We start from the raw sequence: 144,179 nt of genomic DNA, 5'->3' as shown, positions 1-144,179 counted from the left end.
TCAAAAACTCTACAAACAATAAATACTGGACAGGGTGTGGAGAAAAGGGAACTCTCTTGCACTGTTTGGTGGGAATGTAAACTGATACAGCACTATGGAGAACAGTATGGAGGTTCCTTAAAAAACTAAAAATAGAACTACCATATGACCTAGCAATCCCACTACTGGGCATATACCCAGAGAAAACCATAATTCAAAAAGACACAGGCACCCCAATGTTCACTGCAGCACTATTTACAATAGTCAGGACATGGAAGCAACCTAAATGCCCATCGACAGACGAATGGATAAAGAAGATGCAGCACATATATACAATGGAATATTACTCAGCCATAAAAAGGAACAAAACTGGATCATTTGTAGAGGTGTGGAGGGACCTAGTCTGTCATACAGAATGAAGTTAAGTCAGAAAGAGAAAAACAAATACTGTATATTAACACATATATGTGCAATCTAGAAAAACGGTACAGATGAACCTATTTGCAGGTCAGGAATAGAGATGCAGACATAGAGAACAAACGTGTGGACATGGTGGGTGAGCGGTAAGGGAGGGTGGGATGAACTGGGAGATCGGGACTGACATATACATACACATTACCATGTGTAAAACAGACAGCTAATGGGAACCGCTGTATAGCGCAGGGAGCTCAGCTCGGTGCCCTGTGGTGACCTAGATGGGCGTGATTGGGGGCGGGGTGAGGGAGGTCCAAGAGGGAGGGGATATATATATACATATAGCTGATTCACTTCATTGTACAGCAGAAACTAACACAACATTGTAAAGCAACTATTCCCCCCCAAAAAATAAAAACAAAAACCCCCACAATACATGATTTAGAACAAACACTGAATATAATCATCTTTGATAAAACATAAATTCCTACACATTTTAATTTTGATTTATGTAAACTAAAAATCTTAATGGACATTTATTTTAGATTTATACCAGTCACTAATAATTGGAGCCAAAAATAGCCTAAAGAAATCAAATGTGCCCTAATAGCTCCTGAATTTATACTAATGAAAACTAGAATGTGCAACCAAGAAAAATGCCTCTAACAGTTTAAAATTAATTTATTTTATCAGAAAAACTACAACTAAGAATCAAGGGGGGAAATGGAAAGAGAGGGCACTCTGGCCTGGGCAACAGGGTAGATGGTGGTGCCATTCACTGCAATAGGAAACACTGGAGAAGGTTCAGGTGGAGGTAAAGAAGGACAGTTAATTCAAGGTTGCTGGTCACAGAGTCTGAACAGCTTGTGAGACAAAACAGTAAAAAAGCTGGATCTACACAGATGGAGTGCATCCAAAGTAGTAGGTTAGATCATTCAAGGACTATGAGTAGAATGAGAAGAGAAAGTAGCCTATGAGGAATGCAGACATTTAAGGAACAGGCAGAAGAGGATGAACCTGTGAAGGAAAGGCGTACCCAGAAAAATGTGCTACATTAAAGAAAGGAAAAGTGGTCAACATCAAATACTGCAGAAAATTCAAGAAGGAAACTAAGAAAATGGGCAAGAAGTGAAAAAGTGTTTAATAACAAGTACAGATATGTCTGGCTTGAGAGGGAGACAGAAACATGACACTACAGGCTAAAGGGGACCAAAAAACAGTCTGGGGGAAGAAATGTTTTGTTCTATGTTTGAAGACAGGGAAGACTTGAACATGTGTAAATGTTCATGAGAAAGATCCACTATAGAGGGAGAGACTGAAAACACAAGAATAAAGTCCCTAAGAAGTCAGGAGGAGATGATGAGCCATAGCACTTACAGGCTTAACTGCTGGAGCACAGCCACCTCCTCTATTACATGAGGGAAGAAAAGATACAGGCACATTCATTCATTCAATAAGTGATTAGCCACTATGTGCCATGAACTGTGCTAGACCCCAGAGGCAGAGAGAATTTGATGCCTAGGAATTAAGGGGAAATGGTTTCTATTTCCTCAGTGAAAGGATGAAGAATTAGATACGTATAAAATTCATCCAAACACACAACATAAATGAGTACTGACCTCTGTTCCTTTATAATCAGGTGTCCACCTGCATCATTATGACAAGACATTTAAATATGCGCACAAATACCACATAGTATTAGCTTTTTTACAAGTTAAATAAAAGACAGCATATGGATAGCACATATCCAGAGTTAGATAAATTTTAAGTCCATAAAACGAGGAATTTTGTCAGATGTTTTTAAAGCTACTCATCTTACATTATTTGTGACAAGACAACAAGGAAAAGGGACGACAGAATAATATTAAGAGCAGATAAAGGAGTCTAGAGAGAGAGAAGATTTAAAGAAATCGTAGAGAACAAATAAAGTAACTGATGAGAGAGGGCAAGAATGAAATACAACCTGACTGAGGGGATAACGATATTACAGGTCATTCCTACTCCTATTGCTAATTCTCTTACTGGAACCTACAAAATATCTTTAAAGAGTGTGTCATGGCCATGGATACTTATAACTTAGTTCTCTTTCCTATTGAATTCCAATAAAACACAGGCACACAGAACATAACATGTCCAAACTGAACACATCTTGTCCACTCACCAAACCTTCTCCTGCTTCCCCCTTTATTGATAATTGCAAGCCACCTAATGGCTCAAACCATCAATTTCAGGTGAGTCCTGTCAGTCCATTCCCAGCCTCTCATGTCTCGCTTCTGCCAATCCAACTTCTACAGAGCTTCCAGAATCTTCTTCCTAAATACAAAATCTAATGGTATCACTTTCCTGATTCATTACCTGCACTAATTCTCTATTTTCTACAGTATTAAGTACTAACTTGTTAACTTGGTACTCAAGAACCTTCTCAATCTGGCCACAACTGCTCTTCCAACTTCAGTATTAAAATACTGAAATTCTCATTACTGTCAGAACCCATGTCCTTTCTTAATGTCACACCCATAAGTATATGCCTCTCTTGCCTGGACTGTTTTCTACCTCTTTTCCTTTTTCATGTAACTAACATCTACTTATCCTTCAATATTAGTTCAAATGTCATCTCCCTTATACGTGCTTATGGTAGAATTAGTTCTACTTACTGGCTCATACATCCCTTTAGATAATAAATGCTTCACTCAAAAGTGCTCAGAAAATACAATCTGACTAAATGAACAAACCCTTCCTTAAGGAAGAACTTCCAATCTAGGTAATAATCTACCTGGAAAACTCTGTCCTCTACTTCTCTATGCTCCTTCTATCTGCAAATAATACATATAGAGAAGATTTTTAAAATTTAATTTTATCTCAAATGGATACTTAATTTTCTAGCATCACTTACTAAAAACAAAAAAAGAGTTCATATGGACAGGACCACAAAGTGCTCATTAAAGACAATAAATTATTTGCCCAAGAAGTGTTATACCCAATTTTTAATCATTTTTCTTGCTCATACACATCTGGGGTATTTTAGAATCTTAATCATAAATTTCACCCATCTAGTAAATCTTAAATAATTCCTCTTTGGCAACCTGCATTATCAACTTAATACAGACACCTTTAAAAACAGGTCTTCAGGGCTTCCCTGGTGGCGCAGTGGTTGAGAGTCCGCTGCCGATGCAGGGGACACGGGTTCGTGCCCGTTCTGGGAAGATCCCACATGCCGCAGAGCGGCTGGGCCCATGAGCCATGGCTGCTGAGCCTGCACGTCCAGAGCCTGTGCTCCGCAACGGGAGAGGCCACAGCAGGGAGAGGCCCGCGTACCGCAAAAAAACCCAAAAAAACAGGTCTTCAGTACTAGGCAGTCAAGTTTGTATCTTCCTCTATATCTTAGTGTAGATAATAGCAAAATATTTTTTACCATGCTGCATTAGTGTCCTGCATGGTATCTAGTTATTCTCAGAAATCTACTGTTTATAAAGCTCAGGAGAAGGGGAAGTGATACCCATCAAAATGGCCCACAGAAGTATGAAAAGGTACTCAATATTATTAGATATCAGGAAAATTAAAATTAAAATCATAGTGAAGTATCCTACACATCCACCAAGATGGCTAAAACTTTTTAACAGGCCACCTGTTAGCAAAGTAATAGAGCAACTGAAACTCTCCCACACTGCTGGTGGGTGTGTAAATCAGTATAACAACTTTGGAAATCTTTTGACTGTATCTTTTAAAGATGAACCTTTGTATACCCTATAACGGAAGCAATTTCACTCCAACGGAAAGGCATATACACGTGACACCAAAAGTACAGAAATGCATCCTAAACTGGAAGTAACTCATATATCCACTAGTGTTGGAATAGAAAAATCGTAATATATTCATTCATACAGTGGAATATGTTAAAACAATGAAAATTAACAACTTACATGCAACAGGAACACCACAGACATAATTTTAAACAAAAGAAGGCACATACACACTCTCTCTTACATATAATACCTATATCTATAGAGAGACAGATATACCATTTAAATAAAGCTCAAAGCAACAGGAAACACTACTATACAGTGACTGCCTACCTTTACGAGGCGTAATGACTGGGTACAGGGAGATTGAGGAACTGCTGGCAATATCTTATTTCTTGATCCAGGTGGTAATTTTTCCTATGTGTTTGTTTTATAAAAAATCATCGTTACACACCTATGATTTGTACATTTTTCTGAGTGTATATTATACTTTGAAAGATCATTCTAAATAAAAAAATTTAAAGTAATCTATAGGAGATTACTTAGGGAATTTGTTAAAGACAGTCAATCAATGTTTGTTGTGGTTTCATCTCTAGTTCCTGTATAACCAACTAGCCCCTTCTCCCACCACTGGAATTAAAAACAAAAACATAAATAAACAAACAAAACCTTAAGATGACTGGGCTCCCAGCAAAGTATTGCACTGGATCTGAACCCAGGCATTTGAATTTCGGAGCCTGCACTCTTAAGCACTAGTCCATACAAAATTAATAAACCCCTCGTTAAGATAACGCAGTAGCAAGACCAAGAAATTAATCACATTTTATTTCTCATTTGAATTTCCAGTGTCTTAAACGCATAACAATACACTTCTATATTCAGTAAGTAATTATTAAGAATCTACTGGATATCAGACACTGTGCTATGGGACAAAGAATTAAAGGGAAAAAAGAGAAAAAGAAAAAAAAATGTCTAAGGGATTTTATTGTAAAAGAATAAAGTCATAATCAAAAGAAAAAAAAAGATGACTGTGCTCCAAAAATTAAGTCAATTTGAAGTTTAGGACATAATGTTATTCTCTACAAATATGTGAGTGATTACAATATGCCAGTCACCGTTCTAGGTTCTAAGGATAAAAGTTAACAACAGTTAAGCTCATGTCTTTATCAAGTTTCCTTTTTAGTGGGAAAAGACAGAACAAATAATCGAGTAAATATGGCTGACCCTTGAACAATGCAGAGTTAGGAGTGCCATTGTGTAACTTATAGTTCTCCTTCCGTATATAATCTGCCTATTCAACCAACTGCAGATCGTGTAATACTGTTGTATTTACTATTGAAAAAACTGCATGTAAATGGATTTGAGCAGTTCAAACCCATGTTCAAGGGTCAACTGTACACAGCATTTTGTGTGGTGGTGAACTGTTATGGGAATAAAGTGAGGTAAGGATAGACAGAAAGTGAAAGGAGAGAAGTACTTGCTGTTTTAAATAAGTGGCCAGAAAAGGCTTTGCTAATACGGTGACATTTGACCCTGAAGGAGGCAAAGGAGCAAGAAGGTGGGGGAAAGTATTCCAGGTAGAAGGAAGAGCAAGGTGGATGTATGCTTGGTGTGTTCAGAGAAATGCAAGGAGGCCTGTGTGGCTAGAAAGAAATGAATGTGAAAGAAGAGTAGTAAGTGACAAGATAGCAGAGATAAAAATGTAAAGGTGGGATAAGATTATACATGATGTTATACATTGTGTACTACCTTGTAGGCCACTAAAAGTTTACATTTTAGGGCTTCGCTGGTGGCGCAGTGGTTGAGAGTCCACCTGCCGATGCCGGGGACGTGGGTTTGTGCCCCGGTCTGGGAGGATCCCACATGCTGCGGAGCGGCTGGGCCCGTGAGCCATGGCCACTGGGCCTGCGCGTCCGGAGCCTGTGCTCTGCAGCGGGAGAGGCCACAGCAGTGAGAGGCCCGCAAACCGCAAAAAAAAAAAAAAAAGTTTACATTTTATTCAGTGAGTGAAGCCACTGAGAGTAGAGGGGTGATATAGTGGCGTAAAACTAGTTGTTAATGAGGAAGTGGTAAGGAATGGTCAGAATCAGGAAATACTTTGTAGGTAGAGTCAAAGACATTTGCTAACAGGGTTTTATGTGAGGTGTGAGAACAAGGAGTTAAATATAACTCCAAGGTTTTAGTCCTGAGCAACTAAAAAGATGGAGTTGCCATTAACTGAAACAGAGTAGAGTGGGGGTAGAAAAAATTATGGGAGAGGGGTGCCATTCAGGGGTCCATTTTTGGATATGAAAGTTTTGAAGTACCTATGAAATACCCAAATGATCATGTTGATTAGGCAGCTGACAGATCTGGAGTTCAAACAGATGTATGGCCCACAGATATAAATTTGGGCATCATCAACATTTACAGTTGGTTACTGAGAGTCACCTGGAATGGAGTATATATATATATTTATAGGAAGAAACCCTAGGCACATCAAAGCTGACAAGCAGAGATTAAAAAAAAAAAAAGAAAGAAAAAAAGCCAGTGAGACAGGAGGAAGCTGGTATCCAAAAGCCAAGTGAAGAAATCATTTCAAGAAGAAAATAATCAGGGGCTTCCCTGGTAGCGCAGTGGTTGAGAGTCCGCCTGCCGATGCAGGGGACACAGGTTCGTGCCCTGGTCGGGGAGGATCCCACATGCCGCGGAGCGGCTAGGCCCGTGAGCCATGGCCGCTGAGCCTGCGCGTCCGGAGCCCGTGCTCCGCAATGGGAGAGGCCGCAACAGTGAGAGGCCCATGTACCGCAAAAAAAAAAAAAAGAAAAGAAAATAATCAAAGGTGTCAAATGCTTGTCAGTCAAGTGAAATGAGGATTGGGAAATGACTTTTGGATGTAACAATGTGGTGGTAATAGCTTGACAAGAGCTGTTCCAATAGAGAAGTGAGAATACAACCCTGCCCAGAGTACATTCAAGAAAATGGAAGGAAATGAACTAGAAACAAGTATATACAAGTCTTTCCAAGAGTTCTGCAGGGAAAGTAAGCATTATAAAAAGAGCACTGAAGGTCCTAAACTAGCCCACAAGGGTAGATTTAACACATAACACTACCTGAAATAGTGTAAACTCACCTTTATTTTCAGTAGCACTACCTATATGATATAAATGTAATATAAAAATGATATGTAATATCATTTATAAAAATGAACTAGTAATATAAAATAATATATTTTATATATTATTATATATAATATAGTAATATAAAAATGAACATGCTTATTTAAACTTGACTTTTGGTACTTAAGGAATAACAAGTTTTAAACGCAAGAAAAAAATGTAAGCAATGGAAACAAATTCTCAAGGACATTTGAGTATACATTTAAGAACTTTATAAACTCACAGCACTGGTTTTTGATTATATCTATTCTCTACCTCAAAATGCTTAAATGTCCACTTCATCTGGCCTGGTATATGACTGACAGTATCTTTGTGCCATAGTTATAGTTGTTTTCAAGGCCTACCCCAACAAAACAAGTTTGTGAAAGGGATATATAAACGAAAAAAATTTTTTTCCAATTTCCTGCACACCTCGGTAAGAGCTAAAGGAAAAGAGAGAGAAACAGAGACTTTAAATGATGAAAAAATACACACACACACACAACACAGTATGGTTACAAAGATAAGACTAATTTTCTTGTATAGCCAATGGACAAACACAAAATAACAGAAAGGTATTATTTTAACATGTCATTAATACACTTTAAGTAGAGGAATACCAAAAAAGTAGAGACTGGCGTACGGAAGTGTGGTGGTGAGGGTGTAGATGGATCCAACTTCCCACAGACACCACTATATAGCACTGATGACTTCAAAGAGTTTGGCTGTTTTTGTGGATTAGGAAGAGGATGAAGCCAGTGGTCTCCAAATCTTCTTGATTGCTCGACACTATTAGTAAAGTTGTGAACATGCACCCCGTAAATGTGTTTATTAAGTATATACAAGTAATACTATTCTAACTGATTATTAAACATTATAAAACACAAATAGTTATATAAGATAAACAAATGTATTGTTAACTGCGATAGCTCAATATTAGATAATGTCACAACAATATTTAGGTAAGATTCAGTGTTATCAATAGCAGATGGAAACTCTACCATTTTCAATGATACTTGCATTTCTTTTCTATTCAATCCATGGTTTCTTTACATGAATATTAAAGCCACTTGTCCACTCTGAAGGACATTCAGTTAAAACCAAAAAATACAATTCCATTTAATCCAAGCATATCCAAGTACATATAAACAGCAACATGCAGCAGCATGCTAAAGCAACATAAAGTGGGTAAGTGAGCAGGCTTATCATATGTAACACAAACACAAATGACACGGAATTAGTGAAGGCACCAATGGCAATCTGTATAATCAATATTAGTTAAGCATTAATAACTCAAGAGTATGTTTAGATTTCTATTAAAAATATTACAAGAAAATGTTAAATGCTTCCTCCTGAGACTATTTGCTACTTATTTGTCAATAGAGCTAATTGAATATTTAAGATAAATTATTTACTGGTTTATCAAGTCTGAAACATGCATATTTAATTTAAATAATACTAGATAAATATGAATTACAGTACTATTGATAAAATGAGACATTATCCTTTATCAATAGCGTATCATTAGGATTTTGTTGTTCTTATCAAAGGCTTTCATGTTCTCTGCCTTCAATTTTTAAAGTACTGATGAAATTACTTCATTTGATTCTGAAAGTTTATTTTCCTTACATTTTTTCTTTAATCAGTTTCACCTGCTATAAAAATCACCTAAACAGAATTACAGGATAATCCTACAAGATCTTGTATATCATTTAATTACACTTTCACGTTCATAACTATTTAGATTCCTATGGACATTTCAGAGCTACCAAGTCTTTTTTTCTAGTTTTTCTTTCAATGGGATAGTTCTAAACTATAGACATGGATTCCTAAAAATATAAGGTCACTAATCTGATCAAAAGAAGTTAACACGGGCTTCCCTGGTGGCGCAGTGGTTGAGAGTCTGCCTGCCAATGCAGGGGACACGGGTTCGTGCCCCGGTCCGGGAAGATCCCACATGCCACGGAGCAGCTGGGCCCATGAACCATGGCCGCTGAGCCTGCGCGTCTGGAGCCTGTGCTCCGCAACGGGAGAGGCCACAACAGTGAGAGGCCCGCGTACCGCCAAAAAAAAAAAAAAAAAAAAAGAAGTTAACACTTTAGGGGAAGGTTTTAAAACCACATTTTCTTTAACAAATATAAACTTTATATATATATAAAATCTCTGCTTTAACATGAAGCAATCTCTTTCCCATAAACCCTATCTCCTTAGATTTGGATCATTACTCTTCTATGACTGCTCCCTTCCCCCTCCCCCACTTAAATTTAATCTTTTATTTCATCTCTACTAATCTTTTTCAAATCCAACCCCCTTCTATTTTTTTTTTTACAGCAGTTTCCCAGATTATTTTCAAACCTTTTCTACCCAACTGGAGATTATACATTAATAAGAGTATTCTTCCTAGTAAATCTAAACAATACAAGCTTTTGTAAGATACACACACGTAGATATAAACATAACTGGAAATGACTGATTTTCTAATATGCCTTACAGAAGACCTCATTTTACAGACATACCACAAATATATGAGAGACTATGACCTGCAATTAATACACTGTGAACAGTGAAATACTAACTTCACTTTAATCTGAAGTACTAAATAAGTTACTGTTAAAGGAAGTGTTCAATACCATATGCTAATGCATATATATGGAATTTTTAAAAGCTGTACTCGTGAACCTAGTGGCAAGGCAGGAATAAAGACGCAGATGTAGAGAACGGACTTGAGGGAACGGACTTGAGGCCACGGTGGCGGGGGGAGGAAGCTGGGATGAAGTGAGAGAGTAGCACTGACATATATACACTACCAAATGTAGAATGGATGGCTAGTGGGAAGATGCTTCAAGCACAAGGAGATCAACTTGATGCTTTGTGACAACCTAGAGGGATGGGATAGGGAGGCTTAAGATGGAGGGAATATGGGGATATATGTATACATATAGCTGATTCACTCTGTTGTACAGCAGCAACTAACACAGCATTGTAAAGCATTTATACTCCAATAAAGGTGTGAAAAAAAAAGGAACAGTGTTCTACTCTATGATGACGATAACATATAAGATTTACTACTTGTTGGACACTATTAAAGCACTTAACATACACTGACTTACTTCGTACTCCCAACTACCCTAAGGTTTTAGTCATACTTTTCTCCCAACTTTCTAGATGAGAAAACAAAGAGGTTAAGTTATTTGCCTGAAGTGACACAGCTAAAAAGTGGTGGAGCCAGGACATAAGACAAAGAATTATGCAAAACCGTATTATAAACATTGCAAAAATCAGTTCCCTCGCTTTTGAAAATGTCCGTACCTAGCACCGCCCCTCCATCCAAATACTGGCAACCCTACGGTGGTCACTATAATAATTTGGGGAAAACTGGGATGGGAAACATTACCTGTGTGTAACTTTGCAAAGTCTGAGACCTCTGAGGTAGAGCACAATGTAGAGTAGACCACAATGGACGGCAGATGTCAAGGGCCCGACAACATCTTATTCAAAGAATCCATGTCCTTAGACAACAGACTTGTGATTGCCGAGAGGGAGGGGGTACGGGGGAGGGATGGATTGGGAGTCTGGGGTTAGCAGATGTATTATATACAGAATGGATAAACAACAAGGTCCTGCTGTATAGCACAGGAAACGGTATTCAATATCCTGTAATACACCATAATGGAAAATAATTTTTAAAAGAATGTATATATATGTGTAACAATCACTTTGCTGTACAGCAGAAATTAACACAACACTGTGAATCAACTATAGTTCAATTAAAAAAACAGGGGGCTTCCCTGGTGGCGCAGTGGTTGAGAGTCCGCCTGCTTATGCAGGAGACATGGGTTCGTGCCCCTGTCCGGGAAGATCCCACATGCCGTGGAGCGGCTGGGCCCGTGAGCCATGGCCACTGGGCCTGCGCGTCCAGAGCCTGTGCTCCGCGGTGGGAGAGGCCGCATTGGTGAGAGGCCCGCGTACCACAAAAAAAAAAAAAAAATCAGTTCCCTCCCAGGGCTAGTTCCCAGGAATAGTAGTCTAGCCTCCTTACATATGAATATGTAGTTTTAATTGTAGTTTGTTCAAACCAGTGTGACTTAAAAAATCTGGGGACGATAAAGAAAATGTATATACATACAATGAAATATTGTGCAGCCTTAAAAAGGAAATCTTGTCATGTGCTACAACATGGATGAACCTTGAGAACATTACACTAAGTGAAATAAGCCAATCACAAAAGGACAAATGCTGTATGAGTCTACTAATATGAAGTATCAAAAGTAGACAAAATCATAGAAACAATGTAGAATGGTGGTTGCCAAGGGCTAGGAGGAGGAAAGAAGGGGAATGGATACAGATTTTCAGTTTTTCATTATGTAAAGTTCTACAGCCTGTTGCACAGCAGTGTGAATATATTTAACACTACTGAACTATACACTTAAAATGGTAAATTTAATGTTATGTGTTTTTTACTATAATTTTTAAAAATCTGGGAAAATCTCCCATTACTTCCCACTCCCAGAGATGACTTATGTTAGGAATCTTACAGATAAAATCTTCAGTGTCACAGATAAGAAGTTCAAATTATCTATGAAGGATACACATCAATATAAGATATTACTGCAAACAGTACTCTTTGCTAAGATTCATCCCTTCCTCCGTTAGCTGCAGAGATTAGTTTTCCTCTCTAATTTCAGATTTATAAAGACTACTTTAAAACTATTCCAAAGTTTTTTAAAAAGTAAAAGCTGTTTTCCTCCAACACTCCCCCAGGTTAAAATAATACCAAAAAGATAGTTCTCAAAAAGCCCTGATTGCCCCCTAAGAAACAATAAGAAAGTGATTTGTTACCAGCAGCTCTCACAACTCTCACTATTCAAATCCTAACAGTACCAAACATTCATACTAAGAGTAGATTCAATTTTTAGAGACAAGATGATAACCAGAAGTCACATGTTATGAATAATACTAGTATTTAAACTGGAAGATATAATTTTGCTCTTCGTTCAAAACAAACCGTGACCACAATATAATTTGGATCCCTACAGTAGCTTACCTCCCCCTAGCACCTAATCATCATTGGAATAAGCAGAACACCTCCTCAGCCTAAGCAATTCAGGACCAATTTTTTTTTTTTAAGTCTTCTTAGGAAGGCCAAGAGGGGAAATATACAAAAATGTAGTAAGTTATACATGATTTTGTTTTTTAACCTCACCTCTCACAATCCTATTCTCAGTTTTTATATCATCCATCCGGTAGATAAACATATCTTCTCCCATGTTCACAAAGCTATGTTTATGTTACTCACCAAGGGTGCAAAATATAGCTCTACATTAATTCTACTACTAATCCATTCTAATTTCATGTTGCAAGAAAATTCTCTTCCAAACTGGTTTGCAGTCAGGAATTACCTGGAGGGTCAGTGGTTAGGACTCGGCGCTTTCACTGCCAGGGGCCCAAGTTCAATCCCTGGTTGGGGAACTAATATCCTGCAAGCCTCGCAGCACAGTCAAAAAAAAAAAAAACTGGTTTGCAGTCATCTGTTAAAACACTATTTTAAAAAATAGCTATGGAAGAACAGATAATACTGTTTGAATACTATGTATTATCATAATTTGTTGAAATACAATGGCAATAGCATATAGTATACTATATGCTCATCTCAAATTTATATAACCTGGGTTTCTTTTGTAAGTTTTAATTATTAAAAACTCTTTAAAAGGACTTCCCTGGTGGCACAGTGGTTGAGAATCAACCTGCTAATGCAGGGACACGGGTTCGAGCCCTGGTCCGGGAAGATCCCACATGCCGTGGAGCAACTAAACCCGTGCGCCACAACTACTGAGCCTGCGCTCTAGAGCCTGCGAGCCACAACTACTGAAGCCCGTGCGCCTAGAGCCCGTGCTCCACAACAAGAGAAGACCCTGCTCACCGCAACTAGAGAAAGCCCATGCACAGCAAGGAAGACCCAACGCAGCCAAAAACAAACAAACAAAACTCTTTAAAAAATTAAACGTTGGAAAAGAGTATGGAGAAGTGCGTCTTGTCTCTCAACTCAGGCACCAGTTGCTGAAGGGGACCAGGCGAGCAGTGCTGCCGCCACCGCTTCCTGATTGGCTGCGGGTGGCTCCCTCTTCGTTCTGATTGGCAGCTGGTGAGCTGGATGATGCTGAGCAAGGGCCTGAAGCGAAAGCAAGAGGAGGAGGAGGAGGGGAAAGAAGCCCTGGCAGTCGACACCTGGTGGCTGGATCCTGGCCACCCAGCAGTGGCACACGCACCCCCAGCCGTGGCCTCCCGTTCCCTCTTTGACCTTTCGGTGCTCAAGCTCCACCACAGCCTGCGGCAGAGTGAACCGGACCTGCAGCACCTGGTGCTGGTAGTGAACACACTGTGGCGAATTCAGGCGTGCATGGCACCCACAGCTGCCCTGTCACCTATGCCCAGCCTGCCTACAGCCCCAGGCATAGCTGACAACCTGCTGGCCAGCTCTGATGCCTCCCTCTCAGCCTCCATGGCCAGCCTTCTGGAGGACCTCAGCCATATTGAGGGCCTGAGCCAGGCTCCCCAGCCCCTGGTAGATGAGGGGCCACCAGGCCACCCCATTGGGGGAGCCCCACCCAGCTTGGGTGCCTTGGACCTGCTCGGCCCAGCCACTGGATGTCTGCTGGTCGATGGGCTTGAGGGCCTGTTTGAGGACACTGACACATCCATGTATGACAGTGAACTTTGGGCACCAGCCTCTGAGGGCCACAAATCCAGCCCTGAGGATAGGCCAGGCAAGGAAGAAGCTCCAGAGCTGGATGAGGCCGAACTGGACTACCTCATGGACGTGTTAGTGGGCACACAGGCACTGGAGCGGCCACCAGGGCCAGGGTGCTGACTCCCCCAGAGCTGGGATGTTGATCTGGTGTCCAAACTGAGCCTGGTGGCTGGACCAACTCTCCTTTGAAAGACACAGCTGGCTTCCCTAGAGAGGGGCTTTGGAGAGAAAGAATCCAGTCCTGGGCAACTTCACCTCCGTATTCTGGTCTCTGGCTGATGGGGGTAGTCTGGAATTGGCCCTTGTGGCTAGAATGTGATTGGACCAGGCCCAGTGCTGAATCCCTGGAGCCAGAGCTTGGTATACTCTTTCCCTGATGTGGGAAAAGACCCCAACCAGTTTTTTTGAAATTAAAGCCAGTTGTGGGAAGTCTCAAAAAAAAAAAAAAAAAAAAAAAAAAAAGAAAAGAGTATGATCTACTACTTCAATGTTTAATTATTTGTATATCACTTTAAAAATACATAGAAAACATCTAAAATTTTAAACCTTCAGGGCATGAGTTGTTTAGGATGGTAGTTTACCAGATAACTACAGGTTACCATATTTTGAATGGAAATGTCTCCAGAATTAATTATACATTTACCTACCTTCTTTAGTGGGAAGCTCAGTCTAATGACTCAAATTATTAAAAATAATTTATGGTAGTAAACAAGCCCTAGAACATTGTACTAAAAACATAAACAGAATTCTGGCTTTTATTTCTTGTACCTACTTGTGGGTTTTTTGGGTTTTTTTTTTTTTTTGCCTTCTTCCCAACTCTTCCTTCCTCCATCTCTCAGGCTACACATCCATTGTCCATTCTAATGTTTATCTTCCAAACCAGTTTTAAACTTGGAAATCAGCCAGGATTGTTAAAACTGTGTATAAATATTGGATAAATTAGGTCTACAGAAAGAACCTAAAGCTTTTCCTAAGAAACCCAAACTGAAAACAATGAAGATGGGGACTTCCCTGGTGGCACAGTGGTTAAGAATCTGCCTGCCAATGCAGGGGACATGGGTTTGACCCCTGGTCTGGAAAGATCCCACATGCCACAGAGCAACTAAGCCTGTGTGCCACAACTACTGAGCCGGCGCTCTAGAGCCCCGCGAGCCACAACTACTGAAGCCCATGCACCTAGAGCCTGTGCTCTGCAACAAGAGAAGCCACCACAATGAGAAGCCCGCACACCGCAAGGAAGAGTAGCCCCCACTCACCGCAACTAGAGAAAGCCCGTGCAGCAACAAAGACCCAACGCAACCCAAACAAACAAATAAATTTATTTTTTTTAATGTTAAAAAAAAAATGAAGATGGCCACAGTGGCTATACCTGCTCCAGCAAAGGGATTTTCAAACTATAGTTTCTTAAAAGACACTACAGGTGTCAGCAGAACAGATGACTATGTATAAAGTCTCAGATCCTCATATAAATCAGAGCAACCCCATAAGATTAGTGTTATACACTGGAGTTCTACCTAAGGCTTCATTTGAGGTTAGGTTCTGCTCTAGCACTGAACTAAAACTGATGTTGCTGCCACTGACACTAGGGTTAAAAAAAGATAATGGTTTAGGGTTTTTCCCCTACTCACCTCATTTAAAAAAATATTCCCTTTAAACAAAACAGTCCCTTGATTTCCTCAATCCTGTGTTTAAAATGCATATTACTTTTTCTAAGGATTATTCACTACACTTTCTATAGATTCAACAATCTTAATTTGAGCTTTTACCACCAGAAAGAGGAAACAATGCTTTAAATGATCCAGTAAACCATAATGATGCTACGTATAGCTTTGAACAATTATTTCTAGTTAAAATGTTACAAGTTTCATTGTTCTCTAATTTTTCCTGTGTCTTCTACAATCTCTCTGCCATAAAAGAGGGCACTTAGTCCATGTGTGTGCTTGGCTATTATAAGGAATATAAGCCAAAAAGCTGTATTTTGGCAGTTTCAGAATTTGTACATTTTCTTCTGCCCTCAAATTTCAATGTATTCAATTCAAACATTTATTGAGCACCTACTGTGACTAAAATTATAACCTAACACATCAATCGGAACTAGTGAGGTGGTGGTACAGTAACAAACAATCCCCAAATCTCAGTGGCTTGACATAACAAAAGTTTATTTCTCATTAATTTTACATGTCCAACTCTGGTTGGCAGGAGAGATCTGCTTATCACAGTCCCTCCACTTGACACATGCTTCCAAGATTGTCTTGCCAAGGAAGGTAAAAGGTAATGTGGTAAATCACATCCTGCTCTTAAACTTTCATTCACATTTTATTGGCCACAGTAAGTCAGATAGCCATGCCTGATTTCAATAATGACATGAAAGGGCAATCCTATCATGTGCTTAGAAGAGAAGTGGTCTATTTATGAAGAAGCATGATTCCCAAGTCCCTGTGCTGATCAAATATTCAATTTACTTTTCCTCCCACATTTGGATACACCTGTCCCCTTTCATGCAGAAGATAACCCAAAAATTCCACCTAGTTATAGCACCAAGCTCAAAGTTCTCAGGTCCAGACGTGGCCCTTGTTCACAAAGACCTGTTTACTAAATCAAGTTACCTACCTCCCTTCACAGACACAATACACAATGACAGAAAAAGCTAAGTATAACCATAAAAAACACTCCTGTTCAAAAGATGAGAAACAGGAGATAAAATAGTCAATAGTTCACAGCAATTCACATACCCCGCTGAACAGATAGTGTAAGTGCTCTCTGTTCTGGGGGAGAGAATTCTCTGACTGATCACTGGGAGGAGTTTCTCAGTCTAGTATTCTCTGAGCCTTTTGGCTCTACCTTCCAGATTTTTTTTCTTGCCTGCTATCCTCCTCCACCACAAGTGAAGTGAACACAGGGAGTGTGCATCCTTAGCTAAGAGGAATTTTCAGCCTGCTGGTAGAAGGTTAGGGGGTGGTGACCAACTCATGCAATCACACTTTCTTCACACTTTCCATGCTGGTTTCTTGGGCTGTACAACTCCCTGAAAAACTTAAGAGGCTTCTTATCTGTTCTAGCCATTTCCAAGTGCCAATGTCTAGAACCATAGCTTTTTTTCTAGATATGTCTTTTAGACTTTCTACATTTCTTTGCTTTCTTGCCCCAAGAGACTGTGTGCTATCTATTTCTCTCTACTTAATTGTGGGTGCCCTGGAACTACCTGGCTTTAGTAGGAAATCCATACCTTTTAAAAAAAGTCTCTTTTCCCTAACCCAACAGAAAGGCACCACCCCCTTAAGTAGACCTTTACTCTGAATCACCTTAGGACTTTTTAACAATGAGAGTGATGGTCATAACCCTGATTGCCAGAAAAGTTTTAATTATCTGCTCAAAAGGCTTCTTAGCTTCATCTCTTACTGACTGACAGTGAGAAACAATTGCTTCTTCCAATCCTACAATTCCCCAAATTTCTGGACTCTCTTTATTGCTCTTCATTCCCACTTGCAAACTAGCCAATCATGTTCTAGCTCATTTTTTTTCTTCCATCTTGTCAAATGGAGCCAACAGCAGCTAAAATACAATTTGTTTTCCAGCCTCGTCCCTAAAGCTATAAATGCATTAGGTACATTACTGGCCTTCCAAGTTATTGCAGGCAAGTTTTACCAAATGCTTCTCTGCATTGCATCTTCCCAGCCTCTAATATCAGTTTCCTTGCTACCTGACCCTTGACCAATGCAACATTTGAGGGGTTCTGTTAGAGTACCCTACTGCTTGTACCAACTTTGATTTTAGTCAGGATAGGTTACATAAATGCTGCCCAATAGAAATATAATTCAAGTCACATATGCAATTGTAAAGTTTCTAGTAGCCACATTTAAAAGGTAAAAAGAAACAGTGAAATTAATATATTTCATTTAACCCAATACACCCAAAATAATTACATTTCAACCTGCAAGCAATGTAGAAATTATTGAGTTATTTTACATTTTGTTCATACCAAATCTTTAAAATCCAGTTTATATTTTTATACTTAATCACATCTCAATTCAGTCTAGCCACATTTCAAGTGCTTATTAACAGCATCATGGAACAAATGGCTACCATATTAGACCGTGCAGGGCAAAATAAAATTGCAGTAGCTAACAGCCCCTGAAATCTCAGTGGCTTAAAACGAAGACTTACTTTTTATTCATGTCCATCGTAGCCAAGAATGTTCTGTATGCTTTCCTCACTTACAGATCAGGCTGGCAGAACAGTCAGTAGAGCATACATAGTTCACTGGCCAAAGCAAGCTACATAGCTGCATCCAACTTGGTTGTGCCCGGAAAGAATTCCGGAAATACAGGTAGATAGCTCTAATGACTATCACACCCAATTTTTAAACTGCAATTAAAAATTTCCAAATTATGTCTTCAAAGAACTATATCTTTTAAATTTTCCTTTTTTCCCAATAGACACCTACTTCAAAAAGCAAATAAAGCAATGAAGTAGTAAGCTACTACTAGCTAGTTAGAACTCTAGGACAAATGCACTTTCTTTGCTATGAAACGTAACTTTTTCAATAAAGTTTCTGACGAGTCAGTAAAAGTAATTGAAAAGGTGTGACTAGAGCTCAAATACTATTCCTTTTACTTCATTTTGGCAAACAAGTACTTCAAATCCTCTTTAACTTCTCTTATCAAGCCTTTCCAAGGGACTACTGCCACTGAAACAAGTCTGAAGAAAAATTAAATGGCAGAGGAAAGGCCACATTTATTCCTCAAAAGTGGACAAAAGAGAGGAAAATAACATTAATTAAAACTAAAGATACTTCTACTACTTTTTTCTAAAAGATTTCCTTATCCCTTTAGAAGTTAACATTCTGCCATTTAACACTGTAACATAAAAACCAATTGCCTGGGCTTCGCTGGTGGCGCAGTGGTTGAGAGTTCACCTGCCGATGCAGGGGGACACGGGTTCATGCCCCGGTCTGGGAAGATCCCACATGCTGCAGAGTGGCTAGGCCCGTGAGCCACGGCCGCTGAGCCTGCACGTCTGGAGTCTGTGCTCCGCAACGGGAGAGGCCACAACAGTGAGAGGCCCGCGTACCGCAAAAAAAAACAATTGCCTATTTATTCATCCAAAATAAAGGTATTACTTCAGAGCCTAAAGTTCTACTTTCACAGGTCTAAGGCTGAAACCCCTTTCTTCTAAAAAATAAACTCTTACACTCTATTCCACCTTCACTTAAGCATCCAAAGAAAGAATTTTACCCTATTAGAGGACCCAAGATACTGGCTGGATTACATGAAGTTTTAGGTATTAAAGGGTATCTCAGTGAGGTATAAGTGGTAGGCAATAAAACAGCATCATGGACTTTCTTGACGGCACAGTGGTTAAGAATCCACCTGCCAATGCAGGGGACATGGGTTCGAGCCCTGGTCCGGGAAGATCCCACGTGCCACGGAGCAACTAAGCCTATGTGCCACAACTACTGAGCCTGTGCTCTAGAGCCCACGGGCCACAACTACTGAAGCCCGCGTGCCTAGAGCCCATGCTCCGCAACAAGAGTAGCCCCTGCTCGCCACAACTAGAGAAAGCCTGCTCACAGCAACGAAGACCCAACGCAGCCAAAATTAATTTAAAAAAAGCATCACAAGGAGGGACTAATGTAAATAAATCAGCAAATTTTGCTTATGGAATACATGTGTGCTGGTATATATGGGGATTGGTTTCATATAACCATTAATACCGCCCTATAAAATCCTTGTTTTGAAGCCGGGTATTCTAACTTAATTATGAATCAGGGTAAAATAAACTCTTAAATAAAGAATAACTGATAATATCTCGAACTAATAAGCAATCAATGTAGATGACTTTCTGAGAGAAAATAGTAAGACAAAGACAAACCCCAAACAAACAAACAAACCAAAAACTATACTGAATCCAAACTAAACTTTCTGATGCCAGACATCAAAGAGAAATACCTGTTTTTCTGCTACCCAAAGAAATCTACTACCCACTAAAACTTTATAATCCTAAAAGAATATCTTAGAAATGGTACCAAATATACACATTTTCATTAATGCTAACAGAGTACCTAATTAATTTATAGTCCCCATCCCCAAAAATCTCGCCCAAATCTTTTTTATAACTTTCTCATTCAGTTTACCTACTTATAACTTTCTCATTCAGTTTACCTACTTATGACTTCATGTTATCACCTCTCTTCCACAGAATTCCAGTCCTCTGTCTTGAGTTCAGTCCTCTATCTCTACCACCAATAGTCATTGCAACCTAGCACCACAAATTCAATCCATTAAAACTGGTATCCCTTTACTTCCCCCAGATCAGTTTCCCTTCCGAACTCTGCCCATGGTATGATCTTTTTAAAATAATGGACTCATCTTTTTTGTTTGTTTGTGGTACACGGGCCTCTCACTGTTGTGGCCTCTCCCGTTGCGGAGCACAGGCTCCGGACGCGCAGGCTCAGTGGCCATGGCTCACTGGCCCAGCCGCTCCGCAGCATGTGGGATCCTCCCGGACCGGGGCATGAACCCGTGTCCCCTGCATCGGCAGGCGGACTCTCAACCACTGCGCCACCAGGGAAGCCCTAAAGGACTCATCTTTTATTCCAGATAGCTTATCACAAAATCCTGTAGATTTATCTTTTGAAATGTCGAGCATTTTTACTTCCTTACTTATCCCTGTATAATTGAAATAGCTTCCTATCATCTACAGTGCCAGTTTCTTCCCATTCCAATATATTCTTAAAGTACAAAGAGTTGATTTATTCATGTTATTCATTTGTTCAAAAACCTTCAAGGGCCTACGTTAAAAATATTAAAATCCTCACCAATAGTACTTAGCGCTGTCTACTCTTACCCAAACATGTCCTATCAGTCTCTGGTCCCCAGACAACATCAAAGCCTTCTATTTATGCTGTTACTGCATTTCCCAAAGCGTTTCTCACAATTAACCCAATGAAATACTTATCTCCAGAGATGTATAGTCTAAAAATGAAAAAGGATGCTGCTTCCTTTCCTTAAACAGGTTTATTTTCCACAGGATTTCTCAGACTTTAATAAGCTAATGAGAATTTTTCATAACCTATTTAATAATATCCATTAATATCTTACAAGCCATTTTTTGGGAAATGCTGGGCTATTAAACTGTCTTCTGGATAGACTGTCTCTATTCTCACTTATACGGCTTTTTGCCTTGTTAGAACATACCTTCCCCTCATCTTTCTACCTATACAAATCTATATTCCTCTACTGAAGTTCTCTCTTTTCCATAAAATCTTCCCTGACAGCTGGAACCCTCTTTGATCTAAGACTTCTCTGAACTTTAATTCTTCTAAATTTCCTCATATGCAGACAAGACTAAATCTAAATTCCTTTTGCTTCTCTTGTTTTTTCCCCCCACAGATTTATAGATTGCTTTCTGAAACATAATTCTCAATGCCAAGAGTCTTTAAAAAGCTACACATTTAACACAATTACACAATTGGAAGCAGTATAAAATAAACAAGTACCAGGAATCTCACACAACTGAACAAAGTTAATCATTTCAGAAGCAAGCAGGTAAAATTTACATTATGTGTTACCACACAAACCTATGTTTATCCTGTACCTATTACTGACATTTCATTCATTCACTCTCAAAAAAAGCAGAGATCAAAAAAAAAAATAAAAAAAATAAAAAAAATAAAAAAAAAAAAAAGCAGAGATCAAAGGATGAATAAGAAATAATTGCTGATTTCCAAAAGAAGACCAACATGTTAACTGCAATACACAAACATGCTATTAAAAATAAAGGAGGCAGGAGTCAGGAAAGGCTATGGGATGAGGTAGTATCTGAGCTAAGCCTTGGAAGATGTCCACTCAAAGGTTACTCCTCTACTCCTCCCTGTTCCCAACTGTGGTTCAATGTTAGTGTACCATTTACCACATTACATCAGAATCTTCTACCTGACTGCCTAACCCAATGGTTCTCAAGGAAAAGGGGGGAAATTTTGCCCTCCAGTGGACATTTGGCCATGTCTAAAGCCCTTTTTTTAGTGTCATGAATGAAGGATTAGGGGGTGCGACTGGCATCTAGTGAGGGATGCTGCTAAACATCCTACAATGGAAAGGACAGTCTCCACAACAAAGAATTATCAGGTCAAAAATATCAGTAACGTGGAGACTGAGAATACCCAGTCTAATCTTTAGATTATCAACAATTCTGGTGCAAGAAGTATCTTATTCACCTTTGTATGCCCAGCACTGGACACAGCAGGAACTCTATACATAGTGGTAAATAAACCTCAATTTAAAGGCAATGGAATACAATTTTACATGTCAATTATACCTCAATACAAATGAAATAAAAAATAAATAGAGGCAATGGAAGAGCCAGTGAAGATTTTAAAGAAGGCAACAACATGACCTGTGTTCACTGATGTAAAGGATATACTGGAACAACTTCCAGTATCTTCCAAAATTAAAGATGTATATAATCTCTAGATATATATCTATTCTTTAGATACACATATTTTCCGTAAGTGAAAAAAAAAATGTGTATAAGGATATTCACTGCAGTATAATTTGAAGTAAGACAGAAAATAAATACCCACCAATAAGGATCTTACTAAATGACAAGATACTTGTTCAATAGAACACTGTTACTGTCACTGCTAAGAATGAGATAGCTCTCTACTTGTAATATTAAGAGATCCAACATAAAAATTTTTTATGCAGAAGAATGGTACAATATCAGGGAATGATAGAGAATACATAGGTATGCTGGTGTTTGTAAATGTATCCTTCCACCAGAGATATTCCATACAGTTAAAAAAAACCCAAAAAACTGGTAACAATGGCTATCTCTAGGGAGAGAAACTGGGGGGTTAGGATAAGGAGGGAAAGAGACTAATAACTCTTTAATGATTACCCTTTAATATATTTTCTGAATGTATGCCTTGTGCAGGTATTACTTATTATTCAAGAAAAAATTTTTCGAAAAAGAATTTTAAATGCACTATAAAGAGGAAAGATTAGAGGCATGGAAAACAAATTATTATAACAACAGCCTAGGAGAACAGTAAAAGCCAGACTAATAAAATGAGAATGGAAAGGAAGAACAGATCACAAAAACATGGCAGAGATAAAACCAAAAGGACTTGGAACTTTCTACCAGGAAACAGAAATCTGAGTTAACCCTGCACCTGCATGCAAGCAACTAAAGGTAACTGGAGAAAAAACACAATTGTACTAATTATTCAACTGAGCACCCAGTAACACCTGCAATTGTCTCACCAATAATTTCACTTTGCAATTGTCTCAGATGACCATTTCATGCCTTTTTCCTTCTTAAATTTCTAAAACCTGTCCTCCTCACCCATCTCAGCTTCTTATAACAAAAGGAAATTAGAAGCAACCTGACAAGAATGACCTTATCTTCCTACCAACACATCTGTACCCACAAAGCCCTATCCCATGCCCTTCCCATTAAAACATGATTATTCCCACTCTTCTCTGTGGCCAACCTCTATACCTGTGTCCTGTATTTCATCTTGCTTGCCTTCTTAATAACTTTCCTCCATTATACCTTCTTCCTGCATCATCAATTTCTTCCTTTTTTTTGAGACATTCCCAGAAAAACCCACCCTGACCTCAAGCTTACCTCCAATTACCATGTCTTATTTCAACATTCCTCTTCTTAACAGAAAAAAACCCTTAAATTATTTGTCTGTAATTACTGTTGCTACTCCCTCTTCCCTTCATCTCCTTTTAAATCACTCTATTCAGACTTTTCTCCCCAACACTCCACTGAAACCACAACAACCGGATTCCCATTCTTTACCATCTTATGTACCCTCCACAATATCTGAAAAGTTGAGAACTCTTCCTTGAAGTGGTTCATTCACTTGGCTTCCAGGATATTTCTCTCTGCTGGATGCGCCTTCCATTTCCTTTACTGGTTGCTCCTCTATTTCTTGCCCTCTAAACGTTGAAAATATCCTCAGAATAAGCCAAGGATTTCCCTCAATTTTGGTCATTTTAAGTTTCAGTTCCTGAATTTGTATTTGGTCCTTTTACAAATCTGCCATGTCATTTCATAACAATCCCCAACTCTGTTAAAAATTTTCAACCTTGGCTTTTTCCTTCCAGACCATAGTAAAACAATTTTTTAAATCCATATGTGGTCCCAGTAAGTCTTACTTCTATTGTCTGATGTTTCTGCTGGTTCTCACTCATGGCATGTCATCTCCTCATACGCCCAACTACCTCTGATTCTGCGCTAGACACTGCATTTGAAAAATCAAGGAAAATAATCTGAGGCTCAAGATACTATTTTCCAATCTCTACTTTATCTATATTCTTTCTGTATTAAGTTACTAATTTTCAAACCAGTTGTACTTCAAAATCTCTTGGGGGCTTTTAAAATACATCTTTGCTAGGCCTAATGCAGCAATTAAATTAGAATTGGGAGGATGCTCAACACAAATTGTTGGCATTTTTAAAAAGTTCCCTGTGAGAGACAGCAGACAGCAGAAGCAAGAACTACAATTCTGCAGCCTGTGGAAGGAAAACCACATTCACAGAAACACAGACAAAATGAAAAGCCAGAGGACTATGTACCAGATGAAGGAACAACACATAAAACCCCAGAAAAGCTAAATGGAGATATGCAACCTTCCAGAAAAAGAATTTAGAATGATAGTGAAGATGATCCAGGACCTCGGAAAAAGAATGGAGGCAAAGACTAAGAAGACATAAGAAATGTTTAACAAAGACCTAGAAGAATTAAAGAAAAAACACCTAGAAGAATTAAAGAACAAACAAACAGCAATGAACAATACGACAACTGAAATGAAAAATACACTAGAAGGAATCAATAGCAGAATAACTGAGGCAGAAGAACGGATAAGTGACCTGGAAGACAGAATGGTGGAATTCACTGCAGCAGAACAGAATAAAGGAAAAAGGATGAAAAGAAATAAAGACAGCCTAAGAGACCTCTGGGACAACATTAAATGCAAAAACATTTGCATTACAGGGGTCCCAGAAGGAGAAGAGAGAGATAAAGGACCAGAGAAAACATATGAAGAGATTATAGTCGAAAACTTCCCTAACATGGGAAAGAAAAAACCCACCCAAGTCCAGGAAGCACAGAGAATCTAAGGCAGGATAAACCCAAGGAGAAACAAGCCAAGACACATAGTAATCAAATCAATAAAAATTAAAGACAAAGAATAATATTGAAAGCAGCAAGGGAAAAATGACAAATAACATACAAGGGAACTCCCATAAGGTTAAGAGCTGATTTCTCAACAAAAACTCTACAAGCCAGAAGGGAATGGCATGACATATTTGAAGTGACGAAAGGGAAGAACCTACAACCAAAATTACTCTACCCAGCAAGAATCTCATTCAGATTCCATGGAGAAATCAAAACTTTTACAGATAAGCAAAAGCTAAGAGAATTCAGCACCACCAAACCAGCTCTACAACAAATGCTAAAGGAACTTCTCTAAGTGGGAAACACAAGAGAAGAAAAAGACCTACAAAAACAAACCCAAAACAATTAAGAAAATGATCATAGGAACATACATATTGATAATTACCTTAAACGTGAATGGATTAAATGCTCCAACCAAAAGACACAGGCTCACTGAATGAATACAAGACCCATATATATGCTGTCTACAAGACACCCACTTCAGACCTAGGGACACATACAGACTGAAAGTGAGGGAATGGAAAAAGATATTCCATGCAAATGGAAATCAAAAGAAAGCTGGAGTAGCAATACTCATATATTAGATAAAATAGACTTTAAAATAAAGAATGTTACAAGAGACAAGGATGGACACTACATAATGATCAAGGGATCAATCCAAGAAAAAGATATAACAATTATAAATATATATGCACCCAACATAGGAGCACCTCAATACATAAGGCAACTGCTAACAGCTATAAAAGAGGAAATCGACAGTAACACAATAATAGTGGGGGACTTTTAACACCTCACTTACACCAATGGACATATCATCCAAAATGAAAATAAATAAGGAAACACAAGCTTTAAATGACACAACAGACCAGATAGATCTAATTGATATTTATAGGACATTCCATCCAAAAACAGCAGATTACACTTCTCAAGTGCGCACAGAACGTTCTCCAGGATAGATCACATCTTGGGTCACAAATCAAGCCTCAGTAAATGTAAGAAAACTGAAGTCATATCAAGCATCTTTTCTGACCACAACTCTGTGAGATTAGAAAAGAATTACAGGGGAAAAAAAAAACACGTAAAAGCCACAAACACATGGAGGCTAAACAATATGTTACTAAATAACCAAGAGATCACTGAAAAAATCAAAGAGGAGATCAAAAAATACCCAGAGACAAATGACAATGAAAACACGACCATCCAAAACCTATAGGATGCAGCAAAAGCAGTTCTAAGAGGGAAGTTTATAGCTATACAAGCCTACCTCAAGAACAAAAAAAATCTCAAATATACAATCTAACCTTACACCTAAAGGAACTAGAGAAAGAAGGACAAAAAAACGCCGAAGTTAGTAAAAGGAAAGAAATCATAAAGATCAGAGCACAAATAAATGAATTCGAAACAAAGAAAATAACAAAGGAAACTAAAATCTGGTTCTTTGAGAAGGTAAACAAAATTGATAAATCATTAGCCAGATTCATCAAGAAAATGAGGGAGAGGACTCAAATCAATAAAATTAGAAGTGAAAAAGGAGGAGTTACAACAGACACAGCAGAAATACAAAGCATCCTAAGAGACTACTACAAGCAACTCTATGCCCATAAAATGGACAACCTGGCAGAAATGGACAGATCTGTAGAAAGGTATAACTTTCCAACACTGAACCAGGAACAAATAGAAAATATAAACAGACCAATCACAAGTAATGAAATTGAAACAGTGATTAAAAATCTTCCAACAAACAGAAGTCCAGGACTAGATGGCTTCACTGGTGAATTCTATCAAACATTTAGAGAAGAGCTAACACCCATCCTTCTCAAACTCTTCCAAAAAACTGCAGAGGAAGGAACACTCCCAAACTCATTCTATGAGGCCACCATCAAATCACCCTGATACCAAAACCAGAGGAAGATACTACAAAGGAAGTGTTGAACCAGGAACAAATAGAAAATATAAACAGACCAATCACAAGTAATGAAATTGAAACAGTGATTAAAAATCTTCCAACAAACAAAAGTCCAGGACTAGATGGCTTCACTGGTGAATTCTATCAAACATTTAGAGAAGAGCTAACACCCATCCTTCTCAAACTCTTCCAAAAAACTGCAGAGGAAGGAACACTCCCAAACTCATTCTATGAGGCCACCATCAAATCACCCTGATACCAAAACCAGAGGAAGATACTACAAAGGAAGAAAATTACAGACCAATATCACTGATGAATATAGATGCAAAAATCCTCAACAAAAGACTAGCAAACAGAATCCAACAGCACAGTAAAAGGATCATACACCATGATCAAGTGGGATTTATCCCAGGGATGCAAGGATTCTTCAATATACGCAAATCAATGTGATATACCATATTAACAAATTGAAGAATAAAAACCATATGATCATCTCAATAGATGCAGAAAAAGCTTTTGACAAAATTCAACACCCATTTATGATAAAAACTCTACAGAAAGTGGGCACAGAGGGAACCTACCTCGGGCTTCCCTGGTGGCACAGTGGTTGAGAGTCTGCCTGCCGATGCAGGGGACAGGGGTTTGTGCCCCGGTCCAGGAAGATCCCACATGCCGCGGAGTGGCTGGGCCCGTAAGCCATGGCCACTGAGCCTGCGCGTCCGGAGCCTGTGCTCCGCAACAGGAGAGGCCGGAACAGTGAGAGGACCATGTAGCGCAAAAAAAAAAAAAAAAGAAAAAAAAAAAGAAAAAGAAAGAGGGAACCTACCTCAACATAATAAAGGCCATATATGACAAACCCACAGCAAACATCATTCTCAATGGTGAAAAACTGAAAGCATTTCCTCTAAGATCAGGAACAAGACAAGGATGTCCACTCTCACCACTATTATTCAACACAGTTTTGGAAGTCCTAGCCACGGCAATCGAAGAAGAAAAAGAAAAGGAATACAAATTGGAAAAGAAGTAAAACTGTCACTGTTTGCAGATGACATGACACCATACATAGGGAATCCTAAAGATACCACCAGAAAACTACTACAGCTAGTCAATGAATTTGGTAGAGTTGCAGGATACAAAATTAATTCACAGAAATCTCTTGCATTTATACACGAATGATGAAAAATCTGAAAGAGAAATTAAGGAAACACTCCCATCTACCATTGCAACAAAAAGAATAAAATACCTAGGAATAAACCTACCTAGGGAGACAAAAGAGCTGTATGCAGAAAACTATAAGACACTGATGAAAGAAATTAAAGATTATACCAACAGAAGGAGAGATATACCATGTTCTTGGATTGGAAGAATCAATATTGTGAAAATGACTATACTACCCAAAGCAATCTACAGATTCAATGCAATCCCTATCAAATTACCAATGGCATTTTTTACAGAACTAGAACAGAAAATCTTAAAAATCTGTATGGAGACACAAAAGACCCCGAATAGCCAAAGCAGTCTTGAGGGAAAAAAACAGAGCTGGAGGAATCAGACTCCCTGACTTCAGACTGTACTACAAAGCTATAGTAATCAAGACAATATGGTACTGGTACAAAAACAGAAACACAGATCAATGGAACAAGATAGAAAGCCCAGAGATAAACCCACGCACCTATGGTCAACTAATCTATGACAAAGAAGGCAAGGATATACAATGGAGAAAAGACAATCTCGTCAATAAGCGGTGCTGGGAAAACTGGACAGCTACATGTAAAAGAATGAAATTAGAACACTCCCTAACACCATACACAGAAATAAACTCAAAATGGATTTGAGACCTAAATGTAAGACTGGACACTATAAAACTCTTAGAGGAAAACATAGGAAGAACACTCTTTGACATACATCACAGCAAGATCTTTTTTGACCAACCTCCTAGAGTAATGGAAATAAAAACAAAAATAAACAAAGGGGACCTAATGAAACTTCAAAGCCTTTGCACAGCAAAGGAAACCATAAACAAGATGAAAAGACAGTCCTCAAAATGGGAGAAAATATTTGCAAACGAATCAATGGACAAAGGATTAATCTCCAAAATATATAAACAGCTCATGCAGCTCAATATTAAAAAAAAAAAACAACCCAATCCAAAAATGGGCAGAAGACCTAAATAGACATTTCTCCAAAGAAGACATACAGATAGCCAAGAAGCACATGAAAAGCTACTCAACATCACTAATTATTAGAGAAATGCAAATCAAAACTACAATGAGCTATCACCTCACACCAGTTAGAATGGGCATCATCAGAAAATCTACAAACAACAAATGCTGGAGACAGTGTGGAGAAAAGGGAACCCTCTTGTAGTGTTGGTGGGAATGTAAATTGATACAGCCACTATGGAGAACAGTATGGAGGTTCCTTAAAAAATTAAAAATAGAATTACCATATGATCCAGCAATCCCACTACTGGGCATATACCCAGAGAAAACCATAATTCAAAAAGACACATGCACCCCCAATGTTCATTGCAGCACTATTTACAACAGCCAGGTAATGGAAGCAACCTAAATGCCCATCAACAGACGAATAGATAAAGAAGATGTGGGGGCTTCCCTGGTGGCACAGTGGTTGAGAGTCCACCTGCCGATGCAGGGGACACGGGTTCGTGCCCCGGTCCGGGAAGATCCCACGTGCCACAGAGCAGCTGGGCCCGTGAGCCATGGCCGCTGAGCCCATGCGTCCTAAGCCTGTGCTCCGCAACGGGAGAGGCCACAACAGTGAGAGGCCCGCGTACCGCAGAAAAAGAAAAGAAAAAAAAAAGAAGATCTGGTACATATATACAATGGAATATTACTCAACCATAAAAAGGAACGAAATTGGGTCATTTGTAGAGACGTGGATGGATCTAGAGACTGTCATACAGAGTGAAATAAATCAGAAAAACGAATATCATACTAATACATATATGTGGAACCTAGAAAAATGGTACAGATGGACCGGTTTGCAAGGCAAAATAGAGATACTGATGTAGAGAACAAACGTATAGACACCAAGGGGGGAAAGTGGCGGGGGGTGGTTGTGGTGGTGGTGGTGGTATGAATTGGGAGACTGGGATTGACATATATATACTAACATGTATAAAACAGATAACTAATAAGAACCTGCTATATAAAAAATTGAATAAAATTCAATTGAAACAAACAAAAAAGTTTCCTGTGAGATTCTACCATACAGCCAAAAAAGCTATGACCCAAATTTTTTCATCTGGTCACTTCTATCTACATTAAAGCCTCCCAAAAGTTTATCTCTTGCTCGACCTGAGCTCCAGATTCTGATATACAACTGTTTACTTGAACCATCCACTTGGCTATCTAATAGACATTTCAAATTTAACAAAGCCACAACAAGTCTTACTTCTCCCTTCACCCCTCCCTTCTCCAGGCTTTCCTTACTACTAGGCCTAGCCAGACTCACTGTCTCCTTTTGCCTGTATTACTGCACTAGCCTTATCCTTACTCTTGTTATTCCAACCCCCAACCCCCATCACCACCTGCCACAGGGATCTGCCAGACTGATCTTCTTAAAACATAAAAACCTCCAATGTTTTCATATTAAAAAAAAAAAAAAAACCCAAGTTCCTTACCATGGCTTTTATTATCCCTGCCTAGTTCCAATCTCATATTCTGACTCCACCCATTCACTAAATCCCAGCCACCTTTGCTCATTACTTTTCCTCCAGATGTCAGTAAGACAGGCTCCTCAATGTTCAGATCTGAACTTCTTTTTCACCTCATTATAAGGTTATTTCCTAACCACCCTACCTAAAATAACAACCAAGCTCCATGGTTTTCCCTATTCCCTACTATTCCATAACCCTAACTTTATTTTCTTCAAACACTAGTCATGTAAAATTACCGTGTTTGCTTATTTGTCTTCATCCACTAAAACACAAAATTTATGAGAGCGGGGACTTTTTCTCTTTTACTGTTGCAAAGAACCTAAAAAACATTACCTGGAAAACTGTAGTATAGACTCAAATATTTGTGGACTGAATGAATGATGACTGACTTCCCTAATCTTAGTTGCCAGTACCGTTCATCAGAGGAGAATTTATGAGATTTATGAAGTGTCACATGTCAAGTACCCTCACATAAAATAAAGTTGGATACAAAATCTGTCCCCAAGAACCACTAAAATGGACAAAGTAGTTTAAAGACTAGCTTTAATAAAGTTATTCTCCTAATTAAAAATAATATGGAACTACAGAACAATGTATCAAAGAAGGCATACTAATGAAAACCACACATTAATTATGTGCTTTCCATTCTGTTGTGTCCATCAGGAATTCTAATCTGCATTATTACTATTACATTATGAGGTAAATTTGTTTAATCATAAATTAGCTATTTCAGAAAAGAGAAATGTATTTAAAAACAGACACCAAGCAGCCATTTGTTGAAGATGCATCTGATGAGTTAAACTAGTTGACCTCTCTAAGATTCCATGGTTTAAATAACAGAGATACACAATACTGTTATTATATATTCCAATGTTACTATATATACCATATAATAATACTACTATTGAATATTATACCTAAGATATTTGAGACCTCTAGAAGTATCACTGTCAAGGGATTACTCATGGATCTGTGAACACTAATTTTCCACAGGATACTAAGAAAATAACAAGTGTGACCGAAAACATACATTAAAATGATTTATTTTAAAAGACACACAGTGTACTCTAGATATTTTTCTAGGCATAGGTATTATAATTTGAAATTCCCAACTTCTTGCACAAATTCTTGAATTGCATCAGATGACTTGTAAATCAATACAAACTGAGTTCAAAAACTATGGTTCAAAGTTTCTAAATTATTTTACTCAAAAAAAAAAGTCTAGTAAGAACTTACATGTACTAAAACTCACCACTAAACAAACTTAATGGCAAACAAATGGAGAAAATATCTGTGGTGTGTGACAAAAGACTGATGTCCTTAACATAAAGATGTCTTTTAAAAATGTCTTACAAATCAGTAGTGAGGGAAAAACAAGCAAAAAACATGAAAGGATAATGACTAAACACAAATAGACAATAAACATGCAAAAATATTCAAGTTCCCCAATAATAAATGAATGTATTAGAGTCTATTTTTACTACCCCAAAACTCTGCCATTTGATAAAATGACATCCCAGTACAAAAAACCCCATCCTCACATACAATGGGGGTGAAAGAGCGTTTCTGCAGTATATATAAAAGCCTTAAATTCTTCTGCATAAGGAAATAATCAGAAGTGTGAGCAAAGATTTCTATGTAATGGGAAAAAAATGAAAAATAACCTAAACACCTAACAAGAGAGGATTAGTTAAATCATGAAATATCCGCACCAAAATACTTAGTAATGAAACTAAATAATCATGTTGTGGAAAACTAATGATCTGGGAAATGCACACAATATATTATTTGGAAAAAAAAAGATAAAGTTGTGTATATGACCTCAATTTTAAAGTGACCCCAAAGTGTAAAGACACAGTATGCAATATGCACAAAAAAAAAGACAAGAAGATTATACAGGCAATTTACCAACTTTATTGGTTGTAGGATTACTAATTTTTTTTTCTTCTCAGGACTGTCCTGAATTTCTACATCTGATATTAGTCTTTTTCTTTGCTATACTTCTTCTCCTTTCCTATTTTCTGTTGGATTGATAATTTTCTACCTCCTGCCCCAGTTTAGAAGTTAAAAATTGCACTTTTGGAATAGACAGAACACAGAGGGTCTCCAGGGTAGTAAAAATACTCTTACTATACCATAATGATGGATATGTTATTATACACTTGTCCAAACTCAAATAATGTACAACACCAAGAGTGAACCATTATGTAAACTATGGACTTTGTGTAATTATGATGTATTAACGTAGGTTCATCAGTTTTAACAAATGTATCACTATGGTGAGAGACGTCATGATGGGGGACGCTACGCATGTGTAGGGGCAGAAGGTAGATGGAAAATCTCTGTACCTCCTCTTCAATGTTGCTGTGAACCTAAAACTGCTCTAAAAAAAGTCTTAATTTAAAAATATATATATATAAAATCACACTTTTGTTCTCTTAATTACTTATATCCAAATTATAAATTGATGTAAAATGGCTAAAACTATTTTCTATAAAGCTGATCCTCCTAAAAATGACAAGAACCTCTACCCAGGAACCAATCCCCACAAGTCCCACACCGCTATTTCTTTTTTAGGCTTAGTATTCCATTTCTTAACAATATAAATATTAATTTCCAAGAATAATGAATACCATGTATTAAAATACAACTGGTAAAAAATGAGTTCACCATGATACACCAAAGGAAAAAAAAAAGGAAGAGAGAGAACCTCTGATGGCAGCTAAGACACCAACTCATTCTGAAAACAGATAAATAAAAGGAATGGATTTAATAGCTTATCCTGCCTTTCTTGTACAAACTGTGCTTCGGGGGTAACCAAATAGCTAGCAAGGGAAGGATCTTTTCAGGAAAAAAATCACAGCTTAACACAAAAGGACTGAGAAAATTAGAAAAATCACCATTTTGCAAATCTTAATGAAATAATGAATCCAAGTTACAACAATGAAAAGCTGCTAAAACCATTATTTGAAAAGCTGAGACTTGGAGGCACATGAACCAATAAAAGACACAGTGCTTGTATGAATCTTAACTTGATCAATTCTAAAAAGGTATTTTTTAATCATTTGGGGAAAACTAAACATTACAAGGCTATTAAATAATATTAAAGGATAACTATAAATTTAAGGTATTGTAAATAATGGTACTTTGGTTATGTTTCTTAAAATCCTTATTCATTAGCGCAGCAGTTTTCAAACTTCTTGATATCAGAATCACTTTAAGTTTTAAAAATTACTGAGGACTTCAAAGAGTTTTTGTTTATGTGAGTAACACCTATTTGCCAGAGAAGAAGAGTAAAGGAGAATGGCTGACTATGAAGTTGCATATGGGAATGGAGAGAGGTGGTAAAATGATACTATATCTTAATTATGGTGGTGATTATACAACTGTGTTCAGTTACTGAAAGTGCAGAATGGTGCACTAAAATTTTAGAAGGAATTTTACTGTATGTAAATTATGTTGTTTAAAAAATGGAAAAAATCCATTTTTAAAAAATTTGAATGAAGATTTCAATTGTCCTCTGCTTATATATCAATATTTTCCATATTAGGAATCAAAACTGGGAACATTTTAAAGGTTGATTTATTAATTTCAAAGTAACAAACTCATAAATGTTAACGTAAGTAACATGAAAAATATATATTTTTAAAAATTAGAATAGTTTGACATTTTTGCAAATATCTTTAATATCTGGCTTCTTAGAAAATAGCTAGATCATACTAAGTTAAATAAGTCAGACACAGACAAATATATGCTATCACTGATACAAATTAACATTTACAAAACAGAAATGTAATCACAGACATAGAAAACAAACTTATGGTTACAAAATGGGGACGGAGAGGGAAGGAATAAATTAGGAGTTTGGAATTAACAGATACACACTACTCTATATAAAACAGGTAACAAGGACCTACTGTATAGCACAGGGAACTATATTCAATATCTTATAATAACCTATAATGGAAAAAAATCTGAAAAAGAATAGATATATACATATATATAACTTTACTGCTTTGCTGTACACCTGAAACTAACACAACATTGTAAATCAACAATACTTCAATTTAAAAAAAAAAAAAAACAGCTACATCTTTATATCTGCTTCTGTGTTCAATCTGCTGTGTTATCACATATCATACAGCCTCTGAAAAACTCCACTGTACACCACTTGTGAGGCAAAAATGAAATAAGCAAATAGCATCTTGGTATTATTATGAAAATAACTTGGACCTCACAGACACCTATGAAAAGGGTCTGGGACTCCTAGACCACACCGTGCAAATCACTCCATTAGTATTACTGGGTAAAGTTATACACTCTCTGGAATTTACTTTAAAATACTCCAGCAAGAGTAAAATTTCAAATAGTGGGAAAAGAGGAAAGAAGAAAGGCAGAATGTTGATAACTGTTGAAGCTGCGAGGTGGTTACCTTAAGGTTCATCATACATTTATCTGCTTTGGTGTATCTCTGAAATTTTCTGTAACTTAAAGTTACTAGTGTTTTACGGTCAGTTAAATTATTAATTTTTTACCCACTGTAATCACTACTATGTCCTCATTTCCTCTGGATCCATTTTTCTACTTAACACTTCAGTAGTTAGTTTCATAAGGGTCTTTGAATAATAAACTTTCAGTCCTTGATTATTTTAAATATCTTCATTATATTCTAACTCTTAAGTAGGATTTTTAATTGCATACAGAATTCTTGCCTGCTGGTTACTTTCTCTCAGTGCTATAAAGATACTACTACATGATCTTCTGGTATGTGTGTGGCTGATGAGAAATTTGTAGGTCTGTAATTTGTTAGCAATCTGACTTTTCTGTTAAAATTTAAGATTATCTTTCTCCAAAATTTTAGTTTAAGACAGGGGTGGACTTATTTTTGTTTATCTTTCTTAATACTTGAAGCAAAATTTTCATCTGTAAACTATGTATCTCCAACACCAGAAAATTCTCAGCCATTATCTCATCCAACACTGCTTCTCTTGCCATTCACTCTATTCTCTTTTTCTGAAAATCTTATGTTGGTGACTATCAATCTTTCAAGTCTCTACCTGTTCATTATCTCTAAACTATATTCTGGGTAAATTTCTAAGTATATTACTATTCACTCATTTTTTTTCTATGTCCAGTCTAAAGGTTCTCCTGTTTGTCCCGTCAAATTTTTCTATTTCATCTAAACAATGCTATCAAGACATACCACTACTAGTAAAAAAAGAAAAAGCACTGTAAATTAAACACTGACATGCCATGGTCGGTAAGATATACTCAGATCTCAGAAGAAATGTTAAAACGTTAAACAATTCGTGTCTTTGAATCAATGAAATATGCTTCTCCTTTCTAGGATTTCTGGTTGTTTCTTTTACACATCTACCTTTTTTGTTTCACAACTTCTTTTCTAAAGATGCTACAGCTTCCTTTTATCTCACTGACAGGTATAAACATACTGATTTTAAAGTCTTCCACAGATTTTTAAATTATCTTTCTTTAATTGGACATGAATTCATCTCTTGATTGTTAATTTTACTGGCTATCTTTCATAGATTTCTCCCTTCATCATGTATTTTGCAATTTTGGTTTTCAGGCTTATACTGAGTATAATTTTTCTCTCTGCATTATACCTCCATGCCTGGCATTTTTCCAAGTGTTTCCACCAAGTCTGTCTGGCCCTAATGTAGACCTAGGTCTTTTATTGGCTTCAGAGCTAATACTGGAGATGTCATAAATCTAGACACCAAATTAATCGCCCAATGGTTCAGACTGGTTCAGAATCTGATCACAAGATTTTTGATGTCCTCCTATTTCCCCATGTCCTCCTCTCACTTCTGTAAGTGTACAGCCTCATTTAAGCTGTACCTTAGAGTAACAGACAGCAACAAACTTTTTTTTTTTTTTTTAAGCTCGCCTCTACAAAAAGGAATCCTAGGCCAGGCCCTGGTTTTAGGCAGTGAATTTGACAGCTCTTTCTCATGTGGGGTCTTTATAACTATATTAATAGAAAATTAAATAGAATATAATTCCTGACCTAAATACCTAACAGGTATGGTCACCCTACCAAAAAAAGTAACTAAAAATTAAACAGGATAAAAAAAACCTGTACAAGCAGTATAGTTATGACAATATTTTAAAATGTGCATGACACCAAGCTTTAAATATACCCAATCTTAGAGGATAAGCCAAAATCGGGTAGAGAACTAAAATTTGAGAAACTGGCTAAGTCTTGGCTTGAATTTGGGAGAAATTTTCTCACTCGAAAAGATGTCAGAAAGATCGCCTAGCTTCAAATACACAGCAAATGGTAGAGTAAAAATTAAATTTCAAAAACAGCATGCATTTCTCAGTGGGCAAGGAAAAGAAATAAAGGGAGTGAGTGGGGCTGCAGCTTGGGGCCCAATGAGCTCTATGTTCCAAGGAAGATGGGGGTTTGGTTTCTAAGGGATAAGAGGCACTAAACATACCCCTCATGAGGAGAGATCCTGAATCAGATTCACTTCTTAAAACAGGTTGGAATAGAGGTCATTTTTGTGAAAGGGGAGCTTAGAAAAAAGGTCAAAGAAACTGCAGAGTCCTGGTAAAAAAAACGGTGTGGTCTCATTTATTTGGGAAATGTGTTACATTGCTTCCATACTCACCAAAAAGCAAAATGCAAACCAATGGTGTCAAAATTTTAAGCAGTTCATCTGTGCATACTATGCTCTAACACCGATAAAGTTTTTTTTACTGATTTTTCATGTAAGAAAACACATCCTAAAATAATTTCTTCCTTCTTGCCAATTAAAAAGACAGTAAGTACACCAAGGGATAGTTTTCCTATTACCAAATTAACCCCAAATTACAACTTCCTGGTTTTTATTTCTAAATATGCTGTTATGTACTATGCAGCATTTTTATTCTGATTCTCTTTAACTTTTATTTTCTCAAGTTCTTTCCCCATTCCTTTAAAATTCGGAAAAAAAATTCAAATTTAATGGCCTTCTGGAGTGCTTATTTTACCCTTCCTTGCCAACATACAATAAACTAAATTATCATCCTAAAAATTCGATTTTGTATTTAATTCAAACACTGTTGCTATTTTGATAGTATTTTGGAAATAAATTATTGTACTGAGCACTTAGTGCTTTATATCAATCTAATTTCATGACCAACATAAATCCACAAAATTACAAATAAATTCTCTAGAGGTGTTTTTCTAACATGTATAGATCTCCGTAACTTTAACTTTGTGGAAGCTTTAAAAACTGGTTTCTAAAAACTATCTCCTATGTCTTCAGAAGTCTGTCATCTACCAATATTCTCAAACTTTTTGGTCTCAGGACTCCTTCTAAACTCTTAAATATTACTGAGGTCCCCAAAAAGCTTTTGTTAATGTAGGGTATTTATTTTGATATTTACTGTATTAGGAATTAGAAGAGAAATTTTTACTGTTTTGATTCATTTGAAAACAATAAATCCATTAAATGTTAACACAAATTAAGGTTTTATGAAAAACAACTATTTTCCAAAAACATACATAAAAGTTTAATGAGGAGAGAGGTCATGTTTCACATTTTTGCAAATCTCTTTAATATCTAGGTTAAAAGAAAACAACTGGAGTTTCATATTTGCTTTTGCAGTGTGTTGCAATACATGGTTTGGGCTGAAGCATATGAAGAATATCTAGTTTCACAAAGATATGTGGCTGGAAAAAGAAGTAATCTGATAGTCTTTCAGCCAATTGTGGTTATTCTTCTTGGACACTATACCAAATCTGACAAGTGCTAAATTTCTTAAAGGTCAGTTGTAATGTAGAATCTGAAACTATATTGGTAAACTTTCCACATGCTTGTTGTTGGCCTATCTTGAACTCTGAACAGATGGATCTTTTACCCATGCAGGATTTTGTAACATGAATTGATCATCTGAAAACTACTGGTTCACTCAGTTATCATAAAGATCTTCCAAATGATGGCATATTTCATTATAATATAGTATCCCCCAAAATGCTATTAATATTAATATCACTGTCCATTTCATCATAAAAGTATGTAATTATTAACAAGTTACCAAGTTCATAGTAGTAGATTCAAGTTTTCCAAAATTCTAATTTTCACTGGAAAGCCCAAATTTTATCATTGGTAGCAAACAGTCAAGTTTTTTTCCTTTTAGGGACAGGCTCACTTAATTCATTATACTTTTTAGAAAATATCTGTCACTTAAGTACATGAGTCTTTCAATAACCATAGTTTGTCAGTCTTTCAAGTAAAATGTGTTTCCAAAAAATAGCACCTAGTTCAGCTTGCAACTCATACAATTGCTCAATTGAAAACAATATATATTTTTTCAAAGATAATCATCTTATTTTGGTATGCAGCAGAAGTGCTTTATTAAAGTATACTTCCCATTTTGTCATAAAGAATATTACGAAGACATGCAGCAGGAACTACAAATCAGAAACACAATGAGATACCACTTCACACCTATTCTTAGTATATCTAAAATCAAAAAGGAGGACAATGATAAATGTTGGTGGGGATATAGAAAAACCGGAACCCTTCTGCTGGTGAGAATGTAAAATGGTAGTCACTTTGGAAAAACAGTTTGGCAGTTCCTCAAAATGTTAAACATACAATCCAGCAATTCCACTGCTAAGTATATACCCAAAAGAAACAAAAACATGTCCACACCAAAAAACTGTACACAAATGTTCACAGCAGCATTATTCTTAATAGCTAAAAAATGGAAATGTTGTCCATCAATGGATAAAGGAATAAAATGTGGTATATCCGTACATGGAATATTATTCAACCACAAAAAAGAACAAAGTACATTTAAAGGCTACAAGACAGATGAACCCTAAAAGTATTATGGTAAATTAAAAGTCAGACACAGAGAGCCACATACTGTATGATTCTACTGATAAGATATAATAGGCAAATCTAAAGAGACAGAAAGTAGATTAGTGGTTGCTGGGGGCTCAGGGGATGGGGCAGGGAATGTGGAGTGACTGCTAATGGGTAAGGGGTTTGGGGGAGGTGCTGAAAATGTTCTAAAATTAGAGAGTGGTGATGGGTACACCAGTCTGTGCCTATATTAAAAACCACTAAACTATATATTTTAAAGGGCGAGTTTTATAGTATGTGAATTATATTTCAATAAAGCTATCATTTTAAAAAGGACATGCAGCATTCAAGGGTCAAGGTTTAGTAAAAATAACTCTTTTGACTTGTTCATCAAGGTCATTGCTCAGTGAAGCTAGCTAGCATTTTTCTTTAACTGCAAGTGGATGGTCATAAAGAATACAACTACTAGTACAGTTTAGCATCACAGCTTTGATTTGCGCTAAAACACAGCAGTTTTAGCCACCATCAGTGAAAATGTCTATACAAGAAAAAAGGCAAATAAATTGTACTATTATTATTAAAAGTAGTTTGATATCAAGGACCTCTGACAGGGTCTCAGGGATCCTCAGAGATCCACAGACCACACTTTGAGAATGCTGCTCTAAACCATAGCTTCAGAAGGCTCAAATGCAATTAAAGGCTTTCTAAGCACAGACAATTCCTATTTTCTAAGTATATATCACAAATTCCTCAAAAGAAAAAATACCATTACTTCAAAAAATTAAATCCAAGTGTCCCAATTTAAGAGTTTAGAATCACTGACTCAGTGGAAGGTTATAACAGCACAATCTCCACAAAAACCCAAACAATGACGTAAAAGAGTAAAAGTAAGAATTTAGTGTACAACAAAGGATTCAATAAAACACTATCTAAATAAATAACAGCACAAAGGTAATGAGGATACTATCTTTTAAAAGAGATTTATATTTTTATTATTAAGTAATTATGTACTACTTAATTCTTACACAACAAAGAGTAGACTTCCGAAATTTTTACCCATACTATCAATAATAACATATCTAACACACCTAGGTTTAAGTACTTCACACTTTTAAGAATAAACTATCACAGAACTGAAGAATTTTAGGTCTAGAAGGTACCCTAGATATAGTTACCTAGGCCAACCGCTGCATTTTACATGCTGAGAAAACTGAGTTTGCAAGAGAAAAAGTAACTTAGCCAAAACCACACAGGCTAGCTAATGGGTGAGACAGCATAAACAGTACCTACTCCCAGTACCATGTTTTCACTATACCAACCTGATTGCCCAACCAAATAAAATGCATAGAACATTTAATTTACATCACACCAAGAACAGCCAAGACACCTTACATGCCAAATAAAAATTCTGTGATGCTTGAGAGTACCAAACGTGAAAAAATGTACAAAACTAAGTGATGAAAAACAACAAATGTAATTGGCATAACAGAGAAATGAATCTTTGACTTCAAAAACTACAATCTTTCAATGAAGAACAATTTGAAACACATTTTGGTGTTGACTTTTCACAAAGACACAGGGAAATGTATCATCACCTTTAAAGACAGCCAGATACTGATGAACACCTCACTGAACTTATCTATAGCATGACATGACTTGGAAAACTCACCTGCAGGACTGTCAGCATTCTCTCCGGGGTGTAGTTGTATACCAGTAGAATCTATAGAGTTTACTGTAACTGTCTGTAGATTTGGCAACTGACCAGTGCTTAGACTAACTGGAGTTGAAGTCAAGGCTCCACCTGCTGCAACTTGACCAAGCGTGAGTGTCTGAACAGGCGTCAAAGTTATCTGTTGGGCAGCAGTATTCTGTATTTGCAAATTCTGCAAGTTCTGAACCCCTTGTACTTGAAATGTTTGCCAAGTTATCTGTCCAGAAGGGGTCACTGTCTGTGCCTGAATTAAAAAGGTTCCAGGATTCAGCTGCAACTGAAGATTTTGCAAAGCCTGTTGTGATATATTCTGACCACTGGCTTGCACACCATGGATTGTCTGTGGTGTAATACCTTGCACAATTTGGGCTTGACTGGTTGGCTGCTGAGACTCTTGAAGTTGTAGATGTTGTACAACAGGCTGTGCTGTAGAAACCTGAATATTCTGAGCCTGTGTCTCTTCAGAAACAGGCGACTGGATATAATTTCCCTGAAGATCTGAAGAATGGACTTGCCCACTAGTAGTAGTCAAGCTATTTGTATTTTGTTGTAATATACCTGTACTATCTATAGTAACAGGCAACTGTGATGAAGAGGATGTTGGCACAAATAAATCTGTCTCAGTATTAGTTTCATTAATATCAGGAGAAACCCGCTCACCAGTCCTTTCTGAATTGTCTGAACTATCCATAGCTTGTCCTGTGTTTATCAAATGTCCATCAGCATTAATGCCTGCGGTCATTGTCTGAGAACTGCCCGAGAGTCCCAAAGAATCTAGATCGACACTATTGATTGGTACAAAGGTAATATTTCCTGGAAGACCAAGAGGCACATTAGCAACTACTTGGGTTTGGCCAGGAAAGGATGAACCACCAATTGCAACTCCCTGAACCTGGACTTGACCAGTCTGTGGTATGAGATTCTGGATATTAGCAGGAGGTGTTCCAGAGGCAAGCAAGGTTTGATTAGAGCCAGGAATGATCTGAATTTGACCACTTTCTTGATTTATACCCCCATTATCTGAAGAGCCTGTGAAACCAATCTGAACCTGCTGACCATCTGATGACTGAATCTGTGGTATTACTTGATACTGAACATTGGACACTGTACCATTTGATGAATCTGATCCTGGTGCAACTGAAAATATTTGCTGATTCTGCAAATTCTGAAGGGGAAGGACATACTGCCCACTGGAAGTAGCAGCACTTGGAATCTGTACTAGATTACCAGCTTCATCTTTTATAGTTGTAGGTGTGGCTGACAAAACCTCCCATCGGTTTGGTGCTCCTCCTAACTGTGCAGAAGCCAAATCACCTGTCTGGGTAAAGAAAACAAAAAATGTTATGTGATATGTATTTGTGGTACATTTAATCCAATCCTCAAAAAACTGATATAAACCCTACCTCCTGAAAATAAAAGTTCTCTTAGTAACACAACACAGCTCAAATACAGAAGTACTATATAAACTACAATAATCATCATTTCCAATTTTGTTAGTTATTGCAAAGATAAGCCATGCTATTTGAGCAGGCAAAAAGTTCAATTAGAGTATTATTTGTTTTATGACTACCAACTGATTTTCTAATCCCTCACCTATGATCTACAGTTAAAAATAAATAAATAAAAGTAGAAGTAGCTAGAGAAAAGATTACGGACAGCTCAAACCAAACATACCTCACTGAAAAGAGTTCAAAAGGTATAAAACTCACTAAAAACATACCACTAAATCAGGTACATTACATACGCATACAAAAAAGAAATATCAGAGCAGTGTCATCAGTTCCCTGAGTTAGAAAAAGTTAAGATTTGTATATTACTGCTATCAACCTTAAATCAAACAATTAAAGCTACTCTTTCATGGCATGTATTAAGGTACTCCAGAGTAAACTCAGGGTGAGGGCGATTCCTTTAGTGAGCCATCAAATTCTTTTTCCCATGAACTACTAAAAAAATATGAGACCTTAAAAATTTTTAATGAGGAAAGATTATTGCCCTGTGACCACCACTGTAAAGTCAGCCCATCTGAAAGGTTTTTCTAGAATCTAAAAGCTGGAGGATATAGACTGTTGCTTTACCTACTATTTCTACCTAAGTTTGCAGAAGAATGCTAGACATATACATTTTGTATTCTGTGACCTGCTAGAATCTCAGATATCATCTCCATATTTTATGGATTAGACAAGACTAGAAAAATACCAATGGAGGAAAGCAGAAAGCAATAAAACCCAACAAATCAATGTCAATTTTTTTTTTGACATTGACATTCAAAGGGTAAATTTTTTAAGGAATAATAACAGTAACACCTAACATTTGAACCGTTCTTTTATATGCCAAAAACCACTTTTATATGCCAAGAACCATGATAGGGATTTATAAGATTATATCACCTGTTGCTTACAACTATCCTATGAGGTATTATGACCATCCCCATATCACAGATGACAAAATTGACAGACAAAATCACACAGCCATCAAATGGCCAAAACAGGATTTAAAACTAAGCCAGTCTAACTCCAGAAGCCAGGCTCTTAAATACTATACCATACTTGTCTCCCACTAAGACCAGGGGTAAAGATGTGGGGAATGAGACCCTATATGAATTAATCACCATCAAAATAATGCCATCCCTAACCCATTTCCTTCTAGATCTGTATATGATTTCCCGTAACTCCACACACCACTAGACAATGAGAACATGAGCATATAGCCCAGAATTCTCAACCTAGGATCCATGCCTGGGATTCAAGGGATCTTCAAATCCTCTAAAATAGCATACCAACTTTTTGATAGAGGGCCTGGGGTGGGGGTGGGGGCAATGGTATCTAGAGTTTCTTCATATTCTCAAAGGGGGGTCTTGTGACCATAAAAAAAAGGTTAAGACAAATACTGTTCTCTCAACATAAACCATTCCACAAAATTTAATACAAATATTGTACAACCAGATGAACCTAAAAATTTAAGGAGACTCACTACCTAATTTTCATGTACACACACAGTTGAAGAGTATATATTTCAATAGATGAACCACAGTGTAATGACTCCATTCAAGACATTTGAGGCTATCTGCCAAGATGAAATAAGGATGAGTAAGCCCATGAGATATACAAGCTCATCTTCAAGTGGTTCACAATCTATCCAAGCAGACATACACATACAAGCTACTACTATGTGAATAGTGGTGTACACTAGGCATATAATCAGAACATTTTGGGGGAACATAGAAAAATGAAAAAAAAAAATGATTTCACATAAGAGATTTTTAAGTAATTGTGGATAAAATTTAAGATTTCACTGTGTGTGGTTAGGAAGCAGAAATACAGGCATTAACAAGGTATAGAAATAAAGTCACAGACTTTTAAGAGACTCTAAAAAAATAATGTGTAGTTTGGAGTTCGAGAGGATCCAGAAAACATTCATATTCATAGAAAAGAGTAATGGGGAACAGGACTAGACATTTTTATCAGGGCCTGTAGTAAATGGTTTCACAGGTCCTACTAAGGAGTTTGGACTTTATCCTACAGATAGTGAATGAAAGCTATAAAAGGTTTTGAGGCAAGTGAGTGGCGCAATCAGATCTGTGCTTTATAAAGATAAACTAAGACCTAGTGAAGGAGACTGAAAGGCTGAAGACAATAAAGGCAGAGAAACCGTAGGACCCAGTACAAATGTCCAGGCCTGAACTAAAATAGTGATCTATCTTTTAAACACAAACATTTAAACTTATCAAACTTAAATTGTTAAAATGAAGCACCAGACTTTAAAAGTAGCTTACATTCTTCAAATTCTACCTGGTATAAAAATTACAAGCTTAAGTAATCTTTCCCTATATTAGAGTAACAATTCATGTTTCACTTCAGTCTCTTGGCTTTTTTTTTTTTTTTTGCGGTATGTGGGCCTCTCACTGTTGTGGCCTCTCCCGTTGCAGAGCACAGGCTCCTGATGCGCAGGCCCAGCGGCCATGGCTCACAGGCCCAGCCGCTCCACAGCATGTGGGGTCTTCCCGGACCAGGGCATGAACCCGTGTCCCCTGCATCGGCAGGCGGACTCTTAACCACTGCGCCACCAGGGAAGCCCAGTCGCTTGGCATTTTAAATAAACTAAAGATATTTAAATCTATCCTTTATACTGAAATCTACACTAAAGTATAGTGCTTCAAATCCAATTCTTATCTTCTTAAGGTTATTGTTCACCTTTGGAGAACCAACCTTGAATTTTTTCTGACCGGCATTAAATATACAATTTTTCAACTTATACCAAAGAATATAGTATCTTACATACAAATTAATTTTACAATGCATTCGTAGGTATCCCCAGGGTATTGGTTCCAGGACCCTGCAGATACCAAAATCCCCCATGCTCAATTCCCTTACATAAAATGTATACTATAGGCAGACCTCCAAGGATGCAGAACCCACAGATATAGAGAGACAACTGTACTGGCATTTTGTCTCTTCTTCATCCTTAAAATAAAATGTCAAATTTATGGCATCTGAGTATTTTTTTTAACAAAATCTTAATAAGAGCAGATATTCAACCATAAGTGAACAGCTTTCTAGTTCAAGAAATTCCTTGAAAATACATACAACTACTCAAATGACAAGTCTGAATAAATACTAGTACCCCCTTCTCCAGAAGCTAAATAAAAATAAACTACAGTACCACTTTTCCCAACAATGCAGGCCATTAATTGAAGGGAAATCCCCAAACCTAGGACAAAATGATGTACTTGAACTTTTTTGAGTAAACCTAAGGTTAAAAGCATATATAAAAACTATTTATGAACACTGAAACAAGAATACTAGACTTTCATAATATAAGCTAAGACTATAAATGCTTAGAAGGGAGTACATTGCACTAGAAAGGGAAAAATTCATAACTGGGTTCTAGCCTAGCTAGAACTGTGGAATCATGTGTGATTTACAGCAGGACCTTATGGGAAAAATATTACCTTGCAGGGTCATAAGATCCTAAAGAAAGTGTTAAGTTTCATAAACTGTAAAGCACTATATAATCCTATATTATCCTTATGATAACTAAGATTATGAAGACAGATTTGAAAAACATCTAATTGTGCTTAGCATAATGATCAATAAATACTTATTGAATGAATAAAAGTATTTTATTTTAAAATTATTGCAAAGGAAATGATAGGAAAAATGAATAAAACCGACCTTGAGATATTACAGTCTTCAATGAAAAACTCTACACCAATTTTAAACCAATTCCACAATGAATAACCCCCCAATATTTCAAAACTACAAAGCCTACTAAAACCATTCATTTGTAAGAGAAATTTCATCAGCAGCATACCAAAAAAATAGGTAAATTAGAATCTGAGACCAAAAAACAGTTGTAAGAATGTGTGATGGGGCTTCCCCAGTGGCACAGTGGTTAAGAATCTGCCTGCCAATGCAGGGGACACAGGTTCAAGCCCTGGTCCAGGAAGATCCCACATGACATGGAGCAACTAAGCTCGTGCGCCACAACTACTGAGCCTGCGCTCTAGAGCCCATGAGCCACAACTACTGAAACCCGCGTGCCTAGAGCCCTTGCTCCAAAACAAGAGAAGCCACCGCAATGAGAAGCCCACGCACCACAACAAACAGTAGCCCCTGCTCACCGCAACTGGAGAAAGCCCACACACAGCAACGAACACCCAACACAGCCATAAATTAATTAATTAGTTTTTTTTTAAATGTGTGATGTTAGGCTACTGGAAACTCTACAAAGGGAGGGAGACATAAAAACACATATCCCAAGCAAGAATTAGTATTTGGTTTGGATTCAAGATAACCCTCTTCATTAAGCCTAGACATTAAAAGAAAAATCCACCAGTGTTTCTCTCAGTAATTCTAATATCCTTGACAAACAAAACACCTATTAACATGGACACTGGCATTACTGTAAAAGGTTGTAACTGAAGGTAATCCGAGTTTCCCTCTGTATACAAACACATAATCACATGGTAAATAAGACCACATCCAAGAGTAGCCCTGGGACACTGCTATAGCAAATTCATTACAAGGGCATTCTCCACTACAACCAGGCATAAAATGGGGACACACACACACACACCACCCAAGGATACCTTCTCCATAACACCTGTGTAAAGGAAAAAAATAAACTTCATACCAACTTGTTACATCACATTTAGAAAGGATTATTAACCTCTCAGTTAATGGCTTTATGAAAGCCAGAAATGGGCAAGGAAAGAATATAACTGGAAACAAGTGTGAAGCTAAGGTGAAAACAAACTTAAGAACCACTCTTAGGCAAGTACTAAAGTTTCTTAAAATCTTCAAAGGAACCGTAAAGAACACAGACTGCAGATACAAAAACAATTACCTAATGAATTCCTTACAATGACAGTGTAAGTCTTATTTGAAATAACAGCCAAAATAACCTTTTTTTGAAATAAGCTATTATTCACTTTGTAGTTCACCAACATCTACGTAGTAAATGAACACTAAATTTACAAGTTAAACTGAAATTCAGGCAATGTTTTTCATAATATTTACTTGTTCAATTTATTACACTGAATTACAAACGAAATAAATTAGTGGTTCACACAAATGTAGACTGGACAAGTTAATATCTCATAAAGGTCTACTTTTTCTTTTCTTTTTTCTATAAATTTATTTATTTTATTTTTGGCTGCATTGGGTCTTCGTTGCTGTGCGCAGGCTTTCTCTAGTTGCATTGAGTGGGGGCTACTCTTTGTTGCGGTGCGCAGGCCTCTCGTCGCAGTGGCCTCTCTGGTTGTGGCTCATGGGCTCTAGGCATGCGGGCTTCAGTAGCTGTGGCACGCGGGCTCAGCAGCTGTGGCTCACGGGCTCAGTTGCTCCGCGGCATGTGGGATCTTCCCGGACCAGGGCTCGAACCCGTGTCCCCTGCATTGGCAGGTGGATTCTTAACCACTGCGCCACCAGGGAGGCCCAAGGTCTACTTTTTCTATACCTTGATCTATTACTAAAACTACACAACTCTTAATAAGTATAAAAGAGTCTTGCCATCAAACCAATTTTGAGAGTCCACGCTGTGGGACATTACAGGTGAGACTGCTTTGTGATTAGACCTATTCAGCTCTGTACTGAGGGTAACCAAACACTCTTGGCCAGGATCCAGGATGAACACATAACATACTCTAACAAATTCTAAATTGAAAATATGTAAAGCAAATCTGCAGTACAGCTATTGGCTTTTCAATGCCCTTTTAATCTTAAAATACCAAACTAGGGCTTCCCTGGTGGTGCAGTGGTTGGGAATCCGCCTGCCAATGCAGGGAACATGGGTTCGAGCCCTGGTCCAGGAAGCTCCCACATACCGCGGAGCTCCTAAGCCTGTGCGCCACAGCTACTGAGCCTGCACTCTGGAGCCCGTGAGCCACAACTACTGAGCCCACGTGCCACAACTACTGAAGCCCACACGCCTAGAGCCCATGCTCCACAACAAGAGAAGCCACCGCAATGAGAAGGCCTCGCACCGCAACGAAGAGTGGCCCCTGCTCGCCGCAGCTAGAGAAAGCCTGCGCGCAGCAACAAAGACCCAACGCAGCCAAAAATAATAAATAAAAATTTTTTTAAAATGCCAAACTAAACTGGTATAAAGTTGCATTTTATGTGTATATTTCCCCTTGGTCTTAAACACAATAATACTATATGCAATGTGGTATCCTGAACTGGATTCTGAAACAGAAAATGGGCATTAGTGAAAAAATGGTGATATCAGAATAAAGTCTATAGTTCAGCTAATAACACTGTATCATTGTTAATCTCCTAGTTTTGACAAATGTACCATGGTTATATTAACATTAGAGGAAGCTGGGTGAAAGGTAAAAGGTACCTCTCAGTTCTATCTTTGCAACTTTTGTGTAAATATGAAGTAAACCCAAAATAAAATTTTTAAAAAGCACAGCTCCAAAAAATCTCTCCCTAAACCTCTCATAATTCCCAGCAATGTGAATAAAGTAACATTATCCAAGCACATTTTTAAGTGGGTAAAACTACTATGAAATCACTTAAATTCTTTCATTTTCTGAGATGTCCATGTCTAAAATTCATCTTTGAACTGGAAAAATAATTTTCCCATTCGCTAAGGCAAACATACTCAAGCAGTCTTACTAATTTTTACTCAGTGAAAAATGTTATGCACAGGTACCAAACATACAAAGAAAAAATGCTCAGACTGATTCTGGTTCATGTTCATCTGGCAGGAAATGTAATGTCAGTAGAGATTTGGCAGTTCAGAAGAGCTGAAGAGGCATGGAAACAACTTCCCTACAAGTATATGGCCACAGCAGGGTAAGGTTGTAGACAGTATTCTATTCTTTGGGTGAGACTCATGTACATATACATATTTTTTACCTGTAACTTCCTCCTTCACTTCTCTCCTCCCCCAATCACTGAACTGATATCTAAAAACTTGGTAAGTTGCAGTTACAAAAAGTTTTTTGTTCTATTTGAAAGATTAAAAAAGATAAGTAGAAGCAATCTGCTTTGCAATTTTACTCATGCAATGGTTTTTAAGATAAACTTTTTGTGTGTGTGTGTGGCACTGTGGGCCTAACAAGATATAGTTCATAAAAGAGGTCCATAAATTTGTTTAAAAAGTAACAATGCCTCTCACATACATGATTTTAAGCCTTTACATTTTAATCTGCTTACAAAAGGACAAAACCTAAAGTCATACTTTTAAGTCATTAAATCTACTCACATCCCTCTACAGTATAATTTCAAACACTAAAAATTAAAAATACAATATTTAATATAGCTTAACATTAGCTTCACTTTTTATGCCTTGGAATACTAAGAATTTCCTGCAGACTATACCAAATATCAAACTTTTTTGTCCACAGTTACAATTCAAAATATCATGACACAAACCGATTCCCATAATCCACATTAAAAAAGAAACACGCAAAAAAAAAAAAAAACACGCAAAAATGATGGGAGAAGTTTCAATTATTTTAATAAGTGAACACATCTACATGTTAAACTAACGCAACAACAAAGATTCAAACGAATATAAAATTCACAAAAATCTTAGAAACAGTTTATAGCTAATTGGTATGAAGCCCTCCTGTAACACTGGCCAGCTCCTCCCCATGCCCCCGACAAACTAAAAATCCTATAAAGAGAATCCCACCACATCTTATCAGACTGGCAATCACAATAAAATGAAAATATAGCTTTGCCAACCAAATTCAACTAAGTATGGTATGCATTAGCATTAATGTAAATATTGATATAATTCCATACACGTACTTTTGTTTCTAACACTGGTATACCTATTCAATTTCAAGAGCCAAAGTACTACGTAACTTTGCCGATTTCAACGGTCACTTAAACTTCATTTATGAAAAATTACTGTAAATTTAAGTAGTCTGCAAAAACTAAAATTCGACAATTTAGAATGGCCATCAAAAAAGCACTCAAAAAGTATTCAAGTGTTCATTCTTGTATACAAGAGTAATTCAAAGAGTAAACCATCGTTCCTTTTTGTAAAAAAACGATTTAACACTTAAATCAGTAAGATCTAGTAACTTCCAGCAGGAAAAGCCCCGAGTTCAAAAAATACTAGAAACTGAAGACACTGCCTCCGTAGCTGATACTATCTATGGCCGATAGGCTGTGCCTGAAATTTCCGTAGCGCTCGGCGAAGGAGTTTTCAGCACTGATATGAATTGCTCTAACATCCATTTTGGAGTCCTCTACCCCCACCCTCTCAGACTTCATTTTGTAGTGAATTTGGATGGAGGTGCCGCAGTGACAATGTAGAGAAAGCTTGGTCTGGCTTCTAATCCGAACAAGCATGCGAAAGAGCAGGAAAGGGCACCCCGGCCGCGCGACCGTCCCTCTCCGGGAAGGCGCGGGCGCCGGGGAGGCCTTTCGGGCGGGATGGCGGGCGCGCCGCGGGCCCGGGATGGCGGGCGCAGGGCCTCGGCGGGGGCGGGCCGCGCGCGAGACTTACCGCTCCGGCGGCGGCGGGGGCCCCGGCTGCGGCGGCCGCCTCCTCCTCGTCGTCGCCCGGCGATGGTGGCCCTATCTTGCTGCAGGTAGCGGCCAGCAGAGCGAGCGGTGACGGCTGAGTGTCCTACCCCCGATGGGCGGGTTCAGAGAGGGAGACAGGGGGAGGGGGTGGCGGTTAGGGCCGGGCCGCGCTCGCACAGGAAGTGCGACTCGGGCCTCGCAGGCTGCACCCGGGCGAGCGCCAGCCCGCGCTCTCCTCCTCCTCCTCCTCGCCTCCGGCTCGCGCCCTGCGGCTCGCACGCACACGGGCTCCACCGTCCGCGGGAAGGCGGGCGGCGGGCCGCGCGCCGGGCCTCCACCTTCCGCCCGGAACCCAGCCCCGGGAGGGCGCAAGCTCACACACACTCACACTCTCTCACTCACACACACACACTCACACACACACACACAAAAAGACGGCGGGCGGGGGAGCGCGGGCGGGGTCGGAGCGTTGGCGCCTCGGGCGGGCAGCTCCCGGGGCGGGGGGAGGGGAGGAGAGAAGCGCGGAGGGAGGGGAGAGGCGAGGGGAGGAGAAAGCGGCGCGAGGGGGGAGCCGGGCCGGGACTAAGCCGCTCCTCACCTGGGCCGCCGCCGCCGCCACCGCGCCGTTTCCGTGCTGCTGCTGCTGCAGATACTCGCCGTGGCCGCCGCCGCCGCTGTCCACGTCCAAGGCAGCCATTTCCTCTTGTTTCACGGGCTTTTCGGGAGCTGCAGGCACAGCGCGGGGGGGGTGGGGGTGGGGAGGAAGGCGGGTGGAGGAGGGAGGGGGCCCGCGGGCCGAGGCGAAATTACTCCGAAAGCCCGGACCGAGTCCCCTTCCCCTCCCCCACCCGCCCCCCGGCGGCGGCGGCGGCTGCTCCCTCCTCCCCTCCTGCTGCTGCCCCCGCCCGCCGCTGCCTGTAACCCTCCTCCTCCTCTTTCCCTCCTCCTCCTCCTCCCCGCGCTGCCCCTGCCCCCTCTCCTCTCCTCCCCTTTCCCTTCGCGCCGCTCGCTCTCACTCGCGCTCGCTCCTCTCGCACCGTCAGTCACTCACACGCTCGCCCGCCGCCCGCGCCCGCACACAGGGGGATACGCTCCCGGCGGCCCGGACCGCCAGCCCCGGGCCCGGCGGGGACACTGCGTTGCTGGGGCTTGAGGGGTGGACGGTAGCTGGCGGGGAGGGGAGGGAGGCGGAGGGGATTGCGGCTTTCTGCCTCTCACAGACACTCGGTCGCACACAGGGGGCCGGGAGCCGGCGGCGGTGGCCCCCGGCTGGCTGTGGTCGGCGGTAGCGGCGGCGGCGGCAGCAGCAAGGGTTGCTCTCTCTCGGCTTTACGTACCGGTCATAGTGTGTTTAGAGCACCTCAGGCGGGGCTCCCCGCCGCCTTACACATGGTGAGGAGCGAAGGCGGCGGCGGCGGGAGAGGATGCGGGAAGCGGCGGCGGACACGGCCGGAGCGGTCCGGGGATTTTTTTTCCTATTTTGATTGACTGTGCGGGAAACACAAAAGGTGGAGCCTCCAGCCCAAAAGGGGGGAAGAGGGTGACAGCCCGCCCGGAAGTTCCGCCCCTCTTCCCCGCGCTCATTCGCCACCACGCTCTTCGTAGGCAGTGCTCATTGGCCCGGATGCCCGTCCGTCACTCGGCCAGGCGGCGCGCTTCCTGTTTGCCCCCCGGGTGGAAGGGGAGAGACAATGAGCGGTCGTGGCGGCGAAGGTTCCCGAGAGCGGCTACCGCTCGCCTGTTACCCCGCTGTGGCCGCCTAGTTCGCCGGCTGCCGCTGCCAGGCCGAGGCGAAGGCCTCTTCCACCTTGCAGGCGCTCGGAGCAGGCCCCAGCAAGCTGTAGGGGGGCTGAGCTGGGGAGGAAATCCGTCCCCGGAGGATCCGGCTCCACTCGACGCTCCCTCCATCCCGGCGGCAGCCGGATCTCCCCAGGGCGCTCTCGGAGCCTCTGCTTCCTTGCGCTGCCAGGAGGCCGTCGCCGCTCAGCCCCGGGGCTGCTGCTGCGACCGCTGCTGCTACTGAGCAAACCGGGCCCGCCCCGCGAGCCCGGGAGGAGGGAGCTGGTACTGGGGGAGACACCCCCTCCGAGGCTGGAGGAGGATTTTCTCTCGCACACGTTCAGCTCTTAGATTCAGTCTGAGCCATCTCGTTCCCATCCCCCTTAGCCCTTGGTTTCCCAACCAGTCTCCCACTTTTACGTACCCTGGAAGCAGGCATTTTAAGCAGAAAAGAAATCTCAATTCACCTCACAGATAGGAGAGCTTTCATTCTGGCCAGTGGCACCAAAGCAGACAAATATATTTCATTTAATACGTAGTGCGTATATTCAAAGGGACACAATCCTTTAAAAAAAATGGTTTTTTTGGCCACATAACCATTTTGTTGCACAAACATAAATTACTCCCTGCTTCTTAATCGTCTTGGTAACGAGTAAAATATCTGAAAAAGCCCATCAATAATTGCCAGCATTTTTTAAATAGTGAATCTCAGCGAAGTTTTTTTTTTCTTGGAACATTTTAGTTACACTTTAATTAAAAATCCCGTTTCGCTTACTGGATTAGGTTAACACTCCTTTGCTCTTTGGCATCCTTGACATCTTGATGTCATCCTGGGTGGGAGAAATACTCAAGTTTTGTGTGTGTGTGTTGCCAACTAAGAGACATCTCTGCCTATTACCTTTAGATCTAATTGCCAAGAGAGAGGTTAAGCTCAAGAGGTAGAAATGCTGTCCACCATACGCTTTTTGTTAGAAATCTGACTCCAAGAATTAGTGTTCCAACTGTGATTATTATATTTGTTTCGTAAATAAAGTTGTGCTGGGGGCTGGAGTTGTAAAGCCCAAGCACTTGAACTAGATTTTGTGTGCGCTAACTGAAAAGAATTTAAGAATTGTTTTATGAGAGACAGAGCTTGCATCTCAGTTTTTATATTTTCATCTTCTCATAGGATCAGAAACATTGCATGGTTAATGGGCACTTAATTGTACAAAAGATGGAATTTCCAGGGAAATGACCTAAAAACCACAAACATGCAAAAACAAGACTTGAAATTCTAAATCTAAGAATGAAGTTGATGTCTTCTAACAGTGAGAACTTTTGTCTCATAAGTAGAAGAATCACTTTTTAAAGTAAATTGTATAAACCCTCCCTGTACCATTTTACACTTAAATTCTAAAGGAAAATTAAAGTGTTATAGAATAAGCTGATTTTTGAAGAAGAAAAAGAGGGATGGGAGGCTTCAGGGGAGGACAAGTGAAAACAAGTGGTGTGGGAGAGAGGGAGGGAAGTCACAGTATTGTCACTCTTTCTACTTACATGGATGTAGTGGATAGAGAATAGCTCTTTCCCTAGAAGAGATACTTCAGACATTTTCAGGTGTTTTTCTAGGAGTGGGGATGTGTTTTATGAGTCTAAGCATACTACCTCCATGCCCCTTTCACAAAGTCTTAGTCTAGCCACCCATAGAGAGCAAAGTACTTGGCCACAGAAATTCAGTTCATTTCCTCACTGATACCAATTGACAAATGGAAATGAAAAAATCATTTTCAAACATTTTTGGTCCATATACCATTCTGACAAGATGCAAAAACAGTTCATCTAATCTAACTGAAGAAATAATAACCTACCAGAGCTAACTATTCTGCTTTTAATGCAATGCTTTTAAGAGACACATATACCAAAAGTATCACTACTACATAATCAGATTCAGAGGACCTGCTCAGACCACACTGAAAAGAGTTATTGTCATGGAATATCTTAAGAAGACTGGAAATGAAGGTAGTCTCTGGAAAGAACATCTTTTCTTAGCTATTCCAGTACTGTAGTCAAATCTTGAAATACAATTTGTGTTAATTAAAAGATACTTGTTTTTCGGTAGAAGACGGCCTCTCAATGGCACTTACTGCTACATTACATAGGAACTCAGAAATTGCAGTTGCTTATCAAGAAGGGAAGCGCTGTGCTGGATATTATTTATACTTTCTCCTTTCCAAAGATGATTTGAGGAAGCTCTATGCTGGTCACTGTTTACATCACAGCAGGAGATCTGAATGTCACTTTATTTTCCCTTTTTCTCAATTTCCTCACTTATTTTTTTAAAACTTATTTGTGTTTTTGTAAGTTAAATCCTTTGGAAACCATGATGAATGTCAAAGGGCCTCAAAGACCTACAGACCCACTGGCATGACATCTTCATGCATCTTCAATCCCCTTTTTCTCTACAAAGAGAAGAGGGCACTAAATAATACTTGATTCACATCTGCAGGAGCCTAGCCATTCTGTATTAAAAACAGCGACAGCCCTGGTTAACTGCACCACAGCTAAAGGGCTCTGCCCTTTCCTTCACAGCTTCTACTGCCTTTCTTCCCTTCTGAACATCTATTAAGTGAACAATATTAAATTGCCAATATTCACCCATTTTTTGTCTAAAAAGGTGGCAATTTTGTATAGTTCCACCTAAGTCAATGTCTATTTAACATAAAATTTGTTGCTATTATTGTGACCCTCCTTTTACCCACCTCTGAATCTCCTCAGCTTGTGTACACTGGATTTCAAGAATCTTCAAGTTTGTTCTACTTATGTAATCACTATCATATTTCAGAAGCATTCTAGTTGACATTGACTAGGTGTACTTAACCTCCTTCATATTTCATATCTTCCCTACTTTCTCAAAAATATACCTCAAAAGGGCTTCCCTGGTGGCGCAGTGGTTGAGAGGCTGCCTGCCGATGCAGGGGACACGGGTTCTTGCCCCGGACCGGGAAGATCCCACATGCTGTGGAGCAGCTGGGCCCGTGAGCCATGGCCGCTGAGCCTGCGCGTCCGCAACGGGAGAGGCTGCAACAGTGAGAGGCCCGCGTACCGCAAAAAAAAAAAAAAAATATATATATATATATATATATATAAAAGCCGTGTCTCCTGTCTTATTTTTACTTAGTCTACCAAAAAGGAGAGCTTTTTGAGCTTTTGCTATGTGCCAACTCCTTTGCATCTTTAATCCTCACAGCGCTAATAGGTAAGTATCATAGGTTCATCATTGTATAGATAAGGAAACTGAGGCTAGCAAGGTTTTCAGACTTGCTCAGTGTCATTTTCAAATAAATGGCAGAGTCAGGCTTCAAACCCACGCGTCAGTCTCACCAATCAACATATCAAGTCTTCTTAAATGATCAACTGAAAAGACTCACTTACCCATTATGTAAAAAATAAAGAAAAGAGAAAAGATAAACACAATAAAGTAGATCAAACATACATATTTATAAAGAAGATCATTTTATTTTATTTTTTCAGTACTAGGGCCTCTCACTGCCGCAGCCTTCTCCCGTTGCGGAGCACAGGCTCTGGACGCGCAGGCCCAGCGGCCATGGCCCACGGGCCCAGCCGCTCCGCGGCACGTGGGATCCTCCCGGACCGGGGCTCGAACCCACGCCTCCTGCATCGGCAAGCAGACCCCCAACCACTGCGCCACCAGGGAAGCCCAGGAAGATGATTTTTAAAGCAAGTCTTCTTAGAATGTGAACTCCTTGTGTTAGGGGTCATATATTTTGAATGCTCTAACCAATACTGAACATGTTGTGGATGTTTAATACTAAGCAGAAAGACTGTCAAGATAATTATCTTGTGGGAAAATGAATGATGAATTAAAAAATTACAATTAACCAATACATACTGTATGATAAAATTTCTTTGACTTTATAATAGTTCACCTCTTTCAAGATCAACTTTCCCAAGTGAGTTAGACCCTTATTTTCATTCAAGCTCCACACCAATGATATCACCATGGTACAAAAGGACTGATATTTTTACAATTCAAGAAATCCCATTCTTTTCATTCAGGCTATTGATGTCCCTGGTATTCTAAATTTTCTAAGTATCCGTAACACTTCTGAAGTCATATTCATGTCAGTCCAGGAAGCTTAGTCTACTGCCATATTTCTGAGTTGTTGCAATTTTCTAAGAAAAGGTGGATTATGCATTTCTACCTTGTTAATAATCTGTCTTAGAAGAATATAAAGTGCTAGAAAGTATCTTGTGAATTATCTTTCTTAGAATAATATAAAAATGCTAGAAATTCTCTTGGTTATAAGTTAGCAAACTTATGAGGTAGCTTTACTTAAAAATATTAACACTTAAAAATATACTTAAGGGACTTCCCTGGTGGTACAGTGGTTAAGAATCCGCCTGCCAATGCAAGAGACACGGATTTGATCCCTGGTCTGGGAAGATTCCACATGCCGCGGAGCAACTAAGCCCGCGCGCCACAACTACTGAGCCTGTGCTCTAGAACCCGCAAATCACAACTACTGAGCCCACGTGCCTAAGAGCCCGTGGTCTACAACAAGAGAAGCCACCACAATGAGAAGCCCGCACACCGCAACGAAGAGTATCCCCTGCTCGCCGCAACTAGAGAAAGCCCATGCGCAGCAACGAAGACCCAATGCAGCCAAAAATAAATAAATTTATTTTTTTAAAAAAGATTATTATAAAAAAGTATATATATATACTTTAATAATACGTAAAAATAAATAAACCTGATGCCATTAAGTTGTGGTGTCTCTCAATGATGAACAATAACCTTCAACATGAAGTGTATTCAAATTTATTTCATGATTAAATCTCTATCTTATAATGGAATTTTTTGTTTGTTTGTTTGTTTTTGGCCACACGGTGTGGCTTGTGGGATCTTAGTTCCCTGACCAGGGATCAAACCCCGGGCCACGGCCGAGGTGCCGAGTCCTAACCACTGGACTGCCAGGGAATTCCATTTTTCTATCCTTTAATTCTATAAGCCAGACAGATCTACCAACTATTCTCAAAAAGAGCCAACAATGCCCAAGGCCTAGTTAGATGAGGTAAGAGAAAGAGGAAAAAATAAAGAATGAGGTGGCAGAGAGCAAGCTGGATAGAACTGTAGAAAATATTGAAAAGAGTTTTTACCTGCCTTGAGGAATAGAATTTTTCCAATTACCCAAAAAATGGCTGAAATGCTGCACCATGTCATCACTCCATTTCAACTCTAGAGTCGAGTAAAAAAATAAAAGCAATTATACACACACATATATTTATTATATATAGAAATATGGGTGTATATATATATACACATTATATACAGTAAAATGCACAATGGTTAATAAATTATGGTATATTCATTAAATAACATTTAAAATAAATGAAAGATGATTCATCATGGATAAATCTCAAAAATAATAGTGAGTGAAAAAAAGTTATAGTAGAATAAACAGTATACCACCATTTATATAAAGTTTAAAAACATACCGACTTATATTCTATACTATATATGATACATGTGGAGTAAAACTATAAATCTTGCATGGGAATGATAAATACTAAATTTTAAATGTTGATTACCCTTGGTATGGAGAGAAGGATGGGATCTGAACGGATTTCATATTTCAAGTTTTTCTTAAGCTAGGCTGAGTATACTATCATTATGATATTTTTCTCTATTACTGCCCTGTTTGCCTGAAATATTTCATAATCATTATTTTAAACAAACAAACAAAAAGAATAAATTAATACATGAGTCTATGGCAGAGGTATTAAAAATAAGCATGCCCAGGCAGCTGACTGACTGAAGGAGTGGAGGGGAGGGAGAGAATGATTCACATATGACTAAGTTTTCCAGCTTTAGTAACTGGAAAGATGAGCTGGGAATAAAGAATATAAAAAATGGAATGCGTATGGGACAGACAATGATGAGTTTGATTTCAGATGTGTTGAGTTGGAGGTGCTAGCAGGATATTCATGAGCTATCCAAGTTTACAGACTATTGTAAACTTGAACTCACAGCTAGAAAGAGAAGCAAATGCAGGGCAGGGATTTGGGTGCCTGCGAAATAACAGAAAATACATGTATTGCTCTCTGCCCCCTCCCCACACCCCCAGCCCTGTTCCTGGCACACAGCTCCTGTCACTCTTGTGATTTCCTAAGTGATAGTAGCTCTAGGAGGATCTTTTGTTCAAATATTTGGCTTTGACCCTGGATCTTGACACAGAGCTCCTAAATCCCTTGGAATTTCCTGGATGATAGGAGTATCTTTTGTTCTAATGAGCTGACTTCAAGTGGGCTCCTGGATGGGGGCCAATCACTATAAAGACCAAGCCACGATTAGAAACTTGGAATTTTCAGCCCCACCCCCTATCCTCTGGAGAGGGGCTGGAAAATGAGTCAATAATCGGTCGTGCCTATGTGATGACGCCTCCATAAAAATCCCTACAGTATGGAGTCCAGATTGCTAGATGCTAGGAAGGTGGCATGTCAGGAGAGGGCATGGAAGCTCCTAACCCCTTCCCCAAACCTCACCATACCTATTTTTCATCTGTCTGCTCATCTATATCCCTTACGGTAAATGTGTCTTCCTGAGTTCTGTGAGACATTCAAGCAAATCATCAAACCCAAATATGATGTTGTAGGGACCCCAACTTATCGCTGGTCGGTCAGAAGTACTGGGAACAATCTAAGACTTGCAACTGGTGTCTGAAGTGGGGACAGGCTTGTGGGGCTGAGCCTTTAACCTGTGAGATCTGACCCTAATTCCAGACAGTGTCAGAACTGAATTGTAGGACATCCAGCTGAATTGTAGGACAGTGTAGGACATCTCCACTAACCAGTTGGAGAACTGGTTAGTGCGGGATTAAAAACACACATTTGGGGACTTCCCTGGTGGTCCAGTGGTAAAGAATCCGCCTTCCAATGCAGGGGATGCAGGTTCGATCCCTGGTCAGGGAATCAAGATCCCACATGCCAAGAGGCAACTAAGCCCGTGCACCACAACTACTGAGCTCGGGCACCTCAGCTAGAGAGGCTGTGTGCCGCAAACTACAGAGCCCACGTGCTCTGGAACCCACGCGCCACAACTACAGAGCCCACGCACCCTGGAGCCCGTGCACCACAACTAGAGAAGAGAAAAACCCGCAGGCCACAACTAGAGAGAAGCCCAAGTGCTGCAACAAGGAGCCCACGCACTGCGACGAAAGATCCCGCATGCCTCAATGAAGATCCTGTGTGCTGCAACTAAGACCCGACACAGCCAATAAATAAATAAATATATGTTTTTTTAAGAAAACACACATTTGGTGACTAGAAGTGAAGTGTTCTGAGGATTATGACTGTGACAGTAAAAAGAGAAACCAGGAGTTTTTCCCAGACAAAGCCCTTAACATCTTCATAGGCCTCTGTCCATTCTCCAAACATGAACAAGTCTCCCATCTTTAAAACCCCTCCATGTGACTCTGCAGTTTTCTTTAATTATTGTCTTCTTTCTTTCCTTTGCTTGCCCAAGGTCTCAATAACTTGCTCTCTACCTACTGCCTTCCTAATGCAATGCTACATCAGTTTCTGTCCCTACCATGCTACCTGCAATTGCTCTTAAAGGTCTCCAATGACTTCCTTATTGCCAAACCCATGGATTGTCCCTACGCAGATTTTCATTCTTTTTTGGCATTTGACACTGTAAACGTTTCGTCCTTAAACTTTCTCCTCCCTTGAAAGGTCATAGGCTTTCTGGTTTTCTCTCAAATGAGTATTTCTCTATATCTTTGCAATGCTGTCCAATAAAACTATGATGAGAGGAACATTTTGTTTGCACTGTCCATTACAGTAGCCACTAATCACACGTGGCTAGTGAGCATTTGAAATGTGGCTATTGTGACCCAGGAACTGAGTTTTTAATTGTATTTAATTTTAATTAATTTAAATTTAGATGGCCACATGTGGCTAGTGACCACCATACTGGACAGTGCAGGTTTAGTGTTTCTTTCCCTCCTTCCAGCTCCTAAATGATGAACATTACTCCAGACTCAGGTTTTGATTCCCTGAGCTTTTCTTTACAAGCTCATCCCCTGGAAGCTCGACCATTCCTGCAACTTTAGCCATCTCTAAATTCAATCCCAAATCTCTGTAATTGTCTCCTGTCACCTGAGTTCCAGTTCCATAACCTCAAGCACTGTAAATTCCTCTGGAATGTCTCACTTTCACCTCAAACTCAGAATGTTCAAAGCTAAACTGATAACTTTCTACAGAACCAGCTCCCCTCTCCCTTGTGACTTTCCTATCTCTGACAGCAAGGTTCTCGTTTTCTCAGATGCCCATACATGAAATTGCCTTTGACACATTTCTCTCTTTCTTCTCTCACTGGCAGCCAGTTACGAGGTGCTAACAAGTTTTCCTGCAGAATCTCTCTCAGCTACCCTCTGAAACCACAAAATTTATTGAACCCTATTCCATAAGATACTGCTTGGTCTCTACTGCCAAGAAGCAGATAATCCATTTAAGAGACAAAAGATAAACATACACAAATCCAGATAAAACAGAAGAGAAATAACAAAGTCTAAAGTCCACTACATACATTGCTAAAGGAGTATCTTCCAAATTCAGAAATCACTGAGGGTTAGACAGCTCCTTCTGAAAGAGATCAAAGGGTGCTTTGCCCTGTCTGGACTTCTGTAGCTCTAGATGGTACTCCAGACTTTCCTGCGCCCTTCTTTTCTGCATCTGCCACCAAATTAACCTTCCATTGCCTCAAAAATGTTAGTGAGGGCTTCCCTGGTGGCGCAGTGGTTGAGAGTCCGCCTGCCGATGCAGGGGACACGGGTTCGTGCCCCGGTCCGGGAAGATCCCACATGCCGCGGAGCGGCTGGGCCCGTGAGCCATGGCCACTGAGCCTGCGCGTCCGGAGCCTGTGCTCCGCAACGGGAGAGGCCGCAACAGTGAGAGGCGCGCGAACTGCAAAAAAAAAAAAAAAAAAAAATGTTAGTGATTCTCATGATCTAATGCATACAAACCCCTCACTGCCCTATGTGTGTAATCACTCCTACCCCTGAACCTTTACTCACTCTACCACCAGGCTTGTCCTGCCCTCTCCCCTGTGCTCTTACAAATTCAAACAAGCTTTTAAGCCTCAGTTCAATTCTTAACCTCTTCCATAAAGCCATTACTTCCAGCAATTAGTAATTCCCTTGCTTTTAATTTTCCAAGACACATAGAGTATGTACCCTTAATATTATGCTTAATTCATGACCACGTTGTCACCACTGTTTCAATCCTACATGTTTTGTGCCCCAGCATGATGTCTCACCCTTTTTCTGTGACTTGTAAGTGGTGATTCTCAAGGAAGGAGAGGAGTATGATTTGAAAAGAAAACAACTCTTCATTTGTCCCACTGGGACTTTTTTTTTTAAAGCTATGACATTAACTTATTTGAATTTCAAATATTAAAAGAAAATGTTAGATTTTTATGCTTTATCAAAAGAGACATGTTTGATATAAGTTCAGGAAACATTTGTTGAGCAAAGAGAAAATAATGAACAAATATCTATTAAATGGTTCATTGATTTCAATACACCACGAATTTGTATTCTGTTCAGATGAAAGTCTCAGACATCTTATTTTCATGGAGAAACTGCTAGTGATATGACCTGCTGATTGTAAAGGGGCCACAAAACTAGCATTCACCAGCTGAACAAATCATCACAAACTTGTAAGGAAATCTTTAAATGTCTTTATTATATACCGTTTGATATATATAAAATATGTGCAATATATATGTAAATTATAAAGCATAATAAATAATAAATTAGGTGACTCTACCACCTAATAAGATATTTCTGGTATTGATAGACTACCCAGAATACAAGTGTTCTCTCATCCCTGACAGCAAATGTCACTATTTTCTTGTTTTGGGCCGCACCACGTGTCTTGTGGGATCTTAGTTCCCGGACCAGGGATTGAACCTGGGTCCTTGGCAGTGAAAGCTCGGAGTCCTAACCACTGGACCGCCAGGGAATTCCCAAAGCATAATTATTTGCTCTAATTATATATAGTCCAGTGAGTTATTATTTTAGTCTACTACATTAAAAATACACAATGTTTTTACTTAGAATATTAATATTTAAACTCTATAGTTAATATTCCTTTCTTACTCATAGCATTTGAATTATTTTATTTCTAGCATGCTTATTTACTCACCTAATGAGTTTTCATTCTTTTACTCTATTTTGAACATTGTGATTTCATATTACTACGAGATGATCTTTCTTCTTCATATTTCCTCCACCTTGAATTGAATAAGCCACTTATCTGCTTCTGTTCCTAGTCTACTCAAGTCTTTTCATTCCTTCTTTGTATTGACTGTCCCTCCCTCTCGTTTTGTATAACATACAAAACTGCATGTTCCTTCTTCTAAGTCATTGACATATAAAATGAAAAAAATTGGTCCTAATATTGATCACTAGAGCTTTGTAATCCATCCATTCCAAACTATTCCACACTTTGAAATCAAAGTCAATGTTTAATCTACTTAAGTAGTTCATCCTTACACCTTACTTCTCTAACTTCCAGATTAGTTGTTTGTATAGTATTCTTTTCATGGTGCTTTATCCCAAGTAATTGGTTCATGGCTTCCCTCAGCTGATATTTGTTGTTAGACCCAGAGGTTATTTCACATAACTGAGGCAGATAAGATGTGAATTCATGCTGACTTTTTAAATTAAATCATAACTTTCTGATACTTTCAATCATTGATTTCCTACAGAATTTACCAATGTCTTGTCCTCCATGAAATTTAAACTTAATAATTCTGAATCTTCAGGAGAAAAGGAAAATTTAGGAAATGAACAATAATTTAATGAAGTTTTTATTTATTATAACTGGTATAGACATAGTCCGTAAGTATTTCAAGTCATCTTTATCTTGATTGATGAATTCAAACATCTATTAAGAATCAAGAAGAGAATATTTGAATTACAATTGTAAAAAATCTAGTATAGTCCAAAATCCATAGAATTGTGCCTGAAAAGGATGTTTTATTGTATGTAAATTTTACCTTGATTTTTTTAAATGGGAAGAAAAAAAGTAAATAGAATCTTCACTTTTAAAAATCTAGTAAAATACTGGAGTGAAAGACTCTATAAGAACAGTATAGGGACCTGTGCATAAAGGGGTTCAACCAATCATGGAAACTTTTTTTTTTTTTTTTTTTTTTTTTTTTTTTTATGCGTTACGCGGGCCTCTCACTGTTGTGGCCTCTCCCGTTGCGGAGGACAGGCTCCGGACGCGCAGGCTCAGCGGCCATGGCTCACGGGCCCAGCCGCTCCGCGGCATGTGGGATCCTCCCAGACCGGGGCACGAACCCGCGTCCCCTGCATCGGCAGGCGGACTCTCAACCACTGCGCCACCAGGGAAGCCCAATCATGGAAACTTTTTTGAGAGGAGATGAGAGCATATGAACAAAGGCTTAGAAATGAATATTTCAAAAGTAAGTAAAATCCATGGATAAAGCAATGGAATGAAAGAAGTACAAACTTTTAAAAGTCTATTTAATGTATACTAAAAGTGAATACATTTAAAAGGCCACCTGCAAACAAGTATCTCTGAAAACACAAATGGCAAGATAATAAAAAGATGAGCAGTGTATATTTCATATGTAGAAAGTCCCTCTCCCAGGCAAACCAGGATGGTTAGTCACCGTACAATGTTAACATCTTATATTACCCTGGTACATTCGTCAAAACTAAGAAAACAGCATTGGTGAGTTACTACCAACTAAACTCCAGACTTTATTTGGATTTTACCTGTTTTTCCACTAATGTTCTTCTGTTCCTGGATCTAACTCAGGATACCACGTTGTGTTTAGTTGTCCTGTCTTCGTGTCCTCTGACCTGTGACAGTTTCTCAGTCTTTCCTTGCTTCTCACAACCTGGACTCTTTTGAGGAGCAATTGTATTTTGTAGAATGCCACTCTCAATTTGGGTTTTTCTCATGTTTAGACTGGTGTAATGGGCTTTGGGGCCCTAATTTATTTTTAAACTCTGCAAATGTCAGTGCTTATTTTCATGGTTACGTTAGTCCTTGTGGACTTTAATTTCCTCAGAACATGATTTTAATTTTAAAAGGGGATTAAATCACTTGACTAAGAGTCAGAGTGAATTTTTAATTCTAGAGAGAGTCCTCACATTACTATTCCACAAAGAGCAAAATCAAATTGCTTCAAATTCAAAAAATTCTTATTTAAAATTTGAAAATGATAGAGCTCATTGCCCAAGTTACCTTTGAAGCCATAAGGCTTCTTCCACTGGCACCATCCTCAGGGAATAAAAATATACCACCATTTGGCTAAATATATAATGCTATGAAGGTTTATTTTTCTATTTATGAAAAGAAAATATATTCTCTGTAGAAAATTTATAAAACAGAGATGATGAAAATGAAGAAAAATTAAATGCAATTCCACTACCCTAGAAAAACCACTGGTTATAACTGTTAACTTTCTTTCCCATCCTTTTAGTCTTTTTCTCTGTCCATCAGATTTTCTTTTGTAAAAATTGGATTATACTGTTATATGCTAATTTTTAAAATTATTTATTTTTCGCTGTGTTGGGTCTTCATTGCTTCATGCAGGCTCTCTCTAGTTGCAGTGAGCGGGGGCTACTCTTCATTGCAGTGCACGGACTTGTCATTGCAGTGACTTCTCTTGTTGTGTAGCACAGGCTCTAGGCACGTGTGCTTCAGTAGTTGTGGCACGTGGGCTCAGTAGTTGTTGACCACAGACTCTAGAGCGCAGGCTCAGTAGTTGTGGCGCACGGGCTTAGTTGCTCTGCGGCATGTGGATCTTCCCGGACCGGGGCTCGAACCCGTGTCCCCTGCATTGGCAGGCGGATTCTTAACCACTGCACCATCAGGGAAGTCCCGTTATATGCTAATTTTAATTAACTTTTAAAATTTGACATATTATGAATATCCTTTTATATAATTAAATACCTATGACATCATTTTAATACCTGCGTATTTCATAGTATAGGTATATTATTTAACATCCTTGTAGCTAAATAGTTACACAGATCCATGATAATTCCTTAAAGTTAAATTCCTTTTCTTTTTTGGCTGCGCCATGCAGCTTGTGGGATCTTAGTTCCCTGACCAGGGATCTAACTCGTGGAAGCGCAGAATCCTAATCACTGGACTGACAGGGAGTTCCCTAAAGTTAAATTCCTTTAATTGGATTTGCTGTATCAAAGGGTACACACAATTTTAAGATTTCTGATATGCACTGCCAAATTGCCCTCCAATTTATACACTCACTAGCTACTTATAAAAGTAAGTACCCATTTCTCACATACTCACCACCTCAGTTTCTGTTTTTATTTTTAATCTTTGCCAATTTGATAATCAAAAACATGGCTTTTTGTTTAAGTTGAAATTCTTTGATTACTAGTGAGGGTGAGCATTTTTATACAGTTAGTACCATTTGTATTCCTTATACTGTGCATTATTATATTATTATACCCTTTGTCGAGGTATTCGCCATTTCCTTCTTGATTTGAAAGTGCACTTTTTGGGTGGTGGGGGCCACACCACGCAGCATGCAGGATCTTAGCTCCCTGACCAGGGATCGAACCTGTGCCCCCTTCAGTGGAAGCGCAGAGTCCTAACCACTGGACCATCAGGGAAGTCCTGAAGGTGCACTTTCAAATGACATTAAACTTCTCTTATATATGTTTCAAACACACTTTTCCCAGTCTTTAACTTGTCTTTTAATTTTGAAATTCAGAGGCGTGAAATGTTCTCATTTGTTTTCTGCCTTTGATAGTTGTTTTTGGTTTTGGGTTTGGTTTTGGTTTGGTTTTAATATTGAGCTCAGTCCTGAATCCTGCCTGTCCCTATTCAGGGCACATCATGCGAGTCTAGGCATCCTGTAGCACAGCAGTTTCAGCACAGGTTGACATGTTCCCTTTCCTAATGAAGCAATGCCCTGAGTCCTCACAATCCCAAGCTTTAGGAGAGGAAAAAAAGAAAAAAGAAATGAAAGCAAATTCAAAAGCACACTGCCCTGAACACTGCCAAATTCAGGCTGCCACCAACCTCCAAGGAAATAAATTCCAAAGATAGTAGTAACTCTCAGTTAAAATAAAATTTAAAAAAAAGCCCACCTCTTAAGACAAATCAGCTCCCAAACCTCAAAATCATCTGTTTTAGAAGCTTTACTGTTGTGCAGAGTAAGGCTCCCCAGCCCACTGTTTGTGAGCACCCCCGCCTTCAAGTCCTTCCCTGGGGCTCCTGGCTCCTTCTGCATAGGGAGGAGAGCCTGGGCTCCGAAGTCAGGCTCAGGGAGGCCAGGAGTTCTCTTCCTGCTTCCCCTTCCTCTTGCCTAAAGTCATGGCAATTTCAAGGCAAATGTCAGAACTGAAAGTTATTAGAAAGAACCAGAAAGATTTAAAAGCCTTCTTCTCCCCCTCCCTTTTTTTTTTTAATGAAAACATTTAAGACAGCAAAAGTTTTACATTAAATTTCAGCCAAGAAAAAACAAATAGAAAAGAAAAACATAAGGCAAGAAGAAGGCCTGGTTCACAAGACAGTAGACATAGTTGCTTTTCTGTTGTGAATCAAGGGGTCTCAGGAAGGCCTCCTCCTCACACATTCCCCAGAATATCTCCCTACCACAAACTCACCATAAATGGTTCCTTTCTTTTTTTTTTTTTTTTTTTGGTGGTACGCGGGCCTCTCACTGTTGTGGCCTCTCCCATTACGGAGCACAGGCTCAGGACGCACAGGCTCAGCGGCCATGGCTCACGGGCCCAGCTGCTCCACAGCATGTGGGATCTTCCCGGACCGGGGCACGAACCCGTGTCCCCTGCATCGGCAGGCGGACTCTCAACCACTGCGCCACCAGGGAAGCCAATGGTTCCTTTCTGAAGTGCCTGACCCAACACTCAGATAGAGTGGGTGTTTGTGAGTAACTGTTAGAAACGTAGAAATTCCTGCGAAGTACTGGAGTATATGAACTAGGTGTTTGTCCTCAAGTCTTCAGAGATACAGATTGCCCTCCAGAATAAAGAGGTACCGTTATACCCCCAGGGTAAAGTTCTGCTTGATTTGCCCTTTCCAGTTGAGAAGGGGGTCCTGATGGGGAAAGAGCCATGTAGCTTTGATTAAAGTGGGAGTAGGAACTGGGACAGGGCACTGCTGGTGCCTGAAGCACATGCTTACTCTGCCCATCAGGTAATCCAGCCTTGGTCGTGAGGGAGATACCACACTGATGTTCAGTGGTATTAAAAATAGAAAAGGGGATGTGGTTTTCACCCCAACCTACTCACTACTCCCAGAAGGCAGTCTAATTCTCAAGCTGCAGAACATTCAGCCAACAACCCCAGGTCACATCCCTGATTCTAAAAGGTTCCAGCCCAGCTCCTGTTCAAGGAAGTTGTGATAAATATTTTAACACTTGTAAACTGCCTGCTTTCTAGAGTTTCCTTGTCGGTGACCTTATTTTGCCATCCAGCTGCAATATTAATTCAGCATGGAAGGGGAGTGGAGGGATGTCCCAGCTTGAGCCTAAGCTGGGCTCAGAGCCAGGATTCAGATCTGTCTAGGCATGTCTGATGCACTTGCCAGGCAGGAGTTTCTCAGCACAAGGGATGCAGGAGGCTCACAGATAATAGCATCCTAAGGCAGTAAGCGTGGAGGGACACATCACAGGTATCAGAATCACCAGGGACACTTTTAAAAATGTGTACACCCTGCACAAATGCATTCCCCATTCTGATAGTGTGTGTGTGTGCGTGCGTGTGTGTACACATGGGTTCACACTAGCAAGGAGCACTGCTTTGGAACCAAAATTGGCCCTCGGAGTTACACAGGGCAACCTGCACCAGGAGCACTGAGGACCCCAGAGAATACAGCGTGGCTTCCGTATGTGACAGCTCCCGATGCATCGACAGCAGGACCCTGCTGCGTAGCTCCGAACACTGATGGCTTCCACACTTCAGGGACTGTCTGCATCAGGAATTCTTTTTTTTTTTTTTTTTTTTTTTTTTTGCGGTACGCGGGCCTCTCACTGATGTGGCCTCTCCCGTTGCGGAGCACAGGCTCCAGACGCACAGGCTCAGCGGCCATGGCTCACGGGCCCAGCCGCTCCGCGGCATGCGGGATCTTCCCGGACCGGGGCACGAACCTGTGTCCCCTGCATCGGCAGGTGGACTCTCAACCACTGCGCCACCAGGGAAGCCCTGCATCAGGAATTCTTAAACTGGAGACCGTGGACTCCTGGGAGTCCAAGAATAGGCTGCAAGGGTCCATGAACTCTTGAAAACTGCATGCAACTAACTGGGTATGTATGTTTATTTCTCTGGAAATAGGTTCTATAAGTTGCACAGATGCTGAAAAGAGGATATGATTCTCAAATGGTTAAGAACTGGCAAGTGCCAAAGAATACTGGGGCAGGCAGACTGGGTAAGGTTTAGAACGCCACTATAGTAGATTTGGACCAAAGCCAGAAAAATACTGTTTTTTCAGTTACCGTGACTTATTTTTACCTTGAGGCATCAGTGACCTGGTGAAACATTGAAAATATGAAATCCCACCTATGCTTCAAGCCCACCTCAAATACCCGCACCTCCTCCCCAGCCAAAAAGTGTTGCTCCCTTGCCTGAGCCTTGTTGGTGTACCTCTCGAAACACTGAACACTTTCCCCCTTGTATTCTAGATAGGCATGTGCACACATCATGTCTCTTCTACAGACTATAACCTTTGAGAGTAGGTATCATGTCTTACTCATCTTCTTTCTGTTACCGTGTCCAACATAGCATATTTACTTAGTTATTACTGGATGAGGGAGTGAACAGATCACAAATCCATCCTATCTGCCAGACTTTTTTACTCTCTCTACTAAAAGCAACTAACCTATTTTCTTGTAAATTATGCATTTTGAATGTATTCCTTGTAATTTATATTGTCGTGGTTAATTGATTTACTTCTTTACACCTTATCCAATATTTACCTGCTTTATCTGTTTACTTGGTTGCAAATTGCTTAGAGGGCAAGGATCATGTATAACTCAAACTAGGTAAACCCACATACCTCTTGGGAGGAACACACGGGGCTAACCAATGAGTTCAGTGCCTTGGCCAACACACCCAAGAGGAAATCTTTCATAAGAAGACACAGACTCAGATGGAACAGAGGTTGGTAAAAAAGAAAAAAGCAACTCTTAACAGGAACTAAGCAGAAGAGCAAACTCATCAGGTTGTGGAACTGAATTATAAAGAGGAGATAAATGAAAGAGAACAGCCTGAACCTGCCTGAGGAAGAAGAGTGTGAACCAGAAACAGCCCTGCCTCAGAGGAGGTATGGCTGGACAGCAGTTCAGAGCTTTGGCCCTGGCTCCATGCAGGTTTTGCAAGAGCTGCCAGGTTTTTCCTAGCCCTGTTACCCTATTTGGATTGTTCTCTATTTGTGTCGAGCTTTTCTTGTGTTCAAAAAACCCTGACTGCCATTATTATATGTGCAATGATGTTAATGAAATTGTTTTACGAAGTTAAATCTGTTTTCAGAGTGGAACACAAGCCAAGCGGAGAATTTTTCAACTGCTCTGAGCACATCCCTGAGTATCAGACAGAGGCACACGCAAAGACAGGGCAGCTCTCTCCTCTTTTTCTCCTCTTGGTCTCAGTTTAATATTTACTTACTTACATATCCACCCACACGTTACCATACCCTTAGTTCTCCACAATCAAAGTCTGGAGGATTGTGTGATCTTGCTAACCATTTCAGCTTAATGACTGAATTGATACAGTATGATTATTCTGGGGAAGTTTATTAACTGATGATGGGCAGAGCCAGAAATGTCAGACCAACCATTCCACAGGCAAGGGTCACACCAGAGAAAGTGCAAGTAGAAGGAGGAAAGGCCAAGCCAATTAGTGGCTACATGAATAGTAGCTTAGCTAGTGATTCAGAATTATCCAGAGATCGGCCCTAGGGCACAGGGGGTATTTTGGGGTGAATGCATTTCGATAAATTAGATACTCTCACATTGCTTATTTAGCTTATCACAAGTTTAAAGTATTCATTTGTCATTCAATAGCATATATTGAGTGCCTAGGTATGAGATCCATCATTAAACAGAACGAAAATCCCTGCCCTTGTGAAGTTTACATCCCAGCAGCAAAGAGTCCTATCTGGGCATCATCCGTCAATCCTTGCAGTAGTTTTGCATCTTCTCTAGGTCTAGGGGTCATTATCTTGCTTGTCTCTGTCATTTGCATCTCTGGACCCCAAATGAGTTTGTATTCAGCTCCCTAAGTCTTTAGAGAAGCAGGGTCTCTACATTTCTGGGTCCCAGGTGCAACTTGACCCTCTCCCATATGCACATTTAAACATGCCGTTTTCCCTCAGCACCTCAGCCTGACCAGTGGAAATCTGTGATTACTGAGAGACACTTCCAGGACAAAGGTTGGGGAAAATACGACAGATATCCAGTCTAACCCACATACTTCTCAGATGTGGAAACTGAGACCCAGAAAGGCAAAGTGACTTGCCAGTGTCACACACGGGGACCTGGTCTTATCCCTTGGCCCCTTCCTCCCAGTCTAGTGCTTTTCTATCATATGATAAATAACATAATTCTTGGGATCAAACAGGCCAAAAGAGCCAAAAGTGACTATAGAACAGAGGTGGAGCAGGACAGACTCAGAGACAGCTCACACTTGAAGAATAATACTAGGGAGGACTGACTATTTTGTTAGACCTGAACTCCACCCTAGCTTATGTGTTTGAGTACCTTGGCATCACATCCTCTCCAGCACCCCAGACAGGATGAAAGCAAGACCCAGGACCTGGAGTTGGGTGTCTGTCCTGAAAGCTAATGCAGCTATTGGCCAGACTGTAGGTAAGTTAGAATTTAAAAATCTGTGTTCCATAAACTAATCCATGTATGTGTTTTTATAATTGTTTTCTCAGTTTACTAGGGTGAGCCAATTTTGAAAGGGTCCAATGTTGTCACAGCTGGGCTGGACTCCGCTAAGAGGAAAGAGAATATTTCTAGATCTCATTCAATATTGGGATGAGGAAAAACAGTTGCTTGAGCCAACAAACCTGACCATGGGACAGAGGGAGCTGAAGCCATAGGGAGCTTGAGCTTGCCCACCCGCTGAGATTTTCTTTTAAAGAACCCTCACAAAATTTAAAACATTAATAAGAAACCATATGATTCAAGGCACATATACATAATTCATTAGTTTTTAACAGTCCTTACCAGACTAATCAGTTAGCAGTTAAAGAAGAGCATGGGGTTGGGATCAGAAGACTTGCATTCCTCATATGACAGCTTTATGACTTGGGACAAGATCCTTAACTTTCCTGAGACTTGACCTCTCCAGCCATAAAGTAGAGAGAGTAAAACCTGCCTCATCTTACTCTCTATGTTGCAAAAATTAAATGAGCAAGCATATGAATGCTTTTTATAAACTGTAAAGAACTATAAGATTTTAATTATCATTGTCAATTAACGTTCAACTTGAAAATTTTCCTAATTAAATTCAATCTTAAATTTAGCAACAATATGAACTTGACACTCTGTTTGGGGGTGGGGGCAGGGGCGATGGTTGCATGTTACCAACGTCAAAATTTTAAAATTCAAAGAAACAAAACAAATTCCTACAGGTATAATCATTCGAATAAAAATTACTTTTCTTTCTTTTTTAAATGAAAAATACAATTTCTTTCCCTTGTCAGGAAAAGTTTTTTTAAAAAAAGAGCCACTGGGGTGAATTTTCTAATATACACTTCAGGGAGCAGATAAGATATTATTTACTCAATTGCTGAGTGCCGGAGCAGAGTAAGAATCAGTATTAGCTGCCCATCCTTCAAAAGGGCTCACATGGGACTTCCCTGGTGGCGCAGCAGATAAGACTCTGCGTTCCCAACACAGGGGGGGCCCAGGTTTGATCCCTGGTAGGGGAACTAGATCCCACATGCAAGAGTTTGCATGCCGCAACTAAGGAGCCCGCCTGCCGCAACTAAGGAGCCCGCCTGCCACAACTAAGGGGCCCATGTGCTTGCAACTAAGAAGCCAGCGAGCCACAACTAAGGAGCCCTGGAGCTGCAACTAAGTAGCCCGCCTGCTGCAACTAAGGAGCCCACATGCCGCAACTAAGGAGCCCGCCTGCTGCAACTAACACCCCATGCAACCAAATAAATAAATATTTTAAAAAACAAAAACAAAAGGGCTCACACTTTTGACTGCAGGAAAATCTTGTCTCATCAGATCCTCTACTTTCATTTTACACCATAGAAACGTTTGTTACCTGCTCCCAAATTGCACGAAGGCCTTCTTTGCTGAGATAAACAAAGCTTTGCCATTTTTAGTACTTTTGATCGCAAACTGATTCTACAGATCTGGCTGCCCAGACAAGCCGACTGATGGGCAGATATTTATGAGCCTGCACATGACTGAGGGATGCCCTTACAATGCAGTAATTCTTAAGCCCAAATCTGCCAACCTCCAGGGCATAATTATTTTATTTTTAAAATTGCACCCCGTGCAACACAGCCCTTGGGTACTTGTAGAGAAAATGAGCACATTATAAGAAATAAAATACTACAGAACAACTAATAGCTTAAATCCATTAAAAATAAGAACCCACAAAATAGCCTTACTGCTGGGCCACTGGGAAGGAACAAAATCCTTTAACCACTAACACCGGGATGCACTGGAAAGAAGTGACTTTGCTTAGGCAATGCAGGAGAAGCAGGAGTAGGTAGAGGGAAGAGGGCTGGAGGAGGAAAACATCAAGCTTTATTTGGAGCACATTACTTCCCAGCAGGCCCACCAAAGGTCCCCACATATGGCCCAGGCAGCACTGGCCCACATCTGCCCTGAGGACCATAGGTAGGTAGGTCATATTTGGTTTCTTGAGATGTGTAGTCCAACTTTACATCACTAACTGAAGCCTTCCCTATTTCATTTTCCTGCCAGACTTAGAACCTGATGTCACCTCCCTCACTTTTCCAAATAGGAAAAGTTCTTTTATATGTTATTTTAAAACTTAAATAGAACTTATCTATTTCATATACACAAATCATAACAGTAAAAATGTATAAATAAGTGCACACAGGCATATGGCATACACACGTTTACACACACACTCCCACATGTGTATCTGTGAATTTGCCCTTCCCCAGATGACAACATAGGATAACATAATTAATCTACTAGCCAAAATACAAAGCCAGTAGGCATTCTTGAAATGAGTGTACTCTAACTTTTCTTTAAGCCTCCACAAAGTTTTGCCTTGCTATCAAAATATTTTTGGAAATTCTGTAATGTTTCTCCTTTTCCCTTGGCTTCTTATTTCTGGCAAGGACTAAACCCCAAAATATCTTTCCTCTGGGACACTGAAATAACTGTCCCAAGGCAGCTGCCAGAGCTAAAGCTATTCAGAATTTTAGGACAGATTTCAAGGAAGGCCATTTGCAATTTTAATTATTAGAGTCAAAAGCCCCACCTTCTCAGATTCTCTAAGAACAGGTATGGGGGCGGGTGAGGGGTAGGGGTGGTAATCTTCCTGGATTCTCTCATTTTCGTTCATGACTCTATCTTCTGTTTCACTTCTGCTTCTTCCCTCCTTCTGTCTTTGCCCACCCCTCCTCTGGGTTTTATTTTAGATGTAAAGAAAAAATCAGCAAACCACTCCCTCTCCCCTCAGTGCTCTGAAGTTGTATTCCTCCTCTGCTAACTTTCCGAAAGCTCCCTTACTATAATGGTGCCACAGAACTGGGTTCTTTTTACCCAGGACCACCTCCCTCAAGCTTAGAACAAGTTAGAGGAGGCATCTGGTAGATAAAGAGAGAAAGAAAGAAGTCTTCACCAGCGAGTACAGCTGCCTGACTGGCCCAGACTGAGGGACTTCCTGCAGACAAATAAGGTTTGTACCCATTATGTAGCACACAGGAACCTTGACTGTGTTCATGCCCAGGCTATTCACCTTTACATCAGTGGTTCTCAACCCTGGTTGCATCTCAGAATCACCTGGGAATGGTTACAAAAAGTACCTTTGTCAAACAAAAAACAAAACAGAAAACAGACAAACAAAAACTTCGTGCAAGTCTGATGCACTGAATCTGGGCCTGGGCCTGAGAGTCTCAATTTTTTAACAGCTCCCAGATGATTCCATTGTGCAGCAGTGTTAAGATTTAGCTCGTGGAAGCTATCCAACCCTGAGCTTACTCCCTTCCTTCCAAATACACCCCAGGAGATTCCTCTGCCTGTTCTCACACCAAAGATTTCTGGGAGCCAGGAAATAGAGTACCACAGCCTAGGGAATGCAGTTTAGTTTTCAAAGGGAAAGGGGTTGAAAAGAGAGGAGGTGCCAGGGCAGGGGGGAGGCTGGCCTTGGTGGTCCTCCGGGCCCCCCTGGATGTGACGGCACACAGCTGGTGTACATGAGGTCACCTCCTCTCCCCAGGGTCTGATTCTCTTAGGACTTGGAGGATGAGATACTTTAGGAGTCATAATTCTCAGTTTCTTTCTTGCCTGGGTAGGAGAGGGGGAAAACTAAGTTATGGAGAACACCGGAGACTCAGGAACTGTGATGCAGAGACTTGGGAAAAGAATACAATCCCCAGCCAGCAAAAGGGCAATTTAAAAATTAAGTCACATCTATGCTGAAAAGGTTAGGATACAATAACGAGTATGATTTTACATGCAGATCGTAGCTGGAGAGACACACAGCTGCTGCCGTGACTCAGCCCACTCCTGGTCACAGGACTCAGCTGGCCTGGGGAAAGTGGCTCCAGAAGCCCCCAAACATGACGGCCACTTCAGACCCTCCAGCTGCTCACCACACAGTTTCGAAAGAATAAGGAGGCCCCTCCTTGGAGCCCAGAGTTCTAACAAACCCCCGGGGCTTCCAACCACCCCCCCCCCCCCCCCCCCCCCCCCCGTTGCTGAGGCAACTGGTGGGCACTGTCTGATTCTCCTGGTTGGAACGGTGCTGGGAGAGGGGCCTGCCCTGATGCTCAGCTCTCGCTCAGAGATTCTTGGCTCTCTGCCAGCCTCCCTCTGGCACGTTGATGGCTGCTGTTGTGCTCTTGGCTTCTTCTATACAGACAAGGTCTCCCTGCCTCTCCCTGTCTTTCTTCCAATCTCTCTCTCCCCAGCTGTCTCAGGGTTTATGTGGGAAAGCATGAGCTTACCCGCTATGAAAGAGACTTTCAAAGCCATGCCTTCCCCTGCAGCCTCTGGAGTCAACCGTGTCCAGGCCGTGTGAAGGGGACTGAACCGGAGCGGGTGACTATTTGCATTCTCTGGGTAGAGTTGCTAAATGTTTCTGGGTTTCCCCTGGCACGGTTCTGATTAGTGAGCATCCAAAACTCAGGTCCTTGCCCTCAGAAACAATCGTGAAAAGCACGGGCAGCAGGACTAATGCAGATGTGCAACACGGATGGGTTCCAGCTAGGAAGGAGCAGGGGTTTACATTTTCTTGTTCAATTAAAACCCTCCCCGTTTACACGACCTTGGTGCTTCCAACTTAATGAAGTTCCATTACTTCAAATTCTGGGTGTGTTTCTTTCTTTTTTTTTTTTTTTCCTCCAAAGAAGTGCAAGCAATGACCAAATGAGAGTGAGTGATCTCTCTTTCAGATAAAGAACCTCCAGAGGCCAGGCTGAGCTGTGCCCCACCAGACCAGCACGTGTCAGCCTGTGCTGGCCACCACCACTCCTTCCAGACTCAAGCCGTCCAGCTGACTCCTCTGGGGCTGGGGGATGGTGCCTTCTTAGAGCTTCAGCATAATATTAGTAAACACGTGTACCTCCCAACTTCAAGAATAGTGTTTTTTTAATGAAATGAAACCATGTAACCTACTGTATTTGCATTCTAATCTAACAGTCAGACCTGGACACTGAATGTGATGTATCTTTAAAACTTATCAGAGTGATCACATACCAAGGAAAGGGAATAGGAATGCCCAAAGGCAGGTCCTCCTACAGGAGGAGACTGGCAGGAACACCCTGCCTGGAACAAGCACTCCTGCTGGAGGGGTTTCTTACCCTGTTTTGTTTTTAGAAACCAGAAAAACATGAAATGTAAAAAGGGCTCCAGTTCTAACCATCCCACTCAGGCCTGGCCCCAGGCAAAATCAGAAACCCAGCCAGCCGGGCCAGGCCAGGCTTCCAGCCCCATCTGCCCCTGTAAAAGCCAAGAACCCAGTCAGGGACACCCTACTCCCCAGCCCAGAGGAGACAGAGCAGCTCAGGGGCACGTGCATTCCAGAAATCTCTGTGTATAGGAAAGAGAGCAGAAAAGACAGAGAAGTGTATCAGGGAGTCGATATAATAACCAGCGTGATAATAATAACAAAAATAATAATGCTTATGAGGAGTCTTATCCTAGTTCTGCTACTTAGAGGCTTTGTAACCTTGGACAATCATTTAACCTCTCTCTTTCTTCACCTGTAAAATGGTTATAATTATCTGTGCTGCCCTTGTCCCAAAGTTGTCATAAGAACCAGTTGAGATCATAAGAAAGTTATTTTGAAAACTGCAAAGTTGATTTATAACCGTTTAGAATATTTATTCTTTTTAAGACTACTTAACCACACCTAAATATTATACCTACTAGATAGTATCTTAGTTATCAGTTGATGGCTAAATATGCAGAATTTGGCGGGCACACCTGCTATACTGTATTTTTCTTATACTAGTCCAAACTGTTACTGAGGATGCGTAAATAGCCTCATTGCGTAAAACCAGTTATCATAGCATTTGCTAAAGTGGGCTTCTACCAGTGATGTGGTCTGGTTCCAAGGGTCCTTAAGGGGTGCTCTGCACAGCTCTGAATGGGTGGTGCACATCTTTAACTAGACCACATAAAAATTCTCTCTATTCTTGTTGAGCGCAGCTATCTCTGTGATTTGTGAGTAGGCTGCTCGATGAGTTCAAAAAAACATTTCCCTCTAGCTCCAGCTGGCAAGATGTCAAGACTGAAAAACACATTTCCTGGTTCTCTTTCTTGCCCCAGTTGGGATGAATAACCCTAATTCTCACCACCCCATTTCCTTAAGGCATTAGCAGTGACTGAATCTCTGCCCACCCCAACGAGCCTCACACAGACAATTTTAATGCACAGCGGCACCCATAATAGAGAGAACTATGTTGTGAAACTTCAAATTTACCTTTAATTCCATCTTTGACAGAGCAACTTGCAGCCATGAGTTACACTCTGCTATGGTCACTTAACACTAGTTGGAAATTCAGGCACCCTTCAGTTTGTAAACGTTTCCCTCTCCCATTAGCCCCAGATCAAATAGAGGCATCTCCATTTCTATCTTGATGGCTTTCAGTCCACGGAAAGGGTTCATCTTGACAAGGAGGTGGTATAGGAAGGACAGCCAGAAGCCAGTGTCCCTGAGGAATTGGGGACGTAATAGGAGAGAGACAATGAGACGGCCAAGTGTCCTCTTACTGTACATACATTCACTGTGCACTTGTTAAGTGCTGCTGAATGAGGAAGGAGTTTCATGAAACACAAAAACACTACAAGTAATATTCACTCATTCTTAAGTGACCAAGCATCATTTATCTGCTATAAAGTTTCAGAGAAGAGAAAGATAACAGCAACATCACCATTGACTACTATCTCTCTTTACTCTCAAAACAAACCCATGAGGGACTATGATTCCCATTTTATAGATGAGGTAATAGGAGGCTTAGAAAGGTTGAGTAACTTGCCTAATAGTCAATAGATATTGGGTGGCAGACAAAAAATTCCAATCCAGATTTATCTGATTCCCAAGCCCTTTCTCTTTACCATTATACTCAGCTGCCTACCATTGTCCGGAGGGGTGAATCAGGAAACCTTTAGGAAGGTGAAGCTTGAATTGGCGCTTGAGGGCAGTGTATGGTTTGGATTGCCTTGGATTAAGGAAGAAGGGAAGACAGCATAATCCAAATCGCTGAGTTTGTATCCCCAGGACACAAAACACTGCTTCATATATGGTATATGCTCAATATCTATTTAAAGAATGAATGAATGAGAAACAGTACAAATAAAGACAAAGAGACGGGTCCAAGGATGGAGAGCAAGGGCTGGGAAAGGGAAACTGAGAAAGTGGAAGGGGAAAGAACAAAGAGACCAGATTGGAGCACAGTATTCACTGTGGCAGGGAGCTGAGGTCATCTAAGCCAGGTGGAACTATCTGATGGGAGAAAACTGTAGTGTGAGGAGTTTGGATTTAGTCCTATGCATGTTGTAAAATTAATTCCTAAAGGGGGACCCGATAAGGTGAAAGCCATGATTTAGAAGGATTCATCTGGCTCTAGTGAGCAGGAGGGACTGGAGGTAGAGGGACCAGAGACAGTGAGACCAGCAGACAAGGAACACTGGGGGACTCACTCAGGAGGACCTGGGGGCTCTGATTGGTGAGCTAGGGTAAGAGGCAAGCACAAACTTGTGTCTTAGTTAGACAAGAGACGGAGGTGTTTACAGCAAGCAGAGGACTGCAGGGAAACATACAATCTCTCTTCATCTCCAGGGCACTCTGATACGGAGATACTTTGAAAATATTCAGCTAAGCCTCACTGTACAAACAATTACCTTTAAAAATCTTTGGATACCAGGTCAAAGGAATTGGCTACTGGTCTAAGCAAATGGTTACATGTACTTTTTTTTTTTTTTTTCCTCGGTACGCGGGCCTCTCACTGATGTGGCCTCTCCCGTTGCGGAGCACAGGCTCCGGACGCGCAGGCTCAGCGGCCATGGCTCACGGACCCAGCCACTCCGCAGCATGTGGGATCTTCCCGTACCGGGGCACGAACCCGCATCCCCCTGCATCGGCAGGCGGACTCTCAATCACTGCGCCACCAGGGAAGCCCTACATGTACTTTTAATGATCTTCATTGACTTGAGTTTTTAAGTCCTCAAATTCAAGCAGTTCTTTGGTTTAAATTAGGTGGATCCTCTTGCTAATAAGAGTTAGGAACCATAGGTGGCCATTTCTACAGAAAATTCCCCAGCCAGATGGCCAGCTTGTTGAGAACAAGGATGGGGCCTTCTCCTTTCAGGAGAACCTCACAGTGGATTCAGCACTGGGTACATAGAAATGAACACTTCACAAATACATACTGTCTTGACTTTCTAGTCATTGAGAGAGATTTGTCCTTATGGCCTATGCAGACTTGGCACTCAGCTGCTTCTGGTAAACGCTCAAAGAGCAACTGGAGCATCAAACACTTGTGTCCAACATCAGTTCTCTGACTACACTTTGATCACATGCACCCACAGGGGCTGTGCCTTTAAGAAATGCACCTTAGGGTTCTTAGATATTAGTAGTATTCTCTGAACAGAAGACGTTTTGAAAGTACAGATATATAGATGTCCATCAATCATTCAACAAACATTTGCTGTGTGCCTGCTATATATATTTTATATATATATATATATATATACACACACACACATACACACACACACACACACATATGCCAGGTACTGTTTATGGCGCTAAAAATATATCAGTAAACAACATGGGTAATCCTGCCTTCATGAAGGTTACCTTCTAGTAGAAGGAGAAAAATGATAAGCAATAAATATAATAAAAAAGTAAATTAGTAGATTGGAAAGTGATAAATACCATGGAGAAAAGAAAGCGTATGATGGTTGCGGGTGGTATTACAATTTTAAATAAGGTGGTCAAAGTTGGCTTCATTGAGAAGGTGATATTGATAAGCGACCTGAAAGTGATAACTGTCCGTGTTGTCCGTTAGTTATAATACTTAAATTTAAAGTCTTTCTTCAAATTTAAGGCAAAAATAAAACATTAGCTTATATTTGGTATAAGGAGAATTGGAGACAGGCCTTCTTATTATGAAACTAATCAGACACATCTATTATACACTTGCATTTTAACAACAAAAGCAATTAGAAAACTTAATCTTCCAAGGGAAACTGTGTTAAAATACCATCTCCAAAATCTTTCTGTGTAACAAAACTCCCCTCGTTAAAACACTGGCCCCACCTGTCAGTGGGGCTCTCTCTCAGGTACCAGTCTTCCTCTGAAGACTACAATAACAACTGCTCTCTTACCAAGATTAAAAACAGAAACCAAATTTTTGTAGGGAATAATCAGTAGCCGACAGCAAGTTTTAGCATTAATGCAGCAGCATATGAACAAATTACAAAAATTTCCTTTGCTAGAGAAACAATCAGCTGTCTTACCGATCACCCAGCAGCCTTTATTTCCCACTTCGTACTACATTTATGGCTTTTATGGGGAAAAAAAGAGGTTGAGAATTATGGGTTGAATAAATTTGATATCTGTCTAACCAATGATAACAATTCACGTTTAAGTGCATATTGTTAAATTTGTAATCTCTCTTCCAGATTCTAATCTATTGTAATATGCTTCTTTTCAAGACTTTCATATTTCAAATGGCTCCCACATCTAGAAAATTATCTTACTGGTCAGCTAGCCAAGGTGTTGACCTTGAATGAAACCAGTTTAGAGAGAGCTCCCCTGGGGTACTTTCAAGAATTCTGAAACATAATGTGTCTGAGAAATTAGCAAATTCACAACATGTGTTTCTGTTACATGATTATAACTGGGTTTGTGAGTGGTGTTCACGGCTACTAAGTGGTTCTGCTCAAAGATTCACCCCCAGTACCTCCACATGCCTGCCTCCTGCCCGCATTCCTCTGCTGGTGTATAAATCTTCACTCTGACCTTGCCCAACACAGCTCAGGTCTTCCCCGATTCTGGGCTGCCAAGACCAGAGTGCGTGGCTGAAACATTTTTGAATGCTCATGTGAAAGGAACTCAACTTCTGCTTTTGGGTCATTTAGTAACAGTTGCTCTATTTCCTTTTCTTCTGTTAAGCAATTCTATTTGCACAGGAAAATATAACCAACAAGTGACTTTTCTTTTTACCAAGTAATAAAAACAATGATAATAAACTAAACTATACCAGACATTTACATAACCTACTCCATGCTCACTGGTCACATCTGGCAATGTGTTGTGAGCCCTTTCAGAGGAGAAATAACAAAGAACTTAAAAGAACTTTACAGAGAAAAGAAAGCATGGTTTAATTGTGATTTGACCTGATGAGAAACACTTCCTGCTTCAAGCAAAAAAACTTCAGACTATTAGGCACATTATCAGACTGATGTTTGAATACCCCTGTTTATTTTCTCCATCTTTTGCCAGATGTTCAATTCCAAGACTTGGTCTAGAACCAATAAATACTTCCTGTTAAAGCACAGGCAGGAAATAGATTCTTCCACAGGAAGGCTCAACAGGAAAGCTCAAGCACTATCCCCTTGACCTATCCATTCTTGAGGTTCCATTCATGACTTTCTACATGCATCGAACAACCCTGTATCTTACTATAACCTCAACCATCCCCCTATTGTGTAGATGAATTGACTGTGACAAGGTCAAGTGATCTGCCCAAGATCCAAGCGCAGGTGTCAGCACCAGAACTCAGGTCTCCAGACTGCAGAGGTGCTCTATTGCCCAAGGTTACACAAGTAATTAACGAAAAGTACAATTATTCCCTGCTTTCCAGCTTCTAGCAACACCCAACTCCCCTACCCTCTAGTGCCTCCCTCAACACACCGAGCCTGTGCCTCACACACAATGGAAATGTCTTACTGCTATAACATGCACTTGAATACACTCTCTCTTCTATGTCATTTGGTTGAGTGCTGCCTGTCTTAGATGCAGCGGTGATATTCAAAATATTTTACAACTGGTATGGCCTAGGCACTGACCAGTCAGAAGGGATGCTGGCTTACTGCTGGATCAAGGACCTGGAGGCTACCCTCCCCCTGCAATAGGCCCCTGTAGCTGCAGGTGTGGGGGGAGATTAGAGGAGAATCCAGGAAAGCCCTGCTTAGGGCCAGCTTCTGAAGGGAAACTTGCAAAGGATCCTGTCTTCTGTAATTTGTGCACCATGTGCACAATGCTTCCGATTTATTATTCATTCAACAAATATTAAGTAACTACAATGTGAGGAACCTTATGAGAAAAGCAAAGGCAGTCACACATGCCCCCATGTCCTACCTTATTTCCTGGTAGAATAGATAAGAAATGTATCTTAGTAGCTACAATACAAACCAGAACTTTGTCTATGTTTTAGGATAGGTCCAGGAAAATGGGTATGGCTGTTGACAAAAAAAGAAGAGATCCTTTCTGGTTGTAGATCATAGAAGGCCTTCTAGAGGGCTCATTACAGCTGTGGCTTTTGAAGGGTGGGGAGGAGTGATGATCATTTTCATAATATATAGAAATATTAAATCATTATGTTGTGCACCAGGAACTAACACTGTAGGTCAACATACTTCAAAAACAAACAAACAAACTCATAGAAAAAGAGATCAGATCCGTGGTTACCACAGAGGCAGGGGGTAGAGTGAGGGAGAACTGGATGAAGGTGGTCAAAAGGTACAAACTTCCAGTTATAAGTAGTAGGGATATAACGTACAACATGATAAATATAATTAACATATATGAAAGTTGGCAAGAGAGTAAATCCTGAGTTCTCATCACAAGGAAAAACATTTTTGCCTTATTTTGTATCTATATGAGATGATGGATGTTCACTAAACTTATTGTGGTGATCATTTCATGATGTATATAAGTCAAATCATTATGCTGTACACCTTAACCTTACACTGTATGCCAAGTACATCTCAATAAAACTGGAAAGGAAAAGAAATGAATGAATGAATGAATGGTGCGGAGGATTTAGCGAGGAGGAGCTAAAAGGGATGAACATTCCAGACTGCGGGAAGAAGATGAACGGCATACATTCCTGAGAAATAGGGTAGGGTAGAGAAAGTCAGCAGTGGCTGGACTGAAAGGCGCTGGAGGGCACTGGTGGTGCCTGTGTAGGCATCTGCTCCGAGTGGTGTGGCAGACCAGGTAAGGGGGCTCAGCAAGGACCTCATGCTCGGATCAAGGCTCCCTGGGGTTCAGCGCGTGCTCCCTAAGGGCCCTCTCATTTCCAAACTGGCCAGGCGCTCCCTCCACACCCCCTCCCCGTTCTGACAATACTAGAGAACAAATAGGCATTTGCCAAGTGGCCTAAGGGATTACATGCCCTTGCACGGCTCCGAGGATTCAATGTTGCCCCTGGAATCGCTGCCCAGGAACAGGATGCATTCTCTCAGCCTGCTTGGAGGCAGCCCAGCGCTGAACCTGGCTCCAGTCCAATCCAGTGCGGGAGCCAGGAGAGAGTACGTGGCAATGGGCGGTGGGCGCTCCCTACTTCCTAGCACTGACTCAGCTGAGGCTGGAGGTGGGAAAGGGGAAGGTTGGTCAAAGGCAGATTTAAAATAGGAGTAGGCAGACAACACGGGGAGAAGTCATTTGAGAAGAATGATGGATTTCTCAGAGTCTGCTGTAGACAAAATTGGAAGAGAGTTAAAAGTTGTTTTTACCGTCTCCTATAGAATATAAGCGACCCTCATAATTTTAGTTGAATGACAAAAACTAGCTACGTGCTAATTGGAAAGAGCGTGGTCTCTGGAGTTCCCTAATCTGGTCCAAGTCCCTTCCTTGTCAGGAGAAGAGCACAATTCCTATTTACCTAGAAATGATGCATTGGCAGGGAGGGTTCATGGATTCATGATGAAGTCTAGGAAAAGGAAAGTTAGTGAGCAATAATTTGTTCTTGCCTTCTCTATCATAAGGCAAGAAAGATGGAGCTCTGTTCTCCATGACTGGTAGAGTCTTAAAACAAAAATATTTGTAGAGCAAATGCAGGTTAGGATAACCAGCTACCCTTGTCTGAGGACTGTGTTGCCTGAGAACAGCCAACTCCCTCTGTTCTTATTCTACACCCACCAATCTGCCTTCTGATCTGCAATCTGGTTTCCTGAGTGGACTTGCTTTAGAGCATCCTGTATACATAACTAGCTCCCGTTTTCAAACAAAGCCTTTCTTCTATTGCATTATTTTTCATATTGGAGTCTTCAATCATATTCTTAGAGGTCCAGGAATTCTTTAGAATAATTTTAAAATTTTGTGTTTTCATTTTAAAGATAATATAAAAATTTTAACACAAGCATCACCTGGATTGCCACCTTTTCATAGAATAATGCCAATGTTCAGACTAGATTTGCATTTCTGACTGTTTTGATCAAGTGATCACATAAAGTCTCATGATGTAAGTACGAATACAATGCTTCTCAAAGTGGGATATATTCAAGAGTCTACAAGTTCTCAAGTTTGAGAAATATTTCCTATTTTAAATAATCTGACAAGCTGGTCTATACGTCCGTTTCTTGTAAGTTGGGCTATATGAATTAATCCTTTCCAGCCTAATCACCCAGAGTGAAGGGGCCCGGTAGTTATTTGATATGTAAGGCTGAGGATCACATCTGTGGTATCTGTACCAGTATACTGCCAGTCAGTGAAGCAACCAGCCAGATGATCTCCTCCTGAAAAGCTCTACTCTCTTCTATGTGATAGATGGATTGTAATTGGTTAATCAGACAAACCCATCTTAGATTTGAAATAGAAGACTTTCTGATCCACAGTAAATCCCTTAATCTCTGCTCTCAATTTTGTAAAATACAGGTGATACTAGCACCACCACTACTACCAACAACAGGGATCTTGTGCTAATAATTTCACATTTTCTGCCGTGCCAGGTCTGTCTGGCCCTGCTCCTGACACAGTACACTAAGGGGCTTACAATTTGCCAAGAGACCAGTGAGATAGGGAGGCATGAGAAGGAATATTTTGGGAGTCATCCCTGAGGTCTGAAGACTAGCTCTGGTGGAACTGTGATAAGTGTCTTTAGGCAAATAGCACATCTCAGAGACACCTTAGAGTCTGGGTGGGAGTAGCAATAAGCCTATTTTGGAGGCAAGTGACAAAGGACTCATTGGCTCTTGTAACTGGAAGTGCAGAGGTGGACCAGGCTTCAGGATCAGCACTGCCCTCAGGACCATTTCTTTCTGCCGCTCTGCCCTGCCACCCACAGTTTGACTCTCCTCATGGGCATAGGATGCCTGCCATGTGCTTCCTCATTTGGACATGCTTCTGTTCAGCATTCCAAGCAAGAATTGTAAGGTTCACCCTGCTTAGAGTCCTCCTTGACATCTGTCTTCTCCAACGTTCACATCCAATCTGTCAGAAAATGGTTCTACCTTCAAATTTTATCCAACATCTAACACCTCTCACCATCTCTGCTGCTACTACCCTATTGCCAATCATCAACATTTCATCTGCACTACTGGAGTCATCTCCTAACTGGTCCTCCTTGCTTCTGCTCCTGTCCCTCCTACCGCAGCCTGAACGATACTTTAAAAATATAAGTCAGATCATGTCACGGCTCAGAATCTTCCAATTGATTCCCGTCTCACTGGAGTAAAAGCCAATGGCCTTGCAATGCCCTGTAAGGACATGATCTGACTCCCCTGTAACCTCTGACCTCAGCCTCTGCCACCTCCCTCCCTTTCGTACTCCACTCCAGGCACACTGGCCTCCTGTTTCTGTTAACAGGCCAGGTGTGCTCAGCTTCTGACCGGGGACTTTGTACTGGCTGTCCCCTCTGCTTGGGACAGTCTTCTTCTGGAGAACCACATGGCCCACCTAAGTCATGTTGTCAGTGAGGCCTACCCAGGACACGCCTTTGAAAACTGTAATGCCCGCAGACCCTCTGCATTCACAATCCTTCTACACTGCTTGTATTTGTCTATAGCACGGCTCACCTAGTGTATTTATTGATTTGTTGACTGTTTACTCCCAGCTAGAATGTAAGGGATTTGTATCTATTTGTATTATTGATGTATCTCCAGACCCTAGAACAGTATTTAGTTCATAGCAGATGCTCAAAAATTTGTTGAATGAATGAATGAACAAATTGGACTGGCTTGGATACCCACTCTTCTTCTGAACTCTTAGCTGGGGAATGCCTAGGTCCTTAAAGCTACGAGTACAACCTACCAAGGTTGGACCAAGCTGGGTGTCTCCAGAACCTGGAATTTAGATTATGCTCTAAGAAAGAATCTAGCACAAATCAACAGATAATCAGTGAGGTTAACAGCACCTATGATGCTTATTTAACATGAGTATCCTTGGGTCCCACCATAAACTTACAAATCAAAATTTTGAGAGGCAGGGGTCACAGATCTGCTTTTCTTTTTGGTGTATTCATTTGTCTCTTTTAATCAGCAGCCTGCAGCTGATTCTTTCATTAACTAAAACAGAATAGCCTGGGTAGTACGTGTAAATGCTTGGCAGGAGCAACCCAGGTGTACTGTAAGACATACCCGGAGTATGGCAAAGAAAATTGAGATATGACACATGGCATTGACCTATCAGAAAAAAGAACGTATAAACAAGAAGAAGAGATGTAATATCATGTCATCTGCAAATAGTGACATTTTTATTTCTTCCTTTCCAATTTGGGTTTTGCTTTGTTTTGTTTGTCTAATTGCTCTGGCTAGGACTTCCAGTACTATGTTGACTAAAAAGTGGCAAGAGTGGACACACTTGTCTTGTTCCTGATCTTAGAGGAGAAGCTTTCAGCTTTTCACCATGAAGTATGATGTTAGCTGTGGGCCTGTCATATATGGCCTTTACTATGTTGAGGTACATTCCCTCTATACCCACTATGTTGAGAGTTTTTATCATAAACAATGTTGAAATTTGTCAAATGCTTTCCTTCAATGGGATGATCATATGATTTCTATCCTTCATTGTGTTAATGTGGTGTATCACATTGACTGATTTGTGGATCCCTGGAATAAATCCTCCTTTATCATGGCGTATGATCCTCTTAATGTATTATTGAATTCAGTTTGCTAATATTTTGTTGAGGATTTTTGCATCTATGTTCATCAAGTATATTGGCCGGTAATTTTCCTTTCTTGTGGCATCCTTAATCCTGGTTTTGGTATCAGGGTAATGCTGGCCTCGGAAGTTGAGCTTGGAAGAGTTCCTCCTCTTCTATTTTTGAAAGAATTTGAGAAGGATTGGTATTAATTCTTTGAATGCTTGGTAGAATTCACCAATGAAGCTGTCCAGTCTTGGACTTTTGTTGGTTGGGAGAATTTTGATTACTCCTTACCAGTAATTGGTCTGTTCAGACTTTTTATTTCATCAAGGTTCAGTCTTAGCAGGTTGTATGTTTCTGGGAATTTACCCATTTCTTCTAGGCTGTCCAATTTGTTAGTGTATAATTGTTCATAGTAGTCTCTTATGATCCTTTGCATTTCTGTGGCACCAGTTTAACATCTCCTCTTTCATTTATGATTTTATTTATTTGAGTCCTCTCTCTTTTTTTCTTGGTGAGTCTAGCTAAAGGTTTGTCAACATTGTTTATCTTTTCAAAGAACCAGGTCTTAGTTTCACTGATCTTTTCTACTTTATTTTTTCCTTTTTTTTTTTAGTCTCTTATTTATTTTCACTCTAATCTTACTTTCTTCCTACTACTAGCTTTGGGCTTCATTTTTTCTTCTTATTCTAGTTCTTTGAGGTGTAAAATTAGGTTGTTTATTTGAGACTTTTATTGTTTCTTGAGGTAGGTATTTATTGCTATGAACTTCCCTATAAATTTTGATATGTTACATTCCTAATTTTCATCTGTCTCAGGGATTTTAAAATTATTCTTTAGATTTCTTCTTTGATCCATTTGTTGTTCAGTAGCATGTTGCTTAATCTCCACATATTTGTGAATTATCCAGTTTTCTTCATAAAATCAATTTCTAGTTTTATACCATTGTGGTCAGAAAAGATGCTTGATATGATTTCAATCCTCTTAAATTTATTGACTTATTCTGTGACCTAACACATTTTCTATCTTGAAAAATAGATAGAGAAGAATGTATATGCACATGAGAAGAATATATTCTGTTGCTTTTGGATGGAATGTTCTGTAAATATCTGTTAAGTCCATTTGGTCTAACATGTCATTTAATACCAATGTTGCCTTATTGATTTTTTGTCTGGATGATCTATCCATTGATTTAAGTGGGTTATTAAAGTTCCCTACTATTATTGTATTGCTATCTATTTCTCCTTTTAGATTTGTTAACATTTGCTATATATATTTAGGTTCTCCTATGCTGGTGCATAAATATTTACAAGTGTTATAAATTCTTGTTGGATTTACTCTTTTATCATTAGGTAATGCCCTTCTTTTTCTTTTAGTCTTTGTTTTAAAGTCTATTTTGTCTGATATAAGTATAGCGACTCCAGCTTTCTTTTGGTTTCCATTTGCACAGACTATTCCATCCCTTCACTTTCAGTCTGTGTGTCCTTACATCTAAAGTGAGTCTTTTGTAGACAGCATATAGGTCTTTTTTTTTTTTTGCGGTACGTGGGCCTCTCACTGTTGTGGCCTCTCCCATTGCGGAGCACAGGCTCCAGAAGCGCAGGCTCAGCGGCCATGGCTCACGGACCCAGCCACTCTGCGGCACATGGGATCCTTCTGGACCAGGGCACAAACCCGTGTTCCCTGCATTGGCAGGCAGACTCTCAACCACTGCGCCACCAGGGAAGCCCTCAGTCTTTTTTTTTTAATCCATTCAGTCACTCTATGTCTTTTGATTGGAGAATATAGTCCAGTTATATAGATATTTAAAGTAATTACTGATAGGTATGTGCTTATTGCCATTTTGTTAATTGTTTTCTGGCTGTTTTTGTAGTCCCTATCTGTTCCTTTCTTCTCTTGCTCTCTTCCTTTGTCGTTTGATGACTTGCTTTAGTGGTATGCCTATATTCCGTTCTCTTTCTCTTTTGCGTATTTACTATAGGTTTTTGCTTTGTGGTTACCATGTGGCTTACATATAACAACTTACATCTATAACAGTATATTTTACGTTGAAAACGACTTAAGTTTTCTGCCATCCCCATTTATAAGAATGCCAGTTATAGTGGATTATGGGCCACCCTACTCTTAATCTTAATCAATTACATCTGCAATGAATGACTCTATTTCCAAATAAGATCACATTCCAAGGTACAAGGAGCTAGAACTTCAACATATGGATTTGGAGGGGACACAATTCAACCCATAAGACCATCCACTTCTCTCATGTGATTCTGAGATCACCAAACAACTTTCTGGTTCCCCAGGTACACAGGATTTAGCAGTGAGGGTCCTGGAGAACAAACAGGAGTCTCCTGATCACTGGAGATGAATTTCCCCATTGTGAACTGGCATTCTGTTCAAAAGACTTCAGTGAGTCTGGCTAGCATGAATCAGTCCCTGAGAACCTCATCATTCTAGTTGCATTGATAATATGAGTTTTGGGGACTGCACACCTGTGATTACCTCTCATTAGGCCAGTTTGCAGAACTGGCTGGCTTCTCTCTCTGATATTATTGTGTTCTCTCTATATCTACAAGAGGGAGCTCCATCTCAGGATTTAGAAAAACAGCTCGTGAAGCCAGGAGATATGCCTAGTGCATATCCCTTACAAGCCCTATTTCCAAGCAATCTCCACACCAAACCTAAGGTTCCAGGCCTAACATCCTCAAAAATGAAGAACATCACACTGTGTGCCCTCATTTAAAAGGGGTTAGAGGTACCTGAGTTGCAGGCAGGTATTCCCAGATACTTTGCCAAAGATGGTCCATCCTTCCCTGGCCACATCTTCCGTGAACAACAGGCATTTTGAAAAGGGGTAAACTTCTGAGAGCTAGTCCTGCAGATCAGGGTAAATACATTTATCAACCCAGGAAAATACCCATCTGTCTTTACTATGCTCTCTGGCAGGATAGCCTCCAATACCTTTTTTATCTGGGAAGCTCCACCAAGAAGGAAGGTCTTGACTTCAACTTAAATATTCTTGCTTGCCATATCCTTTTCTGGTACCATCAAATATCTTTCAAGTGCTGTGTCCCTGGAAAGAATACAGGACTTAAATGGACGTTCTCAGAAGCCCAGATATTGTCACAAACTAGGAAAACTGTTTTCTTATATTAGCTTAGACATTTTATCAATTAACTTCCTTGTTCTATCCGTAGAAAAGGATATAATAAAAATGGCCTTAAAATGGCTCAGTCATGGTTGGTTAACTATATAACATGAACTCTGTGGGCCATTGGCACTAACTCTAAGCTTGAGAGTTTTAGATCCAGGCCAGGTTTCTTTAAAACTCAAGCCACACATCCAAAACTTGAGTGCAAGGAGATTTCCAAACCCTGGTGGTTGACCCAGAAATTTAATCCAACAAAATTTTAATATAGTAGAAGCCCTCTTAATGAAACAATGCTTAACTAACTAACTGGATTAACCTTCACTCTCTATCCCTCTCTAACCCCCACTGATGCCAGGTGCACTGAATGCTAGGTGACTACTCTTTAAAACAGTATTTTTCAAATTGTAGGTCTTCATATCAATTTACTGGGTTGAAATAAATTCACTGGGTCATGACTAACATTTTTTAAATGAAACATTACAGAACAGTTGAATTGCATCCTTGGAATCAGTTATTTATTCTAAAATGTGTTTATGTCTATTACATAAAATAATGAAATGAGTGCAAAAAAAAAAACTCAAAACAGATAAAGTGGACATGAAAAATGATATAAAAATGAAGTTGAATGATTTCTGAAAAGACTCTATAAAGGCAGGTCACTAAAAAATAAATAATAAAAACTGATGTCAAATTAGTTGTGAGCTAGAAAACGGTAAAAGATGAAGAAAGAAATTGTAAAGCCTAAAAAACTCCTCACTTATAATTGTTTTACAAGGGTCTTTATTTTCTCTCTCCACTATAGAAAAACAGAGGTTGGAAATCCTAAACACAATGACTCAACAGTGGGACTAGGGCTTCCCTGGTGGCACAGTGGTTAAGAATCTGCCTGCCAATTCAGGGGACATGGGTTTGAGCCCTGGCCGGGGAAGATCCCACATGCTACAGAGCAACTAAGCCCATGGGCCACAACTACTGAGCCTGCGCTCTAGAGTCCATGAGCCACAACTACTCAGCCTGTGCTCCAGAGCCTGTGAGCCACAACAACTGAAGCCCGTGCGCCTAGAGCCCACGTTCCGCAACAAGAGAAGCCACTGCAACGAAAAGCCTGCGCACCGCAATGAAGATTAGCCCCCGCTCACCACAACTAGAGAAAGCCCACACACAGCAGCAAGGACCCAATGCACCCAAAAATAAATAAATAAATTTATTTATTTATTAAAAAAAAAAAAGTGGGGTCTTCCCTGGTGGTGCAGTGGTTGAGAGTCTGCCTGCCGATGCAGGGACACGGGGTTCGTGCCCGGTCCGGGAAGATCCCACATGCCGCGGAGCGGCTGGGCCCGTGAGCCATGGCCACTGAGCCTGCGCGTCTGGAACCTGTGCTCCGCAACGGGAGAGGCCACAACAGTGAGAGGCCCGCGTACCGCAAAAAAAAAAAAAACAAAAAACAAAAAACAAAAAACAAAAAACAAAAACAAAAAAAGTGGAACTAACGCAAGACAAAACTATGAGTAAGTTTAATCAGAGGACCCACAGTGAGCCCAACACCTAAAGACTGGGGAATGAATGTATACACTTTAAGTAAAAATAAAAAGTTTAAGGTTTAAGGTGTTTTCTAAGCCTCAATCATATCTAATAAAAGGACTTATATATTTTTAAATTTTGGCCAGTCCTTGGAATATGGTGGAATAGGACTTGACCATTATAAACTCACTGTCCCTATCAAGTAAGGAATCACAAAGCATACCCTTAATGTATCAGAGAATATAATAAGAAAACATAATTAGGGCAAAGTACGCAAAAAATAATAGTTTCACATCAGGAAGGACTACCCACTTATAAGCTAAAGATTTGTAATTGGCCCAGATAACTAGTTTTCTATGAAGCTTTTCCTGTCTCCTCCTTCTCACTGTGCTCTTGCCCCACTACAACGGGCTACTCCTTCATGTCCCACTGGCTGCTGTAAGTTTGCCTACTCATGGACGTATCAAAGCTCCTGTGATAATTCTCTATAACATCATTATTTATATATGCATGTCCATCAATGAGACCCTAACCTCCTGGAAGATATTCCCAACACCAGCACAGGGTGTGGCATTTGGTACATGCTTAGTAAATTTTTGTTGAATGAAAGAATAACTGTGCAAATAAATCAAGCTGTTGTCCTCATTTTCAATAAAAACAGAAGGTAACTCTGTTTGAAGTAAATCGCAAATTTGAAATTTAAAAAAAAAAAAGTGTTTTCCAACAGCATTTGCTCACTCACTTCATGTCTCTGGGTCCCATTTTGGTAGTTCTCGCAATATTTCACAATTTTCCATTTTTATTATATTTGTCATGGTGATCTGTGATCAGTGATTTTTGATGTTACTACTGCAAAAGACTATGATCACTGAAGGCTCAGATGATGGTTAGCATTTTTTTAGCAATAAAGCATTTTTAACTAAAAAAAAAAAAAGTTATAGTAATACAAGCAGAACAGCACTGGTGCATCTCTAAGCCAAAAAAGAAAATCACTGGAAAGGTCAAAATTCACTAGACTGCTACAGCTTGGTTGAAATAACCATTAAGACCATTTTGCCTTGACTCTGGATTTAATATGAACCCTTCTATGATTTTCATTCCCTGCCTTGGATCTTGATCCTTCAAAGGAAGTGCCTAAATAGGCAAGACAAGTATTCTGGTCACTGAAAAGGAGATGTCTTTATACTTCAAAACTAATCAGTTGATTTCTAGCACGAATCAGAAAAGATTCACTAGTCTGAAAAAGAAGAAAAGAAAACTATTGCTTTATTCTCAGGATTTTTTTCCCTCCATCTCTAAGTATCCAAAATATGATCATTTTTATAACCTAAATTGTATAAAGTACTTTTCCTAAGTAACACAGTAATACATACTCTGAAAAGCATGGAAAGGACTAAAAAGTATAAGGCAGGAGAAAAAGAAACCACTCATAATTCTACTCCAGCAGGCATCAACTCTATACTTTGTCATGTTCACTTCCAATTGTCATTTTTACAGTTTTCTTTATATAACTGAAATTACTATAATTGATACCTTTTATGAACAAGATAATGAACAAGATAAACTTCATCTATTAAGTTTTTTTCTATTTACCCTGCCCCATGAAGAGCTTTCCTTTTTCGTAACTTCAAATTTTCTAGAAAAACCTCTAGGTATCAGATAAATTTTATTAATTATTCAATCCATATGTATTGAACACAAGCTATGTGAAATGTATCAAATTGGTGTCAGAGTATACATAGAAATGACATTATGTTTAAAGAACTTAAAAAGCAGGTTGAGGAAACAATCCACCTATATGTACACAAAGAAAACATGTCAAGCAACCCCCTGCTTAATGGATTAGGTGGCAAAATAATGGGGCGCATAAGAGGGGATACCCAGGGTAGCTTAGGAGAAAGGGGGCTCATGGTTCTCACAGATAAGACTAGATAAACTCTACATGAATCATTTCATTGAATCCTCCAGTCAACCTGGTAAGGTGAGTATTATTATTATCTCCATTTCACAGCGGTGGAAACTGCAGTGTAGGGAGATTAAGTGATTTGCCTCAAAGCATAGGGCTAGTTAGTGGTGGAGATGAGATTCAATCAAAGTCTTTCTCCAGAGCTGGACTCAGCACTGCCTTCTATGAGGTGTCCAAAAGCCCAGGGGAGTCAAACAATAAGGGGAGACATCCAATTAAGTGTTAGCAGAAACGAAAGTATGAGCTTGTTACCTGGGGTCGGGAAGAGAGAGTAATTAGGCAAGAAAGGAAAACAAATGCAATAAACATGACTATTCAATGATAGGCTTCCTAGGAGATCACCACGGGCAGGACAGGAAGGAAGACAAGGTGTCTGGACCATTCTTCAAAGATGCTCAGCACTTCGGTCCTACTGGAAGACGGCTTCCCAGGGGACCTCCTGGCTTTTTGATTTCGGACACACTGCCTCGCTTTCACCCCACCACTCGGTGTAAGTTTGGGGAGAGGGGTTCCTGGAACAAAGACATTCTTCTTCATGGATGCACACTCCGGCTCACATACCTCGGTACATGCTCGCATTCACACACCTTAACCTGGAAGTTTCCCCCGCACTTCTTCTGCCAGTTTCCCACATGAGGACCACAGAAATGCAGACCTCACTCTCAGATATGGGAGCCCCTTGGAGAGAGGCTGGTTGGGGAATCGGAGGAGTCACACTGAACCCCGGGCCATCAGGCTCCCGCCATTCAGACGAGCACCTGAAGCTAGGTGCGCTCTTGGCCAATGCCTTCTACAGAAAGCACCGCGCGGCCACACTCCAGCCTCACACCCGCGTTCGGTCACTAGTGCAGCTGAACCGGCCTCAAGGGCTGCGGGCCCTCCGCCAGCCGCCCCTCCTTCCGCGGCTTCGACGCTGACTTCCGCTCCCTTCCCCGGGCCGCGACGCCCCAGCTGTCCCCCAGGCCGCCCGGGGACGTCCGGAAAACAGGAGTTGGCGCTCCCCTCGACGTACGCAAGCGATCACCAGCCACCTCGTACGACTTCCGCGGGCCCGGCCAGAATTCCGGGGCCCAGGCGGGAGGGCGTGGCCAGGAACCCCCGCCCCGAGCCCCGCCCCCCCCGTGGCTCGCGTTCCCTCCCCCCACCTCCGCTCCGCCTCCACCTCTCCCCTCCCTTTCCGGCTCTCCCTTTTTCCCAGCACCCACTCTCTTCCCACTCTTACACCCTCCCTCTCCCTTCTTACCCTCCCCTCCCTCTCTCTTTGCCATGTCCCCTCCCCCTCCTTCTCTTCCCTCCTTCCTTCTTCCCTCCCCCGCGCCCTGCAGGGAACTGGGCACCCGGCGGAGGTGAAGACCCCTTCCCTCCCCAGGGAGCTAGAAGCCGTGACACTTGAGGCCCTGGCCGCGCTGGCCGCCTGTGTCTCGGCGCTTCTGGACCCGGAATCGGCAAACACTGAGCCAGTGACACCCGCCAAACGGGTTAAAGGCGAGCAAAGGTGTTTCGAGGAGGCTCTTTCGGTAAATCAAGTTTTCACGCGAATGGCTCCTCTCTTAGGGTCAGGGAAGTAAGAGGCAACATTGCAGCTCCTTAGAGAAAATGTTTGGACGCTCTCGGCCCCTGAGGCATGGTGGAGAGTGGGAAAGATTTTAGGTGAAGGAGCAAAAGGCCCAGGTATGCCCAGCTCACCTGTGTCCTGGGCCTCTTCAAGGGGGTTTGAGCCCCTTGATGTCCCTGCAGGTGCCCTCCAGGCCTTCAAGGTGCTAGAACCATCGTCAGTGCCTTCCCCTGGTGATCCTCAAGGCTTCACTAGAAAACAGTATTTCAGATTGGGGGAGGGGATTACAACCCCAAATCCTAGGAATTTAGAGCCAGCAGTCTGATGTGACCAAAAAACAAAGTGATGTGCTCAAGGGAAAAAAAAAAAAAAATTAGAAATACAGGAAGTTCGCCAGATCTGAAGTAAAAAGATTGACTTAAGCCCTGGCATTGCCTCAGGCTAGTTTTAGGCCTCGAATGAGTTACTGAAGCTCTTTGAGACCATTTCTTCATCTATAAAATGGAATAATAATCCCTACCCTCAAGGTTGTTGTGAGGAGAAACTGAGGTAATGTATGTGATGATGTAAACTATAAAATTCCATACAAATGTAAGCTATTATATCTTCTGAGATTTATGGCCCAATCTAAGGAGAAAAGAAAACAGGATAACTTAACCCCAACTTCCAGCAAGACCACAGTGAAAACCATATTTCCCAACACTGTTTTAGCAATACCCTGGAGGAGACTCCAGGGACCTGTGGGACTGTCACAAAATTCTTGCAAAATTGTCTTTAACTGGGATACTTGTATTTCACCATCATTTTTTAAAAGCTTACCATGTGAGAAGAGGGAATGTTATGAATCAAAGATTGGGTGTCAAGATAGTGAGGATTAGGAAACATTCAGTTAAGCCAAATAAACCCCGTTGTTTCTTTGTTGTTTTACTACAGAATTCCTCAGAGCCTTTGGTATGGTATGCTCCAGAAAAAAAAAAAAAAAAAAAAAAAACATTATTACTAATAGTTGTGCTAATGTTGATGGGATCCAAGTGTTTGCAGCTTGGCATCTTTGTCAGCCTTAAGCCTTTACCCAGAAAGACGCCCATCTTCCTGACAGTGGGCAATAACCAAAGCAGAGAGTCGTGCAGTGCAGAATCACGGGAACAGACTCTAGGGGCCACCACCTCATATAGTGAGCTCCTACCATAGTGCCCCGAGATGGCTTTATAGGCCCGACGTGCCTGCCTCCACCCTGCAGACCCCTGACGCATTCAACAACCTTCACCCTCACTCTTCTCAGTCACCTCGCCTTTCACCCTCTTGGACCTCAGGAACCCTAATGTTTGTCAATGGTGAACAGACATGTGCCCGTTCGTGTTAGAAGGGCTTGCTGCCAGTGTCTTCTTATTTAGAGAAAACTGCCTCCATGAAGAGAGCCCGGTTTCTCCTCTAGGCCCTTGTGCAGTCCGCTCCTGTTCCCAGCCAGGCCATGGTGGATTTTTCCTCATTGAGAGGGGAGACCCCACCTAGCCATTGGCTGAGGTCACTGACCTCATTGTCATGAGAGACTTGTGGCTCCAGAGATATTGTTGGTCAGGATGAGGCTAACGTGGGCATTATGTGTTACTAAAAGAAAAATAGTAAATAAATCATAATCCATATGGTTTGTGGATAAAGCACAATCATGAGGGTTGTTCACAAATGGCTGTAGTTGAGGGAACATGCATCCAGTGAATAACTCACCTGGCATCAAGGAGTGCCCCGAGGGTATGAGGGAGGCTGGGCATGGGAGTGGGGGACTGAGACGGGTGAGAGAAAGGGGAGGGAATCCTGTGTGTCCAGCCTGAGCCAGTGGGCCTTCCCTCACAGCATCACACCTCCACACTCTTCCCTGAGCGGAGCTTCAGCTACAGTGTAACACTAATAGTGAGAAAAGCCTAACAGTTCTTGATGAGAAAACTCACTGGGGTTTTCAGCAGGAGGGCAGGAGTTTTCATGACACTGTATCCCATAGACAGAGCAGAAGGTACCTTTGGGTATTTGACTTCACGTGCTCAGAGGAGAGGGCCACGACTGTCACTCTGCAGTAATAAATTGCCAAATTAATTATCTACTAATGTCTCCTAAAAACTATCACTCTATTTCACTGTAACCTATTTATCAATAAAGATCTTCCCCCTCCCAAAAACAAGTCATTCAATAATTCGGTATTTTCTCCAAGAAAATATCTCCAAATTGTCAGCAGTCTCCCGTGTGTCCTAATTATTGTGTCACTAACTGTGTTGGTTCCATTTCTTTTTTCCACAAAATGGGTCCCTCAGCATTGGCTGATCGTAGTTATCATTTTTTAATGTTCAACTCTGATGGATTCACAAAGTTTCCCCAAAGCCGCGCGCCATTTGGGCCAAATGCATCATCGCGAGATGAGTGTGAATTGAGTAATTCCGTCTCAGCCATTTGTGAACACCTCAGAGGAGAAAATGGCAGCAGCACATGACTGTGATTGAAATAGTTATGAATTCAAATTTAGCTGTACTCCTTCTAAGGATTATAGCTGCATGATGTTAACCACCTATTACCTGTACATTTCATAGTTTGTACATAGTTTAATTTTTCTACCATAATTCTTGGCCTACCAATTATGGGTAAGATAACACCAAAGGAACCAGAGATTTACTCAATAATAATTACAAAAACAATAATAGCTAACAGTTAGGGCTTCCCTGGTGGCGCAGTGGTTGAGAGTCCGCCTGCCGATGCGGGGGACACGGGTTCGTGCCCCGGTCCGGGAAGATCCCACATGCCGCGGAGCGGCTGGGCCCGTGAGCCATGGCCGCTGAGCCTGCGCGTCCGGAGCCTGTGCTCCACAGTGGGAGAGGCCACAACAGTGAGAGGGCCGCATACAGCAAAAAAAGAAAAAAAAAAAAAAAAAAAGCTAACAGTTAACAAGTACTTACTATAGGCTAGGCCCAGTTCTGAGTGCTTTGTGTATATTATTTAATCCAACAAAGACTCTATGAGATGGTTATTGTTATCCCCATTTTACAGATGAGAAACTGAGGTGCAGAGAGTTTTACTAAGGTTACATAGCTGGGCATCTGCCATGAGTCCATGCCCTTAAAACCGATTGCCCCTACCAGAAGCAGCAGCATCTTCATTATCATAAAAAAATATTTATTGAATACTTATGACAGGCAAGTGAACAGCTTCACATGCATTCTCTCGTTTAATTCTCACACAAACCCCACAAGGAAGTGCGATTATTCCCCATTTTATGGAAGAGAACACTGAGGATTACATAGTTGTGTGCCCAACTACTACGTGCCAGGGTAGGGACAATGACTCTGTCAGACTCTTTACCATTGTGAGAGTTGCCTGTAAGGAAAGGATTCTGATCCTGGCAAAGCAGCAGGCCCTAAATAAAGCCACTAGCATATCAGCAGGGAAATTTAAAATGCCCTGGAACATCCTCTGGAAAAATGGCAGATTCCATAGCTGGAGTAGCTGGGGCTGAAAATACAAAGAGACTGTGGGACACAGAAAGTAAAGTACCGCTTAAAACAAAGCAAAACACAAAAAAGGATGAGGGCATGCCAAAAGGACACGAGAGCAAATCTGAAAGAGCTCCTAATGTCCAAAAGTGGAACAATTTGAGCAACAAAATTAATAATAATATTATTAGATTATAACTCAAAGAAAAAATAAAGATCCATGAGTCCATAGTGGTATAAATAAATGATTGAATTCATTAATAAATGAGTAGAAGAGACGAACTGTCCTTACAGAAGGATTCCAAATTATAAATGTGGAAGGAATGAGGGAAATCAGAAATTACCTTTAAAGCCCCATAGTAGTAATTGCTGTAGGCAGGATCCACTGAGGAATGTGAAAAGTAGTGGGTGAAACTTTAAGGAGAAACAGGATCTTTGTATAGCCTCAACGCATGCACCCAAAGATATTAATTAATTACTGTGGTGTGTTTAACATATACCCACAAAGGTTTGCTACTCCTTCCTCCAGAGAAGGAGCTTAATTTCTTTCCCCTTGAGTGTGGGCTGGATTTAGTGACATACTGGTAACAAGGTTATGGAAAAGAAAATTAGTAACTTTATAGTGGCAAAATCTGGCAGATACCGCCTTAACTAAGTGACCAAGGTTCATATCATCTGTAATATATCATGCTCATATCATGAGCCCCCTGATATGATGTCATGAGAAAGGCACTTCCCCTTTGGGGTCTTCTCCCCAAATATTCATAACCCCAGTCTAGTCATGAGAAAACATCAAACCCAAGCCCAAATTGAAAGACATTCTACAAAACTCCTGACCAATGCTCTTCAAAAGTGTCAAGGTCGTGAAAGACAAGGGAAGTCTGAGAAGCTGTCACAGATTGGAGAAAATTGAGACAGGACAAGTAAATCCTACGTGGTATCCTGGATTTGATTTTAGAACAGAAAAAGTCAGATATTAGCAGGAAAACTGGTGAAATCTGAACAAAGTCTAGTTAATAGTCCCCTGTCAATGCTAGTTTCTCAGTTTTGATAAGTGTATCATGATATGTAAGGTATTAACAGTAGGGGAAGTTGGATGAAGGGCTGAAGGGACCCCTATGTGATGGCTTCAGGGAGGGGAGTGCCCAGAGGTTGAGGACTGGGTCGAGGCTGTCGATAATCCCTTGCACCTGTAGGTTGCTTTGTGACTGTTAGTGCTTCTAGATGTTCTCTTCTCAGACTGGAACAACTCACCCAGTTTCAGGATTTTCTCTATTAGCTTTTGAAAGCTTGGAGGAAGATGTGTGGAAACAGGTAGCCAGATTATGGAGTACAGAGTGGGCATGGAGACAGCTTGGGTTGATGGCAAAAACTAAGAAAATCAGAATACAGTATGGACTTTAATTAATAATATATCATTATTGGTTCATTAATTGTAACAAATGTGCCATGCTAACAGAAGAGAGTAATAATAAGGGTAGTTGTTGGGGCAGGGGTGAGGATAATATGGGAACTCTCTGTGCTATTTTCTCAATTTTTCTGGAAAATTAAAACTATTCTCAAAAAATAGACCCTATTTAAAATGAAAACTTAAAAATTGCCCTGCCTGTGCTCCTAAGGTAAACAGAGCATGAAGATTCACCGAAGGTTCAGCAGAGCTGCCCTGGTTTGGCTCCAAGGACTTGTGACGGTGCCACAGAGAGGATGGGACAAGTGGCAGAAGAACCACAGAGATGATAGATGGACGTGGAGGAGGAGACACAATTAGTCATAAGCAAACAGGAAAGGAGGGCTGGTGGGAGAGAAAATGAAGGACACCCTGTGCTTCAGGCGATCTGTTTTACGTGGCTGGCCTGACCCATAATTCATCCCACTTACCTGCTCCTCTTCCTCTTGCACCTGTTGCCTTTACTAGATACTCCGTTTGCCCCTTCAGATTCCCTCTCCACCCTTTTCCCGCCCTGCTCTGTGCCCCAGGGGACTCCCCGCCTGTGGCCTCTCTGGGCCAGGTCACAGCCCCTCCCCACAGCTCTCACTGGGTTCTGGTGATCGCCTCTCCACTCGGCCCGTCCAGCCTAGGTGTGGGTGTGCTTCCTCACAGTGGGTAATTCTGGGGTTCGGCACCATTCCTTGCTGGTTTCCTTGAAGTCAGCCCACATCTTGGTAAATCCTCCCTTTATTAAACTCTTCTCAGTTACTCAATTGAATGCATCATCTGTTTCCTGCTGAGACCACAACTGATATGTTTATTGTCCACTGTTTATCCTGCCCTTTAGAACAGAAACTCCACGAGGGCAGAGATTTTGGATGCTTCCTTCACTGCTGTGAAGAAAATATTTGTTGAGTAAATGAGTGAGTGTTCATAATTACTAAGCTGCATGTGGCTACAGAGCCCTTGAAATGCGGCTGGTGCGACTGAAAAACAATTTTAAATTTTATTTAATTCTAACAGCCGCACATGGCTATTGGCTACAGTGCTGGTCTAAGGAGACTTCCTGAGCTCAAGGCAATTGTCTAACTACTGAGGTCCACTCTGCCCCAATAGGGGTTGAACAAGAGTAACTCAAGGGCCTTGGCTGATTCCTTTGCCCTGGGTAACTGCAGCGCTGGGCTTTCCGGCGTTCTCTCTAGGCTGGCAAACTTGGGAACGTACGTCTTGCTTTTATATATTTACATTTTTATTTCCTTGCAAACTTTCTGTTCCTTGGATAATAGAGTTATAGTGTGCTCAACAAGCCCTTGCAAACTTGCAGCTTACAAAAGAGCTCTGGCCCCTAGCCAAGGGAGTCTCCAGCTGCTGACTGACCCTGCCTGGAAAGTCAACTTGGAAGAGATGCAAATGTCCTAATCCTCTTCCAAACCACTCTAAGTAGGTTTTATCCAGTGACCTGTAAAACCAAATTAGTAAAGGGACACTTTAATTCCAGCTCATTAGAGAGCTTCTAAAATCTTTCAGAAAGCCAACACAGCAAATTTCTGTGCTGGGGGGCTGAGAAACCCATCCCGTATTCAAAAGCAAAATGTCCTTGCTTTCCCATAGTTTCTCTTACATTATTCAGCATACAGAAAATATTTTCCGAGGCTTTCACAAGATCCCCAGTGAAGGTGGGAAGCAGTTCTCCAAAAGGAGACAAATATGGTGGCCCAGCGAGGTCAAGTGATTTTCCCCAAGTTCTGCCACGTTTGATCCCAATTCTGGTCTCCTTACTCTCATACAGGGAACATTTGCACTGTTCTGATTATTACCCAGGAGCTGGCTTATTGCACAATATCAGGAAATAGTCCATATGAAATCCTGGCCCACAGAGCGTACATGTTCTGCTTTTTATTCTGCAGCTTTTTTATAAAGTGTGTTTTCCTTTCCCATAATGTCATCTGGAAGCAATTCCTCCCAACAGCTGGATTTGCTTTCACAATTGGTAAACATGTAAAATGGAAGGCAGGGGAAGATGCTGAGTGTCACTAGAGAGCCTTTTCCCCACCCGCTTGGCTCACATTCTGAGGCTTATCTTGGGTCTCTGCACAAGCCTCATCAAAACCGAGAATGTCTTCAAACAAGCGACCCACCCTGCACTCCCTCCTTCAGAGAGTCAGCATGTTCTTTGGGGGAGAAATTTTCTGAATACTTCGCAGATAAAATGGATCAGATGCAGACCAGATTCCAGCTGCCAGGATCTCTGTGCTACATGTGGGGGCCGGCAGAGCAGCATCCCCCCAAAGTTCCCACCGTCCTGGTTACAGTCAGAATGTCTGGGGTCCCCCGGGGAGCCTGTCTGAGAGCAGAGTGCTCCCAGCGCCGTGGTCACCAAAGCCAATAAAGGGAAGACAAGAGCCCAAAGAGCGCTAAGTGGGTCATCAAAGAAGATATGAATGTCCCCCAGATGCGCTCAGCAGGAACATTTCCACGCAGACACGAGCAGAGAGGCAGCCCAGTGCTCTGGAATGGCCTAGGCCCGGGGCACAGCTGTCATCTGGGTGTTGGCTCACACCTCTCCACTCTGTTCACCAGCATGTCTAGCTCTGGTCCAAGAGGTCCAGAGGCACACTTAACGCTGCAATACCGCACTAGAGGACAAAGCTCAGGCTCCAGGCACTTCCTGCTCTCATGTAAGAAATGCTATTCTTTGGATCAAAGTTTCACATCTAGGGGAAATCAGCCTAGCATAAGGCTGAACTCTCAGAGGGAGCACGAGAGTATGCCAGTGACAAGGCAGCTGTACGAAGATGTAGGAGAGGGCCTGTGTGACCCGGCCCAGCTGCATGGATGACCTCAACTCAGTACTGGCCAGTTTTGGGGTGGGTGAGGGGCTTCCTTCCAAGCGCCACTAACCCTCTAGGTAGCCAGGGCCCCGAACCCCATGAAGGAGCTTCCCTGTGTTGTGGGCCTTTGACTGCAAAGTTCTCCCGGCAGTGGTGGGCATCCCTTCCACTGAACACACAAGAGGAGAGTCAGGGGCAGTGCTCACCAGAGGACCCCGAGGAGGGTGGCTGCCTAGCCACTCAGCACAAGCCGCAGAGGGAGCCCCTCTGCCTGGACCCTCAGTGTGTGGAGCACTCCCCCCTCAGTTCTGCTTCTATCCTGGGGTCCCTCTTCTCTCTCTCTCCTCCAGCTTCCTCCTCTAGGTGGAAGCTGTATCTTGTCTGGAGCCAGGAACAGAAACTGCATCATACATTTCCCCAAATCTCATGGTCTCATACCTGGAAATTTGAAAATCTGCGATTCTGGTTCCACGACAGGGCTGATACATTCAAATCGTGGTCACTCTGGTCTGGTCAACTGAACTGCTCCAGAGGTGCCTCAGAGTACACTTGGAAAGAGTCACAGAAGCCTAGGACAGAGGGAGGGGTGATAAGAACAACCCACTGGTTAGTGCCGCAGAATGATCCTCTAGATTAAAGCAACAGAAGAGACGTAGCAACCAAATGCAACTGTGCACCTGGCTTGGATCCCGATTCAAACAAACCAATTATAAGAAGACATTTGGGGATAATCAGGAAGATTTGCATTTGGATTGGGTATGTCTACAGCCATACCACCTTGAATGTGCCTGATCTTGAATTTGGACTGGGTATTAGAAAATATTTAAGAATTTATTGTTAGTTTTGATATGTATGATAATGGTGCTATGGTTATTCCATAAGAAAATGTCCTCATCTCTTCAAAAGCATATACTGCATATTCAGGGGGTGAAATACAATGTCTGGGATTTATTTTAAAATACTTAAGGAAAGAAAAAACTGATGAAGCAAATTGGCATTTTAGTCCATTTTGACTGCTGTAGCAAATACCATAGACTGGGTGGATTATAAACATTTATATCTCATATAAATGTTTTTATCTCATAGTTCTGGAGGCTGAAAGTCTAAGATCAAGGTGCTGGCATATTTGGTATCTGATGAGAGCCCTCTTCCTGGTTTATAAATGACTGTCCTCTCACTTAACCTCACATTGTGGAAGACGTGAGGGAGTTCTCTGGGTTCTCTTTTATAAGGGCACTAATCCCATTCATGAGGGCTCCACCCTTATGACCTAATCACCTCCCAAAGGCCCCAGCTCCTAATATCATCAGAGTGGGGATTAGGTTTCAACACATGACTTGGGATGGGACACAAACATTCAGTCTATAGCATATAGCAAGGTGCTAATGTTTAAACTTAGATGATGGGTATATGGGAGTCTTTTTTTTAGTAAAATGATTTTTAAGTTTTTAATGGGTGCATAGTAGTCTATCATATGGTGGAAGAGGAGTTTTTTTAAATTGTATTTTTAAAATTAATTTTTAGAATTGAGGTGTAATTGAAGTATTACATTGTGTAAGTTTAAGGTGTATAACTTGAGATTCTTTGTACTTTTATGTATGTTGAAAATTTTCTTATAATAAAAAGTTTAAAATAGAGACTATTTTATCGCAACAACTCACAGAACCAAACACCTGTTTACCAACCTTGATGGTGGCTGAATTCTGCACTAAGTTTCTTAATCTGATGGTGAAACCAGGAGTCAGGTCTCAGGTATAATGGGGAGATGACAGAGAGGGGCCAGTGGAAGATGACCCTTATAAGCTTTGACCAGGGGTTGTGGCATACCTCCCAGCTCGTCTGCCTGGTCAGAAGTGGAGGGAGCTTGTCTCCCAGGACAAATGCAGCCTCCTTCGCTCCAGCTCCTGCTGGCTTTTAGGGCTGTGGTTTCCCTCCATGTGTGCTGCATTACTACATGAGCAGTTTGGGAAGTAGGACACAGATCATAAGCCACTGGAACCACAAAGTAAAGTTCTGGTTGTTCCAGCTTCAGATGGCTCTTGCTGCCCTCACTCCCAAGATTCCACACTGTCCCATCAGTGTGCTGACTGTCATCCAGCGCTGACTCCCTCACAGACTTGTATTCAGGAATAATCTTCTGCCCGTCTCCTCTCCTCCAGGGGCAAAGGGGGTGAGGCCTCTACTTAGAAGAGTCAAAGCAGGCGTGACACTTATTCTCTTCCTAGCTCTGGCCCTTGCCACCTTCCCAGCTTCTACCTTCCCATTCCAGGTTAGTCTACAATCTTTAGCCTTAACCTGGTCTTGGGAAGGAGATGATTCTTTGCTAGTTTCTGATCTCCTCTTTCTGGCTGAAATGCAGTCCATCTTTTTCCTCCTGCTCTGAAATATTCTGGCTATTCTATTTTCCTTTAAGTCCTGAGTAAAAGGTAAGTGCATTTTCCTGGTGCCGGGCCATGCCTGGTCCTTTCTCAGTCCCCGCCCCAGACCCAGCCCTCCTGAGTGGAAAAAGGCCTGCCCGTGTAGAGGTGGTGCCTAGAGAGTGCCGTTGCCGAGAACCTGCCCAAGCTGTTGCTAACACATGTTATAAGGAAGACTACTCTCACAGAAACAAAAAATACGTTTGAAAAATCCTAATTCTACTAATTCTACTTTGTGAGACTCAATATGTGATATTCCTACAACATTTTAAATAGATTCTCTCATTTTCCTTTTTTCTTTTCTAGTGGTTTCCATCTTTGTCTCAATTATAATAAGTTCATGAGAACTTACGCACTTTCGTTTTTCAAATTTCTGCTCATTTTTAGTGAATAATAAGGGTACTGACACTACACAAACGGGGCTGGTGTGACATCATGCAATAGCTCAGACGTTTCACTTGTTGGTGGGTACATGAAAGTCCAAGTTCAGTCTACCAAAGGTGATTGGGGAAGGTCAATGGATAAAGTTGTAAGCCATTCAAAGCCAAATATACAAAAGTTGAAAATGTTGCCCCATTTTCAGCCCAGCCCCAACTAGAATATAAGCACCTTGCAGGCAGGAATGTTGTCCATTTTGTACAGAGCAGTATCCCAGTGTCTAGAACAGGGTCTGCCACATGGTAGATGCTTAATACTTACTGGATGCATGAACGATCTGTGCTTTGGAATTCTTGTAGCCACCTGTCACATGCTACCATTACTATTACTATTATGTCATCATAATTCAAGATGGAAAGTTTCTTGGAAGCAGAAGTAAATCTTTCTGTTTCATAACACCTACATCATCCATAATTAGGATTCAATAACTGTCTATTGAACAGATGGAAATACGTTCTATTGGGAACTAGCTAGTGATTAAATAATTTAAAAACAAAATCCCACATAGGTCATGAGAAAAGCCATGGGCCATGCTATAGAAATGAACGGTTGCTGGAACCCCAGAAGTTTCTAACGTACTGAGTGGCAGGGAAGTAAATTTCCTGCCCCAGAAATCTGGCAAAAGAATTCACTCGAGGATTTAAGTCTCAGAAAAAAAGACCGAGGGAAGGAAGCAGAGAAGAGGAGGTCTTTTCCAGGGCCGACAGATGAAGGGTATTTAGATACCACTTAAGAAAGGAACCAGATGCCAGCCAGGTTTGCGCTTCAGTTTAACCACATTCCCTGCAAAACTTGCTTATGGGAAGATCAGAAGCTCTGGCGATCATTACTGAAGAGGATTCAGAGAAATTATCGCCTACTCCCAGTTGAAGAGAGAACAAGTCCTGGTCTTTTTCTGGTGTCAACCTCTACTGAGATGTGCTGTTGTCAAATCAAAAAGGGGACAGATCTGGAATTTTACAACTCTGATGAAAGTGAAATAAAAGGAAATCTGTATCATCTTGATCAAAGCGTGTGCCACCTGAGTCGGCTCCCTGTCTCGTCCCTTGGCCTTGGTGACTCTCCTGTGCTGGAGGTTAAGGATTTGTTAAAGAAGATGGGTTTTGATTAAGTGTCACATTTAGTGTGATGTGACATGCTCTTTATCATTGCAAGGGAAGGCTGGGGGCCAGGAGGAACTTTACAGCTAGTTCCCAGTATAAATTAGGAGTCTTGGGGAATGGGTGCTTTGCAGTTGGCCTTGATCTTTCTATGGCCCAGTAGATGTGTGTATGTGAGAGTGTGCACACATGTGTGTGCGTGCATGCATGTGTGTGTGTGTGCTTGGAGAGATGGCAGAAAAGTCAGTTTCCAGGTGCCTGCGCTAATAAGCTGGTTACCCCTCTTGGAGTTTGACTTGCAATTGTAACACAAGGCTCCAGCTCTAAATTTGTCCACGTTCTTGATGTACCGGGCAAAGGTCTTCTGTGCCTTTCCTCCTTTGGAATTTCAGTGTTGCTTAGGGAAATCTCAAAGCCTTCACTCATCCCTCTTGGGGACCATGGCATGAATTTGAAGATGGAGAAGCAGGAGGAAGGATTCCAAGTGCCGCATGCCATTTCTAACCAGAGGCCATGGGTAATGGCTCCCCCAGTTTCACCTGGAGAAAGGAGAGTAGGCAGAGCTAAAGCTGCCTCCCTCCAAATCTAAGATTGTACAACACACCTTCAGATTCTGATCCTGCTTAGTATGGAGCAGTAAGAACACAAAGAAAATGGGGGCACAGAAAATCCTCAGACTGATGGAGAGGGCTCATGAGGTGGGGGACACAGGGGGTGGGGATCTAGGAAAATCTCCCGGAAGAGGCCACTCCCACCCAAAGGCAGTCCACCTCCAGATTCATCTTCCTAAAATATTACTGGCATCAAGTACCGTCCTGCTCAGAACCCATTCCATAGTCCTTCGCTTCCCTCCCATTGTCTATGAAAGAAAATCCACACCTCTTATCCTGGTATTTGATGTCACACACCCTGGGTACCACCAAATCGGTCTACTCACTGCTTCCCAAATGATTTCCTTCCTCCTATCTTCCAGCATTTTTGCTCATATTGCTCCCCTACCTGGTTGTCTCCCCTGTTTCTCCTATGGAAAGCCTGCCCATCTTCCAAGGTTTGGCAAAAGCCCTTCCTGTTTTATGAAGGAGTCACAGCCACCTGGGAGAACTCCCTTGTTTTTATTCCAAAAATATGAATGGAGGGCCTGCTAGATGCCCACAAGTGCTCTAGGCACCTGGAATAAGTCAGAGGACAAAATAAAGATGCCTGCCTTCAAGGAGCTTGCCATATAGTAGTCAGGGGGGAAATGTGCAGCAAACACTAAAGATAATGCATAAGTAGTATTACTTGCTTAGTGGCTATGACAGTTGCTATGGACAATTGCTAGTGACAGTCGCTATGGAAAAAAAGAACAAAATAGAGCAGGGAAAGGGAGATAGGAGCCCCTGCAGTTTGGGGGCAGGGGGCCAGCTGCAGTATTACAGGATGGTCACAATAGGTCTTACTGTGATGGTGGAAGACTCGAAGGAGGAGAGAAGTTAGCTAGGGAGACACCACAAGGGAGGGTTCTAGGCAATGGGCACATCTAGTGCGAAGGCCCCCAGGCAGGGCTACCCAGTCTCCAGGAGGGATGGAGGGCCCCTGCTTCCTCTTCACTTTCTAGGTGGTTCTGAAGGCCATATGGCTCTGGAAGAGTGTCTGTAGACAAAGGAAATGTAGGAAAATCCATAATGTCAAATATTTAACAGAAAGGCCCGCAGTGTTTGTTGTGGCCAATTCTGCATTAAGGAAGGAGACAGCAAAGCGATGGAGAGGTGCTTCAGTTTTCACTGATATGTTCAGAGGTAATTTTTTTTTTAATTCGAAAAAAATTATTTATTTCTGCTCCTTTCTTACTGTTGAGGAAACAGTCTTAGATACACGTCTGAAGTCATGTACTACCACCCACTGTTTAAAGGCAAAGCACCATAGGTAAAGTTGATCAGCCATCCAGGGTTCTCAGCATATGGGATCCTGCTTCCTGATTTTACCTTAATTTCTGAAAATCAGAAATGGCATCTCCAAAAAACGTTAAGGGCATTGTAAGAAAGATCATTGTATTTAGTAGCACAGTTGTAGAAATGGAGCATATTTTCTTTAAGAAACAAAAAACTAAGAACATGCCAGTTAACATCGTCAGTATGTCACCATAGGTCAGCAGGACAAAAATACTGTGATAAGCTTATCTCTTCCATACGCAGAAAGCATTCTAGTCCAAGCTTTAATGTTTCCTATCTTTTCACAGATGCTTCTTTTTCTGCTGCTTTTCATTCTTTCCCACATTTCATGTTAGAGGATTGATACAGCCTTTAAAACTTCATTAACAGGAGCAAATCCGTTATCCACTGATTTCTTCTCAAAAGGCAGGCTAACATTCAGATAGCCCGGCAGTTTCATTCTCATGAATACTCTAGCCATGAAAAACTCAATAGGACACAAATCCAACGAATAGAACAAGAAATCTATTGAGTTTTGGAACATTTGCTGCATTGGATCGGCCCAGGATTGTGAAACCTAAACCTCCCATTGTAAACAGGAAGCTGTCTGCGGTCCTTCATAGTATATCGTCCATTTGCTCTGTAGGCCAAGAACCTCCGAGGCCCACGTTCATCAGTCACGGAGCCAACACTGGGAGGTTCCACAGTGATGTCATCAATTAATCCTCTGGTGATGAGACGTAAAATACCAGCGCGCAGGCCGCCGTGGCCAGGAACCCAGGGCGGCTTCTTTAGCTCAAGCTGGGACATCGGAGTACTAAGCATGGGACTCAGGACAAAGTCTCCATGTTTTTGGCAGCAGAAGCAGCTCTCAAACCCTACACACCACCCAAAACCAGCTAAGATAATTTTTAAAAGACATTAAAATTATAAACGTTATTAACTGGCAATCGCTTCTTGATAACAAATACATTCGTGAAATTGCAAGCCACCCTTCATTATACAGTCACTTGCTGTCTCCTTGATCCATCGCTGACTCACCAGTTCCCCTGCAGTTTGGCCGGGGCCCTCATCACAGACACTGCTCTGAGCCTTTCTAATACCTTCTCCTAGGGACACTCTTCCAGCCCCACTTGCACTTGGAGGTAATCTGGCGTTGTGATGGAGTCAGGAGCGGAGTCCCTGAGTCTTCACTTCCTTCCTCTACATCTTTCGGCAACTCAGCCTATCTGTGCCTCAGTTCACACATCTATAAAAAGGGGTTTATCCTAACATTGTCCTGCAGCTCACTTGAGATAATCCACACAAAACACAGGGCTGGGGCCTGGCACACAGTCGACCCACACGAGTGCTCAGCGCTGTAACCGGCCTCCCGCCTGGGCTTCATGCCTCCTGTTACAGCTTTCTTCCTCTTTCTGCTGGAACCACTCAGACTTCACAGCTCCTGCTCTCTTTATCACGTTCCTGCCCACCCCATGAGTGCTGAGGTTTCCCAGGCTCTCTCTGCCCAAACTTCCTACGTGGCCTCTTCGCAACCATAGCAGTGGCTTCAATTCCCTCCCTCCCCATATATGTTAGTGGCCACCACCTGATTTCTCTATCCCAGCCCCTCGCCTGCCCTCCAGACTGGAGTATTCCTGTGGACCAAGCACCTGTCTCGCAGTCCACTCAATCCAAACCTGTTTCAGACCGCCCTCGCCTCCAACTCCACACCACCAACCCCCCACCTTCTCCAATCCCTGTCTGTCTTTTCCACTCCCTCTCTCCCATCCTGTCATTCATTCATTTAATCCTCAACTCTCTGGAGTATTCACAAGGCTAAGAAAGATCTTTACAAAGTGGTCCCCACTCTCAGGGATCTCCCAGGTCAGGGGCAGATAATTACAATTCAAAGAAGAAAGAGGTTTGACAGAAGGAAGCACAGGACTTAGGAGAGAGGGCAGGAGGGGGCCTATCTAGTCTGCGGGGTCCAGGCTGACGTCTCTTAAGAGGGCGTGCTCAGCAGGAACAGACTTGAACAAAGTTTCATCTAGGAGCAGGGCAAGGGTGTGGTGGAAGGCCTCTTAATCGACTGCTCATTACCTAAGGGAAGAAATAAGGAGGCCTCCAGGCCCTAGTCACTCTCGCCTGAGGAGACTCTGTCCTACTTCGGAACAGGCATTTATTATTCTTATTATTTTTGGTCGTGCCCCATGGCATGCGGGATCTTAGTTCCCCAACCAGGGATCAAACCCACGCCCCCTGCAGTGGAAGTGCAGAGTCCTAACCACTGGACCGCCAGCGAAGTCCTAGAACAGGCATTTAAATACATGTCTATCCCACAGGAAACAAATATACTGCTGTTGCTGAGAGATCCCTTACCATTTTGCTTTTAAAAATTATATAGCTACCAAAAAAAGAATTTAACATTTATTACCTGTGAATTTCTCTCAAAGGTCATGAATAGTCCGAAACTCTTGGATATGAGAGAAATTTAACCTACAAATTGATCTCAAATTTAATGACATTTTTATGAAATCAAAGGTAATGATGAAAGGAGCTGACATCATTTACATTTAATCCTCAACACTCTGGAGCATTCACAAGGTTAAGAAAGATCTTTACAAAGTGGTCCCTACTCTCGGGGAGAGTAGCCACTGCAATAAAAATCTGTAAATTTTAATTTTGCACTTTTCTTCTTATCTTTTTGAGTCCATGCTTTCCCCGCCCCCGCTCCTCCAGATTTCAAGGGTTTTAGTAAGACCTTGGCACATTTGTAGCCCTGGTGATAAACTTAGGGAATACATGGGTCATCAGAGACAAGCCCTCAACAGCCAGGACAGAAAGGACAGTTGGCTTTATGCTCTCCCCAGAGGTGACAGTTTTCAGTGCTGGTTCCATTCCACCCAGAATGGTGACATTAGGCGCCTAAACACAGACTGGCAGGGGTGTAGGGGACCCGGGGGAAACAGAGGGCAGCACCTTCTGAAACTGAGTGGAAGGCACAAGGCTGACTTTTAAAACATTCCCTCCTTTACCAAAGTAATACAGTCTCATTAAATAAAATTTGGATAACATGGGAAAGTACATTAAAGAAATTTTATCCCACCTGGACCTGTTAGCCAAACACAAGCATTGCTCACTTTTTTATCTTCTGGTGATTTTCTCTGCAAAGAGTCGTTCCGTTTTTTTTTTTTTTTTAAATGTAGTTGTAATTGTGCCTACTATTTCATATCCTGCTTTTCCTACTTACTGTATTGTGTTTCCTTCTGTCATTATTCACTTCAGTTTACAGTAAGGGTACATAAAATGTCATCACGGGATTTATCAAAGTTTTCTTAACCATTGCCCTATAGTCAAACATTTAAATTGCTTTTAATGTTTTGCTATTATACATGTTTTTTTTGTTATTTTCAGTGGTATTGCAATTTAAACCTTTTTTGACACTTAGGATTGTTTCTTAAGATAGATCTCAGAAGTGGAATTATTGAGTTGACAAATATGAATATTCCTAAGAGTTCAAATCCATATTGCTGAATTGTTCCCCAGAGAGGACTGTATTAATGTACACTGCCTCTAGCAATACATAAAAATTCCAGCTACCTGATGGCTTCAACTGCATGGCTATTATCACTAATTTTTTTTCTTCTGCTAACTTAATAGGTAGAAAGTGAGCTTATTTCTTATGTAAACTTTATAGTGTGGTTTATCATACATTCAGAGAAGTATAGAAATCATGAGTGAATGTTCACAAAGTGAACACCCCCTAAGTAACCAGACCCCCGATCACGAAACTGAACATTACCAGAAGCCCAGAAGCCCCTGCTGTGCCCCGTTCACCCTCCTCTACCCCAGCCAAGGGTAACTGCTATCCTGACTTCTCGCACCGTAGGTTAATGTTGGAAAGTGGCATTATTAAGTATTTTCATTTCCTTGATGACTAGAGGAGTTAACCATTTTTCCGTGTGTTAGTTGATGAACTGTAGTTCCTCTTTTGTAAATTGTCTTTTCAAGTTCTTTGTCCAGTAAATGGTTGACTCTTAAGCAATCTCCTAATGTGAGTTTGGCTAAGGTCGGACTGTAGTCGTCATCACATTGTTCAAAAATGGAGAAGTGTGTGTGTGTGTGTGTGTGTGTGTGTGTGTGTGTGTGTGTGTGTTTATGCTCCCATGATCTCACTCTGACAATACTCCTCTTATTTATTTATGCTTCTTTACTGCAAAGCAAGATGGTGCCTCTGTAGGCAACACCTGGCAGGGGTAACTTTTCGGTGATAGAGCTGAGCCTAAATAGACTGCTGTTCTTTCGGTGTCTGTGAGAATAACAGAAATAGGTCACTGAACCTTTTTAAAAATAGAACTGACACATTTGGGGAAAGCATTTTTTCTGCTGAGATAGCACACAGTACAAGATGAAATGATCTCTAGAGGGTAGATGAATTTAGACACTTGATATTAAAAATAAATATTCTTCATGGCAGTAACTCACAGGAAACAGAGTGTCTTTCATAAGAAAGGTCTCTAAACAGTGCTACCTTATGTAAAGTTTTCCCACCTCAGTTCCGGTGTGGGCTCTTCTGAGGGGCAAGGAACAGCTGTAGATGGAGAGAAGGGCCACCTCATCAGCTGTGGTCAGTGTTGGTTCCGTCACCAAAGCCAAGATCTCCTGTCTCACTGGTTTGCTTCCTCCCCTCTTAAGTGTTACACAACCGCCTGCCCACCCTTGGATGGCTCTCCATAGCTGCAAAACAGGCAGGGACAAGGCCATCTCGTCACCTGGGTGCAGCTCCATTCCAGGCCTTCCAAGGGCTTCACTGATTTGTGGAAGGCCAGCTCCAGCATCTCTGCCCACAGGCTCCCCAAGAGCTGTCTAGGGGCCCTAGGCCTGCCCTGTGGGGGGCCCTTCTCTGTCTGCTTCTGAGACATCCTCAGAAATCTCTCTCTGGCTATTGCCCCAGCTCCCGCCCCTTCTCACCCACCCACCCATCCTGCTACCTTCAGAAGCCCTGTGCACCTCAGAGGCAGATGCTTATGTCTTCTCCAGGGATCACCAAGGTGCTGCCTACACCACCATGCTTGGGCTCCACTAATGAGAAAGGCAAGATCTGTGGGCTAGAAAAGCAGAGCCTGGAGTTACTGTGGGAAAGACACTTCAGTACAGCCCCCCAAATGTCGAGGAGGATACATGAGGAGGTTGGCTATCGCAGGAGTTGGGGGGTGAATAGTAGCAAGGAAGGAGGATGCAGAGCTGGGACAGGGACACCTGTGTTTCAGGAAAGTCTGGCCGCAGGGAGAGAGGGTACGCAAGCAGTGGCTACAGGGGATTGGGGAGTAGGAGAGGACAGACAGACAGCTGTGAGGCATTTCTCAGAAGTAGAGCACACAGGCAGGACCGGATGACTTTGACATTGGCACCAAGGAAAGAGGAAGAGGAAGAAAGAGCAAGATGCTGATGCAGCCCTTTCTAATGAGAACACGGTTCTTTAATACAGCACGCATCCACTTATCCACTCACCTATCAAGTGTGTGCTGAGCGCTTCCCTATGTCAGATACTGTTGCAGACTCTGGGAATAATATGTTTCTGCCCAGATCACATTTTCCCTCTGCTGGGTGGGGGGCCGGCAGTGCCGACAACAAACGAGTAAGCAAATAAAAAAGATGACCCCACATGGTGATGGTTGCTCTTGGAAGATAATTTGGGCTGGGGGAATTGTGTGACTGGGTAGGACTTTTCTGAGGAATTGATATTCCAGCTGAGACCTGGATGATATGAAGCAGCCAGTCAGGAGAAGACCCAGGGCAAACAGAACATTCTAGGTAATCAAAAATGCCTCTGCAGAAGGCCCCAAGATGGGCGTGACCTTGGCTCATTTCAGGAACAGAGGGAAGACCGTTGTGGCACGACAAGTTTTGCAAGACAAAATTGTTTTCTGACCTGTTTGCTGAGCTGTCCCTGGACCCACACTGCCTTAGGGTTTCATCCTTGCTTTCTAGACACTTCAGACCTCTTGTAGACCCTTCCTACATCTCTTTTCTCCTTCTCTCCAGACCAGCTCCACTTGGAAGTGAGACCAGTAGCTATAAGATCCAATCTGGGGCTGAGGAAGGAGCTAGAACCAGTTCAGTCCTTTCAGAGCCAAATGCGGAGAGGGCCCTGGGGCCAGCGTGGCTCCTTTTTTTTCGGGTGGTTCTTAACCAATTTTCGACTAAGAACTCCTTTATCAATCTGATACAAGCTGTGAAAAATACACAGGTATGCAATTCTGTACACAATTTCAGGGGGTTTAGGGACCCTTAGGAAAGCTCATCGTGGACCTCTTCTAGGGTTTCTACTTCGGCAGTTCTTTTTAAGCTAACCTTGTCCATTTTCTCCTTAAGGCTGTGTCACTTCCAAGAGAGGATACGTGGAAAAATCACCTTATATATCAAAGTAGCCTATCACTACAAATTCTTTTGACCATAATATCTTCCAGAGGGATAAATCCATATATGATAAGATATAACCATGATGACAGTAAAAATGCATTTGTACAGTGTTTTTTACTTTGCACACCCATTTCCACTTATATCATTTTATCCCACTGACATCCTTGGCACTGACATCCTAGGAAAGGCGTTGTTGTCCCATTTTACAGATGAGGACACTGAGGAATAGGAGGCTAAGCGGCATGCTTGTGATAATAATGCCAGTTGGCAGTGGCTTTGGGCAGGAACCAAGGTCTTGTCACTCCCAGGCCCAGGCTACTAGAGAAGTACAGGTCAGGGCAGGGGCCATCGTGACCTCTCTGCCCACTGCCTCACCCCAGGGCCTGAAGATACCGAGGAGGTAATCTTTATGCACACACACTCTTGGCCCACATAGCCTTCCTGCTGGGAAACAGAGACTTGGAGGAAATGATAATTTCTAACATGAGGAAAGAAGCACAGAGCTGCCTATAGAAGTCAAGGTTGTGTGGATGGAGGGGAACTTCCCACTAGAGGCTTCCTCTTGGCCAATGAAACCTAACCAGTCATTTCTTGTTTCTTCTGAAGACTTACATCCTTTCCTCCTACAGTCCCGCAGAAAAGAGTCTAGCGGAGCGCCACCTAGTGGCCAAGACCATAAGGATGGCCGCTTATTCCCCACACCGCCACCGCCACCCTCTCCCGCAGCTCTCCAGGGGCACCTTGTCGATCAGAAAATTGAACCCATACCTCTTACCAACCACCAGGATAAACGCCAAATGAACCAGAAATCTAAATGTAAAAGCTGAAACCACACAAGTATTAGAAGAAAATACGGCGGACTTATTTATACCCTGGGTGTGGGAAAAGTCTTTCTCTGACTCAGACCCCATGCAATCCAAGGGCAGCTATGGGTACCTGCTCCTCCAGTTGAGAGAGAAAATGTGAGGCAGCTTTCTCTCCCACGTAGCATCCACCCCTCCCAATGAGAGCTAAGCGACTATCCCCAACCCAGGCTCCTCGGGTAAAGGAGGGATGTGGAACTCCTGAGAGAGAAACAGATGAAAAACTAATCAGACTGTCTAGGCTCACAGACCCCATCTTCTCTGCAAAAGGGGAAAGAGGTCTCACCATGGTGACTCACAAAAGGGGGACACAATACCGACATGCACGGAAACCCAGTCCAAGCCCAGCCGAACTCCCAAATAAACGCTTTCTAATGAAAAGTAAAATATCCAGATACAAAAAAAGAAAATATTAATAAATTCAACATTTTTTAAAACCCTGCTGCATGGCAAAAACAAAAAAAAGCAAACTGAGAGAAAAGCTCTGTAACATTTATCATAGATACAGGCTAGTCTGTAATATTAGGAGTATAAGGAACATTTAACTATTGGGGAAAAAAGGCTAAGACTTGATAGAAAATTGGGCAAAAATGTGGATAGACAGTTCACACACATAAAAAATATGTAAATGGACCTTAAAATATGAAAAGATGTTCAGTTTCACTCGTAATGATCCAGATGCATACCTGAACTACAATAAGATACTAGCCTTTGCCAAATTGTCAAAAATTCAAAAGTTTGGTAATACACTCTGTTGTCGAGGCTGTAAGAAAAAGGGGATTCTCATAACGGTTGGTGGGACTGCAAAATGGTACAGCCCCTATGGAGGTAATCTGGAATATCTAGAGGACTACATATGCGTTCACCCTTTGACCCAGCGATCCTAATTCCAGAAATTCACCCTGAAAGTACACTTCCCCAAATATAAAACAATATATTTATAAATTCACTGAGACATTATTTATAATAACAAAATATTAGAAGCAACTTAAATGCTTATCTGTTAGGTAAATACTAACTGAATAAACTATGATGAATTCACACAGTGGAGTAATATAAAGCTGAAAAAGAGAAATATTTCGATGAATTAACATGTGGTGACTTCTAAGATATATTAAGTAAAAATATCAAGGTGCTAGAGGGTGGATTTAGTAGGTTACTTTTTGTATAAGAAAAAGAAACACAGGAAGAATAAATCAGAAACTAATAAAAATGGTTGCTTACAGTGGATGGATAGGAATGGAGTGGAAGGAATAAAAATGGAAGGAAGACTTCTGAGTATACCTATAGAGAGTTTTGACTTTTGAACCATGTAAAAGTTTTATAAACTTTTATAAAAAATATAAAATTTTAAAAGATTTGAAGGGCTTCCCTGGTGGCGCAGCAGTTAAGAATCCGCCTGCCAGTGCAGGGGACACGGGTCCGAGCCCTGCTCCAGGAAGATCCCACATGCTGTGGAGCAACTAAGTCCGTGCACCACAACTACTGAGCCTGCGTTCCAGAGCCTGCGAGCCACAACTCCTGAAGCCCGGGCGCCTAGAGCCCATGCTCTGCAACAAGAGAAGCTACTGCAACGGAAGCCCGCGCACCGCAACGAAGAGTAGCCCCTGCTCACCGCAACTAGAGAATGCCCGTGTGCAGCAACAAAGACCCAACGCAGCCAAAAATAAATAAATAAAACAAATAAATTAAAAAAAAAAAAGATTTGAAGAAGCAAATCCTGAAACTAAATGCAAATAGAAACAAAGAAACCTAACTGCCTATCAGATCAGTATGGAGCCCCACCCATACACAGAGTCAATTTCAATGATTTGTGAATACTGTCCTCTGTATACCTTTATTAGTGGGATACATTCTAAGAACAAATAGAACAGCAAAATCTTGAATTTTTCTTGAAAGTCTTCTTGTTGGAAATGGTATTGGGATAGTAATTCTGTTTTGAGTATGTTGTAGGACAGAGCAAATGATTAAATATACTGCTGTTGAATCAGGTTTCTCCTGTGGAGGAAGAGAGACACAAATTTGGAACGGGAAGGTGAGGAAGAACCCTACAGAGTTGGATTTGAATTGGAGGACATTTATTTTAGAAAAAATGCATTTCCTACCTCTGTCCACTAAAATGTCTATAAGCAACGATATCCTAGTAACAATGAGCAAACCTAGGGACCAGAGCCCGGTTTCTGAATGCCATTCTCCACTAAAAGAAACCTTGGTGAGATGGCTGATTCCAGGTCTGGGGCAGGGAAAATAAAAAGTGAGCCAGAAAGTAAGAAACTGCTCAGAGACTGATGGAAACCTGTCAAAAGGATACAGACCTCAGCTTGAAGGAACTTCTACTAATTTGGGACAGTTTGGCTATCAGAAAGAAATTATGATAGTCGATTATATCATTCAGGTGGCAGCCCTCTGAAGATTCACTTCCAAGATCACTCCTGTGGGTCTCTCCATATGGCCACCTCAAAACACACACACACACACACACACACACACACACACACACACAGCAGCTAACTTCCCCCAGGGCAAGTGATGCAAACAGAGAGCTCCCCAAATGAAAACCACAGTCTTTCTATAACGTAATTTCAGAAGGGACATTCTATATCTCCTGCCATAGTCTCGTCTTTAGAAGTGAGCCATTAAATCCAGATCACAGTCAAGGTGAGGGGGACACACAGGATGTGAATACCAAGAGGTAGGAACCATTGGGAACCATCTTAGAGGCTGCCCATCACTCCAAGTAATCAAACATAATAATATCACCAATAATGGGACAAACTGACATTCTATGCCTCCTGATACAATACAGCAGGAGATACACAATGACACTATGTACTACTCTTGGTGAAAAAATACAAGGGAAAAACAGAGAGACCCAGAATGTGGGACACTCTACAAGAAAATTTTCTGTACTTCAAAATGTCAGTATCATGAAAAAGAAAAAAAAAAGTCAAACTGTTTTAGGTTACAGAAGAGCAAAGAGAAAAGATAACTCAGTTAGATCCTGGATCAAAAAACAAAAATAGCTATAAAGGGACATTCCTGAACCAGTTAGAGAATTTGAGTATAGACTATATATTAACTGTTAAGTATATGTTAATTGATTGGGTGTGATAATGGTGTTGTGACTATGGAAGAGAATCTTTCTCCTTAAGAGAAGCATGCCAAAATATCTAGGAGTCTGCAAATTATTTTCAAACAGTTTAGCAAAACAAGCAAAACACACAAAAACCCTAAACCGCTAATGTGTAAATACATATATGAGTGTATATATATATATATATTTGCTAGTATGAAGGGTATACTCATGTTCATTGTCCTACTCTTTCAACTTTTCTCCAGGTTTAAAGTTTTTCCAAATAAAAGGTTATGGGGGTGGGAGACAGGGTGGGGGAGAGGAGGGGTTACAAGGAACTCAGTGCAAATCTCTACGAAGAAGACCCTTGGTATTTGCTAGGCTGTTATGAAGATTCCAAGGAACCGATAAGCACTACAAAGGTCTCTTGGTGGTGCCCAGTGTATGTTCTTTGAATGAATCCTCATTCCATCATGTGGGTGAAAAGGTGGATTAAGGAGTCAGACAGACTTGCTCTAATCCTTGCTCTGTCCCTTCCTGGCTGTGTTAACTTGGGGCAAGTTACTAAACATTTCTGACCCTCAGTTTTCTTATTTGTAAAAAGAGAGATCATGCCTACCCTGCAGGAATACTCAATAAATAATACTGCCTAGTCACACCTACCAACCTGTCAAATCATTCATTCAATTCATTCATGAATTCAATAACCATTTATCGCCATGCCCTGTAATGAGCAAGGGATACAAATAGGACTCCAGTTACTTTAGGGAACTCATGGTCAAATGCGGATGGGGGCATATAAATACTAAAAGGTCAGTGCTGGCTGTGACAGGAGCACGTGGGTACGTAGTAGTGGGGGTGAGGGGCTCCCCAGAAGACTTCACAGAGGCAGTGCACTCTGGAACGGTGAGCTTGGTGGCCTGCATAGATGATGGGGAAGGAGAGTGACCTGCACGGAGGGCTCTCAGGGACAAAGGGTCAAGAGAGTTGGGCAGAGTGGGAAGGGCCAGGTCAGGAAACGGGTGGTGGGGGCTTGTGAGCCGTGTGGGCCCTGGTCTAGGATGATGGGATGCCCCTAAAGGATGCGTTTCCAAAGATCTTTTATTGTCACTGACCACGGGGGCCTAGATGTTTGGTTCAGAAAATAGAACCAGCAGAGCTCAGCTGTGTTATATTAGTTTAAAAAAACACTTGCAGGAGGACAGTTCCCCAATACAGAAAAGAAATAAGATAAAATAAAAATTAAAAATACTTGAATTGGAAGTCCCTGGTGGTTCAGTGGTTAGGACTTGGCGCTTTAATGCCAGAGCCCAGGTTCAATCCCTGGCTGGGGACCTAAGATCCTGCAACCCATGGTGGCGGGGAACACAACACTTGAATTGGCAAACAGAAGGAAGTTATGGACTCTAACCTTTCCCTGTTGCCCTTCTCCCAGCCCTCTTCTCCGAAGGGGAAGAGAGAAAGTGATTGCCGAAGAGTAAAGCTCATCTGTCACCTCGTCTGCCGCCAACCCCTTATCCAGCCTCTGTCCCCAAGCACCTAAGACCATTAGGTCCACGCACTACCCACCACCCAAGACAGCAGGGATTTCTACATTCTAAATCCCACGTTTCTTTAATGCATTAATATTCCCCCTTGCTGGGGAAGCACAGAGAACCCACCCTGTGCCAGCGCTCCAGAGGGCTAAGAACTCCTGTCTCCTGTCCCAGTGTGGGTGGGCGCCTGGGCCCTGCTGTGGGCCCAGGCAGGGGTGGGGGCCAAGGAGCAGACCGAGGGCACACACGGGGAAGGATGCTTCTTGCCTAATTCCAAATCATTTTTCTGAGAACAAAAACTATGTACAAATGAATATTTCCATCTTTACTTCAAATTCTAGGTTTCAACTGCAATATTAATGCTATTCCACAGTGTAATTTACTTGTAATACTATATCAATTATTTCCATTTTACAGTTCTTCTTCTTAAAGTAGTAAAGCAAATGTTTAAAACAGCACCAATCCACAGCCCACACATTCTCCATTCAGGCTCAGAATTGTGCTCTCTCTTTCAGAATTGCACATAATTGAAAACAATGAAAACCCACGATGTGCTAAATGCTCTAGTCATTAAAGCATTTTTTAAACTCTGGAATAAAAGACCGTTCTTGTGGTTGTGGTTATTATTTATTTATTTATTTTTAGAAGCCCCAAACAAGCTGCTTCCTGTTCCCAGACTGACATCTGCTGGGGATGTCAGGCTGACCGGCTTCCCAGGCAGGCCCCACAGCCGGCTGCCAGTCAGCCCACCTGGGGGGGCCAGGGCTGTAGGGGCAGGCCAGGGGCAGGGGGCCTATGCTAAGCACTGCTCTTCCCTTAGCTGAGATCCAAGCTCAGCAACTGGCCCCGGGGCCCCAGTTTCTCTCCTGTTCCAGCAGCGGGGTTAAGCCCCAGAATGGCACTGGCTTGGCACAGGGTCCCTGGAGTCGAGTAGCTCAGACAAGGGGCTGATGGGCAGGAGAGAGTTTGGGGGCAAAATAGGCAGGCGGGCAGGATGGGTGTCCTCTGCGTGCAAACAGGCCCCCAGACTCTGTAGAGGCAAGCCCTGTTTCCTTGCTTTCTCCAGGATGTCTTCATGTGGCATCTTTCATTTTTTTTTGGTATTGGTTCTTTGGCCTTTGGTAAAACAGCTCCTGCTTTGGCAGTCCTTAGGGCATCGTGTCCTCTAGGGGAGGGTCTCCATCTTTCTCCAATTAGATCATGGATTAACAACCAAGGACCAAGCTTCCTTTTCCACCTACAATGAGGGCCCCTCTGCCTATTTCCTAATTTGTAAGAAGTCTGGGTCTCCTCCTCAATTTAAATCGCAGTTGGGGTGTGGAGGTGGGGGATGTAAGAGGTTGGGGGAGTGGAGTGTTTTTTTCTCTTTCCTGGAGATGTCCTCCAGCTCCAGGGCCCCATTATGCAGAAGGATGGCATCCATACTAGCATCTCTGGCTCTACGCTCTGACTTCCAGTCCCATGAGGGACATTTTCTGTAAGGTCCCTTTGTCCCCTCAAAGTCAGCATCCTGCCTCAACCAGCCCTCTGACACCACTCTTCTACATACCCTGGCCCTGTCCAATACCTCCAGTGGGCGTGGATCCCTACCCCTTTGAACCCTCCTGTCCTCCCATAGCTGTCCCACATCTGTCCCTTCATGACCACCAACCTTTCCCTCCCCCTGCCCAGCTTCTCCCGCTTCAGCCAAACTGTCTACCCCATTCCCAGGTGAAGCTCTCAAAGGCACCCCCAAACCTACTTAAACACCATTAATGAAACCTCATCATCCACAGAAAAAGCCCAAGCCCTTGGCCTGATCTTCAGAGAGCATGGCCCAGCCCAGAGTCAGCCAGGGTTTCCCAAGGCTGGGAGCCTGCCCTGGGGATTGGCAAATCCATGGGTTGATTTTAGGTGGAATGAGGGGGAGCATTAAAAAATGAAAATGACGGGGACTTCCCTGGCGGTCCAGGGGGTTAAGACTTCACCTTCCAGTGCAAGGGGTGCCTGCTCAATCCCTGGTCAGGGAGATAAGATCCCACATGCCTCCCGGCCAAAAAAACAAAATATAAACAAGCAATATGGTAACAAATTCAATAAAGATCTTAAACAATGGTCCACATCAAAAGAAAAATAAAAGAAAAAAAACAGAAATGACTGAATGAGAAGGTGATTCTGCTTTTTATTCTCTTTCAGTTATCAATTTCAAGAGAAAGTTGACTTTTAAAAAAATTAATTTTAGAATAGTTTCAACTTTCTAGAAAAGTTGAAAGAAATATCAACTTAGAGTTTCTGTCTACCCTAAACCCAGTTCCCGGGCACTGTTAACCGTTGCTGGGGGAGGCTGTGAACACATACAGCAGGGAGGGTGAGCTGGACTTGAATCACCACGGTTTCCTTTGCAATGAATATATTTTCTGTTACCTTCCATTCCAGCAAGTGATACTACTCATACACATTCTAAAATGCAAAAAACTCTGAAAAAACGAAAGGTTGTAAGCCTGGAGCCAAAGTTGAGTCAAGGCAAGCTATATATAGTTCTTCATCTTAGTGTAAATATTCATACATTTCTCTGCAGAAATATTCATTGATTCTTTTGCCCCCTGGGGTGTGTTAACTAACGTTAAGTATATGCATTATATCACCTTTCTGAATCCAGAAAAAAAATCTGAATTTCAAAACACATCTGGCAATTTTGAGCTTTCCACTTATGGCCTGTGATATAAAGTTTCTTTGAAAAATAAATTGAAGTTAAAAGAACAAGTCATTTAAAGAAAAACAGTAAGTAAATTTTAAGTACAGATGACCTATATTTTAAAGTTTCTCTTTCACTCTTTCCCACTCTTCATATAAGCACATAACTAACACCAAAAATGAGACAAAGAATCTGCAAGGCCTCAAGATCCAGACCAAACTCCTCAGCTGGTATTCATGTGTGCTTTGCCCACTCCCTGCCCCCCATACCTCAGGTACCTCAGTTCCCCCAACATACCAGTCATGCTTTCACACAATCAGGGGGACTTCACACAATCAGCTCCATCTCCCAGAAATGCCTTCCACCACTGGCAAACTCTTGGCGCTTCTTTCAAACTCAGGTTGGATTCCACTTCTACAGAAAGCCTTCCTTGGTTGCACCCAGGCTTGACCTATGCGGTCCCATGGTACACTACGCCGTGTTGTGGGTAAGGAAGTGGTTTGACCCCTAGCTCTACCCCTTTTTAGCTGGCTGATTTTTGTCACTTAATTATAGTCACTAAACTTAATCAGCGAGATTAGTAATGATAGTTATTATTTATTGAACTTATGCACTGTTCTCAGTGCTTTACATGTATAAATTCATTTCAGCCTCACAAGCCTGAGAGGTAGAAACTGTTTTGATCCCCATTTAACACACGAAGAAACGGAGGCCAGTGAGGTTAAGTTCCTTTTTCCAAGCTCACAGTAAGCAGGGGCAGCTGGAATTTCTTCCTCGATCCCTCTTGCTCCCCACTATGGAGCAGCTGGGGCAGTACCCGAATCACAGGGTTACTGGGAAATAAAATGGGAGAACCTTGGTAAACTCTGTGTTTCATCCTTGCAGGGTCCTCCTGGCCGAGCCTGCACTCATACCCCAAACACAGTGGTCTCTTACATGCTACCGAGGGGAGCTCAGCGAGGGGCCTACAAGTCCCCGCTCCTGCTCTCTGCTGCTCCTCTTTGCTTTATCATCTCCTCATTGGAATCTTCTGGCCTAAGCCCAAGCTGGGTGGGGCCTGCCCACAGCTTTATACTGTAGTCAGAATTTACAATTTCGGCCTCTCCCTCTGAGCTCAGCAGAAAGACATGTGCCGGACTCACATTTGTCTTTCATCTAGCGCCCCGCACAGGGTCTGAAACAAAAGAGTTTGGTAAACATGCAAAGAATAAATGATGAAGTAAATGTATGGACAAATGGATGGATGAAATAACAAGAAGTGGACACATTTTTGTCTTTAGAATATCCAACACATTTGACATACCATGACTAAAGCAGAGTGAAAAATAACATTATCCAGGTAACACTGTTCCAATCAGAAGTTCAGAGGCTGAAGAAGAAAGGAAAAAAACAAAAACAACCTTTCAGGGCTTCCCTTGTGGTACAGTGGTTAAGAATCCACCTGCCAATGCAGGGGACACGAGTTTGATCCCTGGTCCAGGAAGATTTCACATGCCACGGAGCAACTAAGCCGATGCACCACAACTACTGAAGCCCATGCACCTAGAGCCCGTGCTCTGCAACAAGAGAAGCCACCGCAATGAGAAGCCTGCGCACCGCAAGGAAGAGTAGCCCCAGCTTGCAGCAACTAGAGAAAGCCCGCGTGCAGCAGCCAAAAATAAATAAATAAATATATTTTTTAAAAAAACCAAAAACTGACACACTGTCTGCACTGTGTCTGCATTTCTAGTAAAATAATGTGGTAGTGATATTCAACCCATACGATTCTCACTTGAGATGGGAAGCTGTGAAGGGAACAACTGCATTCGTGATAAAGTTAAGACATGTTAACTGGCATTGAATAAGTGTGATGGTATAATAACACTTGTAAGTGAATGTGAGGCAGAACCATAAATGGCAGCAAACAGCTGCAGTGGGCCAGCGGGCACTGAAATGTGCCCGGCCACGGAGGACCAGAAGTGATGGCTGCCGCACTTCAGCACTGGAAAAGTAGCTCCTTATGCAAAAACTACATAGATGACCAGATATGATCCAAGATAGTCTGTATTTCAATGATGACAAAAGGATGAAATGTCATTGACATTTAACTTATTAGACTACTTTCCCCCTTTATCTTTTTTCTTCTCTTCTAAATTTGGCAGCGGAAGGATAACATATTCACTAATGAGTGCAGTTTTTAAAGGTAAAAGTGTCTAATTATGGGGTAAGAGGAAATTATTTTGCCAGGGTGCAGAAGAGCCTGGAGTCCGGGAATGGTACCCTCGGGCACTGCTGTTTAATCCATAAGCTATTTATCTCCTCACTTACACCTGGCAGAAACAATTAGCACTTGGTAATCTGTTGATCTTATCGAGGCCCTAGGACCTGCTATCATAGTTGCCACCAATATAAATGCTATGCGAAATAAACAGTGTAGAAGTGGCCTGCTATTAAATCATGCCCATTTAACCAGGTTTATTTTAGTCTGGTGGAGTCTTTGCATTTTGGTGTCACTTCTAAGTCAATATGTTAATTTTCCAAGGGATATTAAGATGCTTTCAGAGCTCTGTGGGGATCAGCATCCTTTTCAAAAGTGCCATCGGTGCCTCAGAAAGCAGTACCGGTGTAAACACAAGTGCAACGGCGGCGAAGATGCAATCTTGTAAGAAAGTTTTCAAAAAGCCACCAAGAACAGCAACCTCCCCTAACTTGCCTTCTGCAGTCCTGGGACTCAGTACCTCCAGATCAACTGGGACTCCCTGGCCTCCACCCTCCCTCCTCTTTTGCACCTACGCTCCAGAATGGCCGACAGAGTCCGGATGTGAAAGCCTTCCCTACTGTCTGTGTCCGTCTGCAGACTGTGAGCCCTGAGGCCATCCCATGGCACTTGCTGGGCACCCGGCAGGGTACTCAATAGGCCACGTGGGAAGCTGCTGGCAGACTTTGCCTCAAATGTTCCAAAGTTCAAAGAGGTGTGATGGAGAGAAAGGTATTTTCAGACATGAACTTCTTCACCCCACCTCCCCCAATTTCATACTTTCTTACCCATATAAACAGATAGGGGGTACAGTGCCTTAAAAGAGGCTTCTGTTAGGATAGAAAACAAAACAGCCAGCCTTTATGACTTTTGTTATTTAAAACCTAAATCCTTAGGAGAATTCAGCCGATTTTTAAGCAGAGACTGGTTGACTAGGGAGGGATTTCCCCAGCCGGGAAAGTATTTGAGTTGGGGAGGAGAGAAGGAGGGAGGAGGGAAGGAACGAGGAGAGGGGAGAGCGGTGGGGGGCCGGGTGGGGGGTGGAGGCGCGGGGCACTGGAAGGGGGAATCGCGAAGAGAAGGAGGTAGGGAGGGATCCTGTGTCTGCGGTGTTGTGCAACAGAGCCCAGGGAGGTGGCGAAGGAAAAGGTCAGCACAGCCCGGAGACCAGGGTTTGCAGCTCAGAGGCTTTCAGGAGCCTGGAGAATGGGGGAGACCAGCCCGAGGCGACGGAAGTGGTGCTGACAGGTGAGCTGGAGAAAGTGCCTCCCGCCTATAGGACAGGATATTCCTTTACTTTGTCACAGAAGGACTAGCTCAGACCTCAGACCTGGCCAGGCTGTGGGCAGGGATGTGGGGCATCTGAGCAGTACCTGGGTGGACCAGTGAGTGAGAACCAGAACCACTCAAGGGCACCTCTCCTGCCACTTGGAACCAGTGTACAACCCCAGAGGGTAGGGGTGGTGAGGGAATTTCAGGAAGGAGGGAGGTTATGTTTTGTTTTCTCATCAATCTGAAAGAAAGGGATTCAGAATCAGAAATTAAATAGCTTCTTGTATACTTGAGCCTGTGCCTAAGATTTGTATCCATGTCATATGTTTGGGAAATGCTCATTTCACAAAGTTAAATACTTTTCCTTTTTGTAGGACTTCTCAGAATTTTAATTTTCTAAAATAATACATTCTGGACCTCAGAGAAAGGGATTCAGTAGATCACTTGTGTGCTGGTAAATGGTCAATAACCGACTCAAGGATCAGATCGGGGATTAAAAACTCTGACTTGTAGCTTTTGCCCATTTCCATGGTGTAAATACTCTGAAGGGCCATCCTAGCTCCAGAGCTCCCCTGGGCATTTGCTGAGGCCTTTGTTGTAGTTCAACAACTCCCTGATCCCAATCCTTCAGCTGGCACTCCCCACAGTGGGCGTGTGGGGATCCAGAGGGCTCTCCACAATAAAATTCTTGCATGCCAATCTCTGCCTTGCAGACCTGACCTGGGACTTGTCCTTTTATACATGTGTCATCAGTTTTGATTAAAGGAAACAGTTTCCTGATTCATTACAGTATTTGTGCATAATTGGGTTAAATGATTATACCAATGCCAAGATCTATGACCTATGAGGCACAACATAAAGAACGAATAAAGGACAGGATCCCCATGGTAGCCAGGCTTCAGGATGGCCACAAATGATTCTTGCCTCTTCATATTCACATCCCTAAAAAGGGCTGATCTGTGTAACCAGTAGGATATTTTGCAAATGAATGTGTGACTTCTGAGTCTAGGTCATAAAAGCCTCTGTGGCTTTTGCCTTGTCCTTTCTTAGATCACTCATACTGGGGGAAGCCAGATGCCATGTCATGAAGACTCTTGAGTAGCTCTATGGAGGAGTCCACGTGGTGAGAAACTCTGTAGCATCAATTTGCCAGTCTGAGAGTGCACCATCTTGGAAGCAGATGCTCCAGCTCCAGTCAAGCCTTTACTAATGGGACTGCAGCCCAGCTCCTGAACTTCTGACCTGCAGAAACTATGCTAGAAAATAAATGTTTATTGTTGTTTTAAGCTGCTAAATTTGGAGGTAATTTGTTATTCTAACTTATAACTAACAGAGTACTTAATCTATAGAAGCTTTATAATTAGCAGGGGAGAAAAGACAGATATGGGTATATAAAAATATGTGAAGCCAGTATGGGTATAATCATATACTGACTGTTACAAGTTCTGAAAAATGGAGGGCAGGAAGGGGAATGAGATTGTACAGTTGAAAAATAAGGAGCCCCATTTGGGAAGCTTTCAAGAGGTCAGTTTTGGAAGAAAAGGAGGTTTGACAAAAGGCAGGACCATATTTGGGGGTTTCTCCTTTTTGGAGAAACCAAATTCCTGAGGAGTTGATGCAAATGTTCTTTGCAAAATGTGAAATTCACTTGAAAATCAAGACTATATCTTTTGGGACTTCCCTGGCAGTCCAGTGGTTAAGACTCCATGTTTCACTGCAGGGGGCCCTGGTCCCATCACTGGTTGGGGAACTAAGATCCCACATGCTACGTGTGGCCAAAAAATATATATGTATTTATAAGTATAAATATAAATATATATTAAAAAATATATTTTAGAACATACAAGTCAACCTGTTTTTATTTTTTTAACTTTTTATTTTATATTGGAGTATAGACAATTAACAATGTTAGTTTCAGGTGCACAGCAAAGGGACTCAGCCATACATATACATGTATCTATTCTCCCCCAAACTCCCCTCCCATCCAGGCTACCACATGACATTGAGCAGAGTTCCCTGTGCTATACAGTAGGTCCTTGTTGGTTATCCATTTTAAATACAGCAGTGTGTACATGTCAATCCCAAACTCCCTAACTCTCCCTTCCCCTCATCCTTCCCCCCGGTAACCACAGTTTGTTCTCTAAGTCTTGAGTCTGTTTCTGTTTTGTAAATAAGTTCATTTGTATCATTTCTTTTTAGATTCTGCGTATAAGGGATATCAAAGGATATTTCTCTTTCTCTGTCTGACTTACTTCACTCAGTATGACAATCTCTAGGTCCATCCATGCTGCTGCAAATGGCATTATTTCATTCTTTTTTATGGCTGAGTAATATTCCATTGTATATATGTACCACGTCTTCTTTATTCATTCCTCTGTCAATGGACATTTAGGGTGCTTCCACGTTTTGGCTACTGTAAACAGTGCTGCAATGAACACTGGGGTGCATGTATCCTTTCAGACCATGTTTTTATGCCCAGGAGTGGGATTGCAGGGTCATACGGTAGCTCTATTTTTAGCTCTTAAAAGAACCTCCATACTGTTCTCCGTAGTGGCTGTACCAATTTACATTTCCACCAACAGTGTAGGAAAGTTCCCTCCTCTCCACACCCTCTCCAGCATTTACTGTTTGTGGACTTTTTGATAATAGCCATTTTGACTAGGGTGAGGTGATATCTCATTGTAGTTTTGATTTGCATTTCTCTAATAATTAGCAAAGTTGAACATCTTTTCATGTGCCTCTTGGCCATCTGTATGTCTTCTTTGGAGAAATGTCTATTTAGGTCTTCTGCCCATTTTTTGATTGGGTTGTTTGTTTTGATGGTATTAAGCCTCATGAGCTGTTTGCAAATTCTGGAGACTAACCATTTGTCAGTCACATAATTTGCAAATATTTTCTCCCAATCTGTGGGTTGTCTTTCGTTTTTTGTTTATGGTTTCCTTTGCTGTGCAAAAGCTTTTGAGTTTAATTAGTCCCATTTGTTTATTTTTGTTTCTATTTCCATTATTCTGGGAGACAGATCAAAAAAAAAGATACTGCTGCGATTTATGTCAGGAAGTGTTCTGCTTATGTTTTCCTCTAGGCGTTTAATAGTGTCCGGTCTCACATTTAGGTCTTTAATCCATTTTGAGCTTATTTTTGTGTATGGTGTTAAAGAATAATCTAATTCCATTTTTTTTACATGTAGCTGTCCAGTTTTCCCAGCACCATTTGTTGAAGAGGCCACCTTTCTACCATTGAGTGGTCTTGCCTCCTTTGTTGTAGATTAATTGACAATAGGTGCGTGGGTTTATTTCTGGGATATCTATCCTGTTCCACTGATCTATATTTCTATTTTTGTGCCAGTACCATACTGTTTTGATGACTATAGCTTTGTAGTATAAAGTCAGGGAGCACAATTCGTCCAGCTCTGGCTTTTTTCTCAAGATTGCTTTGGCTATTCGGGGTCTTTTGTGTCTCCATACAAATTTTAAGTTTGTTTTGTTCCAGTTCTGTGAAAAATGCCATTGGTAATTTGATAGGGATTGCATTGAATCTGTAGATTACCTTGGGTAGTACATTTTCACAATGTTGATTCTCCTAGTCCGCGAACATGGTATATCTTTCCATCCGTTTGTGTCTTCTTCAATTTTTTCATCAGCGTCTTATAGTTTTAGGAGTACATGTCTTTTGTCTCCTTAGATAGATTTGTTCCTAGGTATTTTATTCTTTTTGATGTGATGGTAAATGGGATTGGTTCTTGAATTTCTCTTTCTGATCTTTGTTACTGTATAGAAATGCAACAGGTTTTTGTGTATTAATTTTGTAACCTGCAACTTTACCAAATTCATTGATGAGCTCTAGTAGTTTTCTGGTAGTGTCTTCAGGATCTTCTATGTATAGTATCATGTCATCTTCAAACAGTGACAGTTTAACTTCTTCTTTTCCAATTTGTATTACTTTTATTTCTTTTCTTCTCTGATTGCCGTAGCTAGGACTTCCAAAACTATGTTTAATAAAAGTGGCAAGCATGGACATCATTGTCTTGTTCCTGATATTAGAGGAAATGCTTTCAGCTTTTCACCATTGAGTATGACATTAGCTGTAGGTTTACTGCATACGGCCTTTATTATGTTGAGGTATGTTCCCTCTGTGCCCACTTTCTGGAGAGTTTTTATCATAAATGGGTGCTGAATCTTGTCAACAGTATTTTCTGCATCTACTGAGATGATAATATGGTTTTTATTCTTCAATTTATTGATGTAGTGTATCACACTGATTGATTTGTGGATATTGAAAAATCCTTGCATCCCTGGGATAAATCCCACTTGATCATGATGTATGATCCTTTTAATGTATTGTTGGATTTCGAATGCTAGTATTCTGTTGAGGATTTCTGTGTTTATGTTCATCAGTGATATTGGCCTGTAATTTTCTTTTTTTGTGGTATCTTTGTCTGGTTTTAGTATCAGGGTGATGGTGGCCTCATAGAATGAGTTTGGGAGTTTATTTCCTCTGCAATTTTCTGGAACAGTTTCAGATGGATAGGTGTTAGCTCTTCTTTAAAGGTTTGATAGAGTTCACCTGTGAAGCCATCTGGTCCTGGACTTTTGTTTGTTGGAAGACTTTTAATCAGTTTCAATTTCAGTGCTTGTGACTGGTCTGTTCATATTTTCTATTTCTTCCTGGTTCAATCTTGGGAGACTGCATCTTTCTAAGAATTTGTCCATTTCTTCTAGGTTGTCCATTTTATTGGCATACAGTTTCTTGTAAGAGTCTCATGATCCTTTGTATTTCTGTGGTGTCAGTTATAACTTCTCCTTTTTCATTTCTAATTTTATTGATTTGAGTCCTCTCCCTTTTTTTCTTGATGAATCTGGCTAAAGGTTTATCAATTTTATCTTCTCAAAGAACCAGCTTTTAGTTTTATTGATCTTTGCTATTGTTTTCTTTGTCTCTATTTCATTTATTTCTGCTCTGATCTTTATGATTTCTATCCTTCTACTAACTTTAGGTTTTGTTTGTTCTTTTTCTCTAGTTGCTTTAGGTGTAAGGTTAGGTTATTTGAGATTTTTTCTTGTATCCTGAGGTTAGATTGTATTGCTATAAACTTCCCTCTTAGAACTGCTTTTGCTGCATCCCATAGGTTTTCGATCATTGTGCTTTCATTGTCATTTGCCTCCAGGTATTTTTTTATTTCCTCTTCAATTTCCTCAGTGATCCATTGGTTGTTTAGCAGCATATTGTTTAGCCTCCACAGTGTTTTTTTTTATAGTTTTTTTCTTGTAGTTTATTTCTAATTTCATAGCATTGTGATCAGAAAAGATGCTTGATATGATTTCAATTTTCTTAAATTGAGGGGCGGCGTCAAGATGGTGGACTAGGAGGACACAGAATTCGTGTCTCCGCACAACTAGGGAACCTACTGGGCAGCAGTGGGGGACTATGGACACCTAAGGGGATGGGAGGAACCCCCAGCAAACAGGTAGGACATGTGGCATGGGGGAGAGTGAGGGGAGAGGAGAAGTGGAGGTGGGATGAGACCAGTGCCCCTGAGGGGCGGCTGGGGGAGGGGAAGGGATCCCACGCCGAGAGGGGGAAAGCGGGGGACCATTCTGAGGGTAGAGGATCAAAAGGGAGCATGGCAAGCATTTCCCCTACTCACTTGGGCCCTTGGGAGCCTGCTGAGATCCCTGGCCTGATCCTCTGCCCACCAAGGCCCCCTCCAGCCATGCGAGTCCTGAGGCAGTGGGAGGGAGGGAAGGGGGAGCAAAAGTAAAGGCCGGACCTACAGGGCTGGCACCCCTGAGAGGAGGCTGGGGGAGGGGAGGAGTTCCTACACCCAGTGGGACCCAGCCATGGTGAGCGGTCCAGCGGTGATGGGGTTGACCCTGGGAGGGGGGCAGAGGAACAGAAGGGAACATGGCCAGCACCTTCCCTATCCACTTAGGCATTGAGGAGACTGTTGGGTTCCCAGGCCTACTCTGCCCTTGGAGCCTCCCTCCTGCTGCACAGAGCCCAAGCCCTCCCCTACACCCCCACCCAGGGCCCCACCTCTACACTTGGAGACCCCATCTGAGACCCCCTCCAACTATGATGGGCCGAAACCCCACCCACACACCCTCACCCAGGGCCTTACCTTCAAACTCTGGAACTCCACACTCTGGAGGTCCTCCTTTGGAGGTGCTGCCTCTCCCCTTCCGTGCAGGTCCTAAGCAGAGGTCTCACCCCACGTTTGAACATCACCCCCCCACGCCTAGGCCACCCCCACCCTAAACCCCACCCTGCCTAAGTTCCACCCCGCCACCTAAACTAAGACCCCCCCATAGCCAAGGCTGTTTTTTTTCTTCTTCTTTAAGTTGGGGTTCTGTTTTACGTTGTTGATGCATTTACTTTCTATTCTTTCTAATAAACCTTTTATTTTTCTAATTTTATTTTATTCTTTACACTTTGTTATTGTTCTGCTCCTTTTGGCTTATTCCCCCCCCCACTACCCTTTTATACTTTTTACCTTTCTAATTTTTATTTTTAATTTTTTGTTATTGTACTGCTCCTTTTTTTCTTTCTTTCTTTTTTTTTTTTTTGCTTGCTGCACCACGCAGCTTGCAGGGTCTTGGTTCCCAGGCCGGAGGTCAGGCCCGAGCTCCTGTGGTGGGAGCGCTAAGTCCTGTGGTGGGAGTGCTAAGTCCAAACCACTGGATTAACAGAGAACCTCAGACCCCAGGGAAAATTAATCGAAGTGAGGTTCCCCCAGAGGTCCTCATCTAAGCACCAAAACCCGGCTCTACAACCAGTAAGACAGGAATACAGCCTCACACATCAAAAAAGAAAAAAATGAAACAACAAAAAAATGTTGCAGATGAAGGAGGAAGGTAAAAACGTACACGAACAAATAAATGAAGATGAAATAGGCAACCTACCTGAAAAAGAATTCAGAGTAATGACAGTAAAGATGATCCAAAATCTCGGAAACAGAATAGAGAAAATACACGAATACATTTAACAAGGATCTAGAAGAACTAAAGAGCAAACAGTGATGACCAACACGATAACTGAAATTAAAAATACTCTAGGGCTTCCCTGGTGGCGCAGTGGTTGAGAGTCCACCTGTCGATGCAGGGGACATGGGTTCGTGCCCTAGTCTGGGATGATCCCACATGCTGCGGAGCGGCTAGGCCCGTGAGCCATGGCTGCTGAGCCTGTGAGTCCGGAGCCTGTGCTCTGCAACGGGAGAGGCCACAACAGTGAGAGGCCTGTGTACCGCAAAAAACAAACAAACAAACAAACAAAAAAGAAACCCTAGACGGAATGAATAGCAGAATAACTGAGGCAGAAGAACCGATAAGTGAGCTGGAAGATAAAATGGTAGAAATAACTGCCAAGGAGCAAAATAAAGAAAAAAGAACGAAGAGAATTGAGGACAGTCTCAGAGATCTCTAGGACAACATTAAATGCACCAACATTCGAATTATAGGGGTCCCAGAAAAAGAAGAGAAAAAGAAAGGGTCTGAGAAAATATTTGAAGAGATTATAGTTGAAAACTTCCCTAATATGGGAAAGGAGATAGTCAATCAAGTCTAGGCAGTGCAGAGAGGATAAACCCAAAGAGAAACCCACCAAGCCACATATTAATCAAACTATCAAAAATTAAATGCAAAGAAAAAATATTAAAAGCAGCAAGGGAAAAGCAACAAATAACATACAAGGGAATCCCCATAAGGTTAACAGCTGATCCTTCAGCAGAAACTGTGCAAGCCAGAAGGGACTGGCAGGACATATTTAAAGTGATGAAAGGGAAAAACCTATAATCAAGATTACTCTACCCAGCAAGGATCTCATTCAGATTTGACAGAGAAATCAAAAGCTTTACAGACAAGCAAAAGCTACAAGAATTCAGCATCACCAAACCAGCTTTAAACAAATGCTAAAGGAACGTCTCTAAGTGGGAAACACAAGAGAAGAAAAAGACCCACAAAAACAAACCCAAATCAATTAAGAAAATGGTAATAGTAACATACATATTGATAATTTTGTTAAATGTAAATGGATTAAATGCTCCCACCAAAAGACATAGACTGGCAGAATGGATACTAAAACAATACCCTTATATATGCTGTCTACAAGAAACCCACTTCAGACCTACGGACACATACAGACTGAAAGTGAGGGGATGGAAAAAGATATTCCATGCAAATGGAAATCACAAGTAAGTTGGAGTAGCAATATTCCTAACAGATAAAATAGACTTTAAAATAAAGAATGTTACAAGAGATAAGGAAGGACACAACATAATGATCAAGGGATCAATCCAAGAAGAAAACGTAACACTTATAAATATTTATGCACCCAACATAGGAGCACCTCAATACATAAGGCAAATGCTAACAGCCATAAAAGGAGAAATCGACAGTAACACAATAATAGTAGGGACTTTAACACCCCACTTACACCAATAGACAGATCATCCAGACAGAAAATAAAGAAACACAAGCTTTAAATGACACAATAGACCAGACAGATCTAACTGATATTTTTAAGACATTCCACCCAAAAGCGGAAGAATAATCTTTCTTCTCAAGTGCACATGGAATGTTCTCCAGAACAGATCACATTTTGGGTCAACAAATCAACCTAAAAATTTAAGAAAATCGAAATCTTATCAAGCATCTTTTCTGATCACAATGCTGTGAGATTAGAAATCAATTGCAAATAAGAACCTGCTGTATAAAAAATAATTTAATTTAATTTAATTAAACAAACAGAAAAAAAGAATACTGAAAAAAGAAATCAATTACAGAAAAAAACTGTAAAAATCACAAACATGTGGAGGCTACACAGTGCACTGTGAGATAACCAAGCAATCACTGAAGAAATCAAAGAAGAAATTAAAAAAATACCTAGAAATAAATGACAATGAAAACACAGTGATCCAAAACCTATGGAAGGCAGCAAAAGCAGTTCTAAGAGGGAAGTTCATAGCAATTCAAGCTCACCTCAACAAACAAGAAAAATCTCAAATAAACAATCTAACTGTAAACCTAAAGCAACTAGAAAAATAAGAACAATGAAAACACAAAGTTAGTAAAAGAAATAATAAATCAGAGTAGAAATCATAGCAGAAATAAATGAAATAGAAATGAAGAAAACAATAACAAAGATCAATAAAACTAAAAGTTGGTTCTTTGAGAAGGTAAACAAAATTGATAAACCTTTAGCCAGACTCATCAAGAGATCAATAAAATCAGAAATGAAAAAGGAGAAGTTATAACTGACACTGCAGAAATATAAAGGATCATAAAAGACTACTACAAGAAACTGTATGCCAATAAATTGGACAACCTGGAAGAAATGGACAAATTCTTGGAAAGGTACAACTTTCCCAGATTGAACCAGGAAGAATTAGAAAATATATACAGACCAATCACAGGTAATGAAATGGAAACTGTAATTAAAAATCTTCCAACATACAAAAGTCCAGGATCAGATGGCTTCACCAGCAAATTCTATCAAATATTTAGAGAAGAGTTAACACTGATCCTTCTCAAGCTTTTCCAAAAAATTGCAGAGGGAGGAACACTCCCAAACTTGTTCTATGAGGCCACCATCACCCTGATACCAAAACCAGACAAAGATATCACAAAAAAAAAAACTATAGACCAATATCACTGATGAATATGGACGCAAAAATCCTCAACAAAATACTAGCAAACAGAATCCAACAACACATTAAAAAAATCATACAGCATGATCAAGTGGGATTTATCCCAGGGTTGCAAGGATTCTTTAATATATGCAAAACAATCAATGTGATACACCATATTAAATTAAAGGATAAAAACCATATGATCATCTCAATAGCTGCAGAAAAAACTTTTGACAAAATTCAACACCCATTTATGATAAAAGCTCTCCAGAAAGTGGGCATAGAGGGAACCTACCTCAACATAGTAAAACCCATATGTGACAAACCCACAGCAAACATCATTCTCAATGGTGAAAAACTGAAAGCATTTCCTCTAAGATCAGAACCAAGACAAAGATGTCCACTCTCACCACTATTATTCAACATAGTTTTAGAAGTCCTAACCATGGTAATCAGAGAAGAAAAAGAAATAAAAGGAATACATATTGGAAAAGAAGAAGTAAAACTGTCACTGTTTGCAGATGACATGGTACTACACACGGAGAATCCTAAAGATGCCACCAGAAAACTACTAGAGCTTATCAATGAATTTAGTAAAGTTGCAGGATACAAAATTAATGCACAGAAATCTCTTGCATTCCTATACACTAACAATGAAAGATCAGAAAGAGAAAGTAAGGAAACAATCCCATTTACCATCACAAAAAAAAAGAATAAAATACCTAGGAATAAACCTACCTAAGGAGGCAAAAGACCTGTACTCAGAAAACTATAAAACACTGATGAAAGAAATCAAAGATAACATAAACAGATGGAGAGTTATACCATGCTCCTGGATTAGAAGAATCAATATTGTGAAAATAACTGTACTAACCAAAGCAATCTATAGGTTCAGTGCCATCCCTATCAAATTACCAATGGCATTTTTCACAGAACTAGAACAAGAAATTTTACAATTTGTATGGAAACACAAGAGACCCCAAATAGCCAACACAATCTTGAGAAAGAAAGATGGAGCTGGAGGAATCAGGCTCCCTAACTTCAGACTATACTACATAGCTATAGTAATCAAAACAGTATGGTACTGGCACAAAAACAGAAACACAGGTCAATGGAACAGGATAGAAAGTCCAGAGATAAACCCATGCACCTATGGTCACCTTATCTTTAACAAAGAGGCAAGAATATACAATGGAGAAAAGACAGCCTCTTCAATAAGTGGTGCTGGGAAAAATGGACAGATACATGTAAAAGAATGAAATTAGAACACTCCCTAACACCATACACAACAATAAACTCAAAATGGATTAAAGACCTAAATGTAAGTCCAGACACTATAAAACTCTTAGAGGAAAACACAGGCATCACTCTATGACATAAATCACAGCAAGATCCTTTATCACCTATCTCTTAGAGTAAGGGAAATAAAAACAAAAATAAACAAATGGGACCTAATGAAACTTAAAAGCTTTTGCACAGCAAAGGAAACCAGAAACAAGATGAAAAGACAACCCTCAGAATGGGAGAAAAAATTTGCAAATTAAGCAACTGACAAAGGAGTAATCTCTAACATATACAAGCCACACATGCAGCTCAATATCACAAATACAAACAACCGAACACCAAATGGGTGGAAGACCTAAATAGACATTTCTCCAAAGAAGACATACAGGTTGCCAACAGATACATGAAAAGATGCTCAACATCACTAATCATTAGAGAAATGTAAATCAAAACCACAATGTGTCACCTCACACCAGTCAGAATGGCCATCATCAAAAAATCTAGAAATAATAAATCCTGGAGAGGGTGTGGTGAAAAGGGAACCCTCTTGCACTGTTGGTGGGAATGTAAATTGATACAGCCACTATGGAGAACAGTATGGAGGTTCCTTGAAAACTAAAAACAGAACTACCATATGACCCAGCAATCCCACTACTGGGCATATACCCTGAGAAAACCATAATTCAAAAGGATACATGTACCACAATACTCATTGTAGCACTACTTACAATAGCCAGGACATGGAAGCAACCTAAATGCCCATCAACAGATGAATGGATAAAGAAGACGTGGCACATATATACAATGGAGTATTACTGGGCCATAAATGGAACGAAATTGAGTTATTTGTCGTGAGGTGGATGGACCTAGAATCTGTCATACAGAATAAAGAGGCAGACGTAGAGAATGTACCTGAGGGCACAGGAGGGGTAGGGGAAGCTGGGATGAAGTGAGAGAGTAGCAGTGACATATATACACTACCAAATGTAAAATGGATGGCTAGTGGGAAGCTGCTGCATAGCACAGGGAGTTCAACTCAATGCTCTGTGACCACCTAGAGGGACAGGATAGGGAGGGTTGGAGGGAGGCTCAAGAGGGAGGGAATACGGGGATTTATGTATACATATAACTAATTCCCTTTGTTGTACAGCAGAAACTAACACAACAGTGTAAAGCATTTATACTCCAATAAAGATGTGAAAAAATTTATTTTTCTTAAATTCACCAAGGCTCGCCTTGTGGTCCAGCATGTGGTCAATCCTGGAGAATGTTCTGTGTGCACTTGAGAAGAAAGTATTCTGCTGCTTTTGGATGGAATGCTCTATAAATATCAATTAAGTTCATCTGGTCTAATGTGTCATTTAAGGCCTGTGTTTCCTCATTGATTTTCTGTCTGGATGATCTGTCCATTGATAAAAGTGGGGTGTTAAAGTCCCCCACTATTATTGTTATAGGTGCTCCTATGTTGGGTGCATATATATTTACAATTGTTGTATCTTCTTCTTGGATTGAGCCCTTGATCATTATGTAATGTCCTTCTTTGTCTCTTATACCAGTCTTTATTTTAAAATCTATTTTGTCTGATATGAGTATTGCTACTCCAGCTTTCTTTTGATTTCCATTTGCATGGAATAGCTTCTTCCATACCCTCACTTTCAGTCTGTATGTGTCCCTGGGTCTGAGGTGGGGCTCTTGTACACAGCATATATTCGAGCATTGTTTTTGTATCCACTCTGCCAGTCTGTCTTTTGGTTCGTGCATTTAATCCATGTACATTAAGGTAATTACCGATATCTGTCTTTTTTTTTTTTTTTTGGCAGTACGCGGGCCTCTCACTGTTGTGGCCTCTCCTGTTGCGGAGCACAGGCTCCAGACGCGCAGGCTCAGCGGCCATGGCTCACGGGCCTAGCTGCTCTGCGGCATGTGGGATCCTCCCGGTCCGGGGCACAAACCCATGTCCCCTGCATCAGCAGGCAGACACTCAACCACTGCGCCACCAGGGACCTGATATCTGTCTTCTTATTGTCATTTTCTTAATTGTTTTGGTTTTGTTTTGGTAGGTCTTTTTTCTTCCCTTCCTTGTTTGTTCTCTTCTCTTGTGATTTGATGATCATCTTTAGTGTTGTGTTTGGGTTACTTTTTCTTTTGTGTGTTTCTTTTGTAGTTTTGGGGTTTGCTGTTCCCATGAGGTTTTGATATAACAGTCTATATGTGTACAAGGTTTTTTGTTTTTTTGGTTTTGTTTGTTTAAGTTGCTAGTCTCTTTCCCGCCTAGAGGAGTTCCTTTAGCACTTGTTGCAAATCTGGTCTGCTGGTGCTGAATTCTCTCAGCTTTTGCTTGTCTCTAAAGCTTTTGATTTCTCCATCAAATCTGAATGAGAGCCTTTCTCGGTAGAGTATTCTTGGTTGTAGTTTCTTCCCTTTCTTCACTTTAAATATATCATGCCACTCCCTTCTGGCTTGCAGAGTTTCTGCTGAGAAATCAGCCGATAACCTTATGGGAGTTCCCTTGTATGTTATTTGTCATTTTTCCCTTGTTGCTTTTAATATTTTTTCTTTGTCTTTAACTTTTGTTAATTTGATTACTATGTGTCTCAGCATATTCCTCCTTGGGTTTATCCAGCCTGGGACTCTGCGCTTCTTGGACTTGGTTGACTGCTTCCTTTCCCATGTTAGGGAAGTTTTCAGCTATTATCTCTTCAAGTATGGGATTTGATTTTATCATGATTGTGCCCCTCCTACCGTCTCATTGCAGCTTCTCCTTTGTCTTCGAGGTATCTTTTTTGTGGGTTCCAGTGTCTTCCTGTCGATGGGTGTTCAGCAGTTAGTTGTGATTTCAGTGCTTTTGCAAGAGGAGGTGAGCACATGTCCTTCTACCCCACCATCCTCCAAGTCAACCTGTTTTTAGAAAAGTAATTCACTCTTATAAAAAGTGCAAAAAATGTACCAATACACGCAAAAGTTGTTACCAGTTTGCTCTCTATCACCTTTTATGTTGGGTGAGAAATAATAGAATAGTTATTTATTAGGTTGGCTTAAGTTAAAAAATAAAAAGATTCAGTTCTTGGTGGGTTGGTTTCCATGTTGGAGAAATGGATATAAGCTGAATTAAAGGGAATGAGTTCTATTTAGTTGAAAGGAATAAACAAATAAGCAAAAGCCCTTCAATCAACCACTGGTAATAAGTACTTCTTTCCAGTATATTGTTTTTCATTTAGCTTAGCTTTTTTTTTTTTTTATTTAAAGAAGTTTAAAACCATAGTGGAAGTCATGATGGTGTGGAATGCTGGCTGGGAAAGCATCTTGGTATCTTTTCATTTTGCCTGAGTCTTATTCAAAATAGTAGTTTCAAATGGCATGGGAAGTTTGCTTAAATCAAATAGAAAATTAAAGCACATGAATTAAGCAGCTGGAAGAAAAAAGTACTATAAATATAACATAAATGCATAAATATAAAAGAAAAAGATACCCAGCCTCACAATAATTAAAGAAATGCAAAGTAAACTGAAAGGAGATGCAATTTTTTAAAGCCTATCAGGTTGATAAAGACTAAAAAGTTGGATAATGCTCAGTAATTGGAAGTAAGGGGAATCAGGCAGATCACAGGCCAGGGGTTGGAATGTAAACTGGTACAACCATTTTAGACAGCAATTTGACAACACCTAGCAAAATGTTAAATGCATATAGCCTTGGCATACCAATTCCATTCCTAGAAATTTATCCCAGATGTGAATGTATAAGTACAAGCTCAAGGAAATTCATTCTGGCCTTGTTAGAAATAATGGGAAAATAGGTACATTGCTAGAAATAGCAATGTACCCAATAGAGGGCAGGCTGAATAAACTAATAAATGATAACATATGGAATGCTTGCTTGTTTTGTGTTAGTACTCTTCTAAGAGCTCTACATGTGTGAAATCATGTGATCTCACAGGAACCCTGACAGTTGCTTCCCTTCTTATGATGGTACAGCCATCATACAGCCAAAAGCACAGGGGTAGGTCCAGATGTGCTGACACAAAGACTATTCGTGAAATAGAAGGGATAAAAGGAAATTTCCGAATTGTCTATAGAGCACAATTTCATTTATGATTAAAAGAATAATAAAGTATGTATATATGTTTATATTTGTGCAGAAAATGTCTAGAAAGATAAACCAGAAAGAAACAGTTCAAGTGGGATTCTGTGGGGAACTGGGACTGGTGAAGCTAGAGAGGGAAGGAAAACCTTCCATTTTTTAAATTAATACCTTCTTTACTTTTAAATTTTATTTCTTTATGTACAATGCATGTGTGTACATTAATACTTTTTGCCTGGAGTTAGACAAACTGCAAAGTTTGAGGTCCCAGTTCCCAAGACTGCCTTCCCTTCTAACACCAACTGCATGTTTTGGGGGGAGTGATTCCCAAGACCACCCTCAAGTTTGATAAATCACTAGAGGGGCTCCAGAACTCACTGAGAGGTTTTATATTTATGGCTATGGTTTATTACTGGGAAAGGAGACATTAAAATCAAAGGAAGAGAGGCGTTGGGCAGAGTCTGGGAGGGTTCCAGATGTGCAGCTTCCATCATCCTGTCCTGTGGAGTTAGGATCCATTTCCCTCCTGGCATCTACATGTATGCATGGAGTACTGCCCACTGGGGAAGTTCATCTGAGCATCAGTGTCCAGTTTTTATTGGGGTTTCACTATGTAGGCATGATTGAGTGCCCACATGGTTGAACTCAGCCTGTAGGTTGATACTGTGTGACCTAAGCCCTACCTTAAATTACAGCTAGTCTTTCTGGAGAGTCCAGTCCCCACACTACAATCCAGTGTGGCCATCGTGGGCCCTACACAAAGACAGTCTTATCAGGTATGACACAGATTAATCCTGTAAGCTGAGGGCAAAGGCCAGACCTCTCTTTGGGCAAGGCCAAATTCTTTACTGCACATTTTTATAATTAAAACCTGCAATAGCTATGTGGTTTGTTTCCCATGTGCTTGTCCATACGTAGTATAGTTTCTAAATTATGTTTTTATGTAAGAGGATTGATTTGCACTGAGACTTCCTGATCATGTGGATTTTTGTTCTGTGTTTTCTTAGATTCTATATTTGTCTAGTTGGCATTCATTATTCACAGGGCCAAACTGATGGCCACCATTGTTGACATCTCCCCTGTGAGCTAGCTTTTGTGGACGCACAAAAATCATATTACAAGGCCTCTAAACAATCATGAGTCCACACTCCCAACCACCTCCTTTATTTAACTCTCACACACCAACCCAACATTCCTCTCCCCTAATCACCAGAGCTAGGTAGCACAAAACCAGACACCATCCCTATAGCCCAGAGCTTGCCAACATTATTTAAACTAGCCAATCCTAAGCTATTTTCCCTGCCTTGCTTTGCTTTCCCTGGGGAAAACAATAAAAGTCTGGGCCATGTTTTCCCTTTGCTGCTTCTGCCTTCTGACCAAACCTGGTGCTTCCCCATGAGGCCCTGCATGGTATGGCAAGCTCCCTTCTCTTGGGAAACATAAGTAATCA

The 144,179-nt window shown here is 41.2% G+C and overlaps 2 protein-coding genes, 2 long non-coding RNA genes and 1 pseudogene across 4 annotated transcripts in view; 1 reads left to right on the top strand and 4 right to left on the bottom strand.

Annotated features, from left to right (window-relative positions):
- SP3 (Sp3 transcription factor) overlaps positions 1 to 52,806 on the bottom strand; it is a 64,858-nt gene extending 12,052 nt beyond the window's left edge. Inside the window, exons 1-4 of the mRNA XM_032636745.1 lie at positions 52,656 to 52,806; positions 51,917 to 52,044; positions 51,299 to 51,421; positions 41,288 to 42,647 (exon numbers count right to left, since the gene is read on the bottom strand). Of these exons, the coding sequence (XP_032492636.1) occupies positions 41,288 to 42,647; positions 51,299 to 51,421; positions 51,917 to 52,044; positions 52,656 to 52,662 (1,618 nt within the window). The 5' untranslated portion in view covers positions 52,663 to 52,806. The remainder of the gene's footprint in view (positions 1 to 41,287; positions 42,648 to 51,298; positions 51,422 to 51,916; positions 52,045 to 52,655) is intronic.
- LOC116756428 (SERTA domain-containing protein 1-like) lies at positions 13,338 to 15,043 on the top strand. Its single transcript, XM_032636746.1, has one exon. The coding sequence runs from the start codon at positions 13,422 to 13,424 to the stop codon at positions 14,136 to 14,138; it is 717 nt and encodes a 238-aa protein (XP_032492637.1). The 5' UTR covers positions 13,338 to 13,421; the 3' UTR covers positions 14,139 to 15,043.
- A 5,792-nt stretch (positions 52,807 to 58,598) lies between the features above and the next one.
- On the bottom strand, positions 58,599 to 85,031 carry LOC116756963. Its single transcript, XR_004350802.1, has 5 exons — positions 85,021 to 85,031; positions 76,221 to 76,229; positions 63,467 to 63,471; positions 60,310 to 60,663; positions 58,599 to 60,194 (listed from the first exon to the last, which is right to left on the bottom strand). It is a non-coding gene; the product is annotated as an uncharacterized LOC116756963 (long non-coding RNA).
- Positions 85,032 to 89,748: 4,717 nt separating this feature from the next.
- On the bottom strand, positions 89,749 to 95,577 carry LOC116756964. Its single transcript, XR_004350803.1, has 3 exons — positions 95,097 to 95,577; positions 90,859 to 90,970; positions 89,749 to 90,772 (listed from the first exon to the last, which is right to left on the bottom strand). It is a non-coding gene; the product is annotated as an uncharacterized LOC116756964 (long non-coding RNA).
- A 14,463-nt stretch (positions 95,578 to 110,040) lies between these two features.
- On the bottom strand, positions 110,041 to 110,542 carry LOC116756359 (annotated as a pseudogene).
- Between the last annotated feature and the right edge of the window lie 33,637 nt (positions 110,543 to 144,179).

This window comes from Phocoena sinus, chromosome 7 (assembly GCF_008692025.1).
Source record: "Phocoena sinus isolate mPhoSin1 chromosome 7, mPhoSin1.pri, whole genome shotgun sequence".
NCBI lineage: Eukaryota > Metazoa > Chordata > Mammalia > Artiodactyla > Phocoenidae > Phocoena > Phocoena sinus.
The sequence above is the reverse complement of the archived record's forward strand: the minus strand, read 5'-3'. Positions and strand labels throughout refer to the sequence as shown.

Bases quoted from the DNA above. Each gene is read 5' to 3' on its own strand.
- LOC116756428 (XM_032636746.1), top strand. From the start codon at position 13,422: ATGATGCTGAGCAAGGGCCTGAAGCGAAAGCAAGAGGAGGAGGAGGAG.